The sequence below is a fragment of the Canis aureus genome, chromosome 36, assembly GCF_053574225.1.
Source record: "Canis aureus isolate CA01 chromosome 36, VMU_Caureus_v.1.0, whole genome shotgun sequence".
Taxonomy (NCBI): domain Eukaryota; kingdom Metazoa; phylum Chordata; class Mammalia; order Carnivora; family Canidae; genus Canis; species Canis aureus.
This window is the reverse complement of record NC_135646.1, coordinates 7,485,368-7,627,280: the sequence shown is the minus strand read 5'-3', so window position 1 is coordinate 7,627,280 and position 141,913 is coordinate 7,485,368. Positions and strand designations below refer to the sequence as shown.

The following is a 141,913-nucleotide window of genomic DNA, read 5'->3' as shown; positions in this document are numbered from 1 at the left end:
CACCCACGGTCTGGTCTCTCGTGCATGACTACATTCCGGCTGCCCACAAGGCAGAAGGCACCATCTGTATTCTTCTGCCTCTGGCTTCTGGAAGGGGCTGCCTGCTGCTGAGAGCCGTGGGGCCCTACCCCCCGGGGGCCCTACCTGCCCCAACCCAGCCCGCCCCCCAGAAACTGGGTGTGGACTCGGGGCACTGGGAGGGAGAGCTGAGGAAAAGGGCAGGATCCCAGATGACCCAGTTTCCTGTTAGCTTCCCAAGGAGGGGAGAGCAAGGGAAAACAGAGTGTTAAAATGAAAATCACAGGCCCCAAATGGCGTCGCTTAGGCCAAATCACCAAATTGGGGTTAAAGACTTAAACCTAGGGATCCCTGGGTGGCGCAGCGGTTTAGCGCCTGCCTTTGGCCCAGGGCGCAATCCTGGAGACCGGGGATCGAATCCCACGTCGGGCTTCTGGTGCATGGAGCCTGCTTCTCCCTCTGCCTGTGTCTCTGCCTCTCTCTCTCTCTCTCTCTCTCTGTGACTATCATAAATAAATAAAAATTAAAAAAAAAAAAAAGACCTAAACCTAATTGCAGCTTCAACCTCCCCTCACCCCCAAGAAAGGTAGGTCCTGACCAGTCAAACAGGACTTCACATAGGCCCTCTCCACCCGCCCCCTCCAGGAAGAGGAGATAATCCACCCAATAAGACCCCCTGCCCTTCCCCCTAAGGGAAGGTGACCTTTTCCTTGCTTTGGCCCAGTAACTCTCTTGCCTCACCCTCCTTCCTATAAAACCCTTTCATTTTGTGCAACTCCTTGCAGCTAGCTCCCCTCTCCCGGCTGGTTGGGATTCACGAATTGCCTAGTTAGATCCGCCAGCTAAATCTTCAAATTGACTCATTTGAATTTTTGTCCTTTAACAAGAGGAAACCAACATTTTTGCAAAGATAAAGCAGAGTCCCTCAGTCAGCCAGTCAACGCCTACTGCGTGCTGGGGACTGAGGGGTGAGCGTGTGGCACAGGCTCTAATACATCGGGGCCGTGAGGTTGTGCAAAATAATAACTGGACCTGCACAAACACCGACCGGTCAGCTGCCCCGCAGCCCTGACAGGGGTCCCAGAGGTGCTCTACTGTGCTGCGCATTAACCTTTTAGTTACTGGGTGAGATCAGGGAACATTAAGCCCAAGGGAAGGGCTGGGCCAGTAGGGATGATAGAGCCCCAGACAGCAGGCGCTCACCAGCCAGCACTCAAACATCGCAATATTTCAGCAATATTAAATATCAGCCATATAACGGAGGGTCAGATCAGGGGCTAGGGAAGGACGATAGCAAACTGTCCACAGCCAGGGGCCACCACCACTTAGCAATGGCCCGTAACTGGGAAGACGAGGCCCAATGATTCTGGGCTTTCCAATCTAACAATTTTTCAAGAGGAGTCACTTCTAGGGTATGTGTGCATATGATTTTTATAAAAAATAAATTATACACCCAGCCTTGGTCGAAGACAATGTACCTTTGTCCACACACCCCCAGAGAGCCCTCAGTTTAAGCCTTGGTGGCCTTAGGTCACCAGGAACTGGGCTGGGCTTTACAGGGTATAACTTCAGTTAATCCTCACAACCACCCATAAGGTTCGTGTTATTCCCTCCAGCTGACAGATGAGAAGGACCAAGGGGACGGGAGTCACCAGGGCACCTGTCTAGCACAAGGGAGAGTGGCTGGTTGAACCCAGGGCTGCCCCTGAATAGGAGAAAGGACCCCCCTCTGGTGCACACATGTTCTGGTGCTCTGGTCCACACCTGTCTTGTCAAAGAGATGAGCAGGGCTGAGGGGCAGACCCGCAGAAGGACCAGCAAGGGAGCTGAGGTGGCTGTGACTGGCCTAGGAGGCTACGCTATGGGGGCAGCAGGGAAGGGGCACCGATGTCCCCTTAGAAGTGGGAATGGGAGCATCCAAGTTAGAGAGACTCTGGCGCTTATTCCTACTCAGAGGAGGAGCGAATCTGGGACGTGGTGGGGGAGTCAGGGACCCTGCAAGGAGAGTTGAGGGGAGAGCTGTTTTATTTTCCACACGCCTGTGGGAAGATCCACATGGCACCTTCTTCTCTGTCTTGGGCCTTAGCAGCTGGTTCCCACGTGCAGCAGCGCACCTGTCCTCTAAGACCTGCACCCCTGGGTCGAACCAGGTCAGCTTCCACAGTCCCCAGGGGGGCCACCAGGGGCTGGGAAGGCTCTCGTCTTCCCCCGCTGCAAGATGGCACTGGAACGCCAGCAAGAAGAGATAGGTGGACACTTGGCGGGGGGGGGGGGGGGACCAGTCGAGCAGATGGAACTGCCCAGGAAAAGAACACGAGGGCAGGAATGTGCATGTCTGTGAAAGGAATTTCTTGTCCCACTGTCCAGAAAAACAGGGCCTAGTAGAAAGTGAAGGTTAAATGGAAGGCTGTGGCCAGATTGAAGGACTCTTAGGGGTAGGACCGGAGCTGAGGTATTTATTCAGTGGGCAGTAGGGAGCCATAGAAGATTTGATAGCAGGATGCGTGATGAATTAGGAGACTGGCAGCTAATATCTGAGTTCCTAACATTTGCCAGACTGTTTATAATCCTTCATCCAGCTTAATGAATCCTGAGAACAGCATGGGAGAGAAATGTTAAATATTCCTACTTCGCAGGTAATGACCCTGCAGCTCAGAGATGTCCAACGACATTCCCGAGGCCCTACAGCCCACAACACAGCAGCTCGGGATTGTAACTGGACGTAGGGACAGTAGTTAGAAGTCTATTGAAACATTCTGGGTCTGAATAGAAAGATCTCTAGCCGGCAGTGGAAGGCAGGGGAAATGCAGGGGAGGGGGTGGATGCTGAAGTCTTCCGTGCAGGGCCTAGTGCCTGACTCGTGCGCATGGGGGTGTGCGCCCAGGGAGAGGGAGAGGCAGCAGCCACAGGCTGCAGGCTGCAGGCATGGGAGCCCGGGAGGACCCATCAGCCGTGTAGGGAATTTGGCAGGAGGGCTCAGTTCGCAGAAGATGGTCTCGCTGTGATTTCAGAAATGTTGCAGAGGTGTGGGAATGTCGTTTTCACTTCCCGGGTTGGCAGGACAGAAAGACGGAGTAGAACAGAAGCTTCTCGGCTTTCTTTCTTTCTTTTTTTTTTTTTTTTTTTAACTAAACTGCAGCAAAAATATACATTTAACAATACTTACCCTTCCCACCCTTACCCAATGTTACTCGGAACCTCCCGTGTATTTCGCGGTGGGGCAGGGGGTGGGGAAAGGGAAGGCTGGCTGCAGCGCAGTCTTGCAGGCGACCTCCTGAGCGCACCTGCAGGGCAGGCCGGGTTGGACAAGTCTTCACCAGAAGCAGGGTGGGAGGGACGACGAGCCAGGGCTCCTGCGCACCCACTGCACCCACCGCAGGCAAGGTTACCAGAGACAGACCCCCGGAGGGGAAAGCCCAGAGGCAAGGAGGGGAGAACTGAGGGTGTCTAACAGGCAGAGGAACCATGGAGGGAGGGCTGCTAAGCGGCCACTGGGTTTCAGAATTCGGTCATCGGGGACTTTCCAAGGAATATTTTCAGTCATTGGTGGAGGGGAAACCAGACAGCACAAGGGAAGTGCACGTGAGGGGGTGAAAGAGCACTACACCTTCGAGGGATATTAGAGAACTTGGCAGGCCTGGGTGTCCACGGGGAGGGGGGGGCAGCGCACAGGACGGGATTGGGGTGTCCGAGAGCTTGTGTGCCGGGGAAGGTGGCAATGGGTGATTGGGAAGTCCCAGTGGGAGACTGAAGGTGATGGCCTGAGCTGGGACAAAGGGCACCAGGTGTCATCGTTTTGGGAAGGAGGCAGACAGGAGGGAGTGGGAGACACTAGGTAAAGACGGATGTTTGCAGAAGCGAAGAGGGAATGATGACAGGTGGAAGTGGGCGATGATGGGAGGTGAAGGGCTGACCCCACATTTCTCAGTAAAGGAGGAGGCAAGTTCATCTGCTCAGAATGAGGTTGGCAACTGGACGAGAACGGGCGATGTTTGGAACAGCTTCTGGGAAACAGCAGCAAGCAAGGAAATGAGAGAAATTCTGAGTAGTTGGAAGACCAGTGTAGACGACTCATCCATGAAACCGCTTGGTGTGGGTCTCAGAAGACCTCCGCCCTCTCCTATCAGCTGCTTGCAGAGCAGGGCCCCCTCTGCCCAGGGTTGGGCACTGAGCTCCATCACCCCAGGGGTTCAGGGAATGTTGTTGATTTCTAGCTAAACGGCCAAAGAACACAAACCATCATGCCCTGATTTTTTTTTTTTTAAAGAATCTTGCCTCTAGGCTTTCCAAAATAAGCTCCCTCTTTTAGATTTCTGACTCCACTTCCAATAAATCACTTGACAGCACAGCCTAGCCCATCTGGACCAATCAATCAGCTCTTATCATCAGCAGGATTTTTCTCTTTCTCGCCCCCCCCCCCCCATAGGGATTTGCAAACCTTGTCTGCACATTGGAATCACCCGGGGAAGAGTTAAAAATACTGATGCCTGTTCCCGTCCTAGGGACTGACGTAATTAGTCTGGGTTAGTGACTGGGCATCTGTAGAGTCCCCCCACACACACCCCGGATAATTCTAATGTGCGAGCTAAGATGAGAACCAGAGTCCCTTGCACTCAGAGTGGGCTCTGTGGACCGGGAGCATCAGCCTTGACCTGGGAACGTGTAGAAATGTAGATCGTCAGGGTCCAGGACGTGCGGAATCAGATGCTGCAGTTCAGCAGGGACTTTCCACGGCTCATCCGTCTTTTAAAGTCCAAGAAGCTCTGTGCTAGAAACCTAACTGAAGCTGTCCCCTCTGCCCTGTGTAACATCTAATGGGAGGGTCTCAGAGATCACACCTCCTTGACTCTCAGCAGCCTGGCAAACAGCTGATGGCCGCTTTCTCCTCGAGTGTGAAGACAGATCTACCAGCCAATCAACAAGTGGTTGTCGACATATGGGAAGCAGACACCGAGTATCTGAGGTATCGTCCCTGGATGTGGCAATTCGTTGGTGCACTGCTGTAGCTGACCGATGGTCCAGGTCCAGCTGGGGCTATTCCAGGTTCAGCACTAAAGTCCTGCTCTGTGGGAAATTCATCAGTCCTCTAGGAAGCTGGAATGGTTGGCCACCCTATGTCAAGTAGCATTCAGAACTGACTTTACCCCACACACTCTAGACACACACACACACACACACAGAGTTGGGGAATGTGATCAAAAGGGCATGACTGCCCATTGACCTGTGAGCTGGAACCAAGCACTCAGAGGCTCGTCATCCCTTCCCTTGTCCTTGAAATGTGGGTTCCACTTGCTTTCCCTGCTCCAAGGACAGAGCGTTGGGGGTGGTGATGAGGTGTTGAAAACACCTGCATAGTATATGTGGCTGAACCCAGGTAGGGCCTCTTTATAAGCTTTTAAGATTTGCAGGGCGGGTGTGGGGATCCATTCACCTTGCTGCCACCCAACACAAGCCTCATATGTAAGTTCCCTTTGCTAGTATTAAAGTTGCCACCTACCACGCTGGGGTGGCCTGCTTCTTTCTTCAGCCTCTCCTCGCCCTCTGCGTATGCGGGCTGGTTTCAGATTATGCCAGGAAAGCTCAGGAGATGGTTGTGAATCTACACAGGCACACACGCACGTACCACCGAAGGTTAAGATATGTTTCTTTGGTACCTACCACTCCCCGCGTGAACACACATAGCTTGGGGGGTAGGGTTTTGATGCATAAAATTAATGCTTAGAAATGTTGGTTCATCCATTCAACAAAAATCCATTGAGTGTCCTCAATGTGTCGACCTCTGTGCAAGACGCTAGGAAGCAATAGGACCCATGTAGACACGACACCTGCCCTCATGGGGATTACAGTCTAGGGAGGAATACAGGAACAATGACAGTACAGTGGGGTGGATGCTATGTTCCATGGGGTGAGTGCACGGATCTGCAAAGCTTATAGGAAGAGCACTCAACCCATATAGGAACTGGGGACTTCTGAAGGATGGGAGGTGCTGATCAGGTGAGGGGAGACGTACAAATGTGAGGGGGCAGAGAGCCTTCTGAGCAGAAGGCATGGGGTTTTGCACAGGATCAAAAGAGCATGGAAGCTTCTTTGAACTGGAAAGAAGGTCAGTATCTCTAGGAAAGATAAGGAAGGCGAGAGGTGAGGTTAGGCCATGGAGGAATCTAGAGAGGGAGGCAGAGGCTCGCTGGCCTTGTAAAGCAGGTCAAGGAGCCAGGAGGTAGTCCTGAGTTTGAAGCCAATGTGGGTAAAGAATTCCTGCAATTCTGTAGAGAACAGGAGTGAAGGCGGAGGTTTAGACGGCGGTGGTAGCAGTCTAAGCCCAGAGAAACAGCTAGATTGGAGAGATGTTCAGAAGTAAAAGCAATAGATGAATATGTTGATTGAAAAATGCCCATGAAGGGGCACCCAGGTGGCTCAGTTGGTTGAGTGACTCTTGATCTCAGCTCAGGTCTTGAGCTCAAGGTCGTGAGTTGAAGCCCCACGTTGGGCTCCACCACCAGCATGGAACCTACTTAAAAAGAGGAAAAAAGAAAAATGCCCATGATGGAGAGAGGGCAGAGGAAAAGAGGAACTGAGGGCTATGCTCACGTGTCTTTTTTTTCCTTTAACTTTTCATTTTCAACTCCTTTTAGATTTATAGAGAATCTAAATCTTGCTGGGTGTCCCTCATTGAGTCCCTCCCAATGCTGACATCGTACACACATTCACCCTACAACTACGAGAACCAGAAATTATGCTAAATACTATCACCAAACGAAAGACCCCACTCAAACTTCCACGGTTTTCCCAAGAGCATATTTGGTTTGGGTTCCAGGCTCCCACACTGCGTTTTGTGTTATTCATCTCTGGTCTCCTGCCATCAGCAACAGTTCCTCAATCTTTCTCTCCTCTTCCAGGATCTTGAAATCCCCAAACACCATAGATCGGTTGTTTGCTGAACGTCCCTCAATTCCACCTATTTGGTGTCCCCGGGTTTCTGCCTCTGACAACGAGAAGGTAAGTTCCTCACGGGCAGGAGCATGTCTGACTGCTCATTGACAGATTCCCAGTCTCAGAAGCTGTACTGTGTTGACGGAATGACAGGGAGGGTGAGGTGCCAGCCACTGAGATGGTTAAAAACACGCTTTATAGATCTCCTCTCCCCCGCGGTATTAGTCTGCTCAGCTGCCATAACAAAAACAAAACAAAACAAAACAAAAAAAAAAACAAAAACACAGATTGGAGGCTTAAACAACAGACATTTGTTTCTCATAGTTCTGGAAACTAGAAGGCCAAGATCAGGGTGCCTGTGTGGTTGGGTTCTGGTGAGGAAACCCTGGCTGGCAGACAGCCAGCCTCTTGCTGTGTCCTCACATGGTGGAGGCAGAGGCAACAATTCTCTGGTGTCTTCCTATAAGGGCACTAATCCCATCATGACAGCCCCACCCTCATGACCTCGCCTAACCCTCTTACTCCCCCTAAACACCCATCTCCACATATCATCACATAGAAGGTTGGGGCTTCAACATGTGAATTAGAGGGAAGCAAAATTCAGACCACAGCACCCACATTAGCATGAGTGGATCCATTAAAGCATTCAAATACCTAACTGAGGTGGATTCTGTTAATGACATTGCCTTTTCTGAACCCCTGCAACTGCTAGACACAGTGAATGATACAGCAGTGAACTATGGTGTGGCACCAGCTCTCTTGAGCTCACCTTCCACTGGGGAAGGGACATGAAGGTCAATGGTGGTAACAGGGCAGGCAGCCTGTGGTGAGTGCATGCTATGGGAGCATAGCCAGGATGAGATGCAACATAGGAGGGAGTCCTCACGGAGGAGGTGACAGGTGAGGTAGGGCTTGGAGGTGGTTAGGGTTCAGAGGGGTGGTGAAGGATGAAGGGAAAGATGTCGCAGGGGAAACAAAGCCTTTGAATGGAAACCAAAAGGCAGAGAGCCACGGGGTATGTTTAGGGAATGGAAAATGGCAGGCAGTGGGGATTGGCTGGAGTGGCTGATGGAACGTTGGGGTGGTGAGGCTGAAGGCTGGAGGCTGGAAGGAGAGGTTAGGTCCAAATCCCAACAGTCTTGGGTTGTCACCGTACAGAGGGCATTTAGCGTTTTTCCCATGTCAGTAAGAAGCAGGGGAGCGAACTGCTCAGAACCCATTTTGTGGATGTGGGGGTGGTCTGGATGTGTCTTTGCCTCCTTACTGAGAGGAGCAGCTTTCATGGACGCAACACACTGGACATGCTCAAGGACCTCTGGTCCTCGCCGTCTTGTCTCCTGACCCTCCTCACCTGTACTCCTTTCCCTTGCCACACCACCTCACCTTTGCAAGTGCTGAGGTGCTCCTTCCCCCATGGGGCTCTGGTGAACTCTTGCCCATTCTCCTAGCACTGGCTCGAGGCTGCCTACCTCTGATTCACTCAAGCTGACCTGACCCTTCCCTCTTTTCTGCCCACGCTGTAACTAGAACATCTCTCCACCATTATTTTTATGACAGTTCCCTCACATGATTATCTTTTTTGTCAGACTGAAAGGTCACTGACAGAAGGAGCCATGTTTATGTCTCTGCATTCCGAGGGTTGGCACCATGATAGGCACATCATTGTTGCTTAACAAATAACTACAGAATTTAATTATTTTTTAAAATATTGTATTTATCTTTTTGAGAGAAAGTGAGAGAGAGCACACACGAGCAGGGGGTAAGGAAGAGGGAGAAGCAGACCTCCCCCTGAGCAAGGAGCCTGACTCAGGGCCTCATCCCAGGACCCTGGGATCATGACCTGTGCCGAAGGCAGATGCTTAACCGCCTAAGCCACCCAAGTACCCCTGAATTTAATTATTTTTAATTAAATAGTAGAAAGAGCACTGGAGGGGCACCCAGGAGGCTCCAGTCATTTAAGCATCCAACTCTTGATTTCAGCTCAGGTCAGGATCTCAGGGTCCTGAGATCAAGCCCTACATGGGACTCTGCTCTTAGCAGGGAGTCTGCTTAAGATTTTCTGTCTCCCTCACCCTCTGCACCTTTCCCCATTTGCACTCTCATGATCTCTCTCTTTCAAATAAATGAATAAATATTAAAAAAAAAAAAGTACTGGAGCCTGGAGCTAGGAGCCCAGAATTTAAACTCCATCTCTACAAACCAACACACTAACCTGACGTTTCTGAATCTGCCTCCTCATCCATAAGGGGAGTAAGAGATGGTAATCTCTATTCCATAGTTTTGTCCTCAAAGACTCTATTACATTCCTGGAGCGTAACAGCTAAAGTTCTGTCTTCACTTTTAATTATTTGCTCGGCGTCTGGAGAGTTTATAGAGCAACAACAGGCATAAAACAGATATCGCTGCTACCACTCCTAGTTCTACTTCATGCCAGACATCACCAAGGGCAGGGAAAGGACCTCTTGTGCCTATTTGAAGCAGAAATGCAGGGAGAAGGGACTAGAAATTTGATCAAGAAATTAGCATTATCCAGGAGCAGGAAAGCAAGAGCTACAAACCGAGCTATGCCAAGAAGCTAGAGCAGTTTGCCCAGTATGGCCAAGACCTACTAGGATCACTAGCATGACCTGGGGCCTGTAATGCCGCTAGACTTCACCTCTAGGCTGTAAGCTCCATGACAGCTGAGGCCTTGTCTGTTTTGTTTGGCTATATTATCTACAGCGAGCCCAGTGTGTGTGCATAACAGTGGCACAGAAATACCATGTAACCTCTTTGGATCTTGATTCCCTTGATCCCCAAAATGCAGGTACATCCTTTCTCCCAAAATACTTTTCTATAAGCAACAAATCCTGTTAACATTTTCTATCATAAGAGTAGGTAGTGATCATGCTGATGGCAACCGATGGATGATAATTTAACAGGGGGAAAAAAAGGCAAACTTAGTACCATGGTTGTATCTTCCTAATCTCCACAGATGGGAGCAAGCATCGAAAGGAGGGAGAGCTGGAGAAGATTAAGGTCTAGAAATACTGTAGAGCCAGCATATATTGACCACATTTTTTGGGGGGGTGCTCTGGCCAGTTAGAGAGCTGAGATGGAAGTATGCTTGGGCCTTGAATGAGACACTATTTACCAACTATAATGAAATGTGGACCTCCACATGTTTGCTGTTTGGTGGCTTCTACACCCCCTTTGCCAACCTGCTGTACTCCCCAGCAACATGAGGTGGTGGTTACTAGGGTGGCCACCCACAATGGGGCTGGGGGGACTGCGTCCCCTTCCTCAAGTGCACTAAGTGAGGCAGCTTCCTGGTGGAAGCCAGGCTGGACTAGGCCAAGGCTGCCATAGATGAAGCCCCAAGCTGAGCAAGACTCACAGCTTCTACAGTTGACACTCTAGGGAAGCAGCCAACTTGATTCACCAGAGGACACAAAGAAAGGAGGATGAGTGAATGCTTGTGTCTTGAAGCACACTGGGCTTCTCCATTCCTCCTGGGAATGGAAACACTATTTCCTCCCTCCAAGTTTTTTGGAAAAGCTCCTACTTCTGCCTGGAGTGCTCTCTCACTCTCTTATCTTGGCCAACCTCAGCGCATACACCTCCTCTTTCGAGAAGGCCTCCCTGATCGTCAAGCCTGTACACCACTGCACTTGGCACAACAAGCCTTATCGACCTGCATTGTTATCACCCCACCTGCAGTTACTGGGCTCCTAAGCTCCTGGAGGACAGGAGCCAGGTTCCAGTTCACTGGCATATCTAGAATCCTCAGCACAGTTCTAGTAATAAAGCAGCTCCTCAATAAATATTTGCTGAATGAATGAACTAGAAGCTTCACTCTTCTGCTGCAGGAGGAAGATGAAACAAGTTGATATCACAGTTTCAATAAAATCCACTCACCAACTTCTGCAAGGTGTCTGTGATCTGTGAAGCTAGAACTTCATTCCCTTAGCCTTCTTATAATCACAGAGCCTAGTGTTAAACAACAATCCTTCAACATAAAAGAAATTTGGGCAATGTTCAAACACACTGCAAGATGGACACGTTTTGCAAAGATTCTCAACAATAAAAGTTGAAATAGAAATTATAGGGCTATCCCCAAATACACTAGGAAATGAAATTAACTGTGAACTGACCATATTCCTGCCCATCCTCCCTCCATTCTCCAAATGTTCTGGTAAATTAAGACTTTACTACAAGATAAGAATGTGTTAGGAAGTGAATGAATGAGCATTTTCATGGCTGAAAGAGGCGGGGGAAGGATGAATGACTTCCTCCTGGAAGATATTTACTGGTATTTCCCATTCTGAAAATAGGAGACTCCAGTTTCAAGATGTCCTTCTACCTTGAGCACAACACCTCACCTCTCTGGATCCTGGTTTCTCACTTCTAAAAATTAGGAAAATAATGTCTACTCTTCCCTCCTTACTGCAGGAATATAAGCTGGTGCTTCTGCATGAATTGGAAGGTAAGGAAGTTCCTGAACCCCAAGGAACTTCCAGACTCTCCTGAAGCTTCCAGATAAAAAAACTCAGTTCAGGGATCCCTGGGTGGCGCAGTGGTTTGGCGCCTGCCTTTGGCCCAGGGGGCGATCCTGGAGACCCAGGATCGAATCCCACATCGGGCTCCCGGTGCATGGAGCCTGCTTCTCCCTCTGCCTGTGTCTCTGCCTCTCTCTCTCTCTCTCTCTCTGTGTGTGACTATCATAAATTAAAAAAAAAAAATTCAAATAAAAAAAACTCAGTTCAATTAACCATGTGAGTTTCTGTGGCATTACTATTCCCAGGCAGGTGGCTCACAAGCACAGCCAGACCACGAGGCTTTTATTACAGAAAGGCCAATAGAGCCAGGCCCAGAGAAGCCAGCATTGAGAGTCCTTTCTAGAAAGGAGTAAACCACCCCTCCCCTCTCTGCACCCTGCCCACACGTTAATCCAGCCAGCTCTGTGAGGAAAGCTATGCTGGGTCTTAAAACATAGCAGGGCAATTTGAAAAGCAATGAGAGGGAGAGAGGATTAGGCCATGTGGAAAGGAATATGTTTCTAATGAGGAGAATGAGGTAGACCTTGTACTGCTAGACTTTGGCATACACTTCCCCTGGGAGCATTCCTCCTTCTCATCCCTATTTGTCCACTCAAAGATCAGCTCTTCTTGCAATCCTTGTCCCATTTTCTCAGGCATCACTGGTCACCCCTCTTGTGTAGTCCTTCAGCACCATGAATGCAACCCCAGTTCAAGGAACTCATCATGTTGCCTGTGGTTGCTTCTCACACTAGACTCTGAGGGCTCCATCTTGCCTCTGTGTTTCCAGAGCCTGGCACCCAACTGTGCTGAGTCAATGGTCACACTGACCCTTTTGCTGCCATCAGACCAGGTGAACCAGAAAGGAAATGGACAAGACATTTTCGTCTTTAAGTTATGACCTTTGGGGATGGAAGATCCTTTGAGAGGTCATCAAATGTATTCCCCTCACTGAGCAAGTCTAATGAAGTACCTGGTGAGACATACTCAAGTTCTGTCTGCCTATGACTTGGGTCCCCACCATTATTGTGCCCAAAGCTGTCTTGTCCACCCTCAGCTAACTCCACCTCCCCTTTTGTAAAACCTATTCAATAACTGTCTTTTTATAGCAAATAGTATATCATACCTTTTTATTAGGGGAACTTTCAACCCCATGCAAAGAAGAGGAAAATATATGAAATACGTAGTTATAAAATATAGAAGTATAGACAAAATGTAATGTAATAAAAATTTTAAGTAGAGAAAATAGTACAATAAACTGATTACCCAACTTCAGCACTTTTAAACACATCATCCAGCTTGTATCCTCTGTAGTCACTGGATTGTTTGGAAGCAAATTCCAGCTATCATGCCAGATAAGCACATTTTTACTTTTTTACTTTCTTTACATTCATAGGAAAGATGGAAATTAATTTAAATCATGAAGAACCTCTCTCTATGTGTTTTTTTCAGGAAAGGAAGCACCTTTGAAATCCTATCATATACTCCTCCATAGCCCCAAACTGATTTTTTTTTTTTATAGCAAACACTTAATGAGTGTCCAAAGCAAGAAACAAGGCAGCAAGTATTACGTAAAACATCAGCACTGACTGCGAAGACTAGACCCCTGGGCTCTCGCTGGAACAAAGGTGTGCAAAAGGCTGGAGCTGCAAAAGGATCAACACCTTCAAATGCCTTTTTCTACTAAATTAAATAGTCATATTTCACGTGCACACACACCCCCACTCCCCTTACCTCCTCAGCCTTCTCACTCCCTTCCACACACATGCACCCAACAGGAGTGGACACCTTTGCATCCAACGCATACCTGCTCTCATTCACCTGCAGCTGCCTGGTTTGGGCAGCTGTTTTCTAAACACATTGGAGAACTCAGAGCCCCAGTACTAGAAAGCTTTACTTCCTCAAGAAGCACATTGCCCTACGGAGACTTAATTCTGTGGCTCCTGGAGGGATCGCCACAGGATGTCTCAAAATATATGGCCCACACTCACTCAATGTGTCAAATCACTCCTTTTGGGGTGTTAGGTTAAAAACTGTTGAAGAACACTGCATAATGGCCAATGCTGTTTTTGCTTATGATTGTTTTGCTCTGTTTATATGCTTAAGATCCCATATCGGGAAAACTTTATTGCCCACTCAACACTTTCATGGCTCAGGTGTCACCCTGTCAATCTTAAAGCACTTAGCACACAGTACTTACACCCAGGGAAATGTGTGAGGTGAGGTTTAACACCCTCCTGGGATATAGGTGAAGGAGAGCCCAGACACAGAGCTCACGTTTATGGGGTGCCCCTTCGTGCACTGCAGTAAGCGTTGTCTACCCAAATTCTTGCAACCATGCTATGAAGTATTTTTTTATTTGCCCCATGGTGCAGACAGAAGACTCTTAACTTCAAAGGTTTTAAGTAATTTGCCCGAAGCCCACAGCTAGGAAGTTCTAGAACCCAAACTGTAAATGAGGTTTTTATAACCACCAAACCTATGGTCTTGTTTGTTCACTAGTAAGTCCCAATTTTTCCAAGTATAAGTAAACACCCCCACTGAAATTATTTTTATTTTTTAACTTTTTATTTTGCAGTAATCAGATTTATTTAAAAACTTGCAAAAATAGGGCAGTTTGGGTGGCTCAGCAGTTTAGCGCCTGCCTTTGGCCCAGGGCGTGATCCTGGAGACCCAGGATCGAGTCCCACATTGGGCTCCCTGCATGGAGCCTGCTCCTCCCACTGCCTGTATCTCTGCCTCTCTCTGTCTCTCTCTCTGTCCCTCATGAATAAATAAATAAAATATTTAAAAAAAAAAAACGAGAAACTTAAAAAAAAAAACTTGCAAAAAATAGCACAAAGAGTTCCCATTGACCCTGGGACAATTGTGACCAATTTTGGTTGACCAAATTTCTCAAAGGTTAACATCTTATAGACCAATGACCAAAACCAGGAACTTAACATTGATACAATATTGCTAACTAGTTTACACGCCTTATTCAAGTGTCACCAACTGTTCCACTAATGTCCTTTACCTGGTGCAGAATCCAATTCAGATCACACACTGTACTTATTATTGTCGTATCTTGCTAAACTCCTCTAGTCTGGGACATTTCCTTCATTGTTCTTCATTCTTCATGACCCTGACACTTTGGGAAAGTACTGGCTAGTTGTTTTATAGAATGTCCCTCAACTTAACTCCCTTTTAATGTGTCACTTTCATAAACCCTCAAGTGAGTTGAATAGTGCTTTGCGTATCTGTTGATTGAGAATATACTTATTGACAAGATGCTACGCTAAAGTGAAGGATGCTTTTGATTTTGTTCATCACAATGGCTTCCATACACATTTTTTAAAAAAGCATGTGTATCTGTGAGATGATTTTCCCTTAGCCTACCAGCAGTGCTTGGGTATATTTAGTTTCATCTACCCTGATGATGTCTTGGCAGTGCCTCCAGAGATCAGCAGCCACATTCACACTCACACCAAGGCAGAAATTTTCAAAGAAAGTTTGAAGAAGACAACAGAAAGTGGGCAAAGGCAGATAACAACATCAAGAGCTAATGTTTATTGGACACTTGTAAATATTTCATATGTTTGCATTCCCCACTATGAGTTTTCCTTGGGTTATATCACTTGAACCTCACGGCAACCTCTGAGACAGAGAGTATTATTATCATTTCCATTCTGTAGTGGAGAAAATGAAGATTCTGGGTCTGCAAGTGATATGCCCAATGTCATACCGCTACTACACAGCAACACTGGGATTTGAGAGCAGTTCTCCTTGGCTATGTAGGCCCCGTGTTCTTAGCCATCATGCTAATTTTCTGCAAAATCACCTCTGATCCTTGCTTCCATTGTTCCTACACCTGGAACAGTCTTCATTGTCTTATTTTCCAAATTCCTTCCCTGATTTGGTTTTTAAGGCCCAGTTCTAAGTTCATTCTTCTAGGAAGATTGCTGTTGGCAGAGGGGGGAGTTGGAATGCCAGCCCCCGGTACTGCTCCTCCACCTGACATGGCATGAAGAGGACTGCGGAACTAGAAGAGGCTTGGATATCTCTGAGTACAACCTCTTCCTTTAATAACTCAGGAGATAGTAACAAAACTACTAGTATTTCCGGAGTTCTCAGTGAGGGTCAAGCAGTGTTCTCCATATTCAACATATGTTCTCTCATTTACCTTTCTCACAACCCTAAGAGAGAGGTACTAATACTGTTGAGGGAGAGACGTCTAGAGCTCACCATTCCTGAGGTTTCTCTCTTTCCAGGTGCCCAGGAGAATGATACTCCCCATCCCTACTGCTATTAGGTAGGGCCATGTTTCTAGATCCAACCAATGAGCTGTAGGTAAAAGCGATGTGTCATTTGTGAGCTGACATGTGTCATTGAGGGTACTCAGTGAGCTATGGGGCGGCAAGCTGGGTATTTTCTACTGCCTTGCCTTGGGACTCTGGGGCTTCCCCAGTGAGGCCCCTGATTTGATTCTGCTCAAGAGTACTCTCTGAACATAAATCAGGAGTGTGAATTAATGGTTGTATTAGCCAGGGAAATTAACATTAGCTGGGCAACAGACAAACCTCCAAGTCTCAGTGTCTTAATATAATCAAAGTTGTCATCTCCCTCGTGTTACAGTCCTGTGTGTGTTAGCTTTTTCCATCTTGCAGCTGTCCCATTTGAGACTTGTAGCTCTCAGATCTCTGAGGCAGGGAAAGAGAGAGATGCAACAGGTATCCCTTCCTGCCTCTGCCCTGAGTGACACGTCACTTCCTTCCTAGTCGCATGGTCCTGTGCCCTCTCTCCACCTCCAGTGCCCACCGTCCTGAACCTTGGGTCTACGGGTAGGCCTCTCTTCCCCACCCCCTTTTGGTTGCCTCTCCAAACCGCTGCTTAATACGGTATTCTTGAATCACCTGCATTAGAATTGTCAAAGCCAGGGGTTGAAAATGTAGGTTCCAGGGCACTACCCTGGAACCATGGCCTGGGAATGAGCATTTACCTCCTTCTCGAGGCACTTCTTGGTACCCACAAATGTTTCAGAACTATTATAAAGCATGCAGCCCTGGTCAGTGCCACCCAAACTTCAGTCACGTATACTTTTTAATGTATGCATGTACCATCTATACTTTATTTACTTCATACTTAACATTTTTCTCAAAATGTTAACGTTTTTACTTCAATAAATTCTAAAGGAGACTTTTATCACTACCACACATAAAAAACTCATGTCATTTACCAAAGTAGGAATAGACTATGTCTATATGATAGAATATTATTCAGTGCTAAACAGAAATGTGCTATCGAGGTACAAAAAGACACGGAGGAACTGTAAGTGCATATTACCGAGTGAAAGAAGCCCGTCTGAAAAGGCTACACATTGTATGATTCCAACTATATAACATTCTGGCAGAGGCCAGGCTATAGAACCAGGAGTTCGGGGGTGGGAGCAGAAGGATAAATGGGTGGAGCCCAGGGGATTTTTAAGCTGTGAAACTCTAAGGATACCACATATGGTAGATACATGCCATTATCCACTTGTCAGAACGCTTCAAACACAAAACACCAAGAGTGAACCCCAATGTAAACTATGGACTTTGGGTGATAATGACATGTCAGTGTTGGTTCATCCAATGTAACAAATTCATCCGCTCTGATGCAGGATGAGGTTGGGGTGGAAGGTTGGTGACTATATGAGAACTCTGCACTTTCACCTAGTTTTGCTTCAAACCTAAACCTGCTTTAAAAAATAATCTATTGGGAGGCCTGGGTGGCTCAGTGGTTGAACGTCTGCCATCAGCTAAGGGCATGATCCTGGGGTCCTGGGACTGAGTCCCGCATCCGACTCCTTGCGGGAAGCCTGCTTCTCCCTCTGCCCCTCACTCTGCCTCTCTCTCTGTGTCTCTCATGAATAAATAAATAAAATCTTTTAAAAGTCTATTAATAAAAGAATAGATACACACAACTGCAAACAGAACAAGATTAACAAATTCTAGCTAGATATCATTGTATGTCCAAAGCCTCAGAGCCTGACGCCTTCTCTTTGTTTACAAAGGAGATTGACAAGTGTTAGAAAGGTGTTAAAGACATATTATCACTCCAATGAGATTTTCTCCTAGACATACTCATAAGGCATGAGGACAAACTGAAAAGGGAACAACGTTCTCACTTGATAATCAACATTATTTAACATCCTGTCTGTCTGGGGTATCCCTCTCATCCCAGGCTTTCAGAAATGCTAGTCTAGGGATGACCCTGAACACAAACACCTTGCTGTCACATGTTAGGCAAGCATTTCTTCTGCTACTTCCTCTACATGTTCCTCTGTGTGCTCCTGGCCTCTAGGGACTCCGAATCCAGGAAAGTGTCTTTCTTCACAGTTTCTGTCAAGAAGAGAGTGCTGCTTAATAAAGGTCTGTCGGGAACATGGCGGTGATGGAGATAGATAAAGACAACTATGTTGGAGGTGAGAGACCTGGACAGGAGAGTAGGGAGGTTGAACTGAATCAGGCAATACAGAGGCAGGAGGTCAGCTAAACAGACACACTGGATCTGCACGCGTGTCCCTGATGTCAGGCATGAAAACAGCAGAGGGTTTACTGTGCTCAAAGCACAGCCTAACTCAGAGCATCTGATTTTTTAAGGCTGTAGTGAGAGGTAGCAGCATGATCCGGGGACCCCACTCTAGGTCTCTGAGCCACAGCGACAGAATGGGAGTAAATATCACTCCCATCTAATGAACAGCTACTGTGTGCCTAGAACTTTAATACAGCATGTCCACCACTTAGGGTAAGTGTTCAAACTGAGTATTTTATCCCTGTTTTATAAACAATGAAATCAAGGTCCAGGGAGATGAAGTAACTTGCCCAAGATCACCCAGCTGGGAAGGGCCCAAATTGGGATTTAAATTCATGTCTTTCATGGCTTCAAAGCCTGTGTTCTTCCCATCGTTCAGCAAGAGAACAAGAACGGGTCTGCTACTGGCCAAGTGGACTCAAGCCAGGACACTGATCACTATGATTACTAGGATAAGAATCACACTATTTGTTATTACAGAATCTGAAAAGGAGGTTGGATGAGGTGGAGAGGGTCTCAGGGGAACATCCATATCCCCCTTGCTTGGCATTTTTAATTTGAATACAGACATACACACATATGTGCACATGTACACACACACACAAATATATCTTCTATCTTGTGTACACTAGGTACCAAAGATAACTCTGTTAGTCCGGAATGAACATGTGCCAGCAAGGAGAGTAAAGGATAAATAAATTTTGAGCTCCTACTATATGTAGAGTCATATGCTAGGCACTAGGGTGGCTTCAAGAGGCTTCTTTTGGAGAAATTGACGTTGATTGACTTCAACCACGACCGAAGTGACCTTTCCGTAAAGAAGGAAATGAATTTGATCCATCTACTTCAACATCTCTGAGCGGGACCCCCTGAAGAAAAGGTCACGAGGGCGATGAACTGAGTCCAAGACTGGGGCCCATGTGTCCCCCTTCCCCCCTGAGGGCTTGAATCGTGGAGTTTGATAGAGCCTATATCTGCAGATCTTCTTTTTTGCTGACAGTTTGCATCTACCTGGAACTCAAATTGTCACTAAGTCAATTTTGCCTATTCTGTTATGAGGCAGTCAGTCCCACGTGCACCCCCTTTTTTACTTTTAACATACGCAGAGGGAGGTATCAAATGTGTACTCTATGTAATCCGCACACATGGACTCTATCTTACATATGATACATCTCAGAAGGGGGATGGTGTGCAGCTCAGGCCACACAGTATTCACTTGCCAGCTCCTTTACATCCGGGCTCACTTCCAACTTGGCTTCCTTCCCAGCAAACAAGAAGCAGCTCGCTCATTCCCACACTCCTTCGAGTAGCCCCTCCCCCCTCCCCTCCCCCTCCCCCAACTCACAGGCCACAGCTGGGCTTCTCCAACACACCAGCTGGAAAAGAAGAGGGCGGTGGTTGAGAGGAGGGAGAGAGAGAGAGAGAGAGAGAGAGAGAGAGAGAGAGAGAGAGAATCCCAGTATCTGGCCTTTCTCCTCCCAGGCTCTTCAGAAATCCATATTTTACTCCTGCCCTACCAGCCTTATTAAGTACTTTTCTATATAAGGGGCTCAGCTAAGCTAGAAGCCACACCCAATAAGTTACCAACACCTCGCAAGCAGATGCCAAGCTGGCAAGTGAGGAAGGACGACTGCAAAATGAATACCGTGTAGAGGATCCACAGACAATTGAGGTGAGAATCGCTCCATAATTGTCAAGACACCAGGTGCCTCTCTTCCTCCAGTCCTTAATTCTGTCTGTGAAACTGAGACAGGTGCACTCGATGCTTTTATTCCTGTGCATGGATGTGCATGTGAAAGATGGATAGTTAAATCTGGAAAGCAGCCAGGGGCCTGATGGTGGAGGTTGAGCATCCTTACATCAACCTCCCAACAAAGAACGAGAGCACTGGTGAGAACTCTGGGTGGGGAAAGGGTCCTTGGAGCTTTCAGTTTAAACAAGACTAGGACTGACAAAGTAGAAATGGGAAACCCCAGATGGGAAAATGACAATATCCGCTCATGACTCTGGGTGGGGGGCGGGGATGGGTAACTGGGTTTCCCCTTTTCTGGGATGGTTCTGCATCCTTAGTCCACGATGGCATCTGTTGCCTCTGGTTCATGGCATGCTGCTCTCCTACTGCGGTTGTGCCTGCTGTAAACGCGCGATTGCCAACAACTTAGGAATTCTGTGTACGCAGGACAGACTATTCTTTGTCATTTCTGCTGAAGACACACTTGTACAGGCCATGGATTGCATACACTGGGATTAGATACTGGGATGAGATGGCCCCTCGAATTGAAAAGGGATGCAAGTTCATCTCTTTTTGCTTGGATTAAAAAATGTCTCTGGGCCTTCAAGCATCCTCATTGTAATGAACCCCAACTTTCAGGCTCAGAAAGGATCTTGAGGATCACTAGTTCCAATCACCCATTTGAGCCCCCTCTCTAAGGCAGCCTATACTCTCTTGGGACAGCTTTGATAGAAAGTTCTTTCTAATATCAAAACCAAAAGGGACTTCCCTAAAGATTTCATTATTGGCCAAGGCACTGCCCTTTGTGATTCCACAGAACAGGTGTGCCCCTTCTGCACAGCTCACTTTCAGTAGTTGATGCCAGCAAGTACTTTTTAATAAAGACTTTATTTATTTATTCACGAGAGACACAGAGAGAGGCAGAGACATAGGTAGAGGGAGATCAAGCCCCCCTGTGGGGATCCCAATGTGGGATTCAATCCCAAAACCCTGGGATCACACCCTGAGCCAAAGGCAGATGCTCAACCACTGAGCCACCCAGGCCTCCCTAGCAAATATTTTTCTTCTTTATAGTCTCCTCTCCCCAATCCCCCTACCTGTGGAGCTGCCCACTGGATGAGCTCTAGAGGATCATTCATTTAACAAAAAATTAAGAACATGAAACACATGCCAGGCAACAGATTGAGAGCTGATGACCCAATGTTGAACAAACACTCAAGTTGGGGAGCTTATAGTCCCTTTGCAGTGCCTCCCTCAGACCCAGGCAAGAAGATCCCTCACCATAGAAGGCCCCACTCTGGTCCTTCTTCAGCTACATCCTTCCCATAGGAAATCTGTGAGGTCAAGGAGCTACATCCCTTTTCTAGAACATGCCCCGATTCCCTGGGACCCCAGAATTCTTTTGTATTCAGACATGGGCCTGCTCTCAGAACATTCAAGATTTCTCTTCCTCAAGTTCAAAGGAAGAAGGGCAAAGGCACAGCTGTTTAGGGGTGGTATGGACAGAACCTGAGAAAGCCAGCTAGAGTGTCAATGCACAAAGTCTCAACCTGGTGCCAGATGTAGCCAGAATGGAAAGAGAATCAAAGTGGTCCCTGTAGATCAAGGGCCGGATACCCCCGTTTGGCTAGCGTAGAATTCTAAGGAATCCAATAATTCCAAATTCAAACCTGTCTCCCAGGTTGTTTTGACATTTTGTTTGCCAGGGTAGGAAGGTAAAATTTATTTTACTTAACAGTTCATTGGCTGGACTTATTACTTTTAAATATTTTGGCTTATGGCATGTGTGCCTCTATCTATACTCTTGCTCTAGAGTCCATAAGTGTTAGGGATGGGTCCATTCTTCATGGAGACTGATATTAACTAAATGATCATACACACATACACAAATGTAAAATTGGACCATAGTACTAAGAAAATGAATACACAGTGTGAGTCTCTCCTAAAATGCTCTACTTGATCATTCCCAGGACTCTCGTTGCATGTTGGGATCTCCAGGTTCCCCTGAGCGCTACAAAGCTCTTCCCTTACTCTCTCAGGACCCCAAACAATGACTACGCTATTTCACACTACGCTTGCCCCTTCTGAACACGGAGCTCCCTGGAAGCGAACCCCAGGAAGAATAAGGGAGGCAGGCCAACCTGTTAATCTCTTCCAGACTCATTTCCTCTTTTCCGTTAGGTCCAAAAACGGTGCCTCTCTGCACCCCCACCACCACTGCCACCATGCATTTCATCCTTGTTCCACCTCTATGTGCTCCACCGCTGACCTGAGTAGGAGATGGTTTCACCTCTTTGTCGAGTTATCCACGTGTCTCACAGCTCTTCTGTTTCCAGCTGTCTAAACTCCCAGGCCAACATCTATTGCTTTTCACTTGGTCTTCAGCAGCAACAGAGAAACCTTCTCTGACTAATTGGGGGAAAGGTAGCACATTCCCCCTGACTTGTCTCTCTGAAATGGCACCCTACACACTAGCTGCTTTTAAGCACACATTTTTTTTTCTTGTAGCCAATATTACTAGAATTCACCTGCAACCCACTGTCTGTGTGTTCTTGATCTCCATCAGCTTCTCTGATGGCTGGGTTAGATTGGGAAACTCCTGGAGGGCAGGGCCACATCAGCCCTGTGTCTCCAGATCCTGCTCGGCAGAGCAGCAGGTATAGGTAGGCACTTACTTAATAAAGACTTTTGATGATGGAAACAGAGGAGCAGCGCTCTGAGTCTAGAGGATTGTGAGTGCACAAGAGGCAATCTGCTACCACCACCAGACCACCGTCACAGCAGTCCTGCCAGGGACTAGACTGGGAGCTGGGGCACACTGTTCCTTTTAAATGAGGCAGGAGGAGCACTGTCTTGCCTCTGAGATAGTAACAGCAAGACACTGTGACAGCATGGCTCTAACCATGTTGGCTGATCTGATGCTCAGAATGACCATCAGTTGGGGCCTATCATTATTATCCCTTCTTGCAAAGGAAGAACGTGAAGCACAGAGAAGCTGTGCCACTTGTCCAGGCCTCGAACTGGGGCCATCTGGCTTCAGAGACCTCAGCTTACCCACCACGGTCCGTCGAAGAGAACCAGTGCATCTTCAGCCAGAAAGAGAGAGAGAGAAGAGCTGCCAGCTGGGCTCTTGTTCTACACTTCCACGGATCCTTGACCCCTGTCCAGCCTGAATGAATGGCTGAGAGGAGGGGAGTGGCTACTCAGTCAGCTTTCCAGCATGGAGCCAAGTTGGCTCTCAAAGCATTTATTCACACACCATCCGTCTGCCTCCTCCTGTCTTCTCTTCTGTTTCTCAAACACACTAAGCTCGTTCACACTTAGGTCTTTGAACCTGCTATTTCCTCCACCTGGAATGCTTTTCCCCCAGGCCTGCATATCAGTGGGTCCTTCTCATCGCAGAGAGGCCAGCTCAGATGGCACATTCTTGGGAAGGCTGTCCCTGATCACTCTTTCTAACGTAGCTGCATCTTTCCCAAACCCTCCCTTTCATTCTGGTCTGACTCATTATCCTGTTTGACTTTCATCAGGGTACTCAACACCATCTGAAATCGCTCTATTTGTCTAGGAGTCTACTGGTACGTTTCTGCATCTCTACTAGAATGTCAGCTTCAGGAGAGCCAGAGGCCTCACTTGTTCACTCCTGGATATTCAGTGCCTGGAACAGGATCCGACACACTGTAGGTGCCTAATAAACATTTTTAAAGTAAATGCATGCATGAATGAATGAGTGTAAAGTCCACCATAGGCACATGTGAAAACTGGAATTAGTTGGACCCTCCCAGTTGCCCCTTATCTTATACAAGCTCTTGTCAGGAAGAGATCAAATCTTCATCTGGGGCAGTCTTTTAGCCCCTGGAGCAGCAGGCAAATGACTAGGGAGCTGTTTGGTTCCTTTGTTTGGGCAAAGAAAAGTCCAAGACATTCAGCTACTGAGATTGCAGACTGCCCTCCCTTCAGAGCCACATGTGCACAATTGCTGGAGCGCTTACTCCCTGAAGAGAAAACAAAATACTGACATCTCAGGTCTTCACTTTCTATTTGTATTTCTGTCTCTCTCTTCTTACTCTAGAGGGTTTTCCCCATCTCCCCTTTGTTGCCCTTCCTCACTGAAATCCTGTAAAGAAAATTATGTTAAAAAATGGGAAAATATGTTCACATCTAACACATGCTACTCTTATTACTACTATAGCACAATCTCATTAAAAATCTCCAGGCTTCTGCACGAATAATGCAACCCCCGCAAATATAGTCATCATATGCAGGAAGTGCTCAACCCAGTCCAGTCTTAACGCCAACATGATGCCCCTGTTCCTTCCACATAATACTAGAGCCCATTCCTTTTATTGGTGTTAGCTCTTTTTATTCAGTGCTTTATTTAAGACACACCTTTCATTAAAAGAATGAACAAGAAAGGCAGGCTCCTAACCTCTGCCCAGACCCTGAATCACGTGCAGGTATTTCACAATATTCCTAATGATCCCTTTCTTCTTCTTCTTCTTTTCAACAAAATACTGCTTTTCCATTCCAAAATACCTGCCATTATATTTTAATCCCTTTCAAGATGTTTTCAGGCTCATTATCTTCTGAATTCTCCCAACACACTTACAAGGAAAAAAGGAGGACAGAAAAAGGTGCCTCTAAATCACAGAAGTTGCAAAAGGGGCCCAGAGGCATAAACCGATTTGAAGTTCACACAGTGAAATACCATCCAGAACAGGCTCCAAGTCCTGCTGTTTTCTAGAGACAAGGGTGTTTTTGCCAGAAGCCACAGTCCCAGCAGCCCCTGTGACATGCAGACCTAAGCCAATCCATATGGGAGAAAACAGCTTAAGAAGTTCAGAAGCTAACTAATTCTTTATTTTAGAAAAGATTAGTGTCCTGACCAGGGCAAAATGCTGACCAGGAGCGCCCCAAAGTGAGGCCTCACTCTTGCTCTCAGCCATGCCACTCCACCTTGTGCCCACCGATGGAAGTGGAGAGAACAGCTGGAAGGACAATGAGCAGGCAGGTGCTCTGGACCTCCTCACCTAACGAGTCCTCACCTCTGGGAGGACTTCACTTGAGACTTCAGTAACCTTAGTCACAAGAAGGAGGAACCCAGCCCTTAGTCCCTCAGAATCATCTATTCACACTGAGATCTATGTCACCTCCTCTCATAATGCCCAGGCTGTGACCCGAGTCATCATCTGTCCCTGAAGTACATTGCTCTTTCAGAGCAGAGATAAAATGAATGAAAATGTCAGCTATGCTCGTCTCTTGCAGAGCAAAGCCTCAGCAAGAGCCAGAGCCCCTCGGGATCACCGGCATGGCATCCTACTGCTCTGCCGCTTGTTCAAGAAGCACCCAGAAGTCTTCCCTCCACTTCTGGGAAGTTACTGAAAAAGTGGCTGATGCAACCCCAGAACTCTGACCAAGATACAATCTAATGTTCTTTCTCCAGCATCACTAACTCAGATTTTCAGGTGAGTCTTTTCTATCTGGGATTCTGTAGGAAGTGTTGCCATAATTCATGACTCTAGGAGAATGTCCACATGCTGTCTCCAGCCTCTAGCAGACACTAGATTGGAAGTGGAGCTGGAAGTGCTGGGGTGAGGCTATCTGCGAAAATCTGAATGAACAGAGAGGGAGGACCTTCAGACTTAGGAAGACTGGTCCATGATTGTACTTGGCATCCCCCATCCTGGATGGGGAGAGTTTCTGGGATATTCTAAGTTGCTTCAGGCCTGAGAAGGGGAGTAGATATGACAAGATTCCCTACTTCCTTCTCCATATCCTTTAAACCCATTCTCAACCTGCTTATGTATTTGTTTTCCTAGGAAAAACCTGAGTCGGTCAAGAAGTGTCTTAGCAAACTGTAGAGTCTTCTTGGACCTAGAATCTCTTCCCATTTCTTCCTCAATGACTAAAACATACTGCTGAGGATGTCAGTGTTAAATAGGAAGGGGGTAGCTCGACGTGAAATAATAGGGTCAGGCTTGCTGTGTAGGGAAAGGGGAGACGGTCTCTGCACATTTTCCTCTGAAGAGGGAAGAAGTTTGAATCGGGGACTGACAATGGGCTGGGAGAAATGTCAGTGACAACAAATCAGATAAAAAGATATCTTTGGCCACAGAGTTCCTTCATTTTATCACTTTCAACTTCTGAATCTTCTATTCTGAGGATGCTCATGGAATTTCTGGATGAACTTGAAGACGCTAGCATTGGGGAGAAAATGCAAAAGCTGGGGGTACCACTGAGCCACCAAACAGGCTCTACCAGGAACCAGACACCTTTCAGGCAAACTTAACCACCAGAAACATCAAGGAGGAGCCCTTTAAATGTATATTCCTCACACCAGAGACATCACAATGGTTCCCCAGGGCAAGCAGGCGAGTAGGAATCTGCCAGACCTGGAGACACCATAAGGCAGCGGGAAAAGGGAAAAAGGGTCTCACCTGTTCCGGCCCCTGGAAGCAGATGCGGCATAGTGGGGTCCTCATGCCACTGTCCAGGCTGCTGCCCAGTGAGTAGCAATCCTCAGCCTTCCCCTTACAGAAGTCATCTGAGGAGGCACTGCTGAGCAGCGAGGTGGGTGGCTCTGTGGCTGGGCCACCCCAGTCATCTTCCACAGAAGAAGGTGGCAAAGGTGGTGCAGGTGGCAGAGGAGTGGTCTCCCTGCCCACCCCTTCTCGAGGGCCCCTCCAGCCTGCCCACCCCCCGGCACCCAGAGCCGGAAGGGTGTTGTTGTTGGCGGCCAAACTGGGGGGCTGGGGGTCGCCGTGCATGGGCAGGGGCGCTGGAGGGGGGCGCCGCAGTAGGAAAACCTTCAGGTCATTGAAGAGCATGCGGCAGCGGCACTTGAGGAGACCCTGGTGGCGCAACATCTGGGGAGCCGGGGCACACAATCCACAGCGGTACCAGGCACAGCAGCAACAGCAGCAGCACCACCACCACCACCAGAGCAGCCCACTCAGGGGCATCAGCATGTGCCCAGTGGAAGCAGAGAGCCCAGGAGGGGCAGCTGGAGTCTTTTCAGAGGAAGATAGTAGAATGGTTTTGAGGGGGGTCCACAGCAAAGCTGTGTTGTGGGGGGGGATCTGCTTTCTCACTGGCTCCCTTTACACCCCCTCAGAGTAGCAAATCAGTTGCCCCCAAGACTGAGAACTGTGAGTCACTGGCTCTAAACTCTCCCTGGAAAGCCCGACGACAACAACAAAAAAGGTTTTCTTGCTTACCCCTTACCCCCCACCAACCTTAGCTTTGCTCAGGGTGTCTCCTTGTTGCCTTTGACTTGGGGACACTGGTCGGAGAAGGGAATAAAAAAAAATGTTGAGGGAGGTGCTGTTGGGGCCTTGAGATCAAGATCGAGTTGTCAGAAAGTTTCCCAGGAGAAGATTTTTGGGTTCTTCTCAAATTCCTAGGCAGTGGAAAATCTCTTGTGTTTTGTATAAAAGGGTGGGGAAGATTGTAAGTCGAATTTGGAGTGGACTGAGCTTGGCTTAGGGCAAAACAGCTCCGTAAAAAATTGGGTACTGCATGTGCAGAGAGAAAAGAGAGTTTTCCTCAGGTAGCAGGAGATGGGTTGTGGTGGGGGGGGGGCGGGGGTTACAGTGGGGAGGAGAGGAGGTTGGGAGAAGTTTTAATTCTCCTGGGCAGAAAACTGGGGCAATTAATCCCCAGAAGCACCAGAGTTGCTTTTAAGAGAGCAGTTGGATGGGGGAGGGAGGATTGCAGGTGAAATTGGGCGAGGGGCTTGTGCTTTGCCTCTGCAGCCAAAAGGCTGCACAGAAGAGGAAAAAGCCAATTAGGGGAATAGAAGTAGGGAAATAATGGGCTGGGGAGGGGGAAAGAAAGGGAGGGGAAAAAGAAAGGATCCTTTAACCCTTGAAGAGCCGCTTCCTTCCTGAGCATTAAGATCCTGGCGAGAGGAAGGGTGTGTGTGCAGGGGCCGGGAGGCAGAGGGGGTAGAGAGACGGGGCGTGTGGGGAGAGGCGGGAGGAGGGAGTCGTTACATGGTCTCAGCCCCCGGCCCACCCCTGCGGCAGTCGGCAAATCCGCGGCCCCTTCGCCTTGGCTCCATCAAAGGTCCCTTGGGGCGCGGGGCAAAGGCCGGGGGAAGGGCAGATGCGGGCGGGTGAGCGGCCTCGCCTTCTCCTCCGCTCCTGGGCCGTGGTCGCCCTCCTCCTGCTGCTCCGAGTCCGCCCGCGGCCGCCGATGCTGCTGTGGCGGCGGCAGTGGCTGCTGCTCGGCGTCCCGGTGTCCCCGGGGCGGGGGCTGCTCCGGCTCGTCCTCTGGCTGCTGCTCGCCGTCCGGCGCGGCCGCGACTCCCGGCTTCATGATCCTCCTCCTCCTCCTCCTCCTTCCCTGGGGGCAGGCTCTGAGCCCCCGCGCCCGGGCCGCGCTGCCATGCAACCAGAGGCGAGGCAGGCGTAGGGTGGGGGCGGCCGGGGAGGGGGGGGGCAATAAAAAAAATGAAATAAAACTAGTGGAAGAAGAATAATGATTCGGTTCTCAAATAATCAGGAAAGAGTGCTTCTGGAGGGGTGGGGTGGAGGAGGGCGGCTGCGGGGCCTCACGGCAGCTCTGCCCCCGCTCCCCCCACCAAGGGCGGCCTCGGTCGGCTCTCTGCCCCCCCACGCCCCTCCCTCCTCTCCGCTGCCTCCGGCTGGTTGGGCTCGCTGTTGCTACCTCCCGGCAGATGCAACGAGGTAAGGCTTGTTTGCGGAGCCAGTTGCAGGTGGGGAGGGGGACGAAGCAGCGTGGCCGAGGTGGGAGACAGCCAGCACTTGGCTCCGGCTTGGTCCTCGCGACTCCTCAACGCCGAATATATGAATCTATCTCTTATAAAAGGCGAGAGGAAGCAAATCAGATTCCAGGCTGCTGCCAGGTGTTGTCTTCCGCCGTTGCTCAGCACCCGCCGCCGCGACTGCTGCCCCCCTGGCTCGGGTCCCAAAGGGGTGGTGCTGGAAGGGAGGTGGCGGGGCGGTGAGCTGACCGTCCGAGGAGGGGAAACAAGGTTCTTGCAGCGGAGAAGGCGCTCAGCTACCCCCGCCGCCGCCGCCGCCGCCGCGGCCGCCGCCGCTGCATTCAGCACCCCGGGCGAGTGGACAGCTCCCACCCAGACCCCGCGCGTCACGCAAGTAGGGGCCTGACGCAGACGCCGCGGAGGGATGGAGGAGGGAAGGGGGCCAAGAGGGAAAAGGAGAGGGAGAGAGGGAGAGAGGGAGAGGAGGAGAACCGCTCGAGGGAAGGGGATGGGGAGGGACCAAGGGAAAGGGAGGAAGGAGGCTAGGGAGGGATTTAGGGAGGAAGGGAGGAGGGAGCGAGAAAGAGAGAAAGGCAAGTGGGGTGGAAGGGAGCAATTCAGGGTACATTTCTCCCCAGCCGGAAAGTATCCGTGTGGATAGTAAGGTTGCAGAATTTCTTTCCACTGTGCACTATCACCAGCCCTCTCAACGCGCATTCCCAGAGCCTTCTACATCTCAGCCAGAGTCCATTTTCCTGCTCATAAGCATTTTAAGCAGATATTAATCTGCAGGCTCTGGAAAAGATAAAGTTTTGTGATTCTCTCACTAACGCTGGGACTCGGTGGAGACTAAGTCCCTCGTGACTAAGAACTCGGGGGGAGGGGGGATGCTTCCAAGAGGGAGGGGGATGCCAGCACCATATTTGCCAGTTTCATCCAGATTATAAGCTCCAAAGGGCAGGACTGTTTGTTTGTTTGTTTGTTTGTTTGTTTGTTTGTTGTTTTGGTCGATTTTAATCCTAGGTGCCCAGGTCAGTAGGTGGCACATCATACGTGCTCAATACATATTTGTTGAATGGAACATGGCCACCATCACCATCACCAAAGTCATCATTACTCCAAGCTATAGACTTCTTCCAACTGTGAATCGTAAGAACCCAGAGCAATATTATAGCCCCGTCCTAACCTATAGCTCCAGCCCTCCCACCCTCCAAGCCTTTCACCGAGCTGCTGACAAGAGGTAATTTGAAATGGATTTCAGTTTCTTCTCTTATTTCTGTTTCTGACTCATCTCACTCTACCTCATCCTTCTCAAGGAGTTTCTGGAGAGTAGAATGGTATCCCCAAATGTGAAAAGCAAAATAAAGAAAACTTAAAGTGGTCATAACAAAAACTTAGTACTTACAGCTGTAGACTTTGGTCATTTAAAACTTAAGCTTACTTTCTTGCATTTCTTCATAACCTCTCTCCCCCTCCAATGCATACACACCTCCAGGGTCATAGACTTGGGCAAGCTATCCCAATGAATCATCTACACAGCTGTGGTAATGCCTTTAGAAATATTGGAGCCATAGACAGAAAAGCATGCAAAATCTCTGCACCAAAATATCACTGGCATGAAGTTCAGCCCTATGAATCATAAGAAAACTACCCCTTTGCTGCCATCTCCTTGAACGATTTATTCCTACAAGCTCTAAGGAGCAAGGACCTAAGTCTGGGTCTTGATTAAGCCAGGGTGGCTGCTTGTATGAATCACGCCTCGGCACCCACCATGGATGCTGACACCTGGCCCAAGGTAAGTGGTTGGAAGAGGATACTACAAAAATAACTACAAAATAATATGTGTATTACTGATATCAGCACACCCACTCTGCTGCAAAAGAGAATTTCTTTGTTGCAAAAATCCATCTGCTCTCAAAGAAAATTCTCTGTGCACCACATCACCCTATGCCTGACTCTGACATTGTGCAAATTACACTCTGTAATAATGATCTCATCATATATTCATCTCCCTCTATAAGACACACAGCTCCTTGAAGGCAGGGACCAGTATTTACGTTTGTATCATTAGCATATAGCACAGCACCTAAAGCCTAGTGGGTGATCAAGAAAAGGAATGCTGAATGGAAAAACGGCCTCTTTGTTTCAGTGAAGCTACCCTATTTCTCCCCTACAATCTAAACACATTCATGAGCGTGCTCTCATATATAACTGAATATCTGCTTTAACTAAAATTGAACTTCAGTGTCTTGTAAAATACTACTTATAAAATACTAGTTTCAAGTGTGTCATGCAAGTGATTTGGGGCAGGAGATAGAAGAGCCATATGAAACCTATACTCAGAGTTAGGGAAAGCAGTGGTATCCATAAGACTGTCTTTCCCAACCCTTCCATGGAAAGGAAAAAGATTTCTGGAAACAGAAAGCTGCTAAGGACAGGGAGCAACAATGAGCTGTCTTCAGAAAGACTGGGAAGCTTGAGGACTCTGTTTTGAATATAATCCTGAAAAGCACCTCACTGAGTTAGAGTCTCCTTATGCTGTTGATGAAACAATGGTTGTGAGCCTCATGAGTAAAAGCCACAGCAAAGAAAATGTTAGATCAATGGGTCTCCATTCAAGTATTCAAAAAATATTTTACTGAACACCAATCACAGGCAAGGCATTGTGTTGGAGGATGGCAACACAAAAATGGATTCGTTGGAATTGCATCCTCAAGGGTCTAATACTATAAATATGTACATAATCATAATAAAAGGTACAAAATAATGAGTGCTACAAAGGTATAAAAAGTTTGGGGAGTGTTTAAAATAAGGAGGTAACTATGTTTATGGCTTGGCAGCAATTGGGGGAGGTGAGGAGAAGCAGAGACACCAGAGCTCCAAGAAAGCCTTTTTCAAAAAGTGACATACAAACTGGGTTAAGATATGTAGAATTCAGAGGAGGGGATGCTGAATATTTTAGTTCTTCCACTTGACTGGAGTAGTAGGTGCTTGAAATTAAGTAGCTGGAAGTCAAGTCTGAAAGGTAGGCTGGAGCCAGATCACAGAAGGCCCTGAATGCCAAACTGGGAGAAGATTTACTCATTGACCAGTTACTTGTTTTAATGGTTTTAAAGATTTGGAGCTGAAGGTGAAGGGCAGTAATAAACTTTATCTCTGAGCAGGTTAATTAACTGGACGGGATTTCATTGCTAACAGGTGAAAACCAATCAATATTTTTCATTTCATGCCAGAAAGTTCTCAGCTCCTTAATAGATTTATTCTTTTAAACAAGGTTGTTTTTCAGATATATTTCATTAAATACAGAGATGCTGGGATCATGTGAATTAGAAGGGTAGAAGAATGAGAGGCTCCAAGTAATAGTCTTCAGGAATAAATATTAGGAGATGAAGATTTCAGAAAAGACTTATTATGGTGGCCATTGCATTTGCTTCTCCAATTAGGGGAGTCCTAAAGTGATCCCATGCTAACTGCTGTTGTTTCTTCTTTATCTAGACAGACAGTACTCAGGATAGAAGACATTTTACAGAGGCTAGGGGTGGGGGTGGGGGTGAGAGGTGGGGGAAGAGGTCCAGAAAGAGCAGGTGGCTCTGTGCCCAAGATCTCACGGTAAAGTAATTGTCAGACAAGGGCTAAAACTTCTACATCTTCTGATCTTCAGTACAGTTTGCTTTCCACTCAATCAGTCGGATCTCTTCAAATGTATAGTTCCCCAAGAATAATTGCAGAATTACAGTTATGGAAATTATTAATAGCTACCATGTACTAAGCCACACACCTTCTTCATACATACTAGAAACACCTGTGCATTTAGAATTAAATATAGAAATTCTTAGGTGCCACCTAAGTCTACTGAATAAGAATTTCTTCGGGAGAAACTGAGAATATGCATTTTAACAAATGCTTTACCCAAGTGATTTATTTATTTTCAAAACTCCTTAGGTAGTAGGTTTTTTCCACATTTTTGGGGTAAGAAAACTGAGACTCAGAGAAACTAAGTCTAAGATGTTGCATTTGGTGAACCCCAAACCTGTGATTCTAACACCAAAGCTGATAGACCTCTCTCACCATAAAGTCTATGCTCTTCTTTAAGACACAACAATGCCTTTTAAATTATTTTTCCATGTCACATAGAATCCCCACACAGTTATTATCTGTCTGCCATATTGTGTCCCATGCTCAAAAGTCAGGCTAAGGCAGTAGAAGGTGGCTTCTAAAAGGGTTCGCAATGGGGACGCCTGGGTGGCTCAGTGGTTGAGCATCTGCCTTTGGCTCAGGGCGTGATCCCAGGATCCAGGATAGAGTCTCACATCGGGGTCCTTGCATAGAGCCTGCTTCTTTCTCTGCCTAGGTCTCTGCCTCTCCCTCTCTCTCTCTTTCTGTGTCTCCTATGAGTAAATAAATAAATAAATAAAATCTTTTTAAAAAATAAAAAATAAAATAAAAGCTTTCACAATGATCCCCATCTCTTGGTAGTCAAGCCCTTGTGTAATCCTCTCCTTTTGTGGGCTGGACCTAGTGACTTGCTTCTAGTAAATAGAATACAGCAGAAGTGATGGCATATCACTTCAGAGATCAGCTTAAAAAAGACTGACTTTCAGCTTGCTTTCATTTTCTCTCCAGCTCTTCTCACTTGCCTACTCTGATGGAAACCAGCTCCCATGTTGTGAGCTGCGCTATGGAGAAGCCTATGTGGCAGGGAACTGAGGATAGCCTCCAGCCAACAACCAGCAAGGGACCAAGGCCCTTAGTCCAACAGCCCATGAGGAACCAAATCTAGCCAACAACGATATGAGTGAGCTTGGAAACGAATCCTTCCCCAGTTGAGCCTTGAGATGACTATAGCTCTGGCCAACATTTTGGCTACAGCCTCATGAAAGAAGCTGAGCCAGAAGACACAGCTTAGCTGTGCTTGAATTCCTGACCTACGTAAACTATGAGATAAACCTAGTTGTTTTAAGCCCTCTGTACCTTATCACAGCCCCCACCCCAACACACATACAGAAACATCTGCCTCTTAACCAGAGTCCATTTCTCAGAATGTAAGGAAATCCATGAGAATTTGAGTAGATATCCATCTGTAAACCTTGGAAGAAATAAAATTTTGGGAATCCTTCACTGAACCTGAAGACTTGGGAGACTAAGCCCCTCGTGAAAAGGAAATACTTCAGACAGGAAGAGAGATGCTAGCTAGCATCATTTTCTTCTATTTCCTCTTCTAGAATTTAAGATATGTGGGGCAGAGATTTTTTTTTGGGGGGGGAGTCCATTTCATTCCCATATGCCTAGGTCATAGACAGTACATAGTAGGTGCTCAATACTTACTTGTTAAATGGATTATGACCATCATCACTATCAACAAAGTCAAAACTCCAAGCCATAGACCTCTTTCAATAGTGGATCACAAGAATCCAGAGCAATTATTACAGCCTCATTTAACCAATAGCCCAGGCTCCTCCTTATCTAAGCCTTTCACTGAGCCACTGGTAAGTGGTCATTTGAAATGGATTTCAATTTTCTCTTCTTATTTTTTTTAATATTGTATCTATTTATTTGACAGACAGAGAGAGCGCAAGCGCACAAGCAGGGGGAATGGCAGGCAGAGGGAGAGGGAGAAGAAGGCTCTCCAAGGAGCAGCGAGATCAATGTAGGACTTGATCCCAGGACCCTGGGATAATGACCTGAGCCAATGGCAGACACTTAACTGACTGAGCCACCCAGGAGCCTTTTCTATTTCTGCCCCTGACTCAGGTCACCCTAGCCCATCCTTCTTAAAGAGTTTCTACTGAACAAAAAGGTGTGCCAAGTGTGAGAAACACACTAAGTTTGGGGGTAATTTCTTACACAGCAATTGATAACACATATATAGGGGTTCTGAGAACATCAGTCATTGTGCCCATGTTTTCTGTGCCCCAAGGCACTCTACTCAACCTCACATGAGAGTTTGATAATTCACAAGACAATGAAAGTATAAATGTGGCAATTCACCAGGAAAAAGTAAAAGTATTTTGTATGCTTAATTGGTGGAGTGAACTTGAGACCTAAGAGAGCTCCTCGAAGCCTAAGTATGACTCTAAGATGACCTGTGGTGCTTATCGAAAGTGCAGATTTCCCAGTAGACTCTTACCTCCAGAGATTCTGATTTCTTTGTCTATTATAGACTTGGGATATATATTTTCCACTAGTTCCTTGGGCAATTGCGAAACAGGTAGTACTTGAGTTCCACTGTGGAGAAGCTGGTTTAGAAGATAAAGCTCAAAGTCAGACTTCCACCCTCCAGTTACCAGCTGCTACAAGGGCAGGATAGCCAGGATAGCCACTCCGCTGCTAGGAGTTGATATTCTTCTCCAGACATGAGTGAGGAAAGAGCAAGTTCCAAATAAATATCAAAAAGAGGCAACATAATTATATGGAAAAGGTGCTGATCAGAGATTTGTGCGTTTACCACTGGAGTCCTGGATCATTCTCAGTGACAGGGATACAATAGGGAGCAAGATAGAAGGTCTTGCTCTCACAAAGTTCACATCCTAGTGTGGAAAACAGAGACATAGGCAGGTAATTAGTTAATTTCATATGGTGATAAGTCCTAGAAAGAAACTAAACAGGTGATGGGGCTACTAAGTAGCTCAGTCCCTTAAGCAACCAACTTGATCTTAGGGTCATGAGTTCAAGCCCCGTGTTGGACTCCACATGGACATGGGGCCTACTTAATAATAATAATAATAATAATAATAATAATAATAATAGATGCTAAACAGGACAATGTGATAGGGAATGACCCACTAGCCTGTGTGTAGACTGGAGGGAAATAGATGCTGAGGGTAAGGAAGGTTTCCTGAATTTAGACCTAAGACAGGAAGAGCTAATGCTATGAAGATCTGAAGGCAGTGTTCCAGTTAGAGAAGGAGCAGGCACAGAGCTTGAGGCAGGAATGATGCAGCTTGTTAGGGGAACAGCGAGAAGGCCAAAGTAACGGGAGGTTAAGGAATGAGAAGAGATGATGTAAGATGAAACCAGAGAGGAGGACAAGAGTTAAATCATGTAGAGACCATAATAATGGTGAGAGAGATTGCATTTAATTCTAAGTGAACTGTGAGGCCACTAAAGGATTTTGAGTAATAGATTTCTATTTTTAAAAGGTCACTCTGGTTGCCCAATAGGGAAAGAACTAGAGGTCGACCATTTCTTGAACATTTACAAGATGCCAGACCCTGTGCCAAGCATTTAGTATGCCTTATCTCATTTAATCTGCATCATAAAATTTATGGGTTAGAAATTACCATCTTTCTCATTTTATGGAAGAGGACATTGATGCTCAGAGAATTAAGCAACTTGCCCAAGATCAAACAGCTGGTAAGTGACTAGGTCATTAATACCAGTGGCCATCAGTATTTTGGATTCTTTTCCTCTTCCTGGATACATGGAAACTGTATTTCACCTCCCTTTGCAAGTGGGGAGGGTGAGAAATGCATAGTGAGTAGTGTTCTCAATGGGTTGTAATTTTAAGTGACAAGTCACTTCTGGGCTGACACATTTCAGAGCTGGCATGTGATCTTCAATCCTGATTCCTCTGCCTCTGCAGTCATGGTAGCATGTGTTGAGATGGGATGCCATAGGATTAAAGCAGCCTGCACTGCTGAGCACTGCATGAAGGCAGCTGCCCTGCAGAGTCACTCAGACCTGCACTGACTTGGTGGGACGGCAAAATAAACTTTTATTGTGTTAAGAAACTGGAAATATGGTGCTATTTGTTACTGCAGCATAACCTAACCATTTCAAGAATGGAAACAGACTCTTGGGTTATATAAACAGCTTGGCCACTAATCAACTGTGCGATTTCAGAGATGGGTTGTACTCTGGGTCTCAGTTTTCCAGTCAGTAAAACGTTAGCTTGGGATCAGAAGAGTGATGTGGTTCATTTCAGCTTTGCCATTCAGTGAAATAAACTGCAGTAGCCTGAATTTGAGCCAAGCTCTTATACGTTAGTGGAAAATAAGTCTCTGGTTTCCCTCTCACCACATGCCATGGTCACTTGATACCAGCTCCGCACTTCCTCTTCCTCTCTAAGCCTCCTGACTGGTGCCTGAAACCACCTGCATGGTCTCTTTTCCCTGCCACATCCTCAGCTCAGAGCCATCTGCTGGGGTTTACAGTTTGAGGATGCTCCTGGAGGGGAGTGACTGGCCAGCCTGCTCCACATCATCACAGCCCTCTTGCTCACCTCCTGTACCAATAACTGTTCAGGCTTCTCCAAGCTCTGTTTCTGGGAAGGCAATTTGTATTATTAAATATTCAAAAAGCCTGCAATGAGACAGTGGACATGGAAAGCAGAATCTGCTTCTCAGTTGTGCTGAGAGGGCAGTTACCTGCCCAGAGTCATCTTTGGACAAAGAAGGAAGTGGTCTCAGCTGAAGATTCCCCAGGCTCCACTGGATGTGCCTTTGATGTGTCCACCCCACATCTGGCCCCAGAACGTGAAGGCTTTTGTCCTTTGTGGGGACCAAGCCCTCCACCAACCAACCCTCTGTGGGAACATATTGTCTTATTCCACTGACCTGTGGCTATGCATGGAATCATAGGCTTCTGAGATGTACACATACATATGTAATCCTAAACAGAAATATAATCTGCACTTACACCACTAACCCCCCACTCAGTTCACACATGTACAATGATCCCCACACCCCGCAAACTTTAACCATGTGCATGTAACCCATTTTAACAGAGAACTCACTTAATGCAACATGGCTTTAAAAAAAGCCTATTTTAAATGGCTTGCGTGCACATGTAGATCGATAGCCAGACAGATAGAAATATTGATTTTTAGATACATACATAGCAATAATAAAACCTCGAATTTATATACCCTCCTTCTGGGGAATTCACAGGATATGTTGTCTCCCCTATGTGGAGAGCACAAAAGTTTATCTGTGTGTGAGATGTGAAACAGAATTAGTATAAACTGGAGAAAGCCCCTTAGTATCCTGATTTATGCCACCTTACACCTCCTACATCCCGAGTGTCTGGATTCATGTATCCTCCAAAATAGGGAAGACCTGAGCTCTGTAAATTATACCAAGAAGATGTATGTAATGTCACTCAGGTGCATGCTGTATCACTATATTCTAAACAATATTACTTGGAAATTTTAAAATTGTACCTTTACTTCTTGTAATATTTATCATTGCTAAACTTTTCAGATTAGATATAGCTATGAGTATAGAGAGCCGTTGTATGAGTATTTAATTGTGTAAAAATCCGTTAAGCTATCCATGTAAGATTTGTGTGCTTTACTATGTATAAGTAAATACCTCAGTATAAGAAAGTAAGAAAACACAAATTTGGGGATCCCTGGGTGGCTCAGCAGATTAGCACCTGCCTTCGGCCCAGGGCATGATCCTGGAGTCCCGGGATCGAGTCCCACATCAGGCTCCCTGCATGGAGCCTGCTTCTCTCTCTGCCTGTGTCTCTGCCCATCTTTCTTTGTGTGTCTCTTATGAATAAATAAATAAAATCTTAAAAATAAAAAAAAAACCCACAAATTTGCCTCTTGAAATCCAGGATGCTTTCTCATAAACCAGAGTCAGGATAATAAAGGGTACTTAGTGTATGGGCGTGTCTCAGAATTCTGTTAGTGCCGATAAGGTGGGACCCTGAGTCCAGAATTTGGTAGTTCATGGTCATGTGACCCTGGCCACCTTACTTAACCCTTCTGTGCCTATTTCCTCACCTCTACACAAAATAGAACCAACCTTGCAGCATGATATAAACATTAAATAAGAACATTAACGTAAAACACTTGACATAGTGTCTGGCACATAGCGAACGCTCAGTAACAGTTGGCTACTCCCATTATGGTTGTAGTGACCCCAAATTCCTTGTGCTGATATAGGCCGAGGCCCCTCAATGCATAACACTCTTTATATGCTGCAACTTCTGCCCCCCGACACAAGCATGAGCAAAAACAAAAAGGTTTATATATAATCAGAAACCTAACCAGTGAATTTATTGTCCTGGTTGTCCACCCCTATCCATAAGAGCCAAATGAATAAATTTTGGGTTTTCAAATTTCCAGCTGGGCATCGTGTTTTCTAATATTCTTAGCAAACACTACAATCTCTTCCCATCACCAATTCCCTTACATTAACATGCTGGCACACCTCTGCTCTGCTTTTCTAATCTTGAGACTCTACCTCATGGTCCTGTCATCCAGCAATTCCCCTTTGTATACACCCCGGCAGTCATGTGCCCCAGAGAAACGAGCCCAGACAACATTCTCTTCCAATTCACTTATGTGGGTAACATGCATGTGAGCAGTGTGTGTGTATAGAATGAACAAAGCATGGGCTTTGTAGTAAGAAAGGCCTGGATGCTGCTCCTAGGCATGACTCTCAGGGCAATTCATGTGACGTCTCTGAGCCTTAGTTTCCTTATCTAGAAAATGAGGCCATGGATTCCCTACCTTAGAAGGTGTAACGGGAGTGGGCAGGAGCACACATATCAAGTAAGTGCCAAGCACAGTGCCTCGCATTAACACTACAGACCAGAAACATAGATTACTGCTAATTAGGAGGGGGCTTGCTGCAGATTCCTTGCTTAGGAGACAGTTTGAGTTCTGTTGGGCAGGATAACTTTTTATCAGCTAAAATAAGATTGCAGGCCTCCTTGAAAATTATCTTCTCTGAGCATTTTCATTGAAAGTTGGTCCTAGCTAGGACTGGCAAGATTTGTGCAATTCACACGTACTTGTGAAATTCAAGCACATTATCTCTTACTGACAAACCATAATGACTGTAATAAACAGGGAAGCCTCTGTTCTAATAAACAAGTAATTATAGTTGACAATAAATGTGTAAACATGATGCTAATTAGCAAATCCTCTCATAGTTGTTCCCAGTTTGGGGATCCATATACACATGCTTGGGAATATGGGGAAGACTGGGTGGTCCATGTTCTCACCATAGGTATAGGAATATGTGGGCAATTGGTGCCACCTTCCTTGTCAACCCTTCCCCCCACTCCCCACAGTAGAATTATCTTCTTCAGTGGAGAAAACAAGGTCATTTTAGCATCTTGGTTTCCAATGTAATCCCCTTAAACTCAGGTTTCCTAGTAACCTTGAGGGACTGTGATTTATTATACAAAGTGCCTTTAGATATGGGGACCCTGGCATCATTACCTGGGTTCTTTTCAAAACAAAGACAGGGAATGTCAATCTTGGGATTTCGGAATGGCAGTCAAAAGAAGGCTGAAAGAAGAAGCCAGCCGAGATTAATAAACAGTCTTAAACCAACAAATTGTCTTTATTGAGCCAAGAAGGAGAAAAGCAACACAGGGAGACAGTGACAGGAATGGAGGTTCTATCCTGCTTGCAGGCAGAAGGGCTATAGCTTGGAGCTTCTCTTCCAAAGCAGACAGTGTTCCCATTTATGCTTCCCTAGAGATGGGCTGCAAAATTATTTCCAATGAGGAGCAGCCACAATTAATTCCCTGGCCATGTGTAAAAATGCCAGAAGCCCTAGTTATAAACATTTTTCCAAGGAATCCTTTTAATTTCTCTATTATTTTTTTATTGATATAATGACCAAAAGAAAGACAGGCATGATTTTCTACTAATATCTTTCCTTCCTCTTTTATTCCTATACTAAGAGGGCTCATGAGTATCACATTCCTTTCTTACATCTCCTTTCTCTCTTCTTTCCAGGGTGACAACTTCTTCTTCTTTTTTTTTTTTTTTTAAGATTTTATTTATTGATTCATGATGGACACACAGAGAGGCAGAGCTATAGGCAGAGAAGCAGGATCCTCGCAGGGAGCCCAATGCGGGACTTGATCTCTGGACCAGGATCAGGCCCTGAGCAGGAGGCAGATGCTCAATAGCTGAGCCATCCAGGTGTCCCTAGAGTGACAACTTCTAAGAAGTCTTCTTGGATAAAGAGGCAGAAGCAGTATTGTCCAGCAGTTAAGGAAAACTTATTTGGTTCAGAAAGCCTTTTGGTTCAGAAAGACTTATTTGATCCCAGCTCCTCCACTGTTTCAGTCAGCTAGGCTAGGTTATGCTGCAGTAACAAATAGCACCATATTTCTAGTTTCTTAACACAATAAAAGTTTATTTTGCCTTCCCACCAAGTCAGTGTAGGTCTGAGTGACTCTGCAGGGCAGCTGCCTTCATGCAGTGCTCAGCAGTGCAGGCTGCTTTAATCCTATGGCATCCCATCTCAACACATTCTACCATGACTGCAGAGGCAGAGGAATCAGGATTGAAGATCACATGCGAGCTCTGAAATATGTCAGCACAGAAATGCCTTGTCACTTGAGGTCACAACCCATTGAGAACACTAGTCAAAGACCTTCCCAAATTGCAAAGGGAGGTGGGAAATACAGTTTTTCATGTATCTACAAGGGGGAAGAGAATCCAAAATATTGATGACCACTGGTATTAATAACTATAGCTACCAGCTGTTTCATCTTGTTACTTAACTATCTGAGCCTCAGTTCCCTCAGCTATAAAATAGGAACAATAATAGTATTTAACCCATAAGTTTGTTGTGCAAATTAAGTGAAGTAAAACATACAAACTGCTTGGCACAGTGTCTGACATAAGTGTTCAAGAAAAGGTAGGTAGCATTTTCAAATACAACATTGTTAGCACACTTTCTGCTTGCTTAGACAATTGGGTACAAATGTTGGCAGGGACTGGAAGCATTGGTCAAAGCATTGGTCATATTGGAATGTAGCCACTATAAGTACCATGACAGCAAGGAAGAATCAGTAGGAATAAATATCTGAATCTCTCCTCCCTCCCGTTCATCTCCTGGTGATGCCAACCATTGGCCAAACCCAACCATAAACCAGAGGAGGGGGCCTGGGTGATGCAGTTGATAGAGCCCAGTTCCAGGGCAGAAAAGTCATCTGAGGTTGGGGACACACAGAGCATCCCAGCTCTCCCTCTCTCTGAATACTTCTTAGCTACCACCTCCTCCACTCCCTCCCCCTTCTCTGCCTCTCCTGCTTTCACTTTGCCAGGCTGACTGAGCATCTCCTTAGGTGAAAAGTGCTGCTGGGATGGAGGTAATTAAAGCCACAGGACATCTACCTACCATGTCCAATGAAGAATTCACTGGCACTAGTCCAGAGTCTTCCTAGACAGTCCCATTGACCTCCCACTGCTGCTGTTGCTATTTTGAGTCCAAGTACAAACACAGTTCTTGCCTCTGAAGTCTCTTGATGAGAGGAGTGTGGGTGGTGGGCATCTGTTGTTTTCGCTGCCCAGCATCTATTTGCCTCATCTTGATTACTGTCCCCGGCTCTCTCTCTGCAGCATCACCCTTTCTTCCCCTACTCTCAGCTTCAGGTAAGGTTGACTCATCCTAGCTCAGAGGTGGAACATATGACCTAGACTTAAACCAATCTTTGCACCTCATTCTTCTGTACACAGTAATTGGTTCAGAGATGGACATTACAATGAGATTTTCTTAGAAATGTTGGGACAAGGACGCCTGGGTGGCTCAGTGGTTGAATGTCTGCCTTTGGCTCAGGTCGTGATCCCGGGGTCCTGGGATGGAGTCCTGCATAGGCCTGCCTGCCAGGAGTCTGCTTCTCCCTCTGCCTGTGTCTTTGCCTCTCTTTTTTGTCTCTCTCATGAATAAATAAATAAAATCTTTAAAGAAAAAGAAGAAAGAACTGTTGGGACAAAAACTGTTGTTTTCCAGATAGAATATTGTAGAAGACATTGTGGTTGATTCTTTACTAACCATTTCACTCTAGATAATTGTCTAAGCCAAGGTTTTTCAATCTCAGGCCTACTGACATCTTGGATGAGATAGTTCATTGTTGTGAGAGCTGTGCCCTGTATACTGTAGGATGCTTAGCATCATCCCTGTCCTCTACCCACTAGCCTACTGCAGGGCCCAAAATGTCTTTGGATATTGTCAAATGATCCCTGTGGGACAACATCTTCTCTAGTTGGAAACAATCAGTCTAAGTTAACATGATAATTGTATTCCACTTGTCAGTGGTTGGTTGAAAAATGGGCAAGTGGAACAATTCTATTCCATAAAATATGAGAAGTCTTCTAGGAGATTCTGGAAACATTTCCTTTTCCTAAAGAAAAGCCTGGAGGAAGAGGTAGCTTTACTTCTTTTGCTGCAGATTGCAATGTCTAGATAGGACACTTGGAATTCCAATAGCCATTGTGTGACCATGTGTGTGTGTGTGTGGGGGGGCATTCTGAGAGAAAAATTGATACTGAAAATAAAGGAGTAGAAAAACTTGTCTCCTCGATGACATTGTTGAGGCACTTAATTAACTGGATCTCACTACATCTTTGGATTTCTTGTTGTGTAAAGAGAAAATCTTCCTTATTGATTAAGCTAAGTTTTACTCGGATTTTCTGTTGTTTGCAGCTCAAATTATCCCAGCCAATGAAGATTTTAATATGGATATATATGACTCTGAGAGTGTCTAGATGTTCTTTTGTGATCACAAAGGAAGATTCTACCTAAGACTTGAGAAAATACAGAGGATGCAGAGCTGAAAGGAGAGAAGAAATGTATTTCAGTGACAATGGTTCAGACATTTGAGACAATACATTTTCCTTGCTTGGTTTAGTCCATTAGAGTTGGGTTTTCTGTCCCTTGCAATAAAAAATGATCTAACTGATACAGATGGAAGAAGAATAGAGCCTTCAGCATCAGAAAGTCACCTCATAGTAAACAAGAGATATGAGTACTTAGGATAGCAGTCCACCCAAATTAATCTGAACCTTTTGGCTGCGTATATACCAGCAAGTAAAATGGAATAAGGTACTTCCCAACCTCTCCAGCTCACCTTTCCCAAGTATAAAAAAATTCCTGCGCAAATATTAATAAAATTAAGCAAAGTATGGCCCTCGAATATGGACAACTTCTCACAATTTCATATTCCACTGACTCCTCATAGATTTTGCCTGTATGCTCCAAGTAGGTATTTGATTAAATTGAATGATGTTGGATCCATAAAAGGAAGGAGTTAAAAGTAAACTTAGATACATTCTATCTGACTTTTTTTCATTTTTGCACAGGAGGAGACTGAGGGTCAGGGAGGGGGGATGATGACCAAGGTCGCACAGTTCCTGAGTGGCAGAGCCAGAACCAGAAGCCACATGTCCTGACTGCTCTACCCCTATTCATCCTCCATCACTTCACCTACCAGATATTAGGTCTCATTTTCCAAAATGGTCTTTGCAGAGACTAGGGACTTGGCTGGGCTTTCCCAAAGTGCTAGAAACTACTCTCCCACCATCCAAATATTCTCAGTCAGTGGCACCCTAAGCACATGTACTTTAGAATCTGGAGCAGCTGTGTCAGCAGCCCTTTTGGAGGGTCAGAGGGAACTGTTGCTGACAGAAAGGACCTGGCAGGCAGCAGGGAAACCCTGGGGCGGCCTGGCCCTTCACCCTCTCCTGGGATAAAAGGCCAGTCTGGTGAAGCTGGTCCAACTGCTTGCCCTCCTTCAGGCTGAGCCAGAGCCAGCTGGATGCTGGAGGGTGGAAAAACTGGAGACAGCAGAGTGGGAGAACGGGCCCTCCCAGTGGCAGGAGGCACAGAATCTTTTGTGCCACCAAAAATTCAATCCAAGTTTAAAGCTGACACAGGTGGAGTGGGCGGGCCTCTGTGATTTGATGGGTTCTCTGAGGTTCTGGCTGCCTAAAAATATCTCCTCTACCCACCTGCCTATGACACCCTCCCTTCTTATCGGGCCTGCAATTCCTGCCATTAGAGTCTCGAAGGTTTTAGATGACAAAGGATGGAGCATGTTTCCCAGCAGGTCACCGTTAAAGCAGGTTTCCTGGGAGTGGAAGGGAGGCCCTTGTGTCTGCTCCTTTTAGCACAAAGAGCTAATACTGCCAGGAGCTCGGAGAAGATGAGACTGGCCTACTTTATAATTTTGGCTCCTACTGAGACACCAGTCACTCAATTCATTCATGCCCATATGACCAGAGCTTTGAAGAAATTAGGCAGCAGGCTTTAACAAAAATAAGGTGAAGATGCTGACAAGCAAAGTATCATATTCCGCCTCTCATTCCTATTTAGGTTTCTTCCCCTGTGGGAATCTGGGTCCAGGTTGGGGAACTTTTCCATGTGCTGGCTGCAGCCGGCTATCAGAATGTTTCCCGAGTTCTGCAGGGTGCTCCAATTACTGTTGTTCTTGTTTTCCCCTGAATCCTTTCTCATTTCCTCTTGCTATCACTTCCCTTTGGCCAATCCCAGAAGGAAATTTAAAATCCTGGCATGCTCCTGAGAAGTAGAAGGAGAAAATGGTGGAGGGTAGGAAGGGGCAGTGGGAGAGATTCATAATCCTGTTGATTGATTTTGTTCACCCCATTCCAACAGGTGTGAGCCTCCACTCTGTTCTGTCAGAGGCTGGGGCGAGGGAGAAAGATGGACAAGGAGGGTCAAAGGGAACGGTTGCTGACAGAAAGGGCCTGGCAGGCAGCAGAGTGATTAATGGTCTTGGGCTTGGGGAACAGGCAATGGCCAGAGGAGGGGAGGATAGCGTTGACAGGGTTGGGAGTTGTGCTAAGAATTTATAAGCTCTGGTGTGAAGGGGAAGCTTTCTGAATATTTAAGAAGATGCTTGGTGTCGAGCTGATTGGTTGGAATCGGGGTGGGTGCTTGGGTTTTGGTCAGATAATTCATGCACTCATTTACAAGGTGCACATGGATAAGACTGGAGAACCCAGTTGAAGGCGCAGATTAATGTCAGACCATTCTGCAGATTGTTTTATCTGGGCCAGACACACCCCCGGTGGCAGGGGGTGGGGGAGGAGGGGGGCTGGGGAATGGCTTGCCCTTGAAGCAGATGGACACTCCTGTTGTCAGTTGTCCTGGCAAGACTTTAATCAGTTGTTAGCTATAAGACTATGAGGAGGAGGAACCTCCATTGGGAAGAAAAAAGCATTATTTGTGCTCCTCAGAGTATACCTTCAGCTGGTACCTCAAGACCAAGAACAGCCCCAGGATATTTCTGGTGTGAGTCAATGGCCTTTTGTCAACAGAGGCCAGCCAGGAGCCACACAAGGAAATGCATTTAAAGGATAAGCCTAAAAAAAAAAAATAAAAAAAAAAAATAAAATAAAGGATAAGCCTGAAAGGGGCCCATAGTTTTTAATGATTCTCAGTTTTCACAATTTCCTTTCATTAATCCCAGACTTATAGAAAGTTCTCCTTAAGATATAGAACCTGATTCCAATGTTGCTGTCGTGGCTGAGGGAAGCAGCTGACACCCGTTTGGGACCCAGCCTCAGAGCAGTGAGCCGTGTCCCCTTCCTTGAGGCCTGAGAAGTAGAAACAGTGGCAGTCGCAGGACCCCAGTCCCCAGTAGGAATGCCATGGAAGTCCGTCGCTGAGGCAGTGGCTTGCGGGTAAAGCAGAATGAAATAACCTCTTGGACCTGTTCCTGAGCAGTGGGTAAGGCAATACTCTGGGAAGCCCTCAGAGTGGTCTGAGAGGGTGAGGGTCTCAGCTCAGGACACTGTAATTTGAGGCACTTTCTTTTATAGCATCAAACACATCCTGAGGGGCTGGGCATTGTGTCAGGTTCTAGGGATATAGGGATGAATTGGACATGAACCCTCCCCTCAGGGTGCTTCCTGATGAAGTGACTTTACCCCATCAGTCCAGGTGTCTGGAAACAGAGGGCCCTGGGTAAAAAAAAAAAAAAAGGCACTCTGAATCTCAGGCTCACTCATTTTCCTTTGTATTGTCCACGTTGCCAGGCCCGTGGCTGAAGTTTAGGAACTACCGGTTAGGACTTCTGGAAAAAAAAAAAAAAAAAAAAAAGGTTGGAAAGTATCTGGCTCACCCCTCTGATTTTAGGGACTTAGGAACATCTAAATGGTAGGATCTGGAGGGAAGGAGGATCTGATAGGATCCGGTGTCCAGACCTGTCCCTTAGAAAAGGGACACTTTCTGCAAGTTGATATCAGAGCATCACCCTGGAAATGAGGTTAGCCTTGTGGCCAAGCGTGCAGTCTCAGACAGAAGGACTCAGATTCTAAATAGCCCTGTTATTGAAACTCTCAAGCCTCATTTCCTTGTCTATAAAATGGGGCAATAACAGCAGCTACTCACAGGGAGTCCATTGGGGATTAAATGAAAAAAATCTGTGTCAGAAACTTAGCACTGTGTATGGTACATTAAAAATGCCCCATGGATTTTAATTATTGAAGAAAAGCTTTTTTTTTTTTTTTAAATACACTCAAGTTGGGATTGATTTGCCTTTTTTTCCTGCCTCAAAGTACGTGTCAACGATAAACCTTGCTACTTTTAATATCATCAGTCATTACCAACTGATGAAAATACCCTTGCTCCTGACTCTTATTTCCCTACCACTCTAGTGCTTTTACCTGCATCTCACAGCTGCTGTAAGGATACTGCAGGTAAGAGGTAATGTTCCGGTTATCTACTCTTGCATAACAAACTACTCTACAATGAATGTAGTGGCTTAAGCAACAACTGTACACATTATATCTCATGGGTTTATGGGGCCAGAACTTGGTCAGGGCTTGGCTGGGCGGTTCTTTTGCTCCATTTAGTGTTGACAGAGTTACTTGGTGATACTGAGTTTGCCCTGGGGCCAATGGGTAGAATTCTGGGCTCTGCTAGGATGGTCAAGTGCTTGCACATAACCTCTCCGGCAAGGTGGCTTTTAAGATAGTCAGACTTCTTACCTGGAGACTGGGGATTTTATGAGCCAGCGCAACAAGGGTATAACCTTGCTTCAGAACTCCCAGGACATCAATTCTACCATCAATTCTGTTGGTCAATCAAGTCACTAAAGCCAGATTCAAAAGAAGATGAATTAGACTCCACTACTCAGAGGTAAGGGTGGTGAAGGATTTGTAGCCATATCAATCTACCAGAGGTAAGGAGAGCATACACATCAGCACTTTTAATGTAAAAATAGAAACCACATGGAGAAAAAAATAAAAGGAAATATACGTGATTGTTTGTCTCCCCCATACATAGGGAAATTCTAAGCATAAGAGGAAGGAATCCAGTGACACAAATTTTGATAGAGTTCAAACTTTTGTATTTCAAAAGCATTATAAATAAGACAGAAAATAAAATTCAGGCCGTGAAAAGAATAGCTACAACATAGAATAGGTTAATTTTTCTAAGGTAGAAAATTAATACAAATAAATAAGAACAAATAAATCCAATAGAAAAGTAGACAAATCGAATCAATTGACAATTTCCCCAAACAAGAAATGCACACGACCAATAAATACACAGAAATACTTCAATTTCATTCCAAAAATAGAAACTGAAACCATTATAGGATGTTTTATAATCTCGTTGACTTTGGCTGACCATAAGTATGCTGCTGGATACTGGCAAAGATGTTGGGGAGACAGAAATTCTTAACAAACTTTCTGGAAATCAACTTGATAAAATATATCAAAAGCTTTTAAAATGTCATATTCTTTGAACCACTAATTCTGTTTCCAGCAATTTATCCTAAGGAAATAATTATCAGTGTGCACAAAGACTTCAAAACAAAGATATTCACTGCAAAACAAAATAACAAAAAATTGGAAGAAATCTAACAATAAGAGGTTGCTTAAATAAATTATGATATGTTTGCATAGTGTAATACAATGCCGCCATTGAAAACAAGGTAAAATGTGCTATTGACATGAGGACATTTTCAAAATACATTGTTAAAGGAAAAACATGCAGTATCGTTCCATTTTTGCATGAAAAAAATACATTTACATAGAAAACAACATTGGTACCAGAAAAAGGTCATTGTTTCCACTATAGCCAATTGAAGGTGCAAATCTACTATTTCCATATGACAAGCATGGGTTGAACTGTGTTTCCTCAAAAGATACTGAAATCCTAGCCTCCAGTATCTGTGAATGTGACCTTCTTTTGGAAATAGAATCTTTCTAGATGACCAAGTTAAGTTGAGGTCACTAAGGCAGACCCTAGTCCAATAGGACTGTGTCCTTATGGAAAGGGGAAACTTGGATACAAACATGTACCCACAAGGGGAGCACCATGAGAGGATGAAGCAGAGACTGTGGTGATACAGCAGAAGTCAAGGAATCCCAAAGATCCCAGGAAACCATGTGAAGTTAGGATAGAGGCATGGTACAAACCCTCCATGCAGGCCCTCGGAAGGGACTGGCCCAACTATCATCTTGATCTTGGACTTCTGGCCTGCAGAACTATGAGACAAGGAATTTCTATTGGTTACTCCCTTAGTTTACGGTGCTTTGTTATGACTGCCCTGGCAAACGAATACCGATTTGTGACCCCGTCTACCAGATAAAGCTCCCTGGAGTCAGCTGGCGGTCTTCTGGGAACTTGGAATTGGGACAATGAAAGATGGAGCCAGTGAGGCTGAAAAATCATAGAGGCTGCGGAGCAGATATGAGGACCACATGTCAACTAATGAGTGAGCAAAGGAAAGTGGTCTTCGGAGACAGAAGATCTAAGCAAGTGGACAGATGAAGCAGAGATGCCCTGGGAGGGAGGTTGCCAGGCCCCTTAGAGCCAGAGAGAGCAGTTTTGGTGTCTGTTGAGATTTAGTTCCCTTCAGGCCCAGAGATATTTTGAGCCCTATAGGTTTCTCCGGAGTCCATGGCAGCCTTTGATAAATATTCCTGTATTGGAGTCAGCTGAAGTGGATTTCCACTGCTTATAACACAGAGGGCGTTGAAGAGAAGAGTCAGGACAGATCCATAATAAATGTTAGCACTGGGTATTTCCATATGATGGTTCTTATTTCATTCTTAAGGCTTATTATAGTCTCTAATTTTTCTATGAGGAACCCCTAATAATGTGTTTCATTTTTAAATTAACTAGATTAATTCATTTATTCGTTCACATAATATACAGTTGTTGAAAAGCTTCTAGACCCAAAGGATGCAAGGAACAAACCCACAAAAATCCTTATCCTTCTGGAGCTAAAGATAAGGAAGATGGTTAAATAAAATATAAATGACGATAAGGGTTATGGAAAAAACAGAGCAGGGGAGGGAGAGGGAATTGTCAGGCCAGGGAAAGATTTTTAATTTTAAATACAGTGATCAGGGAAGGTTTCACAGAGAAGGTGAGTTTTGAAGCAAGCCGTGAAAGAGGTCAGGGAGCAAGTCACTGTGCGTCTGGGAGAAGAGGGATTCCAGGGGGAAAATCCACAAAGGCAAAGTATCTGAGGCAGCAGCTTGCCAGGAGGCTGCTCAGCACAGACATCTCTTCACGTGGGGTGGCTGGAGTGTCCTTGGGACACAGAAACTGGCCTCCCACCTCTGCAACCCCAGTGAGTGACCCAGGACAGGCAAGGTGAAAGCCTCAATGCCTTCTCTGACCTGGCCTGAGAAGTCACGTTCCACACCCAGTATTTTGCAATATTGTGCTGGTGACACAGATCAGCCCTGTTTGATAAAGGAGGAGAATAAACAGGAAGGGGAGTACCCAGCAGCCCTTTGGAGGCTGGCTACCACAGCTATTCTATTTAAATGATAATTTCTAACATATGCAAAGACAGATGATTTGCCAAGTTCAACCCAAAACTCTTTACAGGGTTTATCTAAATATAACTAAATTGAAGAAGCTAGTGATTCTCCAGCTGTAACTTCCAAGGGACCTAATCTGTGGTAGTCGATCCTCGATCTGCTAATCTCTTCCTGGTTGTCACTTGTCCCCAGAATGAAAGAATCTTTAACACAGTCTTTCTTTGTGCTTGGGCACAAAGAAATGGAATTTGGGGGAAGGATATGACTAGGAGTCGCTTTTCATCTCTCACACCCCAAACTCCCCATCTCTTAGTTCAAAATGCCAAGTCCCTGTGAAAGGGGATCTGAGGGGCTTGAACTGGGTCAGGTGTGCCCTGGCCCTACCTAGAACAATCACCTGTTGGGGTGGGGGGGAAGGTGGAGGTCAGTGATCCAAGCTCCGCAACCGCAACCAACCGAGGGCTTACCTTTGTGTCATATGAAGGAAGCTTCCAGAGAAGAGTGACACCCCAAGAAACAGTTTCTATAAAGCTCATAGACACACTGTACTCCGATCATCACTATTGAGATTTTAACCTGAGACTGATTTGCTTTTTTGTATTCTTGCACGCACGTTTGTTGGTATTCTGACATGAAATTACTTCATTTTTCAGTATTTCAATATTCAATTTTGTTATTTCATTATTCAATAATGAGTAATTATTTCGCTATTATACTGAGCAAAATCAACAGCAATTCTTTCATACCATCCTAGTATCTAGTTCAAATTTTCTTGATTGTTTCAAGGTGCTTTTTTTTTTTTTTTACATTTAAACGTCTCAGTTTTCTTTTTTTTTTTTTTTTTTTACATTTTATTTACTTTGAGTCACATTTTGCATTTAATTAATTTGACTCATGCTCTAATATTTAGTCTAGCGCAGGATGACCCCTCTAGAGGGCACTTGGGAAAAGTGTGGCCTGTCTGGGGCGTTGGCTCAGGGATCTGTAGGGCCCCTGCTCGAGGCACAGAGAGGGTGGGCATAGGTAGGGAAGTGCACAGTGCAGCTTGACCTCCTGCAATCTGTGAGACAACCCTGCATGTGCCGCACCCGCACGCTCCACACAACTTTCCCATGTCCCACCACGGAGTTACAGAGCTGATCTTTAAAATGTTAATGCTGTTTTTTTGTTGTTGTTAATGCTGTTTTACACGTACTCCAAAGGCATTTTTAAAATGTTTTTTCGTAGGCGCCCAGTACACACTAAAGCTGGGACTGCTAGGCAAATTACAGGAAGAATGGACTTTATTTGCTCAGTGCTTTACCAGGAGTTGTCCACTGTTTTTGCAAAGTCACATCACTGACGGCAATGCTGCCTGTGATAACTGAGTCTCCAACATGCTGCCTGTATTAGCCTCCCCGCGTAGCTGTCCGGTTCCAGTGATTTTATTAGGAATTAGTGTCTGTTTTATCGTCTTCTGGTGCTGGCATCTCTGTAAGTGTCTGCTGGCCCCTTGTTAGGCCCAAACCAGACCCAGAAGTCTCCAGCTGCATTTCCCTTAGGGTCACTGTCCTGACATCCAGGCAAGGAGGGGATCTGGACAAGAGGTGAGCATGCATTTCCTGAGCTCGCTGACATTCAGGGGGCCAAGGACTGCCCCTGTGGGTCACAACAGAAGGAGAACCAATGGGGGCTTAACTGGGAAGAAACATTTTGTTGCCTCACTCCTGCCCCCCTGCCACCACTGCAGCTGCCCCCCATCATTATTGCCTACCTTCAGAATTAAACTCCTAACGCACTGGCTCCAGAGTTAACTTACATTTCCCAGGTGCCTCCACCACGCCATCCTTGTGCCAGGCATCCCATGAGCATGGATGCAGGCCTTACTGTTCCCATTTTGCAGGTGAGGAAAACCAAGACCCGGCTTCCACAGTGTGGAAAAGACCTTGAGAAATCCTCCTAGAGCCATCCCCTGCTTTCAGAAGGGCTAGGCGGGCCTTTCTCAAGTTCAGGCAGAGATAGGCCCTCTCTCTGTTCATTCTCTTTGTCTCTTTTTATGTCTGTGCAGGCTTAGAGCAAAAGAGGGGCCAGGAGGAGTGCTGGCCAGATGGCAGGGTAATAAATGACTCTGATTTAATAATCTGTCGCTCTCCTCTTAATTAAAAGGCTTTTCCCTAAATGACTTGCTGATCACCCAAGAGCATACACTGCTTGGGTGAGGTCTGGGGGGGGCCAGGGAAGATCTAGACAGAGAGAAGTAGCTGGATAAAGAGGCGCCAGACGGAAAGAAGAAATCCACCGTACACGTGCTGGGGGGCCGGCTAGAGGGGCTCCTCCCTCTTCAGGTCTCAAACATCTTTGATCTAATCACAGAGCAGTGAGGAACCAATTCCTCTTTGGGGTCTGGACTGCTCTAGAAGCTGACTTAGCCATAGGGCTTTTGAATTTCTAAGGTCAAGCATTTTATCTAACACAGACCTTGGCACTCAGCTTCCCCAAAGCCCTGTCTGGCCTTGGGGTGTGGTTGGAGGGCCTACGGGTCATTTGGCAAATGTAGTGTCACTTTTACCCCTTGATATAAAGGGGCAGTGGCAGGAGGAGTGTTGGGGGAGCCCATCGTTCCAGGCGCTGTCAAGATCCGCAGTTGCAATCAGATGACACTAATAAGCCCCCTATTTCATCTGTGCGATTATTATGTATAAGTCCCTGTGACTAAAATCTGCTTTACAGCAATTATCATTCAGCAGCAGACTTTCAAAGCCTCATATGTAATTAGAACATGGTATTGATAAAGTGTTAAAGATTTAGACTTTGAGTTTGTTCATGAGGGATGCGTTTAGTTAATATTGATACTACCCTCCCCCCAATTTAAATTGTAGTGGAGGGACTGAGATGTCAAAATGAAATCAAAGCCCACGTATCACCCCCCACCAAGGCACCCCCAGACCTCCCTTACTGCTTCAGATTTTTTCTGAGGACCCCAAAGATCATGTCAGCCCAGAAACTAGCCTGCAACTCTCTCTTTTAAACATATTTCATTTAGGGATGCCTGGGTGGCTCAGTGGTTGAGCGCCTGCCTTCGGCCCAGGGCGCGACCCTGGAGTCCCAGGATCAAGTCCCACATTGGGCTCCCTGTATGGAGCCTACTTTTGCCTCTGCCTGTGTCTCTGTCTATCTCTCACTCTGTGTCTCTCGTGAATAAATAAATAAAATCTTTAAAAAAAAATCAAACATATTTCATTTAATTACCAAATTTTCCTCAGCGCTTGTGATTCCATTAGATTGGATCATCCTTATGACTACCATTTTTCCCCTTTATTTCTGGAGGTCAAACCCCTGCTTATTCTTCAAAGGCCAGATCAGATAGCACTGCATCGGCTTAGCCTTCTTGGTTCTACACTGGCTCTGCTGCCCCCGGGGCTCTAGTGGACAAACACCTTCTAGCCAGTCCCTGTAGCAATTTGTTCTTTTTCTATTGCACTTTGGACACAAGTCTTTTCTCTTCTCCTGGACTCTAAGCTCCTTGAGACAACATTTTTCTCTTTGGGGTTTGTATTCCACCCATGGACCACAGCATCTGGCACACAAATAATACAAAGTTGCAGAGACGTCTTGTTTCAGTTCATCCACCTGCTATTGTGTTATCAGTACCACACTGTTTCCACTATTGTAGCTTTGTTGGGTATTTTCAGGAGTAACAATGGAATCATAACTCACCCCCATTGATCATTTACTATGTTCCAGGCACTGGGCTAAGGGCTTTACATGATCTCAGTTAATGGTGACAGGAAGTCTCCGGGGTTGGTACAATGATTTTTTTTTTAAGATTTTATTTATTTATTTATGAGAGACACAGAGAGAGGCAGGCAGAGACATAGGCAGAGGGAGAAGCAGGCTCCATGCAGGAAGCCTGATGTGGGACTCGATCCTGGGTCTCCAGGATCACACCCTGGGCTGAAGGCAGATGCTCAACCGCTGAGCCACCCAGGCATCCCGGTACAATGATTTCCATTTCACAGAGGGCAAAACCAAACTGCAAAGAAATTAACTCGCTTCGAAACAACTGCAACAAGCAAAGTGCAGAACCGCGTATAGCCACCACTTTCATAAAAGGAAGGAGGGATAAACATGTTTTTACTTAAATGTGTGTAAAATATACCCAGACAAATATGCAAGAAACTGCTGACGTGGACTGCTGGTTGGGAAGGGAATGGGGTGGTCATGAGACAGAAATGGGGGCAGAGGCAGAGTCCAGTTTTGGAGGCACTGAAGTCCAGACAATCTGGGGGGGGGGGACAGGGAAGGTTTTAAAGAGAAAATAGGGATCCCTGGGTGGCTCAGCGGTTAAGCACCTGCCTTCAGCCTAGTGCATGATCCTGGAGACCCAGGATCAAGTCCCATGTCGGGCTCCTTCCATGGAGCCTCGCTTCTCCCTCTGCCTGTGTCTCTGCCTCTCTCTCTGTGTGTCTCTCATGAATAAATAAATAAAATCTTAAAAAGAAGAGAGAGAAAGAAAATAATGCAAGATCATGAACACAGAATTAGGTGCAGGCCCTAAGAAGGGGCCTATGCAAACCAGAGTCCCCGAAGTTTACGTTAAATCTGCCTCTGGCCAGAAGAAAACATTTCCCTGTATGTACTCTTGCAGGTGTATGGAGTTTTTTTTTTTTAATTTTTATTTATTTATGATAGTCACACACACACACACACAGAGAGAGATGCAGAGACATAGGCAGAGGGAGAGGGAGAAGCAGGCTCCATGCAGGGAGCCCGACGTGGGATTTGATCCTAGGTCTCCAGGATCGCGCCCTGGGCCAAAGGCAGGCACCAAACCGCTGCGCCACCCAGGGATCCCACAGGTGTATGGAGTTTGAATCATGTGACTGCTGACTATTCAAAAGTATATAGTTATTTTAATTAATATTTTAAAATGCCATCTCTCCAACTGACAGCCCGAAACGGGCCTTCTAAATTTTTTCCAAAAGCAAATAACTGTTTCGTTTATTTACAAGCAGAGAAGGATGTGCTTGCAGCAAGCTGGAGGGGGCGCGGAGCAGGAGCTCCGGAGCTGTCTGTGGAATGGAAGCAGGGGTAGCAGAAGATAGGGATTCACTTTCATCAATTAGAAGCAGAGGCTTCTACCCCCGAAGGCTAAAAGCCTTGAGTGTGTAACACATACGGACGACACATCGCTTGCCGTACCAGTAGGTTAAGAAGAGAGGCCCTGATCTTTCAGAAGCTTACGAGGGAAATCGAAAATAAAAACTAGAATAATATTGAACTGATTGCTGAGAGAGAGCTGATTTCCCGAAAACAAGTGCTGGAGAACCAAGGAAGTGAGTGGATTGGATGCTAATGCTCTTTCCCAAATGGATCTGATGGGGCCGTGGTTTTCTATTACTGCGTCCAGGAGTAGGAGGTCCTTACTGTAAACTACCTAGAAAGCATTCATGCTCTTAACCACTCAATTAGGGTAATTCACCTTCATGATGAATGGCACTGCTCCTTCTCTCTGATTTCGTCTGCGTGGGTCCCCGTCTAATGCAGACACAGATGGTTCTGTTTGCAGCAGATAGCCAACCCTGCGTCCTCACCACCCGGCTGCCCGAACCTGCAGCGCGTCGCCTGCTCCATGGAAGGAATGGCTGCAAGGCCCTCGGGTCAACAGAATATAAAATAGCTAGCGGTTCCTTCCATCTATCTTCCTCCTGCGGAAAAAACAAAGCTGAACTTGCAGAGAATTTGGATTGAATACTTAGGAGAATCTTTTGACAGTAAGAGCTAAAATACTGGGATAAGGGAAGGAAGGCTTTTCCCCAAATCCACAAGAACTCCACACTTTGGGTGGTTCTTTCTTTCTTTTTTAAAAAACATTTTATTTATTTATTCATGAGAGACACAGAGAGAGAGGCAGAGACATAGGCTCCCCGAAGGGAGCCTGATGTGGGACTTAATCCCAGGACCCCAGGATCAAGACCTAAACCCAAGGCAGCTGCTCAACCACTGAGTCATCAGACACCCCTGGCTGGTCCTTTAGATGCCATCTCGGCTACTATGGAGGCAGGATGCAGCCTCCAAGGCCTCTTAAATTTCACCCTATTCTTGAACTTCTTCAACAATTGGAGGACTGTCAGGCTCCCTGCATGGAGCCTGCTTCTCCCTCTGCCTATGTCTCTGCCTCTCTCTCTCTCTCTATGTCTCTCATGAATAAATAAATAAAATAAAAAAAAAAGTTGGAGCACCTTGTACTTGTGCGATGTTTTAGTTGGGTCAGGAATGGATCCCCTTTCCTTTTTTCTATTGAAGCCGAGGAGGCAACAGACAACCATGTAAGCAAGACTCAAACAAATGAGAGTAGGGGGGAGGTGAGGGGAAGGGCGTGTACAGTGTTCCACTTACTCTCTCCGAGAACTGAAACCCGGGAAGCAATTCAACCCATAGCACAAACTACTGAAAATAAGCTTTTGTTCTGTGGTGTGGGCAGGCTGCATATGGGATTAGAGGCGCAGAAATAAAAAGAGGAGGATAAGAAGCAAATACATGTAACATAAGATGAAAAAGAAAGACTTAGGAAAAGACGAGCACAAACATGGAAAAGCAAAGTGTAAAAAGGGACCCAGACAGAGGGGACAGGTACCCAGAGGGGACAGGTAACAGGGCCACCAAGACCCAGCTCTCACGGACTATTATTCGCCCCCTTGTGGCCCTCAGGGACATTGCACCAGGCCCATGGCAATCCAAAGTCACATTTGCACATCGGTAGAAGCACAGGGGATGTCATCACATGAGCCATTTCCCACGGGAGGGATGAAACGACAGCAAGAGTAGAACCCTGAACAAAGTCTGGTGGCTGTCCTCTCATTGCAGGACCCATGGAGGAGCATAGTGATTAAGGAGTAGGAAGTAGGACAGCTCAGATTCCGCTTACCCTGGTGTTGCTTATATCCTCGAAGAAGCTGCTTAGCTCCTCTTTGCCCCCATTTTCCATGAATAATCATGAAAGCACATAATTGTTCCAATTCATACGCCTGCAAGGAAGCTACAGAAAAAACAACAGTCCCTAAGAGAGTTCCGTATACTACCCTGATTTTCCAAGCCAACCTCACAGCTATTGCTGTCAGTGGGAGGTGAGCAATGGAGCTCTGAGTGTGGGTGTGCTTCGGCCTCAGACATTCGGGCTCCTTGAGAAGGAGAGATGGTGCTGGAGTCTCCCTCCAGGCAGCTTTCCAACGTGAGCATCCAGCCAGGCCAGCGTCATCTCTTCTCTGGACGCCTGCCATGGCTTCTGAAAAGGCCTTCCTGTTGGCACGCTTGCCTTCCTCCAGGGCATGCTCCACTCAGAGGCGGGGAGCAATCTTCTCAAGACACTCATCGGATCACACCCTTGCCGCATGAATCCTCCAGTGGCTTCCTCCTGTTATTGGAACCAAATCCAAAGCTTCTCACCATGGCCTGCGGGACCCTGAAGGGATCTGCCCTACCCATCTCTCCAGCCCTCTGCCTCACACTGTCCTGCAGCCACAATGGCCTCCCTTCACCTCTGCAAATGGGCCCAGCTCTCTCTCATCTGGGTGCCGTGGTGCTGGCCTTTGCCTCTGGTTCAGAACCCTCCTTGCTCTGACATCTGCAGAGCTGTTCCACTCCTCCTTTGGGCCTCAGGGTTAATGCCTGCCCCTCCCTCCAAACCCAGGCCCTCTCTAACCACTCTGAAATAGTAATAGTTCCCTGTTCAGTCTCTACTTGAACCCTTCTGGCCATTATCATTTTATTTGTTTTCTGTCTTTTGTTTTCTTACCTTTCTTTCTTTCTTTCTTTCTTTCTTTCTTTCTTTCTCTCTCTCTCTCTCTCTCTCTCTCTCTCTCTCTCGCCCTTCCTTCCTTCCTTCCTTCCTTCCTTCCTTCCTTCCTTCCTTCCTTTTTCTTTATCTGCCTCCCCAAATAGACTGTAAGCTTTTTGGAGAAAGGGTGATACATTCAGGTTCTTATTCACCACAGCAACCTCAGTGCCTTTGCACTGTATGTGGTCCATCATAGGTCCCTGAATTGTTGCTAAATGTATATATATATATATATATATATATATATATATATATATATGAATGGATGGATAAATACAGGGGAATTTGGGATTTTAGAGGAACGGAGAAAGTGAAATTTTACAGGTCTAAAAAAACTGGACGAGGGTGTTGAGGGGGATGCTATTGGCAAAGGATATACAAAGCCATCCTGGGCAGAGAATGTGCCAGATTTGAGAGAGAGGCTTGTGAAATAATCACAGCCACCAAGACCAAACAGTTAGGAGAAATTAAGATGCTTGGAGAATACTCACACCAAAATATGGAATGCACAGCCTAGAAACAATCCTGGAGTTTCTGTCTTTGCAATACATTTAACTTCTGGGGGGAGAGGAGAGCCAGGGAAAGCAGACCCGGTAGGGAGAAAAACCGAACTGTCAGACTCAGAGCAATTAAGTCCATCAGAACGGAACAACCGCTAAGGAAGGTGAATTTCTTGGCTTATAAACCTTCACATAGCTCCTCTGTGCTTGGATATGTAAATGCCTTTGCCGACTGGCAGCGCCAACAGCCTCCTTATCCACCCAAAGTCTTGCATCTGCTCCAGGATCTTATCACAGCGCTCGAGGTGTAATTAACTTCAGCGATGACATGCCCTTGAGGAGGCTGTCAGAAGCTCTCTCCCCAAAGAGCTGTCAAGGCCTCTCTGGGGGATCGTTGTAGGGTCCCACACATACCATCAGGGAAGGGCAAGCGTGCAATAATTATGTACTTAGTGTCTAGAGAGAGCCCCGCACTGGGACTGAGGTTCCCCTTCCCATCCCTGTCTCCGTCCCTGGTCTGTGACATCAGGCAAGCTCACTTCTCTGGGGGCATTTTTACAACACACAAAGGCTGATCTGGCCTCAGTGTCCTCCCCTGGGAAACTACATAGGCTCCTAAGCCTCTTCTTGCTTTCAGATTCGACGTATCGATAGATCTGTAAATCATCTATGTATCAATGTATATTTGTTTGCAGCTCAGTTAAGCCTAACTGATAACACGAGTGGACTGTCTTTATGGTTGTTAGATAAAATACAAGACACCCAGTTAAATCTGAATTTCAGATAAACAACACATACTTTTTTTTTTTTAAGTGTAAGGAGTCCTGTGCAACATTTGAGATAAATACCGAGGACCTTGGCTAAATCTGACTATTTTAACTCTTTGCCTTCCATCCTCCAGATGTTGCAAACTTTTGGAGAGCCAGTAATAGATCTTACTCGCTGACAATGGTGTCTGCCGGCTTTTTGGATTGCACAGATGAAACATTCTTGGATTTTTCTTTCAGGGCAAAACAATTTTTTATTTTGATAAATAAAAGTATTTGTAACCATCATCGCTTTACTAAAGAAAACCAGGTAAATATTAAAAACTCTCAAATCATTTTATCCAATTACTAATAATTAAGTCATTAAATGTACTTATATTAATCATTAAAACATTTTTTTTTTTTTAACTTTACAAGATACTCATTACATTGTCCTTTTGTTTGGGTGTTTCTAAGGTGACCAGGCGAGGCTTCCAATCACTTTGGCGCTGCCCAGCTGCCCCGTGCTTGGGAGCTTCAGCTGCGTGCTCTTTGAAGGCCTAGCACTACTTTTTGACTTTTTGGTGTTAGCTGCCAGGGAGGTCAAGTTCAGCTAGAGCTCAACTGCCTCAACTATCCTCTCTTCTCCTTCCATCCCTGGGATCATGCGCTCTCCTCCAGGCCTTCAAACCTTTAAATGAGTGAATTTTCACATAAGTTGCCTCAAGAACCTCAGCAGCATGGGGGGAGGGGGAAGCCTTGCATATCGTGAGGCCTCAATATAACAATGCTGTTGGCAAAGCAGATGTGAATATTAAGTGGTATCTGATTATACTACTTTCCGAAGATGATTGATCTTTCTTTCCTCCTTTCTTTCTTTCCTTTCTCTCTTTCTTTCTTTCTTTCTTTCTTGCTAAATTCTTTTTTTTCAAAAGATTTTATTTGAGAGAGCGAGAAAGCGAGAGACAGAGCATGAGTGGAAGGAGGGGAGGCAGAGGGAGAAAGAGATTTGCTCTCAGAGCAGGGAGCCCTACACGGGGCTGAATACCAGGACCCCAGGATCATGACCTGAGCCAAAGGCAGACAGTTAACTGAATGAGCCACCCAGAACCCCACCTTTTTTTTTTTTTTTTTTTTTTTTACTGAATTCTTATTTCAACTACCCATTTTTAGAATTTTTCTAGAAAGGTAATTGCAACTTCTAGTCCAATTCCAGACCGACCAATTGGGACTTGGAAGGATAAGATCCATGAATCTACAGCAAATCTAGGATCCGAGTTCCACTTGCTCATATGCCCTCTTTGGAGGTATCCAAGGGCAATATGTCATTTTCCAGGTGAGATGACTGAGCGCAACAGAGTGAAGTCACTCTCATATAAATCGGGGGCAGACACGGATGAAGAGCACAGTGCCCAACTATCTTAGCAAATTAATGGACTCTGTTGGGGGACAGGCAGGGCAGGGAAAGGTGTTCATTAATTTCTGTTCATCTGTATAGTAGGAAAGTTCATGCTGGGTGTAGAGAAATGAAAGACCAAGAAGACTTACCTCAAATAACGGCAACATCAATCTGGCATCTGTTCTGGGATTTCAGAGTTCACCGAGCACTTCTGTTGTCTTGCTTTGATCCTCACCACAACAAGGAGATTTAGCAAGGCCATGGTGTTGTCTGCCTTGACTTCGCAGCTGAGAAAATGGAGCCATAGTCACCGTGCTTACCTGGCCATCAAAGAGGGAGAGTGAAATTTGCACACTTTCTAGTACTTGATGTCCCTGAAGTGGGGCTAAGACAGGCCAATGTGTGTGTCAGTTAAGAAAAAATGGTTACATGTTTCTTTTTTTTTTTTTTTTAAAGATTTTATTTATTAGAGACAGAGAGAGGCAGACGGAGAAGCAGGCTCCATGCAGGGAGCCCGACGCGGGACTCGACCCCAGGACTCCAGGATCATACCCTGGGCTGAAAACAGTGCTAAACCGCTGAGCCACCTGGGCTGCCCTGATTACATGTTTCAAAAATGATTTTGTGTTTCAAAAGTCACAGAGGTTCCATATGGGTATTCTAAGAAAATCCAAATAATTCAGGAAAATATAGATTAAAAAGGAGAGTGGGTCCCATCTACCCCGATCCTGAGCAGTTTGGTGAGTTTTGGGGTTTCCTTTTCAAACCTTTTTTCTATGAATTTACATGCATTTATAGGTAAGCCAGCCTGGCTGCCCTTTTTTTTTTTTTTTTTTTTTTAATGGCTCAACCTATACAAATCGCTGTGCTTTCTTTTTCATAACATTACATCTCGGCCAGTTTTCCAAATCCTTACACAGAGATCTACCTCTTTGCCATCAGGTGAGCCATGTTTGAAAACTGAAGAGCAACATTTGTGTACACTGACGACATAGAAATACTGTATTTCCCACCAATACGTAGTAACTGAGTCAACTGTGTGAGGAAAGGGGTACTGGTGCTCGGAAATGGGGAAAACCGACTGATAATGCCAGTTTAGCAATCACTAAGCTGAAGAAAGGGGACTTCAGAATCGGAATCACAAAGAGCCTAACAAAGGAAAAAGTCAGCTAAGAGCTGTCTCAGTTTTCCCACCTATAAAATGGGGGTGCGAACAACACATGTTCCATAAGGTTACCGCGAGGATCAAATAAGATAATCCACATCAGATGGTCAGCACAACAACCGATGAGGACGATGACGATGATGATGCTAATTCTTAGTCCGGGAAGCTCAGGTAGGAGCTGGGAAAATGATTTGGGGCTTCAATCCATAGGTAATCAATACCTGGAACAGATGCTCCAGGAGATGATTTTTATTAAGAGCTACCAAGTCAGTCTCGCTGTCTGGGACGCCCCCCGAAGACAGCCGGGACCGCGAGACTCCAGCTTGGGAAACCTCAACGTTCTAGGGTTTCTACAGGTGTTTGGCCAAACCTTTGGGGGAACGAAGACTACAATTCCCAGGCTGCATCACTCCAAGCCCCGCCCCGCTCACGTCGTCGCGTAGCGCCTAATTTTCGCCCGGGCTCCCGGCCCGCACTACAGGTCCCGGAAGACCTTGCAGCACGGGTCCCGTCTCCCGGCGCATCACTCCCACTTTGTGAAGCGTAACTGCGGCCGCGTTGCCCGCTGGGAAACGTAGTTCTGCGGGGGAGGGGGGCTGGCCCCTCCCCCTCCGGGCCCAGGCGCGGCAGTAAGGCGGGCGAACTGCTGGGATACCCGCTCCTCACCGCCCACCCGGAAGCGGAGCCTGGCTGGGGAGGACCCTGGAGCCGCGCCTGGGGCCCGGCGGGCCGCGCCTCGACGGGTGAGAAGGCGGACGGGACCAAATGCCCGCGTGGGAGAGGGAGTGGGTCGAGGGGAAGGGGGAATCCAAGTGCAGATGACGGGGGTGGGAGTGGGGCTTGGCGCCGCCCTGCAGCCGGGCCCGCGGGAGGTGCGCGCGCAGGACCCGGAGGGGGGGGGGGGGTGGTCGCGGAGGTGCGCGCGCAGGATCCGGAGCGGGGGGGGGGGGGGGGGGGAGGTCGCGGGAGGTGCGCGCGCAGGATCCGCAGGGGGGCGGGGGGGGCGAGGGAAGGTGCGCGCGCAGGATCCGGAGATGGGGGGGGGGGGGAGTGGTCGCGGGAGGTGCGCGCGCAGGATCCGGGGGGGGGGGGGGTGGTCGCGGGAGGTGCGCGCGCAGGATCCGGAGCAGCCGGGGTCGCGGCGGGGCGCGGGCACCTGCTGCCCTGGCCTCGCGGCCCCTGCCTGGCGGAGGCGGCGCACCCGGCCGTGGCCTGCAGGGTCTGGGGGTGCGGGGGCCCCGGGGCCTCCAGCAGCAAGGGCAGCTTCGAGCCCCCCCAGTGCCCGAGCGCCCCCCGCGCCCTCACTGTGCACAGCGCACGGCAGGAGGTTGGATGGAGGCTTAGTCCGAACCGAGCCGGAGACACTGGGGTCCAGCTCCTCGGTTCTAGAATACTGTGAAAAGTTGTGCTGTGTTCATAGAAAAATGTCCGGAGTAAATGAATCTGAAAAAAAAATCAGGAAACAAAACAATGTATATAATGATTTTTTTTTTTTTGCAATAAATACACATATCCCCTAAATATGTGGCACTTATCTATGGGTATGAGTAGAAAAAAAATCACTCTAAACTACTCCAAACCCCCAACCGAGCTTCTTTTTTTTTTTTTTTTATTTTTATTTATTTATGATAGTCACAGAGAGAGAGAGAGAGGCAGAGACATAGGCAGAGGGAGAAGCAGGCTCCATGCACCGGGAGCCCGACGTGGGATTCGATCCCGGGTCTCCAGGATCTGCCCTGGGCCAAAGGCAGGCGCCAAACCGCTGCGCCACCCAGGGATCCCCCAACCGAGCTTCTTGATGGGGTGGGGAGATTACAAAATAATTGTACTTTTTTTTTTTTTTTTTTAAGATTTTTTTTGAGAGAGCGCAGGAGAGGGGTGGGGGTTGGGGGGAGTGGCAGGGAGAGGGAGAGGGAGAAACAGTCTCCCTAGTGAGCAGAGATCCTGTTGTGGGGATTGATCCCAGGACCTGAGCCACAGGCACACGCTCAACTTCTCAACCGACTGAGCCACCCAGGGGCCCCTACATCTTTTTGTAGCATCTGAATTTGTTCAGTGAGCATGCATTACTTTTGTTGTTGTTGTTTTTTGTTTTTTGCTTATTTTTCCAAAAAAGTCACAGTTGCTCCATGGTGGTGCACTTTGGAAGGCAGGCACCAAGGCTAACTGCTTTGTGCCTTGCACCTGGCCACCAACGGATGGGTTTGCCAGGAATAATAACAGGAAGGAGTGTAAGGGGTGAATTTAGTGTGCAGTCTATGTGAGGCTAATGGTTCTTTCCTTCTTCCAGCTTGGCAGGGGTCTGTTAGCGAGTGTCACACCATGGTATGTGGCTGTTTTGGTCTATGTCCACCTGATCTCTTGTCACTTCTGGTTTAAAACGTCGTCCTACTCATTACCCGATTACCCGATAGATTAGGGTGCACTGCATAACTTCCTTGGGATCTGTTCACTTACGTTGGCTGGGGGATGAAAGGGAGAATAATACTGCAGCTAAAATACCTTTTTAGGTTTGGATCCAGTCTCCCCTTGTCTTTTGCTTTTGCGTGAGGGTCTTTGTTATAGTATATGTAGTATATCCCTGTGGGTGTGTGTGTGTGTTTAATTATCAAAGAAACTTTAACATATCCCTTGATTGTGCAAATTGTGTATTCCCTGGAGGAAAGCTTGTTAAAATCAAGGTAGGAGCATGAAAAAAATAAATATATTTAATGTTTGTTTCAATATTGTTTTTCCTTCCTCAGCTTTTGCCAAGTTTCTGATTAAAGATTGACGTCCCTGCATAAGCATTTCCCTGTTAAAATGTCCTTGCCTCTTACAGAGGAGCAGAGGAAAAAAATTGAAGAGAACCGGCAAAAGGCTCTGGCCCGTAGAGCTGAGAAATTATTAGCAGAACAGCATCAGAGCTCAGGCTCTGGCTCCTGCATTGCCACCAACTCTTCCCAGTCCAGACAGGGCCTGCCCCCAAATCTCCCCGGGGATCCTTCTAAGCCAGTGAACCATGGTGTCATTTTCATGCAGCAGAATCTCAGTAGTTCATCTAGTGATGGCCAAAGACCTCATCATTGCCACAGTTTTCACCTGAGTGCTCCAGAGCAGACAGAGAGGACCTGGAAGAGGCAAGAAGATGTGCCCGCAGCCTGCCCGAGCCACAGCTCATCAGGTCAAATGATTCTCACGGGCATCTCTCCTCCCTTGGCGCAAAGCCCTCCGGAGGTCCCCGATCAACAACTCTTGGGTTGTGCCTTAGGTCAAGGTCATCTTCAGGCTTCCCACGAGGCCAGATCCACGCCCTTTGCTAACCCAACTCCTGAATCTTTGGCCAAAGCCAAGAGTTTCCAGAAGACACCAGCTTCTGCCTTTGGACTGCCACCCGGTGATCCCAGGTTAGAGGCCAAGGCAGTGAGGCCCTCCACGTCGGGGCAGACCATTGCTGGCGTCCACTGTGGCTCAGGGAGTGTGACACCCAGGTCGGAAGGAAGACTCTCACAGAAATTGGGGACCGCAGCCACCCATAAAGCAGTAAGCTCCCAGAGGGGAACGTGCATAAGGAGTGGGGATCGTTTCCAGGTGAAGATCGGGTACAATGAAGAGCTCATTGCGGTTTTTAAGAGCCTACCCAGCAGAAGTTATGGTAATGAGGCTTTGGTCTTGTTCTTCACATGGTCTATTCTATTTTTAGAGTCTCTTTTAATCTACCAGTTTCTCATAAATATGAGGAGAGTGCATTGGCACATTCTGTCCGTCCAGTTGTTGAAAATTTTGGTTTTAGCTCATGTTTCTTTTTGTAATAGACGTTCCTTCAAACAGCTGCCAAACTTCAGGGCTGCCACATGGCCATATGGAGAATGGATGAATATTTACTGAGAGGCCAGTCCCCCTGCCGGGTGCTTTGTTTGTGTTGTAGCACTTAAGTGTAACAACAGTTTTTTGAGATCAGTAGATGTTACTTCCATTTTAAAGGCAGCAGAACTGACTCAGTAAGGTGAGGTAACATGCTTGAGTTGGTTCCTCTGGAAAGGCAGAGCCAGGATGTGCTAGTTCTGCAGCAGCTCAGAGAGTGTGCTCCTTGTTCTGCTTTGCCTGACTACAGTGGGTCCCAGAGAACTTGGATTCTAGTCCCACCTCTGTCCTCAGCCCTCTTAGACCAGGTCATAACATCCCAGGGCCCTCAAATTCCACTATATGGAGTAAAAGCACCGTCCTCATTTGTATTTGCTATTTGTCCTCCACTGAGATTTTGTACATTTGTAGGAGTTCTCAGTCAGCTATTGTGAACTGAGCACACATTAATTCATTTTTTTTAAGAAAAAGATGTTATTTATTTATTTATTAGAGAGAGAGAGAGAGAGAGTGTGTGCGCGCATGCACGCAAGAGCATAAGGTAGGAGCAGAGGGAGAAGCAGACTCCTCTCTGAGCAGGAGCCTGATGCGGGGCTCGATCCCAGGATTCCGGGATCATGACCTGGGCCAAAGGCAGTTGCTTAACCAGCTGAGCCACTCAAGGGCCCCTCATTCATTCATTAAACAAGGGTTTACTGAATGGCTCAGTACAACCCAGAACAACAGTCATCAGCCTCATTAGGGGCAAACCAAGTACTTTTGTCTAATTTCAGATCCTGCCACCAAGACGTGGAACTTCAGCATGACGGACTATGGTGCCCTGAGTAAGTAAACGTGTCATTGCCCTGCATGCAGGGAAATACTGGTGTTGAAAAGCTCCTAGAGCAGCAGATGTGGTGCAGCTTAGGATTCAGATGGCATTTAGGGCAGTACCCCAGTTCTCTTCCTTCTCACTAATGGCCACCATATCGAGGCAACTCCTTGGGTGACAGTCTCCGTGTTTACAAAAGCTAGCACTTTTGTAACAGCCTCTGCTGGGTGGTGCTGAGCCCCTTGTCCAGGTACACTGTGGGGATACTGTGGGTTTGGCTCTGGACCACCACAATAAAGCAGATATCACAGCAGAGTGACTCAGGTGAACTTTTTGGTTTCCCAGTGCATGTAAAAGTTACGTTTACACTCTGTTGTAGTCTGTTAAGCGTGCAATAGCATTGTGTCTGAGAAGGCAATGTAGAAACCTTAATTTAAAGGTACTTTATTGCTAAAGCATTATAACCATCACCCGAGCTTTCCGCAAGGTGTAATCAGTTGTAATCACTGATCACAGGTCACCATAACAAATGCAATAATTATGAAACAGTTTGAAATATTGCAAGAATTACCAAAGTGTGACACAGGCAGGACATGAGCACATGCTTTTGGCAAGACGGCACCGGTAGACTCCCTCCATGCAGGGTTGCTGCAAACCTTTAACTTGTAAAAACAGCTCAATATCTGCAGCACAGCAAAGAGCAGTAAAGCGAGGTATAATTGTGTATGCTAACTCCCCTACTTCTCACAGCAACCATTTTATAGATGGGAAACAGGCCCAGAGAGGATAAGTTACTAAAATCGGGTCACACAGCTAATGAGTTGTAGAGCTGGGATTGAGATGCAGACAGCCTGACGGAGGAGTGCATGTTCCCCCTGGACTGCTGGCTCCAGCTGTGACAGGCAGCTGTGCTGCCCTGAAAGGGACAGCTCGGCGATAGCACACATCCTCACAGCACTCCACACGTTCAGTTAACTTGAGGGTGCAAGGAGAGGGCGTTGCCCTGGGCAGGCTCCAGTGGACCCCATTAACCCAGTGTGGTCCACCGTCCACACCCTCAAGGGCACCACTCTGTCTTCCAAGATCTTGTTGACTCTTTTGCCAAGGTTTTCATCAGCTCTTGGTGCCCCGAGCCCTTACTCTGCCAGTGCGTCAGCCCTGGCTGTTCTGGCCTCCCGTTTCCCTCTCTTTCCACAGCCAGGAAGGTGTTCCCTCTTTCCCCACCCAGTTTGAAAAGGGGAAAGGTGAAGATGCATGACGAGGTCACTTCTTTGCAGGTGTGGGCCCTGGAGTAGAATTTTCTGGAGTCACCAGCATAGTTTCTGGGGGAGGAGTGATGGGACAGCCCCCTGCACAGTTTCCTGTGTCCCTCTCTGGTGTCCATCTCTTTAAGTGCGTGGCATTGGGTGGTGTCCCTGTCCTTGGTAGTTGCTGCTGAGCTTTGGTCCCTGGGTAGGGGTAGGGGTGGGGGCTGGGTGAGGAGGCTTATTTGTATTATTTTAATCCCTTTGTTAGGTGTTGGGAGGGGGAGAGCCAGTACTCTGAGCTGAGATTGCAGCTTTCAACACTTGGGTTTCTCATTTTTGCTCATTTTAATCCAGTGATTTCCATGTCCATGGTTTTGTTCGTATTACCATCTTTTTACTCTCGTACTCACAATGCATGGTGACTTGGATAACTTCTGCTTTTGCAGATTGATTTTGGTTTTCTGTGTGGCATGGTTGCTTTTTGTAATGCCCCACATCTTTTTTGAAAAACTGGTTATTGGGCACAAAATTCTCTATATAGCTTTTAGATGAATTTTATTGATTATGAGTTATTTAGCTCCTCTGTGTCCTTACCAGTGTTTTGCACACTTGTGCAGCTTGCTACCTACTGAGATGTCCCTTGAACACTCATGCAATGACTGTGGATTTGTGCGTTTATCATTGCTCTTATCTCCCTCTTCCAGTACAGTTGACACATGGTGTTACAGTTGTTTCATGTGTACAGATTCAGTGGCACCGGGTTAGGCCTTGCTCAGCACAAATGTAGCTACCCTCTGTCTTTGTTTTTTAATTTTCGGATAGGTTTATGATGTGCCTTTATAGCAGGTTATCCTTTTTATCAGCGTAACGTGTAAAGACTGTGTTTGTCATTTTGCTTTAGGCATGCCTGTGGATTTTGCCTTTTTAACCCTTCCACGCGTACATCATAGAACATGTGGAAAGTATATCATCCTGCAAAGAGCACCAGCTCTTCCCCCATAATCTCCTTACTCAGTCAACCACTATTAACGTTTGGCTTTGCTCCTTCCAGCCTTTTTTCTGTGCGTTAAAATATATACGTTTTAACTCTGTGATATAATTTTTATCTTGATTTTTTTAATTAGTGTCCTAGCAGAAGCATTGTTATTGTATTTCTTTTAAAAGACTTGATTTATTTGAGTGAGAGCATGGGTGGGGGGAGGGGCAGCAGGAAAGCAGCAGGAAAGTGGGAGTAGCAGACTCCCCACTGAGCAAGGAGGTAGGGGGCTCCATCCCAAGACCTGGGATCATGACCTGAGCCAGAGGCAGGTGTTCAAGTAACTGAGCAACCCAGGCTCCCCAGAAGCATTTTTATTTTCGTGCTGAATGTTAGCTGCTAATTTTGAGCAATGACAATACACGTATTCATAATTAGACCATTTTGACCCCTAAAAAAATGATTTCATACTGTCCAACTTAATACTGGTTTTTGTATTTTTGTCTTTTCTAAAACTTCTCCCTAAAAAACAAACAAACAAACAAACAAAAACAGAGACTATATAACATTCCATGGTATACATGTGTTATGAAGGGCTTAAATCATTTCCTTTTTGTCTAACTTGTTTTTTGCTCTTGGTTTTCCCAGTATTAAAGCAGCTTGTAAGGGATACCTTTCTCCATAAATCTTTGTATTTATTTTCAGTTGTTAGTTTGGGCAGATTCCTGGAAGTGGAATCATTATGATCACTGTTTAGGATTCATGTTCTAGGTTAGTAAGTTTTTCTTCAGAAGGTTTTATTTCCAGCTAGCAGTGTGTAGATACCTGTTTTTTGTTTTAATTTTGCAAATTTGTTGAGTAAAATTTTTGCTTCTCTGATTTTACTTTATTTCTTTGATTACCTGTGAAATTGAATGTTTTGCCAGATGTTTATTACTCATTTCCCCCCTCGTGAGTTCATGACATCTCTGTCTTCTTACGTTTTGTGGTCCTAGTATTTTTCTCAAGTGCTGGCTCGTCTATTTCTTGCAAAAATCTTTATTGAGTAGTTTTGCCTTTCAATTCTGTTTGGATTTTTTTGACAGTTCAGTTTTTTAAAATGAAATCTGCTTACTATATGAAACTTAACGTAACAGATAAAATAAGGCTCTAAACTGCATTGGTGGGCTGACAGGTCTGCGTCTCTTTGCCTGGCTCTCCAAGCAGTAGCAGAGCAGTGACCTGGCAGTCAGGTTGGGGGAGTGATTTCTGGGCCATTGACATCAGTGGCTCCTCAATCACAGCAGCAGCAATTATCTGTAAAGTTCGCGAATCTTGGTGAGACCCCTCCTTCTGTTCATTTCTGAGTCACAGGTTTTGTAATTTGAACACCTAAGGAGCGGTAAATTCAGTAAATACTGGAATTCCCAATGCCCCAGTGAAAGCACACTTGCAAGCTTTCCTAATCTAACCATGCTTCTTCCCTCCCCGTGGGAAAGTCATCCACCTTGTCACATTCTTGTCCTTTTCTTCCGCAGTGAAAGCAGCCCAGAAGCTCCCCACGGTCACCCTGCAGCCTTTGGAAGGGGCCGGGCACAGCAGGGAGTCACCCTCCACAGGTGGCACGGCCCAGACCTGCCTGCCTTCAGCTCCCTCCCTGGCCTTTGTCAAAGGGCAATGCGTGCTCATCTCCCGGGCCCGCTTTGAGGCAGACATCGGCTACTCTGAAGCTCTGGTTGCGCTATTTAAGCAGATGGATTCCAGAAGTTACGGCAAGTAATTGGCTCTTGCCTGGTTCTGCCTAGTGATCTGTGATCTCAGAGCAGGTTATTTTTCTCTCTGTTTGAATGTTGAGAAATGATGTTTGTCCTTAGGAGAGCTTGAAAAACAGGCAGATGCCGTAAAAATAAATGCCCTTGGGTAGACCGAGTCGGTGGTTGTCAGACAAGCCTGCATCCAAACTGCCTGGAGGGTTTATTTATTTATTTATTTATTTATTTTAATTTTTATTCATTTATGATAGTCACAGAGAGAGAGAGAGAGAGGCAGAGACACAGGCAGAGGGAGAAGCAGGCTCCATGCACCAGGAGCCCGACGTGGGATTCGATCCCGGGTCTCCAGGATCGCGCCCTGGGCCAAAGGCAGGCGCCAAACCGCTGCGCCACCCAGGGATCCCCCTGGAGGGTTTATTAAAACAGATTGCCAAGCCCCACTCCCAGAATGATCACTGATGCCTGTGCCCATCGAGAGGTCCTGACTTAATTTGTTCGAGGTGGGGCCTGGGCATTGGTATTTTTAAGTCTAATAATCAGCCAGAATTGAAAACCACTGGCCAAAGCAGAGCAGTTCTGCTCTATTTTTTTGAGGCTCTTCAAAATGTGTCCTGTCAGAATAAGGAGCAGAAGTTGTTTTAGAATTGTGAACTGCTGGGTTTCATTCTCAGCTTGGGCCACGTTGTTTTACAAAACCACGTGGCTTTTATGGATTGACGTTTTTCCATTCTTGAAACGGTTTTAGTCTTTTCCTTAGGTAAGTGGAAAGCAGAGCCTTAAAACCTCATGTTTTTCAGACATCACGTTCAGGGGGTGTCATGGAAGCAGCCTCTATAGAATTTGCTCCGTGAGCTTTCATCAGGGTTTGGGGCTCCTTCAAGAAGAGGGTGATGCCAGCTGTTACATTTTTATTCCTTAGATGGATGGAGTTTCTCTTTTTAAAGATTTTATTTATTTATTCATGAGAGAGAAAGAGAGAGGCAGAGACACAGGCAGGAGGAGAAGTAGGCTCCATGCAGGGAGCCCAACGTGGGACTCGATCCCGGAACCCTGGGGTCAGGCCCTGGGCTGAAGGTGGCACTAAACCAACTGAGCCACCCAGGCTGCCCTAGAGTTTTAGCTCAACGACAGCCTGCTGAGTAGGATTTACGTGAGATGTACAGGAGCCTGGCCTGAGCCAATGAGATGCGCCGCTCACACGAGGGCCAGGGTTCTTTGCGTCTCCCGCTCCCTCGGATTTTCAGCTTCGGTTTAGAGTAGCCCTTAATAGGCCAGTACAGATGGCCTGTGTGCATTCTGCACCGTGTGACCTTTGAGAAATCACACTCCTGACATGGTCTGCAGTTCTGGGAATGTGAACGGCTAAAATATTGACACCCAGCCCTGCCCACACTCAGACATCCAGAAGCCATGATTGGATTTTCTTGCCGTAGCTACAGGGTCCAGCTGTTGTCAGGAAGAGTCTCCGGTACTGTTCCCACGTCAGGAGTAGTCTGTCGGCCTTTGATTTGTCAGATTACACTGGGCTGCCTTGCCTTTTGCCCTGACACCCACTCACTGTGTGTATGCTGCTCATTCCCTGGCCACCTGGCTTTCTCAGTGATCAGAGAAGAGTTGACTTCTGGTGTCCAGAAGGCATTTATCTATTTGAAACTTCCATGACTTTCTCAGAAGGTAGATTGATAGGGAAACTCTCGAAGAACTTAGCCAGTGTCGAGTACTGAGATGCTCATCGTTGGTCAGTATTGGGCGTAGTGGGTGCTACACTCTACTAATCAGCAGACAGCATCATACTACTAACAACAATAATAATCATTTATCATCCCTAGCTTTCTTTTGAGTTCTCGTTGTTTACCAGACACACGTTCATAAGCATTTTATTTATTTTTTAATTTATTAGCGGGGAGAGGGGAGGAGTGAATCTTAACTGACTGAGCCACCCAGGCTCCCCGTTGTAAACATTTTGAGGCAGGGGCTGTCATGTCCTCAGTTTTCACATGTGGGAATTGAGGCACAGAGAAGTTACATGACTTGCCCAAGGTCACACAGCTAGGAAGGGGCAGAACCGGGATTTGAATGTAGGTGGTTCAACCACTCTGACCACGTGCAGCTCGTTTCCCACCTATAAAAGGGAACTAATAATAATAGGGCCCAGTTTTTAGGGTTGCGAGGAGCAGAGGGATGGCGCTCGTGAGTCTCTTGGCCCCACGCCTGGCTTAAAGTAAGGCATGAACAAATGTAAGCTGCTATTATTATCCCTATCTTGGAAATGGAGGGCATTTCTGACCTGTCACGTGTCTGCGGTCCCGGTAGGACCCTCTGTCACCCCCTTAGCACGGTATCGTTGCCGGGTCTGCTTGTCTCCTCTCCCTGAATTCTCTGAAAGCATCAAGGGCAGGCACTCTCCATTTCGATTTCCCCAGCACCAGGCACAGGCCCAGCCAGGTCGTCCTAACTTACTGGGGATTTACGAAACCAGGGAACGAATGGATACGTGTAATTACATAGGATGAGGGCAGTGTGTCACACTTGCTTGTTTGTTTCTTGTCGTTGCAGATGTCAAGACCAGGAAATGGAACTTTCTCTTGGAAGAGCACAATAAACTAAGTGAGATGCCTACCTTGCTTGTTTTATATCATGCTAGGGTTAAGCTTTTGTTATCTGCCTTAAATATAATGTATTTTATTTTATTTTTTTTAAAGATTTTACTTATTTATTCATGAGAGAGAGGCAGAGACACAGGCAGAGGGAGGAGCAGTCTCCATGCAGGGATCCTGACATGGGACTCGATCCTGGGTCTCCAGGATCATGCTCTGGGCTGAAGGCAGGCGCTAAACCACTGAGCCACCTGGGCTGCCCAAATAATGTATTTTAAAGGAAGATACCCCCCACCCCAACTCCCCACCTGTGGTAATTCTACATGCCTATGTACTGGACAAGTGAAGGGGAAGATATTTCCAGTCACATCCCTGTCTGCTGAGATGGTGGCTTTACAGTTGCCCAGACAGACGCAGGGCCCCCTCTTCTATCAGACTGTGGCAGGGTTAGTCAGATTCCGGGCCTGTGACAGAATTATTAGATGCGGACTCTGGAAATCAGAGGTGAGCTAGGTTGCTTAGCATAGAGGGGGGCCACTGTAGATTCTCTGAGAACAGGCTCTTGGTTTACATTTAGATGATAAGTGAAGGTCAGAGGGATTGAGTGGTTATGGGCTTCATAATAGGCCCGGGCGTGCGAGCATTTAATAAGCACTTTGGAGACTGACCAGGGGAAGGGCTGTGTGTCCAGGTAGAGGTATAGGAAGGACAAGCCAGTTTGGGCTCCCCATTCCTCTCTGTGCTCTGCATGGGTGGGGCAGTAAATTCTAGCGTGCCTGAGAAAGGGACGTGGGCATAGCTCAGCCTGTCCCGGAACACCCATCTGTCACCCATCTTCCAAGCTGTCACACGCCTGCAGTGGGTCTGCAGCTGGCACCACTTACTTTCTTCCTGCTTGGCCCCCGGAGAACTCATCAGGCCTCCCGGCCAGTGTTGGTCCCAGTCAGGCCAGGAGAGACATGCCCCAGCCGAGGAGCTCCGAGTCGTTGCCCATCTTGCCCAGCAGGCCAGAGCTGTCAGCAAGAGGGAAGAGCTGGGTTTTTTCCTTCTGTCTCCTCCTCGTGTGACTTATAAGGTGACATCAGGTAGACGATTCAACATTTTGGGTCCCCCTGTCTTTTCAGTGAAGGACAGGGTCTTCAGTTTTATCTGCCCTACTGACAGAAATTAAATAGAAGGGAAGTGCCTTTGATTCCTTGCAGAAAGACTTGGTGCAAACTCACTTAAGTTTGAACGTAATGAGATTCTTATTTAGTATCAGCAAACACTGGCTGAGGCAGAAAGGATGCCTGATGAGCCAAGGCCCTGTGGCTGCTGCTGTTGGGAACTTGTGATTCGCAGCAAACTCTTTGGCCAAAGCTGAATTTTTGATGAGCAATAGGGGTGAGTGTTTCCCCCTTGCTCTCTTATTTTTCAACCACAGAAAAGCACATAAATATGTTAGCCATAAAGGCTTTGATTTTTGTGGATCGACATGAAGCAGGATGCAGACAGCATTAGCAGAGGATTATAATGAAAAACAAGGACTTGCGACATGATACCATGTCGTGATGACAGAGGTAACCTTCTATAATGGTCCCAAACCTTGTGTGGGCCGTAGACTTTTTGAAACATCTGAGGAGGACGATGGATTCTTCACCCAGAAAAATGCATGTGATAGCCACACATGAAATTTTGCATTTGATCTTAATGACTCCACGGATCTGGAGTTATTAACTAGCCCTAATTCTAGAATTAGGTTGCTGTTGTATGCGCTAGCTTGTCGAGACAGTGTCTTATGGAAGATAAGACAGATTCTCTCCATTTCATAGGTTGTGAAAAGCTTGAACCCAGAGAAAGGAAGCTGTTGTTTTCCCTACTGGAAGCACTGCAAGGTCACGATAAAGTCAGAGGCAGAGCTCAGGCCCCACTGGTGATGCTGAGTTTGTAACATGACTCATTTGGAAATGCAGAAGCCAGACCCGTGAGCAAGAAGCTGAGGAGACAAGGCTCTGTCCAATAACCCGGCTTAGCCCCGATTCCACGTTAACAGACTGTAAACCCCGGGGACTCTGCGCCTCTCCGCGCACCCCTGGGGTCTTGTTCTTCCGGTGCAAAGTTAGGTTACTGACCCTGAGCTAGTGAACGTGTGTGCACATGAAACCCGTTGAGAAATGACAGTAAGACCTGAGCATACGAATGCTTACTGATGACGTGGCGACGATTATTTTCTCCAGATAAGGTGAATCTCAGAGCATCCCTCCTCCCTCTTTTCTCAGTGCCTTGAGGCCTGTTGCCCACAGTGAAATTGGCAAAAGGCCTTTTGTTTTCCCCGGGCTGTCACAGTCCAGAAGGGTTCTGCATCCCCCTCACTGATCTTGTCTTGTCAGCTGCTATTTGAAAACATTAAAATCTCTCTGCCGTGTGGCTCAGTAGCATTCTGCCAAAGAGCTCTTTTACAGAAACGATTTCTAGATGACTCATGAGGCCAGACAGCACATTCCTGTCATCTTCCAGCACCTGGAAAGGACATCAGTGAACTGGAGGGCTTTCTCGGAAACAGAGCCACTTGGCTGAACTAGCAGCATAGGATTATGGAGGCTGTAGTTGGTGGGAGACAGAGTGGAGGTTGATTTTTCCTCTTGAACGGCTGAAAGAACATAATGCTTACAAAGCACCACATTTCACACCAGCCGGATCATCAGCCTTTTCTTAGCTTCCATCAGGTATTTGAGTGCTGGCGATCACCAGGATTAAAATGAAAATGGTTTCTGAAAGCACGTGGGGTGCTCAGTCGCCTGAAGTGTGCAGAAATCAGCATGTTCAGATTTAATTTGGAGGCATAAAATGTATTTTTCCATCAATATGGAAGTCTCTTTTATATTAAAGCTGCCAACCTTACCTAATTTCTTATCCTGGTGATTCTGTTCACGCAAACTGTTTCCAGAAATAACTGGTATATACATTTAGCGCAAAATGGGGATTTAAATATATTGAGAATGTAAAGCAATTTAAGGTAGCAGGAGATGGCTCAGCCCTCCATGTTCAGATCAATATTTGCAGTGATAGCCGATTGATGCTGGGGCAAAAGCCTTGGAATACCTTGTGAGGATACAGAGAAAACACATGGCCATATGGAATACAGAACCAGCAACCTTAGGATTTCAAATAATACTGCTTAGAAATGAAATATACCCCAATTTCTTCTTTAGTTCCTTTTACCAGGTTCCTGAAAACAACCCTCTTTGGAGGGTTACAGGGATTCCCAGGGTGCCTGTGAAAAGGTAAAAGATAAAGAGCAGCCAAAGATCTGCAAACAGTAGTTATTCTTCCAATTAGGTTTTTCAAAGGGAAATGGTAAAAGGGAAGGACATCTCGGAAGCTACAACCCATAGGACAGCAGCCTATGATTAGTAGATAGGTGGTCATCCTACCACCGAGGATGCCTAGGCCTGTTGTCTCATTTTTAACTGGTTTCTCTCTCACCCCCAGAATTACCTGTTTTTATTTGTATTATCTCTGATTTATTTTTTTTTCTCTTCCTTTATCAAATAAAGGGGCTTTTTCTTACCCTCTTAATTTTAAAGTCAGGCGAGGCTAAATGCCTTCAAAAGGGGAAGTCATTAAAATTAATTTGCTTTTATTTTATAGAGATACCAAGTAATTTTTCCCACTTGAGGTAATGGATATGAATGGAAGAGAGATTTCCCCATCCGTTATGTTAGGAGGGGGTCTGGAACTGCACAGATGGAAGGAAAGACCCCTAAATACGAGCTTTAATTGAAAGAGTTAGAGGAATGGTCACTCTTAGTTTAGAATCTGAGCTTAGCAGAGGTTGGTAAATTGTTTTTATAAAGGGCCAGATAATAAAGACTCAAGGTTATTTGTGGGCCGTGCCATCTCCTGTCTACTCAAATCTGCCCAAGTGGCAAGCCAGCAGCCCTGGGTAGTTCGTAAACAAATGATCACGGCTGTGTTCCCGTTACACTTTCTTTACAAAAATAGGCAGGTTTCGCCCACGGGTGTTAGCTTGCCAACACCTGCTTTCAGGGATATGTGGGGTGCTCTCAGGTCCCCTCCGCCCCAAGGGATTTGTCAGCTGCTTCACCACTGACATCACTGCCGTAAAACTCCCCTCTCAAGGGGAGGTCAGTGTCCTCTTACAGAGAGGGTCACAAGGGTACAGGGGCACTTGTATTTTATTACATCGTGGCCTCACGGCCTTAGCGTGGACTCTGTCCTTTGTCATTGCTATTGTTTGTAAACAGCCTATCCTCCTAATACTTCTTGGAAACGCCTCACAGCTTCTCTGAACAGAGCACAGCACCGGTCCCTTGCTCATCAGCAGCTGGTAACGTGAAGTTGTTGACTCTCGAACATCAAAACCTAAAGAGAACATCAAGAGAATGGAAACGAGATTCATCCATTCTGTGTTTTGCCTTTTTTATGGGTCTTTCTGGGCTGATTTTTAAGAACTTGGGTCCTTATTTATTTGAGCAAGAATCCTAAGGTAATTTTTTTTTAATTGCTTTAGGTTAAAAAATCAGTCACAGAAACATTTGCAGTTCTTCCTGGGGTCTGTGTAGTGTAGAAGATCAATCTGGCGTTAGTGATCTCCCTCTTTATTTGTAGAAAGTTAGGAGTAAAGCGGGGAAACCAGCTCTCTGGGTTTATGTACTTGCTCAGGACACAACTGCCAACCCTTGGTTTTCTCTCCAGGTATGTTTTTGAGAAGGTGGCACACGGCAGAAATCCAGCCACTGAGCTCCATGTTTCAAAGCCCCTTCACTGTCCTTAGCCCTCGTAGGCCTGTCCCTCCAGTTCACATACGTCTATCCTTCCTTCTAGTCCAGAGGGTGCGCTGCCTTCCACAAGTTCAGCTGGATCCTCTGCCCAAGACCCTCACCCTGGCGTTCGCGTCACAGCTAGAGAAGACGTCTCCCTGCCTCACACAACCCATCCCCGAGGCTGACCTTTCTGGAGTGGACCCCAAGCTCGTGTCCAGTCTGCTGCCCTTCCAGAGAGCAGGAGTCAAGTAGGTTCTCCGGTCTTCCCCTTGCCTCACAATCATTCAGTATAGACTGGGTTCAGATGCTCCCTCTTTTAAGAACCCTCATCTCTCTTGGACATTTCGATACATCTGGGCATTAGACAGCCAGGTGTGCTGTAAGCAAAGCCTGATGATTTCAAATTCCATGAGTTAATCAGGACTCTGGATTGCAGGTGTGCAGAAACCCAACTGAGGTTCAAGAAAAGAGGTTGTTCGGTGTGTGTGGTAGAAAGCCAAGGCTCTCCAAAGATCTCATCAGAAGTCTCCGCACTGGTGGCTCGGATTTCTCCTCAGTTTGCGTTGTTCTCAGCCTGCTGTGCTCAGGTGTGGCGGCCAGGGCTTGCGTCCATCAGTTTAGCAGACCAATGGAAGCATCTCTTACCTGGTGGGCCCCACGCTGTGGGACCTGAAATCTGGCACCGATGCCGGGACCAGTCGTTGTGGCCTGGAGGCTGGGGGTCTAAGTGGTGAGACTGGGTGACAGGCCCACCCCTGGCGCCAGCTGATAGCTTCCTCCCCCCGCCCCCCGCCCACTGAGTTACTTGAACTGAGAGTGGGAGGTGAGGGTTTTCCAAGAAAGTCAGGGTGGTCTTATTATAAACAAAAGAGAAGCCCATGTGGTAACCTGTCCTGTTCTCCAGAGCTTCTTGGGAGAGGCCAAATGACAGGTTTGAACTTGCCTTTTAATGAAAATACTGGAGGTCAAGGAGAGGAAAGAGGCGGTCGGGATGGCCGTCCAGAGACAGTAAGAGCTTCATCTGTCATTCGGCGTGTGGTTGGGGCTATGGCCTCGGGGGAAGGGACCCGGTGAACGGAGAGACAGCCTGCCCACAGGCCACCTGCTCCTGAGGGTTGGGAAAGGCTGTCTCTGACAGGATTGTGTTCTGCGGCTTGGGCACAGTCACACCTCCCCGCCTTCCCGTGGCCCCAGCTCAGCTCACACCCTTTCCCTCGGTTTCCCTCCCAGTTCCATCTGTCTTCGATCACACGCTTTGTTATCTGTCTGGTTCTGTGTGCCAGAACCAGAGCCTGGCCAGTAGCTTCCATCTTTTTCCCTATGGCTCGGAAACGCTAGTGGTACTTGCAGCGTTTCTCAAGAACTTTCTAGTTAAATCCAGATTTTGACTTTCATTCTCTGAAGAGGAGGATTTTGGTGTTGAGGAAAAAGGGCTGTCAGTTCCATGTTGGTTTTATAAGACCTACAGTGAAAACACCCTTAAATTTAGGGAGCAAAGTCTCGTTGGTATAAATCCAGTTCCTCTAATATCTAAAAGGTCCCTTTTAACAGGTGACCCAGGAAGGCAGTCATCTGCCTGAAGCCACTCAGCTTCCAGGAGTGGAACTGGAGCTGAAATCCATGTTTTGTGATGAGGAGTGCAGGAGTGTTATACCAGCTCTGTGTTTCTTTGTTATGAAGGCGTTTCCTGTGTTCCCATTTTTGGCCACTTTGCTCCTTGGTTGGGCTACTTCAAGGCAGGGACAAAAGGAAAGATCACGAAATTCAAGGGTCTGTTCTGCTTTGAGATTGCCCGGATGGACCAAACCATAGGGACGTTGTGAATGGCTGAAGCAGGTCCTCTCCATGGCTTGTTGCTTAGGTGCCCCTGCCGCCCTGGCCGTCAGTTTTGTAAACTCAAAAGTGAGGTTAAAAAAATGAATCTTTTCACCCTTGCCTTCCCCATCCATCTGTGTGGAGGGTTGGACCTGGAAGTAGTCCAGAAGATTTAACCAAAGCAGGTGTGGCAAGAAGAGGCCACATCTGTCAGAGAAGTGGGGTGGCACCTCACTGGGCTCCCTTCTGTGCCACTGAATGCATATCGTGGCCGTGGCCCCAGGGGGTGTGGAGGGGAAGCTGCTCCCCTGGTAGGCCACCGTGGCCGCTGAGGGGTAGAGCGGTGCCATGGCATGATGTGTGTTGTCTGCCTAGCCTGGGAAAGCTGGCTCTTGCCACCTGTAGACGCGCCACTCACTTTTCCACCTTTGCTGAGCGCTGGCTTTGGAAGGGCAGGAATGCCACTTCCAGGCAACTCAGGACCATGCAGCCTGGAATGGTCGTCAGCCATACCCAGTGCCGATCAGAGGCTGGACTTGCAGCCTTGGTTGGCTCTGTGAGAAGGAAAGAAAAAGAGCTAGTTGATGATGGGCTTATTGGCAGGTTTCTGAGCAAATAATCAGTTTTTCCAGAATTCAGATGAAAGAGGGCTGGTGTTTGGAACAAGAGACCAGACGTCTGGCACTTGGGATCCTTTTCCCTTTTCACTGATTCATTTGTGAGTCAAGCAAGTCGTCTTTAGTGTTCATCTTGATTATTTTTCTCTTCTTCTGGAATAGTGGTTATAAGAGAAACACTTCCCCAGCACTTAGGAAGGTGCCAGGCACTGCTGTCAGTGCCTTCTTTACACGTGAACTCTGTTCAACCCTGACGACAGCCTCCGGGCAGGGCCTTTTATTCCCATCTCACGGCTGAGGCAAGGGGTGGGGGGTGAGATCACTCCAGCTGCAAAGCATGGACCTGGGATGCCCCCCAGGCCAGTCGGGCATCCGGAGAGTAGAAGAACGTGCCCTTCTTCCCAACGCATCAGCAGGAGTTGTCACACTGGAGGCCTGAGGGACCCTGAGGGCTCTGGTGGAGGAGAAGCCGCTGAGGCTGGTGCTCCCTGGTAGACACCCTGGCACTGTCGTCCCCTCGGCCTGTCTGCTTCTGCGGTGTCCTCTGTCATGGCCTGCTCCTTCTCTTCGCCCCTGTGCATAAATGTCCTCTCTGGCCTCGAGAAAACCTGATTTTGATGCCACCATCTTTCTTCCCTTCCCCTCCAGGCCGACCTCTCAGCCCCTATTCAGGGGCTGTTTGCCAGCCTGCCCCTCTCTTACTGTCCCAGGTCTCATCTGCCCTGGGCTGAGGGGGCCGCCTCTCTTGGAAGCTTCCTCCCTTGGCTTCCGTGACCCGGTCGTCTTCTAGAGCCTCTCTGCCTTTTGACCACCATTCCACATTGTCCCTATTTTGACTCTTCGGTGTTACTAATATTACTGTAATGCCGTCCCCTAATTGGCTCCTGTCTTCTCTCTCTGGGGGAGCAGGGCCTGTGGCGCATACTGCAGTGGCCCACATCCAGTGACGCGTATCGCTTTACATGGTGGCCTGATGGCGGGTTAGCCACCACCCCCGATAGATGTGCCATGCCACTGTCCTCCCCTCGTCTGCTTTCAGTTTTGCAATAGCGAAGAGAGGCCGCCTGCTGCTTGCTGACGACATGGGCCTGGGGAAGACCATCCAAGCCATCTGCATTGCGGCCTTTTACCAGAAGGAGTGGCCGCTCCTGGTGGTGGTACCATCATCTGTGCGCTTCACCTGGGAGCAGGTCAGTTCTCTGTGTGTGGTGATTTTCAGGAAGTGTCCTCAGCATCAAAGCAATCAGATAACAACTTGGGGATGGGCCCGGGGAGCTTTAAAAGATCCCGGGTCAGCTGAAGGAGGAAGGGAGAGGAAGGAGGTGGCCTTCTGAGGCTAGGCGCCTGGTTTTCTGACCTAGAATCGGGTTATACCTTTAGGGAAGAGGCGTTATGAGCTCAGACTTGCCTCCATCTGGCAGCAGATGCTTCCTGAGCACCTCGTGTGCCCCTGCCGCTAACACCCCTCATCTGTAGCACCTCATGTTCCAAAATGACTGCCTCCTTTATTTCCCTGAATCCTGTAGCAGCTGTGCGAGTCAACGTTAACCCCACTTACAGATGACAGACCGGACCTCAGTGAGGGGAAGCAGCAGGCTCACTGGCAGTTGGAAGCATTATAGGACCTTGAAGGGGCATCTCCTGAGTGGTTGGCTCAGGGTTTGTGACCCTGCAGATGGTGGCGTGGGCAGGATGCTCACTGTCAACCAGGTACTTTTATGTCTGAGGAACCGGACGTGAACACTCTATTAGCGTTCAGCCGTGAGCTTTGTTTATCATAAATCCAGGGGTCAGAGTTGCCCTGTGAGATCAATAAACACCCATAGAAGCAAACTTGGTGGAGAGAGGAGACTTCATTCACCGTCTGTAGCTTTTCGCAGCTCTCTGCTACTCACAGCAGCTGTCTGTCCCCTCACACGTTAGCTTCTTACTAAGCCCCCACCCGAGCCACTTGTGGAGAAGAGGCGACTCTGCCTGTAGCTGGTCAGCCTGGTGCCCGGCCATGCCCTTCCAGCTAAAGAGAAAGCAAAACTGTAAAAATGTGCATCATAACAATACCTCATTTTTTTTTCCCTGTCCTTGTGACCTGAATTCCGCCCCTGCCTCCAGAAGCGAACAGTTGAACACATATTTATTTGGTGTGTGTTAGGTTCCCACAGCACGCTCAGAAAATCTCAAAAAAAAAAAAAAAAAAAAAAAAGAATCAGGTATTCACTTAGTTATGAGCAGGACCGAAACTGGAGGAAGAACCAGGCCTTGCCATCACCAGAATGTGAGCCCGGGGACCCAGCCACTGATAAATGGGCACCTGGTGGCCTTGCATTGGCTCTAGGCCCTGGCTTGGGCTAGGGATGGCATGAGAGAGAGCAGGCAATATGTACCTTTGTCATTATCAGTATCTTCGGTATCTACCGGGATTGCTAAAAATTCCTTTATAAACTTCCTCTTGGAAAGAGTCATCCTCTCGCTGCAGAAACTTGCAGCGTCTGTTGGAGATTTGAGTCCTGAGATCCAGACACCACAGTGACTGCCAACAAGCGCCTGCTTAGAGGCAGCCAGTGTCGTGTGAGTGGAAAGTGAAGGAGCGGATGGGAGGAGCGCAGAGGAGGTGATCACTGTTCGTGGGCCCAAGGGCACCAGCAAATACAGCGGATGTGGAGAGAAAGGCGCCGAGTTCGCTTCTTGGGGAGCATTCACGTTGTCCACTGAGAGAGTGTCGTTGGTGGGCGGGCTGGGGTCTCAGCTGGCCGCTGCGGGCCGCATCCCCCAGGTTTCATTCTCCCCTGTCCTCCCCAGGCCTTCCTTCGGTGGCTGCCATCTCTGAGCCCGGAGCGCATCAATGTCGTGGTGACCGGCAAGGACCGCCTGACAGCTGGCTTGGTCAACATTGTCAGTTTTGACCTTCTGAGCAAGTTAGAAAAACAGCTAAAAACCCCTTTTAAAGTTGTCATCATCGTAAGTGACTTGGCAAAGTCTTTAAGTACTTCGTCTCTGGGGAAACTTTCTTCTTAAAAGCCCTGAGAACTTTCATGTCTGTGATCTCCCGGAGCCTCCCTCTGTTTCTAGGAGAATAGAAAATCACTGTCTTTATCTTGTGGGAAACCGACATTTCACTCATCTCAAATAGCAGTTCTCCACCCCGGCTGCATATTAGAATCTCCCGGGGAGCTCTTTGAAAAGTGGCATTTATAGGCCTGAGCTGGGGGTTTGCAGCCCGTCTCTCCGGCGTGAGGTCATGACTGGAGGCCAGCGTGGACATCTGGGCCGCCGGCCTGGACAGCAATGGCATGTACCTTCATCCAGTGCCCTCTTGTCCAAGTGGCTCAGGCACACAGTTCAAATAGGAAGTTTTTTTCCCCAACCAATATAAAGACACTCCCTCTTCCCCCACCCCAAGAAAGTACAGCTGACCCTTGAACAACATGGGTTTGAACTGCATGGGCCCACTCATAGGCAAGGTTTTTTTTTTTTCAATAAATATGGCACGGTACAATAAATGTGTTTTCCTTATGATTTTCTTCATAATTTTTTCTCTAGCTTACTTTTTTGGAAGAATACAGTAAGTAATCCTATAACATACAAAATACGTGCTAATTGACTAAGTTATCAGTAAGGCTGCTGGGTGAGGAGTTAAATTTTGGGGGAATCAAAAGTATATGCAGACTTCTGACTGCACAAGGTTGGGGGGCTGCGCACCCCTAGCCCCTGCGCCAAGGGCCAGCTGTACTTTTCACTCTAGTTGAATTTTGTTTTGTTTTGTTTTGTTTTCCTTAAGTAGGCTTTACTCAAGTTCTGCTCCCAGGTATAACAGCATATCTTTCATTTAACTGGCTTCCCTTCTTTTCATTACTCAAGTCGTCTGTAAGGAAAGTCCAGAGAGACCTGGTGGCAGCCAGCTGGCGGAACTCAGGGTATTCATCTGGCTTACAAATAAAGATTAGGAAAAGGCATGCAGCCCCCCGACCCCTGGTACAGGTCACCACTGATAGACGTTCAGGGCCACAGAGCACAGTAGATGATTTTCAGTGGAGGTTTATCCTGGTTTTTCCTCTTGGAAAAATGGGAACCCAGTGCCTTTGGATGACACGAAAGGTTCTTTATTCAGACGTGTGAATTTTAAAAGCCCGTGGTATTTTTCCTTCTCTTAAAAACAGAATCCTCTGCTGACAGTGGCTTCCCAAATTCTGATGCTCAGAATGTGCAGTGCATATCTTAGCTAGAAAGGAGAGAAAGGAATGCGTTTTTGAAGAGGCCCAGAAAAGTCAACACGATTGCAGCAGAGCCTGGGGCTTTCTCAGCACGGGCCTGGCTGTAGGGGGAGGCTCGTTCATCCACGTGTCTGGCCAACTGTTGAGCACCAGCCCCACACCCTGTACAGTGCTGTGCACTGAGGGTGTGGAGGAAAGTTCACCCCGTGCTCCGAGATACCACAGTCCCCCAGGACAGACAACATTCGTAGATAATTAGAATACACGTTAGTGCTTTCACAGCTGTGTGAACCAAGTATTGGGAGCTCAGAGAAGGGAAGAAGACACAGTTGCTGGCCTCAGTGATCTAGTCTCATGACTCAGATGTGAGAACCATACCATGTTCTTATTCTTAGCGTAAGGAAACGTAAATGTTTATATGTGTCCACAGCTGGAAGGATAATGAGTCTTTGGGGGAGTCATTTCTGGTTTGGCACAAATTCAGGTGTGCTTTGAAAAACTGTTAGTATACATGTGAAATGAAAACATGAAAAGAAGTATCCTGGGATGATGGTGATGGTTCTACTGCATGTAGGAAGAATAATGCCGTCGTTTCTTGAGTGCTCTCCTGTGTCAGGTACCTTAGGTGTAATTCCCCATCGTCCCAGTGGCCCCTAAGGCAGACATTATGTCCCATTTCACCACTGCTGGAACTGACGAGGAGAGCGGTGTCCCGTGATTTGCCCACAGGCGTGAAGCCAGCAGGATGGGGCGTCATTGATCAAAGCTGGACTGCATCTGGCTTTGGAATTCATGTGCTTCTGTTTCTGACTCAACACTTCAACGTGCCATATGATTTTTGGCAAGCTGCTCACCACCCATGTTGGTTTGTCTTCAGTTATTTAAGAGCCTTGTCTTCTGATTTCAGAGAAACGTTATAGGAAGGAATAAATTGTCAGCTCTAAGATGTCTAAGAGAATTCACGTGTAAGCCATTCCTTGTGGTTATAATAATGGCACATTTTAGCCCATTGGTTGAAAGGATCCATTCCCTTCCGCATCCTCTGTTCTTCCTGCTGTTTCTCACTGTAAACCCTTTCCTTCCTGGCTGTCATGTGGGCTCATCGTCAGACAGGAGTAAGAGTGTTACACCCTGGGTTTCCAGGAGTAGATACTCTGACATTTGTGGGTTCATCTTGCACTGCCCTCCATTGTGCTTTTGAGGTCTGTTTTGGTTCATCATAGCTGAAATGGAACGGGAGGTTTCTTACAGATCACCTCTGGAGATAGAGCCGGGATCCCCTGGGATCTCCATCGTGGGGTGGCCGATACCACTGAGTGCTGAGTTAAGTGGCAGGACTGTTCGAAGGACTTTTTGTGTGTTCTAGCCCAGTAAGACTTAGAGCAACCTGACAAGTTAGGTAGTGGTGTTTTACCCATTCTATTTATGGAGAAACTAGCACTATAGAGCCGTGGGTGCTCAGGTATGTAGCAAGTAATTTGAATGTGTACCAAAATAGAAATTTCTGCCCCAGATACTAAGGTTATATTAGTTACTCATTTGCCTTTAGAAAATACGATATGGGTACCTGACTGGCTCAGTTGGTAGAGGATGTGACTCTTGATTTTGAGTTTGCACCCCATGTTGGGTGTAGAGATTACTTAAAAGTAATATCTTTGGGGCATCGGGTGGCACAGTCTTGTTTTCGGCTCAGGTCTTCTCTTAGGGTCGTAAGATCGAGCCCTGCATCGGGCTCCATACTCAGCATGGAATCTGCTTGAGTTTCTCTCTCCCTCCCCTTCTGCCCTTCCCCCCTTGCATACTCTTTCTTTCCCAAATAAATCTTAAAAAAAGATAAATTTTTTTTTAAAAAATGAGCAGAAAATAGGACATATTCTAGTTTATTTATGCATAGAATGCAGAGCTATAAATAAATCAAACTCCATGTTGTAAACCTGACAGTCGCTCTGGCGTCACGCTGCGCAGACGTGAGGCGCGTCTTGCTGACCAGCAAACCACCCCTCTGCAGTTCGTTCAGTGCCATCTGAGAGGGGAGCCGGGCAGAGAGTCCCTAATCCTGCTTAACAGTTAGAAAACTGTCCTGAAAAGATGACTCGCCCAGAATACAGTGGGGAAGCAGCACCAGAATCTGGGTCCTCACCAAGGCCCACAGCTGTCTCCTTGAACAAGAAACTGCTAAGGGAGGCGTCCTCAATGTGATGCCGTGCCAGGGTCAAGCTTCACATGGGCTCTGTCTCCATTCAGGATTTGGCCTTGTTCACCTGTGTGACTGTTTCTTTTCAGGATGAGTCTCACTTCCTCAAGAATATAAAGACTGCCCGCTGCCGCGCAGCCATGCCCCTCCTCAAGGTGAGTCCTGTGGAGAATAGGCTGGGAGCTTGAGCGCACTCAGCCTTGGGGTCCTGCTGTATCTTGCACAGGGTCCAGGCATTGACATCGGCCTTTGAAGGTAGGCCTCCAGTGCCAGGCTCATTTTTCTCTAACTTCTGCTAAGGAACTGATGCTTGAGGCAATCATTTCTGTCTCGCAAAGATGAAGGCCTATTGAATATTGAATGTCACAGGCTGGATGGGGACTGCTCTGTAGGTCCTCCTCAGGCTCCTGGACAAGGCAGAGGGGAGCCGCCAGCAGCATGCCCTCTGAACAGCTCAGGAGAAACCGCCTGTCTTCTCAGTCACTGGTCGGGGCAGAGCTCTCATGGTGCTAAGAACCATCCAGGCTTGGGACCAGGCCATCAGGTATCCGCAAGAAGCATTGGGAAAGCTGAGGTGTGCCTCCTAAGCTGATGCCCTTTCCCGTGGCCACCCTAAGCCTGTTTTGCTAACGAGAGGGTCAGCCATCCACACCCCTTACTCTGATGGTCTCAACTGAGGCCTGACCGCTCTGGTTGAGCCCTGGCTTCAGAGCAGGCAGCAATGTGGACATAGTGTAGCTTGGCCCACACTCCCAGCCCTCCTATCCCAGACGGTGGGAGGCCCCCAAATTTCCTTCCATTTTTCTATGGTGAGCTTTTTTTAATATTGGGGGAAACTAGTACTATTAGGAAGTAGCTTTTTCTCTTATAACCAGATAGAAATCTCCCACAGGGGAGAATCTACTTTGGTTTATGTAGACTGAGCAAACAAAAGTATATGTTTGTCTTGTGCTTTATTAAAGCAGCCTTTGTGTTGTGCCAGCACTTTCCAACTGCAGCGTTTGTTGCTTAAAAGGAAGCTTTAAATGTACTTAAACTAGGGAAAACAAATATGCTAAATGTTGGTGAAACTTATTAACACTTGAGAAATTTTTTTGTTTTAATTTTATTTATTTATGAAAGACACAGAGAGAGGCAGAGACACAGGCAGAGGGAGAAGCTGGCTCCATGCAGGGAGCCCGATGTGGGACTAGATCCCAGGACCCTGGGGTCACGCCGGGCCTAAGGCAGATGCTCAACCGGTGAGACACCCAGGCATCCTAACATTCGAAAATTAACTTAATTTTTCCAACTTCCTCATAAAGCACAACTGCCTGCTCATTTCAAGTTTTGTTTTGTCTTAAGAATAGCAAGTAACAGGATGTGTCTTCCAAAGCAGGATTATGCCCTGTGCTCCAAACTTAAAAATCCTGATCCTCTGCTCACATTACCTATAAATATTTATGGACACACTTAAATGTTTTTTCCCAGAGCAATGACCCTTCTTTTGGGAAGCTGCAATATATTTTCTTTTGAAACATGTTAACAGATCTTTTGTACTGCGGTTCTCGTATTACAGCCATACTGTAATGTCCTAATACTAGGACAAATTCCTACACAGAGTTACTGGGTCAAAATTTCACTTTTCAATGGTTGCTTCTGAAGGCCAGTGTGGCCAGGCATAACCGTCTTTATTCCCGCTTGACCCGAATCCCACAGTCCTTTCCACGAGACTCTAACTTGAAGGTTGTCAATCTCTTGCTTTAGAGCAGTGAGGTATGTGTTAGGATTAAATCTGTGCTCCTGATTGCTTAGAAGAAGCTGTGCAATAGATAGGCTCTATCATTGCAGGTACAGTAGGAACACTTCTTTTTAAAGAAGATGGGAAAAAAAGTTTTCTTTATTTATTTGAGAGCGAAAAAGAGAGCATGAGCAGGGGGAGGGGCAGAGGGAGAGGGAGAAGCACGCACCCACCGATGCAGGGCTCCATCCCAGGACCTGATCCCCAGGACCCGGGGATTATGACCTGAGCAGAAGGCAGACACTTAACTGAGGCCACACAGGCTCCCCAGTAGGAAAGCTTCTGAGCAACCATCTTGTTCATGCAGTTGTTGCCCAGCAAGGCAAGCTGGACTACATACTTGTTTCCAAAATATATGCTTCTGGGCCAGACCTTTTAAAACAGTATTTAAATCTTCTTTTTTTTTTTTTTTAAAGATTTTATTTATTTAATCATGAGAGACAGAGAGAGAGAGAGAGGCAGAGACACAGGCAAAGGGAGAAGCAGGCTCCATGCAGGGAGCCCAATGCGGGACTCAATCCCAGGTCTCCAGGATCACTTCCTGGGCTGAAGGCTGCGCTAAACCACTGAGCCACCAGGGTTGCCCTAAAGCAGTATTTCTATCTTTAGTATGGGGATATTTCAAATTGACACATTTAAGAGAAATATTTAAGCTGTTAACTAGTATAGATTACTTTGCGTTTGCTATAGAACTTGGATGAGTTAACACTTAAAGATAGGACCCACAAACATAGCCTGCTGTTTGTGGAAGGGTCTTGAAGTCCCTCTTATCTGTAATGTTGACTTCACAGGATTCTGGACTGGTGGTAAGTTTGGAGGTGGGGCTGAGGCATTATGCACTTTCATTATGACCTTTTATCCCTCTGCTGTATTTTCATCTAGATGAGAGTCTCTCAGTCTCAGCACTACTGACACTTTGGGCTGGGTCATTCTTTGCTGTGCAGAGCCGTCCTGTGTGTGCCGTAGGAGGTTTTGTGGCATCCCTGGCCTCTACACACTAATTGCCAGTTGATCCCACCAGTGGTGACAACCGAAATTACCTCCATTCGTTGCCAAACATGCCCTGGGAGGAGCAGATCACTCCTCTCCATCTCTGATCAGAACCACTGATCTAGATACTCCAAGAAGGTGAATCTAAGTATTTTCAGAACAAGAGGAAAATTGAAAGAACTAAAATATGCCTTTGAAAAGCCACGTAAGGGCCTAATTTAGTACCACTTGATTGTTCCTCTAACCAGTACATCTCCTAGAACTGTAGTCTCATAATTAATATCTCGAGACACGTTCGGCAAACGTGCATGATAGGTAATTAGGTTATATCCTACAGTCTGTGAGATAGCCACGTCAGATCGTTTCCCAGAAATGTGGGGAACATGAGCAGTGACAGCAGGCACACGCGGGGCGAGTGTGGCTTAGGTTGTAGAAAACTGGTGTCGTTATTCCCTAGGAAGTGTGACATCTTTCTTCCCCCACAGCACTATTGGTTTGAGTGACTAAGCAAGGTAGTTATATTTTTGATGTACACATGTGTTAAAGGAGGCAAGACAGAAAGCTAAAAGAACAAGATTCGAATCACCTTAATTCCCTTCAACAGAGAAAAACCACCGTTAACACGTCCGTTGTAGGGCAAAGTCATAATTTTTAATGACTCTAGATCCTTCTGGCATATGGGCGCATCCCATAATTTAACCCTTACTGTTGGACATCGTTTTGCTCTTAGAGATAATTCTGCAAGTGACCATCATCATGTACTTGTACCTTGTGTACTTTGACCTGTTAGGACAAATTCCTACACAGAGTTACTGGGTCAAAATTTCACTTTTCAGTGGTTGCTTCTGAAGGCCAGTGTGGCCAGGCATAACCGTCTTTATTCCCGCTTGACCCGAATCCCACAGTCCTTTCCATGAGACTCTAACTTAAAGGTTGTCAATCTCTTGCTTTAGAGCAGTGAGGTATGTGTTTGAGTTTGTCTTTGATTTACAGTGCTTTTTATTGTCAGACCAGTGTTCAATTATTTCTTTCTTTTTTTTTTTTTCAATTTTTTTTCAATTTTTTTTTTCAATTATTTCCTTAGAGGGAAAAAGCCCTCAGAATCCCACCATCCCTCCCTAATAAATAGCAATTTCTCTTTTTCTGTGAGTAGAGTCCTTTTACTTTTTTTTTTTTTTTTTTTAAGATTTTTATGTATTTATTCATGAGAGACACACAGAGAGAGGCAGAGACACAGGCAGAGGGAGAAGCAGGCTCCATGCAGGGAGTCTGATGTAGGACTCCATCCCAGGACCCCAGGTTCATGACCTGAGCCGAAGGCAGACGCTCAACCACTGAACCACCCAGGTGCCCCTCCTTTTACATTTCTGTGGATTGGTTAGATGAGGTGAGAGTAGTGGCCTAAAATATATGAGCTTTTTCTTTTTCCTTTCTCATTAAAGGAGTTTAAGTAGATGATATATTCAAAAGTGTGTATGGTGAAAAGTAACTCTCCCACCTCTGGGCCCCTGACTCCTTGATTTCTGTCCTCAAAGGTAGCCAGAGTTACCAGACTCTCAGGTTTACTTGTAAAATTTAGTCTGTGCTGAGGTAAGCATGGGCGCGTGTGTTTCTTTCCTCCCTCCCTAGAGTGTTGTACAACCACTGTTTTGCTCCTACCTTTTTTCTCATAATAGTATGTCTTAGAAATCATCCCACCTCATTTCAGATGACTCGGCCTCATTCTTACAAAGAGTATTGTATAAATCTATCATAATAGATTTGTTTCCTTTTGATGGATTTTTAGCCAGGCTTTGGCCATGACGTATGGTACTTCGGTCTTTGAAGGTGATCTGCCCCTGCAGTGTCTGTTCCTATGACAAAATTTCTCTCAGACATCACAAAGAAATTATTTTTTTACGTTGCTCCACTATGGGTTTCTTGGGTGCCATTCTCTTTCGTTAGCCGGAGGAGTTGACTCTGAAGTGTTCAGTTTAGTGTTGATGTACCTAGTTTTATTCATTTCTGTTTTTCTAAATTGGAGGCTCTCCGAGGTGGAGGGTGACCCATAAATCCTGTGCAGTTGGGCAGGATTAAAGGCTGCATGGGTGACAGTGTTGACAGGGAGCAGGCTAAATCATTCCAGAACAGATAGGACGCTCTTCTGCCTTCTTTTCAGAGCTGGCCTTTCTCTTCCTCCATAATGCTGCCTTTGCTTTTTAAACACCCACAAATGTCCATTTTCAACGGTGTCATCACTGCTTGTCTGGACAGTATTTGGGAGAATGGCCTCTGAATTAACTCCGTCCTGTAAATACCCAACCGAGAACCTGGGAGTTATTTTCCATCACCTGATCTGTGAGCTGTCTCTGCCCAGGCTCCATCCCAGGACAACAGCAGCAATGTGGGCAATAGGTTTGGGATGATAGGGCGATTTTCTCTTATTGATAAGACTTCTCATTTTCCCCATTTCATTGAAATGGTCTTGAGCCAAGGCAAGTGATGCTACAGACGTCATTCAAGAAGCTCATTGTTATTTTAATGAGTCTGCATTAAACCGTGCAGGAAATTAGGAGCCTGGGTAATTGAACTGTGGAAAATTATAGCTGGAGAAATTCATAGCTCTCCTGTCATAATGGAATTAGGTATTGGCAATCACTGAGAGGGCAAAAGTGCATCTTGAGAGTTGTATATATTGTATATTTACAAAGAATCATTTTTCTTCCCTGTGTTGTACCTTTATTTATTTATTTTCATGAGGCAGCTTATCCATTTGAAAACCTAATTTCCTCCCCTTGGTAATTTATTGCATGCCATTGCCTTATGCTCCCCTTGTTAACTCAAGGTTACAGTGGTTAACAAGGTGTTTCTAGACAACTGAGCTCCCTGGTAGGCTTCCTTCCCAGGGCCCAGGTGGATTTTTACCTCCAGGAATTTGGGGCCATTCCGTGGCCTAAAACAGTGGGGGTGTCTCCTTTATTCTCATCCTCTTTCCCACCTTAGTAAGACGTGGGATATTTCGGTCACATCTCCTCGGGTCAGCCTGGTGTCAGGCCTATGAGGAACCTGGAGTCCATCATTGGAATCCACCATTTATTTCTATCCTCCGCACTGCTGAGCAGGCTGCTGCAGACCTGGGCTGAATTTAGGGTAAATGGAAATAGGTCCTGCTTTTTAAAGTCCTTATTAACTGCAAAATGAGTGAAGTCAGGGAGCCCTGGGCTCAAAGCATTGTGCAGCTGAGTTAGTGACTGTCTTTTTTCCCTCCAAAGAAAATCGGGTAGAGGCTTGTGTGTGCTGGTGCCCCTGACTTTTTCTCGTGGCCATGAGAAGGGTTTGGTCCTCAGTGTCATTATCTGACCAGGGAGTTCAACTTGGATATCAGAGATCCCCTCTAGGAGAGGGTCAGAGCTGTTGCTCTCTCCCCCAGTCCCACTTCCTCTTCCAATGCTGAATTCTTTGAGTTAATTCTATCTTCCTAGGGACCCTGGTTAGCTGTATAGTTTCCAGCCTACAGTGAACATTTGCTGATTGCTTACCTTGTCGCAGGTACCATGCTACAGAAGGTAAAGATGAACACAGCTCTGGTCTCAAGACACTTGTAGTCTAGTAAGGGAGACGGAAAAGGTGGAATTCAGTATAATGTGCTAAGTCCTGATGTAGGGACATGTGACAAGGGCAGCCTAGGTGGTGGTGTCCAACTGTTTACATGAGTCACACCGTGAGGTTCTCAGAACATGCTCCTCTTCTCTGGCCACAGTACCTCTGCTTAGATTTCCCAGGTATGGGCCACACTGGGATCTGGAGTGAGACCAACCTGTAGTGTCTTTGGGAACTAGATCTCCCTGGGTTTCCAGAGGAGTAAACTGGAGAACTGCCAGCGGTCAGGGTGCCCAGGTAGTGACGGTGCTCTCAGGGGTACAACATTCCAGGGGGTGGGGCATCCAGCTCTGATCCCAGCAGGACATTTGGGATATTCCCTATGTGCTCGTCGTGTGCTCTCAGCACCTTTGGCTCTCTGTCTTCCAGGTTGCGAAGAGAGTGATCCTGCTGTCCGGCACACCAGCCATGTCCCGGCCCGCAGAGCTCTACACCCAGATCATCGGGGTCAGGCCAACTTTCTTCCCTCAGTTTCATGCTTTTGGACTTCGCTACTGTGATGCCAAGCGGGTATTTATTCTCTTCTCTCCTCCCCTCCTCCCCACCTGGCCCTCACCCTGATTTTGACCCTTAGATTTTTGTTGCTTCTCTTTGGCTATGGTATGATCAGAAGCACACTGCCCAGGGAGCCAGATCCAGATTTTCAGCCTGCTTTGCTGCTAGTTCTGACCTTCAAATGTCCTTGAGGATAAGGATAGTCCTTCCTAGTTTCTGTGCTTATGGTGATTCCAGGGTAGTGTTTCCCAGTGAGGGGACCATGGCTGATGCATATTTGCATAGAGCTCTGAGAAGGGCATGGAGGTAAGCTAGGGAGGTGAGCTAGGGGTGCAGCTGGGGAAAAGACAACAGAGGCCTCGAAACAGGTGGAGCGGAGTGTGATCTGGAGCTGGGTTCTCAACGGTCAGAATGTCCACTCGTGACAGTGAAATGTGCCTGCTCATTAGGCCTCTGACTTACAGGTTATCTGTGGACATACAGTGTCAATGGGGCAGGTGCCTCTGGGGCCACAGCCTGCACACCTTCAGTCTCCCAGAAACGGCAGAAGGAGCTTGTAAATGCAAGTGCCATTGCAGTCAAAACCTGGATTTCTAAAACTTCGATTTTTTTTTAACTGAAAGATTTATTTAATGACATGGGGAAATACAAGAGTGTTGGGAAAAAAGCAGGATGCAAAATTTTCCCCATCATTCATTCATTCCTTCTCTCTTTCTCCCCCTCTCTCTTCCTCTGTCCTTTCCCCCTCCTGTCTTTCATATATGACTGGAAGATAACATACACCAAGATGGGTTACTTTTCTAAGTGAGAAACTTGACATTTTCCTGATGTTTAAGTTATATCATTCACCAGTCCTCCTGGTGGGCCACTGAATCCATCAGTGTTCATCAGTCTGATCGAGCCAGCTGAGCATGGGGCACTGTCCTCCTCCAGAGAGGAGGCTCCTGAGCTGAGCCTCCATGATGTCCTCTCTCTTCTTGTCTGTGGTCGTGGCACCCGCCAGTAGGACACCACTCTTCTGTTTGCTGGTGTGCCAGGGTCTTGGTTGGCCACGGGGGACAGAAAGCGGGAGGCCCGGTTGGCGACCTTGCTGACCAGGATGGTTGGGAGGCAGGTTGGGCTGGCTGACATCTTCTTCCCACTCCCCCTAGTAGCTTAGCTCTCTCTGACCTGGACTCTGGAAGAAAAACTGCAGGAAAGAAAGATTTACCAATTTTTCTTTCTCATCTCTATCTTTGAAATTGCTGGGGCAATGAATTTATCTTTCAGCAGCAGGCCTTCGTCTGGCAAGGTCAGACTTCTAAAACTCCTAAACTCTGCTCCCACGGGGGCCCACGTGGCCCTGAATTAGAACACCAAACCCTGGCCCCTCTCTCAAGTGTCAATCACTTCTCCTTTTCCCCAGCTGTTCTGCTGTAACTTCGTAAACCTTGATGCCACAACCAGAGCTACGCCTGACTGCCTTCTTGCGGGTGGCACGCACCTGCTACAGAGGCTCCAGCCCGACTCTGAGACCTCATTAGTTCAGACCTTAAGGAGTCCTGTTTCGTGATCAAATGGCAAATATACTGAGCTACTATTTGCATCGAAGATGCTGACACTTCGGAGAAATGGCTGTTGCTTACTCATTACGCATGCCATCTTGAGGAAAAAGCCTTGCTATGCAAGTTTGTGATGTAAATAAGATTGTCTGCCTTAGTTTTTAAATACTTTTTTCAAAAAACTTTTCAAGTACTTTAAAAATATCCACTTAACGTTTAAACAAAGTACTTATAATGTAAATTGTAGTGCTTTGGAAAGTTAATTGCAAACCATTTTTAGCTGCTTATTGAGGCAAGAAATTTCTGTTATTAAATGTATTTAAAGCCATACACTTCCTTAACAAAATCTGCAGTGCACTTTCCCCATGGACCAATCCAGATTAGAATCTGCATGGTTGTCATGATCCCTCAAAACTCTTCATGAGTGATTTGTGCCTCTGTCCTATTTGCAAATGACCTACTTTCTGAGAAGGATCTTCTCTTCTTGGACTATCTGGGCTCATGGTGTAATGTTTAGCCAGTGATGGTAGGGGCTGAAGACAGAATTCGTCAGCTTTACCCCCAGGCTGCCCCTTCTTGTGCCCCCAGTCTCATCCACCATCTCCCCAGTCCTCATGCCATCCTTATTAGATTCGTCCTTTCTCTCCTTCTCAGTGTGCCCCCCACCCACTAACACCCGGGAAGACAAACGTAGACCATGCCTTCCTATCCTTTCACCTCGTCCAGGGCCTGCTCCTCGGTAAATTTTTTTTTTTTTTTTTTTAATTTTCAATATAAGTTTGTTGGATTGTTAATTTTCCACATTTTAAATCTTTGGTATCACAGATTTTAACCTACAAGCTTAAAAGCTGGCACAGGAGCATGATATCCAAATTAATTATGGTATCTGCTTGTTCCCAGCATGATTTTCATTTAATGCAGCCCATAGGGTAGGGGCTGCTTTTCTTTTCTTTCTTTCTTTCTTTCTTTTTTTTTAAACTGACCAGCTTCTTGCGTTGAGAGAAGCCACTGAAGAAAATGCCCCTTGCTGAGTTCATTTTCAACCCCATTGCATGAAGGCATTTGCCGAGAACTGCCAGTTGATTTCAGAGTATTTTTTTAAAGAAGAAGCCGTTTTTGATCATTTTACTTCTCTGCCTTTGACCATCTCTTCCTATTTCTGTATTTAGCAGAGGTTTATAGGACACCCGCCATGTCTTTACAATTAGAGACTAGGTCCACTGGCCCTTGAAAATGAACAAGCCTACCTTCTACCTGAGGTGGCTCATGATCCAGGGGAGGTTGAGGCAGGAAGGGAGACAAGCAGCTAGGAAACATAAGGCAGCAGACACCCTGGTTCCTGCATTTTCTGCGGGACTGTAGATGTCAGTTCTATTTCGAGTAAGTGTTAGTGAAGGGTACAGTTTTCATTTTGACATCTTCTCTAGTTGTGGGACCGGGAATAGATATTCTTGCTCATTGCCTCCCATGAACTACAAAGTGAAGAAACCATTTTTATGAAGGACCGCCTGGGTACCGTAAAACCTGCCTCTGGTCTCAGCCAGGCTGGCAAAAGCTTGTGCTTTGGGTTCCTCCCTTTAGTTCCACCAACTGCAGCAACGCTGCGTTCATCTCACTGCTCTCGGCTGTGCCGGGATAGCCTGTTTTAAATGAACAGCAGCCTCTTAAATCTCAATGCATCTCCTCAAGCAGAGATATTACTGAACACGGGACTTGTTACAATGTGCAGTGGACTCTAGGATAAGCCCCAGGGAAGATGTGATTTCATTGTTTAGAATACAGGAATAGTCTGACAAGCTGAGTGTCTTGTTTGTTTTTAAATGTAATGGACACCAGCCCTCTCAGCATCTTGCATTTGCTGCTCGGAAGTTTGGCATGTAGAATGCCGAGATAGTGGTTTTTAGTTGCTTTATTCCTGACTTTCTTTTTCTCTTTTCCTTCCTTGTTCCCATCTCTATCCTATGAGGTTTTATTCATCCTTTAGAGCCACTTGAAGTTCTCTGAGCAAAGCCACGGGAAGAGAAAGTTGTGAGCAGGTTGAGGTCCCACCCTGGTTAACGTGAACCTGGGAGAACCTAACGGGCACTGTGGCCTGGTTCTCTCTCCACAGCAGCCCTGGGGATGGGACTATTCGGGCTCCTCCAACCTGGGCGAGCTGAAGCTCCTGCTGGAGGAAGCGGTCATGCTGCGACGCCTCAAGTGTGATGTCCTCGCTCAGCTCCCACCCAAGCAGCGCAAGATGGTCATCATTGCCCCCGGCCGGATCAGCACCAGGGCCAGAGCCGCCCTGGACGCCGTGGCCAAGGAAATGACCACCATGGACAAAACTGTGAGTCTGGGGCTTGAGATGGGGATTGGGAATTTGAGCTGTTCCTTCTCGGGAGTGGGCCTGCAGGGGTTACCCAGGGTTCTCTGAGCTTGCCGGGCTATGACCTCTTCCCACACTCCTGGGCAAGGATGCTGAGCCCATGCCATTTCTCAGCCTACCTTGTCTGCTTCCAAAATCTCTTACTAATTTGTGGTTTTATACACATGTAGATCAGATCACTGTTGACAGTTGGTCGTAAAAAATAAACCCCATGGCAACTGCAGAATGGTGATGTATGTTCTGAATCCCTCAAAGAGAGTTGGAATTTATATTTATTTAGTATATTTTGAGAATGTCTAGTAACAGTCTAGTAACAGAAGCTAGTTCTAGGTGTATTTGATGCGTATGTTAACCCTCTTTTAGTCAAAATAACAAATTGACATACAACAAAAGTAGCATTTTCAAATTCTCTTAACCCTTAATTCTTATTAACAGTTACTTACAGTTGGCAAGAAGTTGGCATCCCCATTTTACAGAAAGGGAAACTAAGGCCCGCAGAGAATGTGATTTACTTAGTCTTACAGCGGCTCCATGGCAGACCTGAGGCTGTAACCAAGCCTGTTACCCCTATATTTTAAGGTTTTTCCACTATGTTGGTTTTATCTTTTCAAAACACTTTCCTATCTGTCTTTAGTGTCACACTGTGCTAAGTGCTGTAAAATAATTTACACCAGCTCCACTTCTGTCCTTTTGGGATAAAACCCTGCAGTTTTCATTGCCAAGAAAATAACAGTCGTTGACATTTTTTGACATTATCATAAAGTATTATCTGGGCTTGTTATTACCCTGCATAAAGAAACTTAGATCAAGATGAGATCCCAGCCTTCTGGGAGAGCACAAAATAAATAAGAATGACAAGAGACAGATGCATGGAGTTTTTTTGTGTTATTTTACCACATTAAGAGTAAGACCAGTGGGGTAACTCTTAAGACACAAGAGTATAGTATGTTGTTGAGCTGTATTTAATTTCTGCTGTACATGTATGTAATAATCTGGGTAGTCTGGAGGAAATGAGCAGCCATAATCTTTTTGCTCTGGATTTTCCAACAAAGTTCTCTAACATCGAAGTGGATATACATACAGACCAATGGTCCTCCACCTGTATTTCAGCAGAACATGAGCAGAAGCAGATGCTCTGTTACTAAAATCACTGTCAGTTGGCTTTTTCCGATTTCTAGAGAAAAAATTCAGTGAATGGAAATTCTCCCCCCCCTTTTTTTAAGATTTATTTATTATTTATTTATTTACTTATTAGAGAAGGGGAGCATGCTGGGGGCAGGCACAGAGGGAGAAGTAGAATGAGAATTGGAAGCAGACTCACTGAGTGCAGAGCCCATCATGGAGCTTGATCTCACAAGACCTGAGCCAAAATCAAGAGTCAACTGCTCAACAGACTGAGCCAGCCAGGCACCCCTGAGTGGAAATTCTCTTTCTCAGTTTTAAGCTTTTTCTTATAATTCTCTTAAATCTTTAATGTTTACTAACTGCTGCCCACGAGTGAATTCTGCCATCAAGAACACCAATGAACAAGTATGGCAAATATATTAATGGGAAAATTCAGATGTAGGATGTTTTTAGGTGCAAAGATCTGAGTGTTTATGTTCTGCGTTTTAGTTCCTCGTGCGTGTGGTGGAAGTAAGCCTATCGGTATTTTGTGGAATTCTCCCGGAGAACCTCTTCACCTGTACCTGGTCCCCCTCCCAAACCAGACAGAGAACAGCCCATGTAGACAACAGAAAAAGTGGTCAGTGGGCATTTGAATCGAGGAGGGACAGCGCATTGAGTGGCCAAGGGGCAACTGTAAATTGTGCAATATGGCTAAGGAGAAAAAGAAGTATGGGAATTTTTAACTTAGTGCAGCAAGATTTAATAACATTTGAGAATTTTTTTGCCAGGTTATGTAGTCCCTCGCCTTACTTTAGGGGGCTCTTTCTAAAGATGATTTCAGATACAGCTTGGAGTTTTGATTTCTGAGTTCACAGGCAATAATGTGAAATTTAGTAGGCTAAACTATGGAAATCAGGAATGTTGGGTATTTTTATAACTTGCAGTAGCTGTGTAAATCCCTTAAGTTCTTTGGGATGTTTTGATATCTTCTTACCTAAAAAGGGGAGTCATGACTTGCCTCATATGCCTGGTGCTGGAAATGTACCTAAGGGCTGTGTCAGTTGCTCTGAGTCCATCCTGTTGGGTGATTGGTCTCCCTACTTCTTCACCCCAGAGTCTTAACACTGTTGTGCAGATTATGCAAAACCTAGGCTGCAGTGTAATTCAAGAATCCAGCAGAGAAGGAACCTAGAGCTCTTCTCAGGTCCAGTGCTTGGGAGTTGCTTTGTTTCCTTGGCATCTTAGAAAAATAGGAGTTTGTCCCTAAAAGAGAGAAATTGAGTTGGTACAGATGACCTGCAGTAAGACGCTGAGGCCAGATACTAGATTCTTTCCCATAACAAGATAAATCCTTGATAAATTGGTTCCCTTTTCTGTTCTTTAACGTAAATTCATTTTTATGATGGAACATTCAAGAAGAAAATGAACTTAGGAGGTTGGCCCTTTAGACTGCCAGAAGCTTTCTTACTCCAAAGCCACTTATGTGGTACATCTGGCAACTGTGGATCTGATCCAAGGCAATACCCTCCCTTAATTCAGGAAGGGGAGCCAGTGTCAGCCGGGAGTGGGACCAGGTGGCCATTGACATCTCTTCCAAATCCTGAGTTGAAAAAGTTAAAATGGGGGATTGTGGTTTTATGGTCTTAGGCAAGTAAGGATGGCCTGTGAGTCTAAGAATGTCGCCCCTCCCACTTTTAAGTTACTTGTAACACGAAGTTTCCCTGCATGCTGTGCATTATGGTGGTTCCAGCAAAGCACTGCCAACCTGTCAAGAAGTGATTCTTTGCTCCCTCACGTCTTCCCCTGTGGGAGAAGCCATTTTTTAAAAAGCTTTAAATCACAGAAGCCAAGGCGAAGCAGCCCATTTATAAAATATAATGTACAAGGAAAGCTTTTTCTTATTTTCAGCTGAAATAATAGATATCTCTTCACAGGCTAAGAAAAGCTGACTCTAATCCTCTTTTGTCTATAGTAATTTTTTGATCAGCAAGACCAGGAGCAGAAAAATGGAACAAGTCCGTGCAGACTTCCTGGTGACAGTATCAGTTCACCCTTCTGCCGTTTGACAATACATTCCAATTCCAACATTAAAAAAAATAATAAATTCAAAACCCCAGTGGATCTAATTTAGTAAAAGTCCGGGAACAAAGAATGCAGGTTATTTAAAATTTCCTGGCCCATGACTGGCAAAAGAAGGAAGATCATTAATGGACTAGTATTGTGTCTACTCCGTTTTGGAGAGGTTTGGGCTTTTCTTAAGATCAAACTCTTGATCTCTCTTGCATTAAAAATACTGTAGAAAAGTTCTTAAAAGTAACATCGATTTAGTGTTTCTTATTACTATGCTGTAAAGAAGAACTACCCATCTTTTATATCATAAAATTTTGGCATATATCATTTGAGTCATTTTTCTGTAAAATGTACGTGTATTTTGCTTGAAAATATTTATGTATACATACATATATATATATATATGTAATTTACATATATAAGTAACATTTTTAAAAGCTGAATGGGTACCCTGTAAACATCTATCAGGTAGGGAAGAAAACAGTTTACAAAACCACATCATGAACATTTTTCTGTGCTGTTAAGTGTTGTTTTATTTTTTTTTTAAGATTTTATTTATTTATTCATGAGAGACACACAGAGAGAAAGACGCAGAGACACAGGCAGAGGAAGAAGCAGGCTCCATGCAGGGAGCCCGACGTGGGACTCGATCCCAGGCCTCCAGGATCACACCCCGGGCCGAAGGCAGCACTAAACGCTGAGCCACCCGGGCTGCCCTTAAGTGTTGTTGTTTTATTTATTTATTTTTAAATTATTTATTATTTATGATAGTCACACACACACAGAGAGAGAGAGAGAGGCAGAGACATAGAGGGAGAAGCAGGCTCCATGCACCAGGAGCCCGACGTGGGATTTGATCCCGGGTCTCCAGGATCGCGCCCTGGGCCAAAGGCAGGCGCCAAACCGCTGCGCCACCCAGAGATCCCTTAAGTGTTGTTTTAAAGCACTGTATGTGTTATTTTCCCAAGGCCGTATTACAATTTTGCATCATTTTGAGTTGGAGGTTTGGGTTATTTCAGCTCAGTCTTCTAAGTAACGACACTGAGAAAGCAGTTTACGTAGGGCTTTGGTAGATGTGAAGGAGTGAGTCGTTGGGACATGGGGATGGATAGGCGCCCTTGGCAGGCTTTGGGGCACATGGGTGGTCATCCCTGCAGGTGCCCAGTGGACCAACCCCCAAAACCAAGTGTGATAAAAATGTTTGCTCCCCACACCTCATCAGCTCCTGGTGGCCAGTCTCAAACAGGCAAGGTTTCTCAGAGTGCTCCCTGCCACATGTCCATGTTCTGTCCTCCCCTCTCTGCTTAGCAGGTGTGGAGTGAGTGAGTGGGAATGGAAGGAAGGACCTGACAGGAGCAGTGGGGGTCTCCAAAGGGTACGGGAGTCAGCGTGAAGCCAGGACAACTAGGGTGCCGTCTGCTTGAGGCAGGCCCACAGCAGGTGAGGTGGTCAGCGCCTGGAAGTCCGGCTCTGTCCCTTTGGCGTATCCTGCCAGGGTCTACATTATGTTAGAGGGCCTGGCCTGCCGCAAGGGACCCTTTGAGGGGATGTGAATGGACCTCAGGACGCCTGTGAGCTCTTTGTCCAGAAGCGAAAGGTGTGTGTCCAGAGCTTCATCAGAGTCTACACTGGGTCTATAGCTGAGAAGGTTGAAGACACACCATCTTGGAGTCGCATCTCCAACAAGAGTTCTCAGGAAGTTGGTTCAGTTGGACCTGTGTCACAAGGCAGAAGGGACGGTGGCCAACACTGCCACAATAGTGACATGGCTCCACTCCCCTGTCAGTGCCCAACCCCCCCATCCCCAGGTTATCGTCCTTCTTTCTCATCAAGCCCTAGAGGAAAGATACTGATAAGGGGCAGGAAGCTGTTTTGACCAGGCAGCTTGTCCCACCGTCTGTGGTGTCGATTGTTTGAGGTACAGCCTGTCTGGCCGCTTTCCTGAGTTACTAACAAGTCAGGGCCATGGATGTTATTATTGTGGGGTCACTTCTTTGTTACCTGAAGAAGCTATTGTGTCGGTCACTGGCCTCACGGGGCCTGCGCACAAAAAATCTAGGAGCATCTGTAATCCATTCTGGCCAGTGGAAGGAGAGGGCCACCCCAGAGTGATGGTAAGAGTGTCATCTCTGGGGACCCAGAGTGATGGTAAATGTTATCTCATAATATGATGAAACTCTATTGTGCCTCTCCTGTGCTAAAATTCTCGATTAATATTTATTTAGATGCCAACTATAAAGAAAACATGGTTTCTTCTCCTGGGAGGTCGGTGACCTTATGTGGGAGTGAGGCCAAAAAACACGTGAATGGCCGTTTTGAGATGATACTAGAATAGACTAGTTGGGGTCAGTTGGAATTGATTCAGTAAGTCTTGGACCAGAGTAAGCTTGGTCATCTGGGTATGGACACAATGTGGCAGAGGAAAAGGGGAAGGCAAAAAGGAACAACTTGTGAGCAGACTGTAGGACGTGGTTCACACAGCTTCCCAAGGGGGGGCGGTGCATTTCAGCTGATCATGTGAGCCTGTGTGGATGGGGGAACCCTGCCTGACACGTTTCCCGGGGGCTCTCATGTTCCTGGTCTCACTGGCTGTTCACAGCAGTTCCTGGGAGGTGATAGGGTACCTACCATCCCACGTGTCCGATGACAAACTATGGAATCCCTACAGTTCCCACAGCTTGGCCAAACTGAGTGGATGAGTCAGGGTCTCCCAGCTCTGAAAACGGGTGTTAGGATTTGTCAAGCTCAGAGCGGTGGTAATTATGTCAGCTTATCCCAGGGTTCACAGAGTGGGAGACTTTAAACCCCAGACTTCTCTTTCCACAGAAACAGCAGCAGAAAGAAGCTCTCCTTCTCTTCTTCAACAGAACAGCTGAAGCTAAAATCCCATCTGTCATGTAAGTGGCCACCAAGTGTCGACTTCTCTCTCCCACTCTGTCTCTCTCTCATCTTTAAAAAGAAGCACCTATTACCTTAATCCACCAGAATAGTTTCAGTGCTCCTCAAGAAATGATCAGAGACTAGAATTACAGCTGCCTTCAGTACAGAGTTCAGGGCAGCGTAGCCTCATCACCCATGGGGCATAAGCAGGCCGGTCACTGGAGCTCTGCTAGCCTGAGTGTGCGGTCCTCGAGAGATCCTGTCTTAACCAAGTAAGCTGGCACTGCTGCCACTTACGAGGAGGGTACTTTTCCCCTTAGTAGGAAACCTTTGGTCACTTGCCTGTAGACACAAGGTCGGGGTTTCACAGAAGACCAGGAAGGCTGCCCTATGGGGATTCTCTGGTATTTTCCAAAGACGTGAAGTCTCAGCCATTATTCACCTACATAAAAAGGCAACTGTCAAAGTTTGTTCAAAAGATATGGGCAAGTGGCCATTGTCACACTTAGTTTTCCTTCCGTCTTATAAACTAAGGCTGAAGTCAATTCCTATTCTTAAATGTATTCAGTGGCTTGAAAAATTGTCTGCCTTTCTTAAAGAAAGGAAAAACCCACTCATGTTCAAATATTCACTGTGGTAGAAACTTGAGGCAATTCTCATGACGTGCATTTGCCTGATTTTTTATTGTTTAACATTCATGTGAGACTCTGGCAGGATAATGGTCCAAGTGATTTAATTACAATGAAAATGAATTTAGCGTGGGTTGAGCGGTGCCAGCTTGGCTGTGAGGACCAAGATCTGTGGATAAATTGAGATATACACAGCCTACCCCACCCTCTCACTCAGCCTCCAGACCCCCCAGTCTCTCCGGCCTCTCCCTCTGTACCCCGAAATGAGGTAAGAGAGTGAATTCCCCACATTCTTCCAATCTAAGATTTCCCCTACTCACCCCAGGAAGACTGCTGAATGTTGGCCAGCTCTCCTCACCCTCGGGGCACTGCCCTTTTCATTTATGAGACTGTTAGGAGACTAATGAACTCCAGATGTGGTTTTACAACCTGGAAACTTACCTCTCAGAAACTCCTCAGAATTGCCCCCACAAGCCCATTTCTCACAAGCTGCTGAGTAACAGATGGCAAGGGTGTGATCCTTTTCCCTCACTCTTCTCCGCTCATAACCTACAAAATTCAGGGTCTATGGAGTGCTGGGCCCAGAACCATCCATTTGCTTAGAAATGTTAAATGTGGCCATTCCACCACCTCATAAACAGACTTTGGTACTGCCTCGTTTTAGATAGGGGAGCTTGAACAACAGAAGTTTATTTCTTACGCTTCTAGAAGCTCAGAAGTCCCAAGATCAAGGCACCAGCAGATGTAGCGTCTGGTGAGGGCCCACTTCCTGGCTTGCAGACGCCATCTTCTCCGTGTCCTCCCGTGACAGAAGGGGCGAGGGTGCTCTTTGTGGGGATCGGGGGTGGGGGGGTCCTCTGATAAGGATGTTGATTTCGTTCATGAGGACTCTGCCTGTGTGACCTTATCACTTCCCAAAGTCTCATCTCATGATAACCTCACCTCGGGGGTTATTATTTCAACCATATTTGGCGGGGGAGGGGTGCCTGCATACTTCTTCAAGATTCCGTGATAAATTTATAGTGCTTTCTAATTTCCAACCAGTTTTGACATCTGCTAACTCATTTCACACTTACAGCCTCTTTGTAAGATCAGTCAAGTAAGTCAAATTGGCCTCATTTTTAAAATGCAGTAATGGGGTAAATCTCATGTGTATCTCTGGGTCTCAGAGTCACACAACTAGTAAGTGGAAATTAGATTATAAATCTTGAAACCCAAATTTCCTCTGCTAATTGTTTTTCTTCCCTTTTTTGCTGCTGTTTGTTTGTTTTAATTTTAATGGGCATCTTTTGATATAAAAGCCAGTGGTATTGTGGTAGACAGATTATTTCCAGCCTGGTAATGTAGGGACTTGGAAAGGATAGAAATAAAAAAAAACACATCTGAGATGTAGAGGGAAGAGAGGAATTAGGAAAACCAGGACCCACAGTTGTTAATGAGCTGTCCAACTTGATTTTATGGCCTCGTGACTTTCTGATGCTGTAGCAATAAACTTTCTTGCTTATATCATGGCAAATTTTATGTCTCTCAAACTAATTAAAGTAGATTCTATTAGTACCAGCTATTCACAAATTGAACTCAAATCCATTCCCTGGTTGGCCATAGTGGTGCTTGAAAATAATTCTGAGATGCTTAGAGGCCAGGTCACCACCTGCCTGACAGGACACCTTTGAGATTTGTCCTTCTCCAAGGAGGGCAGTGTCTCTCTGGTGCCCAGACACCCCCATGGGTGAGGGTGGCCTCAGGCAGAGTAAGTCCTTTTTGTCAAATGCAGTGAATATATATATATCCTGGACCTACTGTTTGTGTCTAGGGAGACTCACCTTCCCGTTGCACTTGTGGGAACAGTGACCTGTCCTGGGCTTGTGAACCCTCTGCAGGGCATAAATCTCCGGGAAGCCACAGAGGCTGCTGCTTGGGTGATACCCTCTACCTCCAACAGCTCCCGGGGTAGCTGCCAGCCTTCTGGGCCACGGCTAACGGTGGGGGTGGGAAGTCAAGAAAAAACAGTGATGGAGGAGAAAAGTAAATCAAGGGGAGAATAAAGAGCAAGCAAATAAGGTTCTTCACTCTATCTTCCCTTGCCTCAGAAAAAAAAATTCCCTTACTACTGACATAACCGTGGGTCCTTGCTGTCTACTGTGTGAGGGACCTGGGGAGCGTTCCCCGACTGTCTCTTCAGTACTATTACTTAATGTTTCAGTAATACACTTCCAGAAATTTGATTACTGTCAGGAATCTCCTAATCCCCTGCCTAGGCATTTTCAGATCTTAGACGGCCTTTCGGTTTGTATTGAAAACACATTACAGCAGAAATGAAAACTGTTAATTATCTTCTGTGATCCCCGAGAGTAAGAAAGTCTCAGTAACATATCAGAGACACATAAAACGTAACGATACTTTGATTTATTTGCTTATGGGAGATGACTTAAAAAATGGAAGAACTCTTCTTGGAGGCGGCACCAGGTGGCTTCCCCGCAGCCCTAATTTTGCTCCTTCTATTCAGGTGACCTAGCCTGAGGGGTAGGCCAGAGGTCAGCTTTCAGAGAAAGGGAGGGAAATTAGGGGGGGAGGCTGCCTCAAAGGAGTCTTCTAAAGATGCAATGAAGTCCTTTCAACTGGATAAGCAGATGTTTAATTTATTGTGCTGTTGTCAAATGCAGTGAATATATCCTGGACCTCCTGGAAAGTGGAAGAGAGAAGTTTCTGGTGTTCGCTCACCATAAGGTAGTCCTGAGTGCAGTTACAAGAGAGCTTGAGAAAAAGGTAAGCTCCCTTCGAAATTCAACATAGAATGCTTCTGTAGTTTGTGTGGCGGCTGCTGAGTTGTTCTGAGCAGGTTGAGGACAGATCTGAACCAAAGAAGTGAGACGATGTTTCCAGACTTTCCGAAGAAGCTGTCTTGCTTGTTAAAAGCACAGTGGAGTCCAAATACTTCCCAGCAGTGTCCTTTAACTTCTTCCCTGGTCCCTATAGATAACCCCGGAGCCTCGCTTTAACAACATCTCCCAGTGGATCTTTCCTGACTCTAAGTAAATAATTACAAGATGGTCAAGAGAGGAAGTAGCAGAAATTCTCTTGTGTGGAAACAAGTATTTATATGGATATCTCCTCTCTTCCTTTGTTTTTCCTTATTACCGTCAAAGTGGCTTTAATAATCATACCTGGCAGTGTGTAGACTTCAGTACGGAGTTTTATGGCCATTATTACTATTATTATTATTATTATTATTATTATTATTATTATTATTATTAGAAAAATACCTAGAAAGATTTCCAAGGATGTTCATTAAAACTAAACACATCAAATAAGAAACAAAACTTGTGAAGTTGTAACACGTCACGTGGAAATGCTGCCCAATCATCACTAGCTTGTAGAATTAGAAAAGTGAAACACATATTTTCATCTCCCTTTTCATTTTTGGTTAAAGTTGGACCATAAATTGCTTTTTGACTTTCTTCATCTTTTATTACATTTTATGTAATGATTCTCTCTTTTTTTTTTTTTAAGAGAGAGAGAGTGCGTGTGAGCAGTGGGGGAGGGGCAGAGGGAGAGAGAGAAATAGAATCTGAGCACGGAGCCTGAGACAGGGCTCGATCCCATTACTCTGAGGTCATGGCTCAAGCCAAAATCAAGAACTGGTCACTCCACCAACTGAGCCACCCAGGCACCCCTGTCACATTTCAAACATAGAGATGAGGACAGAGAAACATACAGCAGGCACCTTATTTTAATTTTTATATAAAATAAATTAAATATTTTGCTGTATTTATTTCAAAGTGTATATTTTAAGTAATACCATAGTTAGACCCCTCAGCAGCCCTTGAATTCATTCTCTGTCCTCCTCCCCGGATGTAACCACTATCCCCAGTCCTTCCCTCCACGTTGTCAACTTTACTTCAATATATGGTCTTCTTTTAGATGTATATTTTAACCTACAGAAATGGCAGCATATGGGAGTATCCTGAAATTTACCTTGTGCTCAATGTTATTTTTGAGATTTTTCCATGTAGTATTATGGCTATTAGCTCATTCACCATAACTGCAGAATAGTATCTCATTGGGTCACTGTGGCACATCCATTCTCCTGGTGATGGATATGGGATTTTATTTACAGTTTTGCTATTATATGAGTACAGATATGCATATGCATGTGTGGACCTGTCCAGGCATGATCTTGCATAACCATTGGATAGTCCCATCTTCAACTCTACTAGGTATTGCCATATTTCTCCCCACGCTGGCAGTTCACATTTATAATCCCACCAGCAGCATTTGGGAATTTCTGCTCTTCTGCATGCTCATTAACACTTAGTATTATCAGACTTTAAACTTTTGCCAATATAGTGAAATGAAATCTCTGCTCTTATTTTAATTTGCATTTCCCTGACTGCCACTAACAGTTGTATCCTTTAATATATTTATGGGTGATTTCTGGCTCTCTTCTGTAAATGTTTTGCCTGTTTCTCTGTTACATGGTTTGTTTTTTTCTTACCACTTTGGAAATACTCTTTTTAAATTCTGGATATTAGCTAACTTTTTTTCATTTTGTTGAAGTTTTAGTGAACATAATGTTTAATTTTTACTTGTTACAACTGAAACACATTTCCAGCTTATTAGTTTTTCCTATGTGGTTTTTAATTTTTATGAATGATTTAAGAAATCTGTCCCTCTTCAAGGTCATAAAGATTTTCTCCTATAATTTTTTGTCCTGAAAATTTTAGAGGTGGTTCATTAATCCGCCTGGGTTTGAATTTTGTATATGATGTCATGCAGGATGCCAGCCAATGGAATTAAAAGCTATAATTATTGAAAAGGAAAAATCAGAGCTGTCACTATATTCAAGAGAATATAAAAAGAGTTATTAATACTAAAGAGAGCTATCCATTCTATTCCACCCATCTGACTACCAGTTTTTGGACCTGCATGGCTGAGTTTTATAATAGATTGTAATATCTGGAGGTACAATATCAACTTTGTTCTTTTTTCAAGTTGCCTTAGATATCTCTCCTGATTATTTTTTGAAACTCCTGTAGCATAATAATACGAAGTTCCCTTAAAATACCCAATTGGGAGTTTTATTTGAACTGAGCTAAACCTACAAATTCATTTGGGAAGGATCACAATCACCAAGAAGAGCGTAGAAACCAATGAAGAACTGGAGAGACTTAAGCCATGCTCCAGTGCAAAAACTGTAAAAATTGTGATCCTTCCTTGCTCTCTGTCTCTCATGAATAAATAAATAAAATCTTTTAAAAAATAAATAAATAAATAAAAATTCAAAAAATAAATAAATAAAAGATTATTATACACATCGAGAAGAGAGCACCTGGCAAAAATTGATTGGTAATAGTCCCCATATTTGTATTTCCTTTGTAATGCTTGTCTTTATCATTAGGGGAAAAAAATAGATAATTGCCCCTTAAAAGAAAATAAAACTCAATCAGACATGTAAGGAAGATGTAGCCCAGCAGTCAGCTCCTTGGCATTCATCTCAGAGGCATGAAAACTTGTGTTTACGTGGAAACTTGTATACAAATGTTCACGGCAGGTTGATTTGTTGTAGCCCCAAGTGGAGCCGACCCATGTGTCCTTCCAGAGGTGAAAGGCCACGCTGTGGTACATACAGAATACTACTCAGGAGTAAGAAAGGAATGAGCTACCACCACTTGCAGTGCCCTGGTTAGATCTCCAGGGAATGATGCTGAGTGAAAAAAAGCCCATCCCAAAAGGTCGCCCACTCTATGACTCCATTGATACAACATTCTTGAAGCGAAAGGGACCTGGGAGTGGGGCAGGAAGCAGAGGGAGGTGGGTGTGGCTATAAAAGGGCCACAAAAGGATCCTTGTGGTGTTAGAACTATTCAGTATCTCTTTTTTTTCTGTTTCTTTTAAGTAAGCCCTATGCCAAACATGGGTCTTGAACTCGCAACCCCAAGATCAGGTCGCTTGTTGTACCGACCAAGCCTGCCAGGCTCCTGTAGCTCTGTTCCGTGTCTTGACTGTGAAGGAGATAATGTGGAAACCCACAGTGATAACACTGTGTAGAACACACACATGCAAGTTTAAGTAACACTGAGGACATGGGCATGAGATCAGTACATTGTATCAAAGTCAGCATCCTGGTTGTGATTTACTATAGTTTAACAAAATATTACCACTGGGAGAAAGTGGGCCAGATGTTCAAGGAATCTCTGTATTTTTGCTTCAACTAATGTGCATCTACAATCCCATCAACACAAAACTCAATGTGAAACAAAAAGACAAGAAGCTGTGAAAGCAGTGACAGACCCGTGATCTGAGTTAGAACAGCAGCGTGGCTCTGTCCTCGGAGCCGCGGCTGCCGAGCCCCAGGCACTGGTGCAGCCCACCTCGCTTCCCGTCCTTGTCCCTGCAGCACGTGCCACACATCCACATCGACGGCTCCACCTCCTCGGCGGACCGAGAGGACCTGTGCCAGCAGTTCCAGCTGTTCGAGAAGCACGCTGTGGCCGTGCTGTCCATCACCGCTGCCAACATGGGCCTCACCTTCACCTCGGCTGACCTGGTGGTGTTTGCTGAGCTCTTTTGGAATCCAGGGGTAAGGGACACAGGGGACTCGAATCCCCCGGGTGTGCGTGTGGCTATGGGGCAGAAGGAGCAAGAGCGTCAGTCTGGGCAGAGTAGGTATCTGGGTGCTCTCCCTAGCACCAGTTTTGTTTTCTTCCATCCGTTTCTGTTAGGCCTCAGAAACATGTTTTATACTTCCCAATTACCAGTCTTTTTTTTTTTTTTTCCCCAGTTACCAGTCTTAAAAGAAGTGAAGCCTTGCATATCTGTTGGCTAGTTATTAGATCTTCACAGCAGTCTCCTAAGTAGTAGGAGTATCGACTCCATGTTATGGAAGGAAATACTGAAGTTTTAGAAGGCTGGAAGGAATCTTAGGAGTCCTTCCTCTGAGGGGAAATTAGGGCACAGAGAGCTCACATGCACAGCTGTCCCTAAAGGGGAGCCTGTGGCTACAGCAACCCCAGCCCAGGCCTCTGGGCTTCCAGCCTGTGCCATCTATTAGCCATCATTGCAAGCTGCTTAGCCGATGCAGCCATGACAGGCGACCTTTCTGGGTGTTCCCTGAACGTGGTCTTTGTGTCCACTGGCCTCATCTGATGAGCAGAGAGCTGTGATAGCAGATATATGTCACTGGCCACACATAGGGCACGTAGACTTCTAGGCTGAAAGCATATGGGATGGAAACAATGCTCTTGGGCTTTGTTATCTATTGTAGGGCTTACCGCCGTATTAAAGAGCCACACTACCCCTAACCATATAGGGCCTCTCCCTTGGTTGTGATATGTTTGTTTATTTACAAGGTAATGGTTTCTTACATGGCAAGAAGAATGGAAATGTGCCAGGCTTCCTTCATTTGCCCTTCAGCATAGCCTGCTGGCAGGTCAGAGCTTGCTGTTCGTTCCTTGTGGCACCTAGGGCTCTGCCCAAAGCTGTCTGGCTATAGATTCTAGATTACCCCAGAACTTTAGTTTTGTTTGATTCTCTCTTATGTTAGGTGACAGCTTCCTTGAAGGTAGAGGTTCTCAGCCTGCTGACTTGGGTCATGGAGTGAAGTCCTTTCGGAAGAAGGGTGTGGTGGGCTCGGGGGCAGGGGACTGCCTGCTGTGGTGGACTGAGCCCCTTCAGGCCTTGGCCTGCACACATCCTGATCCCTGTACCTCACAGGTGCTGCTTCAGGCTGAGGACCGGGTGCACCGAATCGGACAGTCGAGCTCTGTGAGCATCCACTACCTCGTGGCGAAAGGCACAGCTGATGACTACCTCTGGTATGGCTGGCCACTGGGGTTAAGCAAGGGTTGACGCCTGTGATGTATTTCCTTCGCTCCCTAACTGCTTCTGCTCTTGCTGATGTCTTCAGGGACCCATGCAGAAGACCCAGGAGTAATGCCCTCCCACTTCCACCATGACCATGTCGGGCCTCCTTCACAGCATTCACTCATGACTTGCTGGGTGCATAAGGGATAAGGGGATGTGGCTCCTTTCCCAGTGTCCTGAGACAAGGGAGGGGGGAAGAAGTATATGTGCAGGTTTGCTTGTAAGACACTCCGTCCCAGCTATGAAGACTCTGCTGAGACATGGTCATACTGCCCTCTGCTCCTTCATGGCACGTATCGGTAAAATAAGGCCATCATACAGTGCTGCAGCTGACCACTGGGAGGAAGTGGCTCACCCTGGGCCACATGGGGCTTCCTTAGAACTAGGGTAAAATTTTTCAACCCTGGGGTTCATGTCTGTTACCTAAGCAAAAAGTCTCCAAATGCTCCTTCCTAGTCATACTTACCCCTTTCCTAATACTAAGTTTCTTGATTACCTCATTAGTTTCTACTACTCATTTCTGTTTCCAGCCTTGTGACTAAGGGATCTTACCTTTGTCACATGTGTAGGTTGTCCCTACTCCTACATCTTTGGATTTGTTGATTTGATCATTGGGCAGCTCATAACCACGGGGCCATTTTCAGCACCAGGTTCAGAATTTTGTTGTAATGAGACATCTATTTTCTCCACATCTTCCAGTAGAAAGAATTTTGAACCTAATGATGCAAACGCTAAATTGGTTTACAGAAGAGACAAATATTTTAGGTTGGGTGTTTGTACCTTGAGTGCTCCAAAGAAGTGAAACAGCATGCCTCAGTCCCATAAAAACAAGGAGGGTGATCTCTTTTTCATCCCACTGGTTCTGTGCAGTTTGTATTCATCGCAGCTCTTTTTTCCCCAACAGGCCCCTAATTCAAGAGAAGATTAAAGTTCTGGGTGAAGCCGGACTTTCTGAGACCAATTTTTCAGAAATGACAGAAGCTCCTAATTACTTCTACAAGGTAACACCAGCAAATGGCTCCTTGCCACTGGGGTGGGGGGAGCTATTGAGTTGTCTCCTCAGCCCTTGGGTCCTGAAAGAGAAGTGGATCACTCCTGGGGATTTCACTCAGCCTCATGCAGAATGGTGGCCTTCAGGTAGCTCCTCTGAAAACCAAGTGTCTTCTCCTTCTCATGGAACTGCCCAAAATCAGAGTCTGAGTAAAATCAGCAATATCTTTGAGTGACAGGAAGACTAGAGAGTCTGAGGATTTGATCTTTCATTTACATTGATGTAATAACTAAATGCTTCCTTTCAAATGTAATGATCGAGATAAGTCTTAGAGATCATATTTTTATTTTTTTTAATTCATATTTTAAGTAACCTCTACACCCAACATGGGGCTTAAACTCATGACCCCCAGATCAAGAGTTGGCATGCTCCTCTGGCTCAGCCAGAAACCACAAATATCATATTTTTAAATGTAGAGTATAAATTATCCTCATAAACAGTTAATAAGCTAACTTGAAACAACCTTATTTTTAAGCTTTTTAAAGAACTCTAATTCAATTGAATGGTAAATATTTTCACAGAGCCTTTGTTATTGTATGCCCTTTGAAAAGAAGGAGACTTAATTTTAAGGGATTCTTAACCTTCTCAACTCAATGAGTCTATTTAGAACTAACTCATTTATTCCTACTGCCTTTACCTTCACATACACTTAGTTAAGAATTTCTGCCTAAAGTACAAGATAATATGAATGCAGTTTATCAATATTTATTTTGATTAATAATTGTATCTTTTTTTATTAAAATAGGGCTGAAAATTTCATCAAATATTAGAAAAAGAAAATGTTGCCTCCTAACAGGAGATTAAAGCAAAAGAGGTTATTCTCGCCAAGACAGGATGCCTTCCCAGAGGGGAAGTGAAATCCTAATCAGATCTTGGACCTTGCTTCCATTAATCAAGCATGCTCCAAGTTAGCGCACAGTATTGCCACCACCATACTCAAATGCAGGTTAACAGTTATTTTACTTGGAACAGGCTGCCTTGTGGGGAGGCATTTCCTTAACCCTGCAGTTGTTCAGATAGAGGCTGATGAGATTTCTAGAGGAGGATGTGAAGATCATGTGAGGTTGACCTTAATGACCTTTAAAGTCACTCCTTGTCTTGTCAGGAAGGCTGGCATCCTGAAAGGCAAGGGAATATAAGGTGCAGGTTCATTGGGTAATCGAGCTCTCAAAAGACTGCTCCCCAGGCCAGGTTTCAAAGGCCTCATGTCACCAATGACCTCATGTCATGCGCGGAGGCTTCTGTTAGGAGCAGTGAGGAAATAGAGACCAGCTGGATTGAGACCCGATGATGAAGGAGCTGAAAAGCCAGGGAGGAGCTCTGATAAGGTAGATACCGGGGGATTGTAAGATGTGACAAGAAAATCCTGTTAAAGGACAGCCAGGGGGCAGAAATCATCAAGGCAGAGAGCTGCCAGGGACTGAAACAGAAAGAGGCCCGCAGTGGGAAGCACAGGAGAGCTGTTGCAAATCCATGCAGGTACCGGGTGCTGTGACCCAGGTAATAAAGACTGTGCCTGTGGAACATTGCGGAGGGAACAGCCGGGCGAGGCCGACTTGCTGTGAGGTTGATGTGTGGAGATAGGCAGTCAGGACGCCCTGGGGATGGCAAGCCAGGGAGATGAGAAGAAGAATGTTTGGTAGACCATCAAAACTAGGCTTTTGGAAAAGAGTTACTGGCTTGAGGATGTAGGATTGAGAGGAAAGATGGTTTGGGTTTCTAAACAGCTTTAGTTTAGTGGAACCAAGATGGCCATGGAGATGTTTGAAAACGCACCAGGAATGAAAGATGGTCAGGTTGGGAATACACATTTGGGACAGATCAGCTAAGGGGTGATAGCGAGCCCATGACGGGCTGTAGTTGGAATTGCTGGGCCTGATTTTCACAGTACACCGTGGCCTTAGAGCACAGAGGCAGCTCATGGGCCTTTGGATCATTGGCAGATTTCAGGTAGCCAGAAACAGGCAGGGGACTCTACTCAGTGTGTCAAGTATGTGCATGTTTTCTTAACTACCCCGAAAATTAGGTGCAAGCGGTGATGGAGCATGTGGGTTGGCAGTTGAACTGCAACCTAAGCCCTCAGTACAGAAGGGCTTTGCAGGAAGTGGGGGCTTGGGAGCTGGTTCAGTATCGATTTAGAAAGCTAGAAGGAAGAAGCCATTTCCAACATAAGTTTTCCTTCACCCCACGAGCAGCAGAGAAGAAACGACGCCAGGTGGTAAGGCCGCGTGGGCTGCACGCGCGGTCGTGGGCACCCAGTGATGTGCAATGTGCAGCCCCCACATTGCAAACCAATGTGCAGCAGTCTGTGTCCTCCCGCAGCCCCAGCCTCGGGCAGAGCAAGAGTCAGTGCTGGAGCCTGCGCTCCAACTTTCACCTTTTGTTTCCCCCTCCCTGATGAAGGACCCAAAGCAGCAGAAGATCTATGACCTCTTCCAGCAGTCCTTCGAGGAAGACGGAAGCGACCTGGAGCTCCTGGAGGCCGCGGAATCCTCTGACCCCAGAAGTGCTTCGGGTGCACCTGGAAATGATTTCCAGGACCTGGGAGACACGCCGGACGGGACCATGGTGACCGGCAGCCCCGTGAAGAAAAGGAGATTTGAGTTTTTTGATAACTTTGACAGCTTTACCTTTCCCCTGTAAGAGGGGGAGGAAAAAGGCATTTAAAAATCATGGAACTTGGTAACATAAGGTGTTCATTTCTACTTGCACCATCCTCGACGTTACAGCAGTGCTGGCGTCTGTTACCAGGCTGGGGGTCGGTGTTGCCTCTCTGGCCTTTCTGCGCGGGTGTGCGGGGTCTTATCCTCGGCTTCTCTGGCTGAGGACTAGAGACAGCAGGCTGCAGTAGTGACAGTTGGGGCGCTTTAAGTACCGAGATGCTTCCCACGCAGCCTCTGAAATCCGGATTTTTAAATTTGTTGGTTCAACAAATATTTATAGAGCACCTGATATGTGCCAGGCAGCGTTCTAGGTGCCGGCAGCCATTCACCAAACAAAAGAGAGAAGAAAGCTCGTACCTCTGCAGAAGTTCTGTCTGTAGGAGAAGTCATAGTTACACATCCTAAGAAGAAGAGAGCAGTTCCGGAGGTAAGGGTTTGGAGCGGGAGGGGGCAAGCTTTTTCTGTAAATAGGCAGGCAGTCGTATCTGACTTTACGGGCCAGGTTGTCTGTGTAGGAATGACTCGACTCTGTTGCTGTAGGGCAGAAACAACCGTAGGTAATCCAGAAACAAATGATTATGGCTCTTTTCCCATAAAACTCTGTTACGGACACTGAAATTCAAATTCATACAATTTTGATGTGTCACAAAACCTTATTCTTTTGATTCATTTTGAGTCACTAAAACATGTAAAAACTGCTTAGTCCACCGGCCGTCCGGAAGCAGGCAGTGGGCAGGATTTGGCCTGAGAAGCATGATTGGCTAACTCCTAGTTTAGGGCAGCACCACCCAGTAGAAATCTGACACAAGCCACGGACATGATTTTAATTTTCTAAAAGAGTGTTAAAAAATGAAGGATGGAAATTAGTAATATTTTCTTTAACTCAGTTTCTTCAAAATACTCAGTTCAGCATACAATCACTATTAAAAACTTCCTGAGAAACTTGCTATTATGTTCTCCCTTTTTTTCCTTCCCTGCTAAGTCTTTAAAACCCAGTGTGTATTGATGCTGACAGCACACCTCAAGTGCTTGTTCCGGGTGCACTTGTGGCTGGTGGTTCCTGTGTTGGGCAGCACGGGTCTAAAGCATGGTGAGGGGTGAGGGGCATCGTTAGAGGTGATGTCACTGAAGAGACAGAGGCCAAATGATGCGGACCCCCGAGGTCATGTAAGGAATGATTTAATTTTGAATATGAAGCCGCTGACTGGTTTTGAACAGGGATATGAGGCAACCTGATTATATTTTTAAAAGATCCCTCCAGGGGCACCTGGGTGGCTCAGGCGGTTAAGTGTCTGACTCTCGATTTTGGCTCAGGTCGTGACCTCAAGGTCCTGAGATCAAGCCTGTCATTGGGCCCCACACTGGCGTGGAGTCCGCTTGAGAGTCTCCTTCTCCTTTAGCCCCTCCTGCCGTCGTCCATGCTCTCTCTTTAAAAAAAAAAAAAAAAATTTAAATGAATTTAGAAATCCAAGATCACTCCCATTCATGTGTAGAAAATAGATCAGGAGGGGTGGTCGGGGGAATAGTTTGAGAGGAGGCTGGTGAGCCATTGCAGCTGACCATGGGGTGATGCTGGGGTGTGGCCCAGTGGAGCAGCAGTGTGAAGGAGGTGAGAAGCGCTTGGATTGGGTACGTGATGATTGTAGAGCTGAGTGAGTTTGAGATGGATTGACCAAGAGGCATTTGAGAAGAGGACGGAGGAGTCAATACTTAGACCTAGGATTTGGCCTGAGCAAAGTTGTAGTGCCATTGACTGAGATATTAAAAAAAATAATAATAAAAATGAAAAGATGGGGAAGGGTAGATGGGTTGGGCATCAGGCCAAAATCCAGGGTTTGGTTATGGGCTCATTGGGGTGGAGATGGAGGCAACCCGCCCACCTCCCCCGTCAAGGACTGAAGCTTCCTGCCCAGCTTCAGGAGGCAAATAGCTTCTACTTGGCCACATCTTCCAGTTGGTCTCAGTCCACAGGCTGTAGGATTTGGGTCTCCAGCAGGAGAAGGTCACACCGAGAGCTGCGAATTTTGCCCTCACCTGTTATAAACGGTGTTTATAGACATGGGGCTGGAGGAGCTTGAGCAGGTAAGGTGGCATGGGGTGGGGAAGAAAGCTGAATGAACTGACCCCAGAGCACTCTACCATTTAGGATTGGGAAGAGAAAAAGGAGACCAAACAGCAAAGGAAGAGAGGAAGAAAAACAAAATGGGTGTCCAGGAGAGGGATTTTTTTTTTTAAAAAGTGTTTCAAAAAGGAAGGTGGTGCTGCTTTCTTGGTATTGTCAATAGACCGTGGGCCGGGTTTAAGCAAAGGTTTAGAGGTAGCCCAATTTTCCTGGCAGCAGTGCAGCATGTCTACGTTCCAGCACGACTGTGTGTGCATTTGTTTGTTAGACTTGGATGGTTTTCACTCTTGTACTGTTGACTAGGTGCCAGGCACCGGGCCAAACACTGTACATGTACTGATGCAGTGAGCCCCATCTCGGAGGAAGGTAGGCAGGTTTTCATTGTGCAGATGCAGACCCCGAGCCAAGGGAGTCTGAGCTAGAAAGTGGACCTACTGCAGGACTACAGCCAGGCCACCGCTCCAGAGCCCACTCTAGGGTAGGTACACACTTCTACACCACGAGGCTCCGTGGTGCTTTGGCGGGTCTGTGAGCAGTTTATTGCGTGCCCGCCTTCCTCAGGGGCTCGGCCCTGGCTGTCACCCTGAGCTGGCTTCCCTGCAGGCTCCCAGCTAACTGTTCAAACCAGAACAAGACTCTGGAACGCACCATTTGTTTGTGCCTTTTGGTCTCCTCTCTTGGGCTTCTGGATAGCTCCAACTGAGAGAGGAATCTCTGAGAGCCACCCGACCCCCTTCACTGCTGCTCAGGAGCCATCGGGCATCCTGACATCTTTGTATGATCTGGACCCTGGGGCAGTGTCCTGTATGAGGCCTTGGCCTTGGGACATAACTGGCTGACTCTGCCTTCCTCACTCAAACCTGGCATTTGGTTACTGAGCTTCCTATTAATCTGCTGTGAGCTTCTCTGCAGGGTCGGAGCTCCTCAGGAAATCCAGCCTGAACACCCACAGCTAAAGTGCAAGAGTTGCTTCTCCTGTCTTTCTGGAAAGGATTGTGGAGATGAGCAGCTGAGCCTGCATTCCGCCAGTGTGCCCTGCCGTGAGGAGCTCTGCTGTGGTGCCCCATCTCCATAACTAGGCCTTTGCTTTCCTCTATTAACCTCCTGAAACAAGAACAAGTGATACCTAGAGAAAATCCAGAGTCAAAGGCCTGAGAGAGAGTGCTCACCTGGGCCCTCCTCTAGGTCACCTGAAGTCATCCTACACTGTCTTATTACTTTCAGCTCTCTGTTTTATTTTTAAATTTTGTTAGCTGTACCGGTTTGTTTATAATAGTGACTATGACTTGTCAGAAGCTTCCAGAGGACAAGTATTGGGTCCTTCTAAAGTTTACTCTAACTTTGTCCCAAACAGCTGCTTAAATATTTGTCTAAGAGTAATTAAGAGCAATGGCTGCTGTGTCCTCAAGTATGTTGTACCAAGTCCCCTCAGGAGTGGGTGCTCTGGAAAGCCAACTGCATCACTTGATGGTTGCTGCCCTTGGAGTTCCAAAATCAATCTGCAATGGACACAGCAATCAGCATAGATCCGGAAAAGGACACAGTCGATTGTGCACTGGGTGGCCTACTGGGAGGGGGCCCAACGGGGACAGAATCTGGGACAGAATCTGTAGGAAAAGAAATGCTAAAATCTTACCTCAACGTTACTCATGAGGTTTTTGTAATGATTTTTGCAATCTTGGTGGCTCGTTCATGGAAACAATACAATCACTTCATTAGGGGAAAATCTGTGGAATGAGTTAAGGCCCAGGAAGCAGAAAGGTTTTGGATCACCCTTAGATGCTGAGAGAGGTATAGAAAGGAGCATCTCTTCCTCGCCTGCCCCAGAGCCTATGCACAGCCTCTGCTCCCATTGCTCATATCATGTGGCTTGAGAAGCATTAGGAAGCCCTCTTCTGTGAGTCTGTGGGCTTCTCCAGAGACTGCCACCTGCCTGTTGCTCATGCAAAGAAGATTGGGTACAGCTTTCTCATGGGCTCCGCTGGACTTTGGTCAAGTTCTTTAGAGTCTCAGAGAATGAGATCGTAGCTTCTCATTCCTTAACTTCTCTTAATAGTTCCTCCTTACCCTAGGGATAATAAAGGAAAATGTGCAAGTGATTTTGAGACATATATCCAGGGTTGCTTAGGAGACTCACCGACCATTGTTGAATTAATAAATCTCTGCTTTATTTACTGCGTGGCCTGCCACACAGAGTGGCCCTTTCAGCAAGGTGACAGATCCATGTCTGCCATTGGGAGACTTTGCCCTTGGTCCTTGCGACTTGATCGCATTTGATACCACAATTCCTCTGTAGTCTTAGTAAATATGGTCTGTTGAACCTCCGTCTGAAGCCTCTGCTTAAACCTCAGTTTCAGCTGATTTGGAGAAAGACTCGCTCTCTCTGAGATGTCCTTGAGGTCCTCCAAAGCAAATGTTATTTATACCACGAAGCCTGTATATGCCAGGTTATACCATCCCAAATATACCTCTAGAATTTGTTGAGAACCACCCAACCATTTCTGTGTGATTCAGAGAAGACCCTGGGACTTACTTATCAAGAGTGAATGCCTTTGGGCTTAGGGAAGGATTTCTGCACTAACTCCTTTTCCTTCTTTTCTTCATATCTCAGTCCAGACACACACCTGCCACCATCCAGTGTATTTTCTGGGAATCTGGGCCTATCTCATCCCACTTCCGGTCCCCGCTGTCACCAGGGTCATCGTTCCCTGAATGACCCTGGTTAATTCCTGCCTCTAGGGCTGGCACCAGGAAGACTCCTAGAGGGAACAGAGATCCTGTTAGCCTTGATCCATTTGTACTTGAATTAATCATGTCATTTCCTTCTTGGCTTCCCACAAGCCTTTTTCTAGGTCAGAGGGAGAGCTAAGAAACAGAGCTGGCGGTGCCGTCTCCTCACTGCTGGCTCTTAGGTTTTGCCTCGTCTGTGCATTCTTGCCTATTGGAACCCTGATGCTTGCTTGCTCTCTTTCTCTCTCTCTTTCTTCCTAAGACTTTATTTACTTAGAGAGAGAGAGAGAGAGAGCACGAGCAAGTGGAGGGGCAGAGGGAGAAGCAGACTCCCCACTGAGCCAGGACCCTGGGATCACGACCTGAGCCACCCAGATGCCCCAGAACCTTGATGCTCTCTGAAGCTATTTTTAAGTGAAATTTAAACTGCAAAAGGGATGAAAAGAAGTCCCACCTTATTTCCTACTTTATCCTCGCTTCTTACTGTGTGGAGGATTACAAGGTCAAAAAAAATGTCATGGAAGCTTAAAGAGAATTTGTTGGAGCCTCTCTCATACCTGTGTATTTTGGTTTTGTGTTTTCCTGTGAGGTCCCAGCAAAGGAAGTGGATTCCTAATCGTAGCAGGAAACATTGAGAAGCCTGTGACTCACAGTGCTTGGGATATTATGACAGCCAGCAGTTACTAGATTTTGTAACACCCTCTGCCCACATCCCCCCCACCAACCCATTCATCTGATTTATGGAGTGCCAGGCACTTTTCTTCTTTGTTTTTAACCCTCCCTTTTAGTGTGAAATATCAGACATAAGAGAGTTCATAAGACACAATTACAGCTTAACAAATATTACAAAATAAACACGTAACCATAACTCCCAAGATTGCGAATATGTTCTAGAAGCTTTATTGGTTTGCTTTTAATGTGTAGATTTACAACCCAATTGCAGTTTATTTTTGTACATGGAGTGAGATAAGGTCAAGGTGAAATTTTTTTCCATATGAATATGCAGTTTCTCAGCATCACTTACTGAAAAGATTGTCGCTTCATCCAGTGCTCTGAAGTGCCTTCTTTTCACTATTAAAATTTGATGTAAAAATTAACTAATCAGAGTGCCTGGGTGTCTCCGTTGGTTAAGCAGTTAAGCATCTGATGACTCTTGATTTTATCTCAGGGTCTTGGGTTGGCACCCCACATCAGTCTGTGCTCAGGGCAGAGTGCCTTGACCCTCTCCTTCAGCCCCTCCTCCCGCTCATGCTCATGCACTCTCTCATTCTCTCTCAAATAAATAAATAAAGTGTTTAAAGATAATAAAAATAAAAAATAAAGATGTATAAGTAAAAAAAATAAAAGCCCTACATTCTCCTCTTTCCTATTCCTAGCCCTACTTCCTACAGGTAATAACTAATATAAACAATTTGGGAGGGAGCCCTTGGTATTTTATTCCCAATGCATATAAATTTACATTGAATTGTTCTTACAAAAATTGTATCAAACTCTTTATATTAAAAATGATTCGTTTTACATAATATATTTGGTCATTGTTTCATACTGATCGACCCTATCTATTTTAAGTTACTTAGCAGCTCCCATCCTGATGGATGAATTACCGTGTCAGTGCCCAGCGAAATGTTCATTAAAACAAAAAGCAAACAACTAGAAAGATGAATTTAAAGTAAATTTGTGGAGAGAAGAGAAGGAGGAATGAATCCACACATTGAATCTTTTTTGGACACCTGATTTTTCGTAGGTGTTTAGGACTTGGCCTTGGCAGGGTTCACCTTCCCCTTGCTGGGTCCACTACCTTTTGTGGAGGTTGGCCCACAGGGCTCTTAAAATTGTGTGCAACTTTACTCTTGTCTGGCCACCAGGCACTTCAGTGTAGGGCAAGCAAGAACTCTTTGGGCACAAAGTGAAGGAACAGCAATGGAGCCTGGGACTCCAGGATAAGACCTTTTGGTCTCCAGCATGAGATAAATTGGGGATGATGCTTGCACCTCAGATTTCTTTCAAGAATCAAGTGTTCCATATGCCCCAAAGACAACTGGCTGGCTCAACAGCTAAAAGAACTCTCCTCTAGATGCAACTTTCAACTTCTTTTTCTGAGGGCGAAAGTGAGTTTTGATTGCTCCTGATGAGCAGGGGTGACTCAGCAGAGATTTTTGCTGAGACTTTTATGGGTACATATTACAGTTAATCTCTACACCTGATGGTCCTCTAATGGGGATGGAGACTTATTAGCCCACAGATAAGACAAATTGAAACTTTGTAAAGCACAGTTCTCTGAAGCCACTCAGAGCTGATTTCATGAGAGTGCTATTTGTACATCCTCAGGCTTGCCATTTAAAGAGAATTGTTCAGTCTTTACAAAATTGCTCTGGGCATGAAATTTCTTCCTATTATGGAGTGTCTCATTTTCAGCCACTCTACTGCGTTTCTTACTCATGCTTTCTACCTTGCTCTCTCTCAGACTCCCTGAAGGGCAGAGACGTAGGCGGCTACACAGGGGATGGGGTGGGAGGCGGTAAATTTGCTAAATGATCTGAACTAGGCTCTCCAGCCAGCCCAGAAGCACTCACTTCAGTGAGTGCAATGCTGGCCGTGTTTGTACAGTCACCCAGGGCAGGTGAACCTCACTCCTGCTCAGCCTGCAGGCACAGACAGGAACAGGAGGGCCAACCATGGGAGTGCTTGTTTCTGAACTCTTCTTCCACCAATCCCATTTGTTTGCACCAATAGGAATATGTTTCGCTTTAATTTATAGTTTTCTAGAAGCAGGGCATAGTCTGGTGGAAAGGTGTCCAGAAATCATCCCCAAAATACAGTGCACTTCTCTCCTGAGGGAGGACAGACTTGCTCCCTCAGCCCTTTAGGGTGAACCATTCTTCACCCTAAAGGGGCAGAGGGTACATGGAGGCTGTGGTGGAACTGGAAGATTTTGAGCACATCCTATTCCCCCAGTGGGGAGATGTGTTTGCACAGTTGCAGTGGTGTGTAAAACAAGGTACTTACCGCTGTGTTTCTAGGCGTCATTCTTCTTGTTGTGGTTTTTAATGAGAGGTTAATTTTTTTCAATATATAAAAGCAAGACTGTAATGCCAAGGAGTACAAAATATAATTGCTGAAAATGTGTATTTATTTTTAAGATTTCATTTATTCATGAGAGACACAGAGAGACAGAGACACAGGCAGAGGGAGAAGCAGGCCTCATGCAGGGAGCCGGACGTGGGACTCGATCCCGAGACCCTGGGGTCACACCCTGAGCCGAAGGCAGACACTCAACCGCTGAGCCACGCAGGCATCCCAAAATGAGTATATTTTAAAAATTTAATTAGTACATAAAAGCAATCTCCCCAAGTCAGTTTATAAAGCATTTCTTAAAGCTATGATGTAGTTATTATGCCTTAAAAGATGTGCTTCTGTAGATCTTACTACTTTTTCTACTTTTGTCTATATTTGAGCATTTCTGTAATGTCTTTAAAATGTTCTGTGGGGGTCAATATCCATAGCTTCATCGATGGACATTTTTCACTTAGGTATTTAGGTGTGGGTTTTAATGCCTATTAGGAAAAACACCCACGTAGCACATTGGACCTGGACTCCATAGACTTGGCTTAGGACGAAGCTTCATTTTTGTTAAGTCTTTCCAAAAAAGTGACTCCGTTTTTAAAATAAATGCTAAAACAGTCGATAATGGCCCAAACTGCAAACACTGGAAATGCAGTGTTCGAGTGACTACATTTCGAGAAACACTGGTCTGCTGTTTCCGTCTTCTAGCATTCATCGTACAAGAAGCCAGGTAGTTGAGAAAGAGCCTGACCTTCCTCCATCCCTAGCGATAACCCCGTGAAAACCCCTATTGCTTAAACAATAAAAGCGTCCGCTCCGAACGCCCACAAACAAACAAACAAAAACTACATTTCCCAGCAGGCCGCGGGGCGAGGACGCCCCCGGAGCATAGAGCTCGTGCCTAGCTGGGCCTCCGGGCCGCCGTTTCCGCCGCTTCCGCCGCTTCCGCCCGCCTCAACCGCGCTTGCGCCCTGAGTCTCTTCCTCTCTGGGCTGGGACCTGGCTGGCGGCGACATGGTGAGCGAGCGCCCTGGTGCCGGCGAGGCCTGCGGGTCTATCCGGCCGCATCCGACCTTTCTTGGGGCGGGGGGGGGGGGGGGGGTGTCTCGGCCGCGGGGCCTCCCGACGCGGACCGGGGCGGAGGGGCGGCGCGGGGCGCGTCGTGGGCGGGAGCCGGGTCCCCGCGGAGGGCCCGCGTTTGACCGGATGGGCCCGGGCGGGCCGGGGGGGGGGGGGGGCGCGGGGGCCGCGGGCCCGGTCCTGGTCCCGGTCCCGGTGACGCCGGCTTGTGTCTCGCCGCCCAACAGGCCAAACGCACCAAGAAGGTCGGGATCGTGGGTAAATACGGGACGCGCTACGGGGCCTCGCTCAGGAAGATGGTGAAGAAGATCGAGATCAGCCAGCACGCCAAGTACACCTGCTCCTTCTGCGGCAAGGTGGGGGCCGGCGGGCTGCGGGGGCGGGGAGCAGGGGGAGCCCGGCGGGGGGCGCGCGTCTGACCTCCCGGGCCACGGGGCCGCGCGGCGATGCCGACCTCGCCAGGGCCCCCGGGGACGAGGCCGGGCTTCTCGGGCAAGCGCCGCTGCTGTTTCGCAGACCAAGATGAAAAGGCGAGCGGTGGGCATCTGGCACTGCGGCTCCTGCATGAAGACCGTGGCCGGCGGCGCCTGGACCTACAAGTGAGTCCCTCCCTGCGGGCGGCCCGGGGCGGGGGCGAGGAGGCTGCTCGCCCTCGCGGCCCCTTGAGAGCCCGGGGCGTCCGCCGGCTCAGACCACGGGGAGCCCGGAGACCCGCCCCCGCCAGCTGCGGCTGCTCGGGGGAATCTGCCCGACTCGAGGGAATCCGGTTCTGGAAATTGAGGCCCCACCAGGGGCTCTACTCTTGGGGCGCCTTGCTGTAGCCGGGGTCTGGGCGAGCGCCGTCCAGCGTGCGAGCCCCCCGCGTGCGAGGCTGGTGCGGTGGAGACTGGGAATTGCGGTGTTAGTTGATTCAAAACTGCAGCAGGGTAAGATCACGGAAAGCGTTGAAGCAATCGTTGGTGCGTTATCTGTGCCTTAGGACCGGTGAGGCGGAAGCCGCAAACAGCCAAGCGTGCTCTCTTCTTGGTTGTGTTGCTGCAATGAACTAGCGTCCCGTACCCACCGCATGTGATGGCTGTGGGTTTTCCAGGTTCCTGAATCTTTTTTTTTTTTTTTTTTTTTTTAAGATTTATTTATTTATTTATTCATGATAGGCAGAGACACAGGAGGAGGGAGAGGCAGGCTCCACGCAGGGAGCCCGATGCGGGACTCGATCCGGGGACCCCAGGATCACGCCCTGGGCCGAAGGCAGGCGCCAAACCGCTGAGCCACCCAGGGATCCCCCTATATAAATTTTTTATAGTCGTTTTTAGTAGCTGTTTTTCCAAAATATACTTGAGTCTTATTCTATTTTGACACTGCTTTTTTGATACCTGTCATTCATTACAGCATCTTAGAATGCGTTAGTTTCTCCCACCTTCTGTCCGTTCCCTTTTAATGAGTTTGGGTCAGCCTCTTGGAACCATTCATTCCTCCCTGCTCATTTTTTCAATGCTGTTTGAGAAATCAGATGTATGAGACGGGTCTTCTCTAATTCTGCAAGAGCCTGAAGACGCGGCTCTAATTGTTAAAAGATGCCATCCGTCATCGTTAAGATTGTAATGTAAAAATAAGGCAGGATTTACTCATTTGCCATTTCACATGTTAGTGTAGCTAATTATGTTGGTACCAACTTTGTTTTTCTTTCTAGCACCACTTCTGCTGTCACAGTAAAGTCTGCCATCAGAAGACTGAAGGAGTTGAAAGACCAGTAGAAGCTCCGCCATGTGAAACATAGCTAGCCTACAATAAATGGGTTAATTTATATGATAAAATTACTTGGGCTTGTTGTTGAATTTCTTTTTTTTTTATTTTATTTTTTATTTTTATTTTTTTGAATTTCTTAATTAGATCTTCGATTTGCGTCGCATTCTGCTTTCTCAAAAGACTTGAAAATGAAAAATCCTTCTAATTTTTTTGGAAAAGCATGCTGAGATGGGTTATCCTAATACAGCGTTTTTTTTTTTTTTTTTTTTTTTGCTTGTAGTCCAATGATAAGTGACAGACTTAAAGGTTGGTATGTGTCTTCACTTTCTATAGGTGTATCCTTGCCAATTCAACTTTTTTGAGATAAATTAGTTCATACTGTGAGGACTTTTGTTTTTAAATCATGCTTAATTTTTTTTGAATGTTTCTAAAGATAGGATAGGATAATGTGTACAGTCTCCTAACATTCAGGTGTTTTGTCGGACTACACATTTTATCAGCATTTTCAGGAAACCATATGAAACAATTAGAATTTTAGGACAAATTTTGCAGATGTCTACCCATTCTCCCATTTTTCAGTTTGCACAGAAGGATGGGCAGGATTGAATTACTGGAGTTGATATAGATGGTCAGTTGCACTTAACATGAGGTTCCATGGAGGAATTCCAGTTGTGAATAGTTAATGGTGATGGTGAACGTTTTTTTACCTTTATTCAGTCCACTTAATAGGACTGAATTCTGAATTCCCATTTCACCTTTTCTCTGACGGTCTACGGTTAAGGAATCCTTAGGAACCTCCTAACAGGGATGTCTGCACTCCAAAGACAAGGAATTCTTTAGGAATGCAAATCTAGTATGAAAACATGGATTTTATTTATTTATTAATTTTTTTAATGAAAACATGGATTTCTTATGCTCTTATAGTAAAAACCTTTGTGGCTCTTCATGGGCTGCCCTTCTCTTCCATAACTCTTTGGCCTGTTACTAGCTTAACATCTGTTGCACACATTTTGCCCTTCACTTCCACATCGACTCCGGCGCAAACATTATCTCAGGGTAATGTTCTGTGTCAAGCCCTTATTAGACCCATAGCAGTAACTGTAGGTTTGTATTATTGTTGCCCCAAACAATTGTGTTTATTACGTATCCCCAGTACCTAGTGTAATTCCTTAAATATCTGATGAGTAAGTGTGGCTCTCATTTTTGTCACAAAATGGTGCCTGTAAGCGATTCTGTACTGTGAAACCTCAGTGAGTACTGTGGGTCATGACGTAGTAGGAATAGGCCCAGGATTTGACAAACTGTCAATTTCCGGCTTCATGGAAATATTTGACAGAGCTTCAGAATCCCTAGATGTTGTATCCGCACAGGGAGTTAAACATTAGGTGTCTGGGGTTAAGAGGTACCAACTTAGCCAAACTGCCTCAGGGGTTAGGTGGTTCAGCTTTACCCATGCTCCAGTTTGCAGAAGAATGCCCAGTAGTAAAATGGAGTATGTGATGAGAGCCAGGGTTACTAATTGGGAATCTTATTTGGAAGACGTCGGTGTTACTTTATTAAAGAATTTGGATGTGATTCTGTAGGTAAAGAACCATTAGAATTTTGTAAGTGGGGTAATTAACATTTGCTGAGCATGAGCAGTGTGAGCACGGAGTATCATTTAATCCCACAACAACTTTATGAAATGTAGATAATATCCCCCTTCACACACCTGAGAAAGTTACATAACTTATGCGATGGAGCTGGGATTTGAACTTGCGCATTGTTGGCTGCAGGGTTGATAATACTAGAAATGTTTGCTATTTTAACCTTTTTTTTTTATTATGATAGTTAAAAGAGTAAGTGGGGGACATAGAGGCCAGTTAGAAGGCTGATGAAAATAGTAAATATTTTGTGGGTAGGAAATAGTGACTTTCTCAAGGTTATGGTAGGTGGTGAGGGTAGGGCTGGAAATTAGATTTCTCATTCCTTAGTCCACGCTTTTCCCGCTTGGCTAGACTGCCTTCTAATGAGCTCAAGGTTATGTTTCTTAATTTGCGTCTTTATAGACTAAAGATCCCCACCTTCATTTTACTCTTATGTAGCAACCCTGGCTTGTTTTCAGAGCCTTTGGTTTTTAAGTCATTTGACCGTCAGGATTCAAAGGTGAGTAAGACGTGTTCCTCACTAGATGGGTTGTCTCCTTGTACCATGAATATTTTTTGTCTGTGCTGTGATCAATGCAGATAGCCAGAAAGCCAAAACAGCGTCTCTAATTGCAGGTTCTGTTTTGGGCCTGGAGATGAGGGATGGGCACTACTTACAGGACTAGAGATCAAATCCTGCCTGAACCAAGATCTGGGGGTGGAAGGGATTTTAGGAGGGCCCCACTAAGATTAGAAATGCATTTGTGTACCCACCATTTGCTTGAACGTGGATGGAACTGGAGGGTATTATGCTGAGTGAAGTAAGTCAATCGGAGAAGGACAAACATATGTTCTCATTCATTTGGGGAATATAAATAATAGTGAAAGGGAATATAAGGGAAGGGAGAAGAAATGTGTGGGAAATATCAGAAAGGGAGACCGAACATAAAGACTACTAACTCGGAAACGAACTAGGGGTGGTGGAAGGGGAGGGGGTGGGGGGTGGGGGTGAATGGGTGACGGGCACTGAGGGGGGCACTTGACGGGATGAGCACTGGATGTTATTCTGTATGTTGGTAAATTGAACACCAATAAAAAATCAATTTATTATATTAAAAAAATGCATTTGTGACAGCAGTTTTGAAATGTAGCAGCCAGACCAAGCAGTCTGTGCAAAGTTAAGGTTTTGTTTTGTTTTGTTTTGTTCTGTTTTACTACCTTCTTCAGGAAAACCAAAAGCTATCTTGTGGCTAGCACTTTGGGCCAAAATCGAACAGCAGGGCAGGAAAACTGATTGTGTGTTTTGGGATACATCAGCCAAAATAAGTGAAAAGTCAAATACATGTCATGCCATGGTCAGTCCTGTAGGCCTGAGCCTCTGAGAGTGGTGTCAGGACAGTGGTGGTATGGCTGACACCAAAGACCCACAGGTATTTTTGTGGTTCAGCTAATGAAGGAGGTTAGGGGGAGAGCACTCATTTTATCAGCATACATTGAACACTCCCTGAACTAGGGACAAGACGTGATTGCCAGTCCTAGCTCACTAGTGGGTGAGACAACATGCCTCATTACACTTACTTACAAATTCCTGGTTTGGAAAAGTATATGGTAAGAGTATTTCAAAGTAACATAATGTATACATGTGGTTGTATGTGTATGGCAGTTCCAGTCAGTATGCTAATTTGTCTTCAGGGCTTAGCAGAATGTTTCTAAAATTTATTTGGGAATAAGTAGAAAGGATAAGAACAAGAAAGTCAGTGTCGTTTAGTGATTAAAGACATGGGCTAGGGTCAGAAGCAGGAGTTTAGATTTCTTACTAGCCAGTGAGTGACCTTGGACAACTTTCTTTATTGGTAAAATAGATACAACAGTGTTTCTTTCAAACAAATGAGGTAATTTTGGTTCCAGAACACTCATTAATGGTAACGTCCAGGAACCCAGGATAAGTAGAATCCTGGATCTTGGAGAGGGGATGAGTGCCAGAGATACCGATGCTGTTTCAGTGAGGATGTTAGGTCAGGAGGACCCAGGAGAGAAACTGCCTGTGGTAGAAGGAGGAATTATGATGTTGAAGGAGGAAAAGACGTGAGCTTCAGGCTGGGGAATCTCATAAGGTACAGTCTGGGTCCTAGAGGAAAGACTAAAGCAGGACCTTTGAAAATAGGAAGCCAATGTCACACTGTGTGTGTGTGTGTGTGTGTGTGGCCACATGATGTGCCCATAACCTGGAGCTCCCTTAGGATTACATTTTTGGAGGCTTTTGTGATATTCCACTAGGGGCAGGGTTTATTTTGCTCTTTTGTCTTCAGTCCACTTGTACTGTTTGTATTGTCCCCGCAAACTTGTCATGTGGGCCCATATCACACGGGTCAAGTTGTATGTAGCACGTTTGCACTAAGTTTCAAGCAGTAACTTTGCACAGATATTTTAATTTAATTATAGCCGCTCTTCAGCTTACTCCAGGCTGTGGGGAAAATAAATTCAGGGTTGACTGCATTTGCACAGGAACCGTAAAAGGATTCCCCCAAGCACTACAGAAAAGGGGATGGACAACTGATAGAGTAAATGGAACCAGTCAACTCTTCAGATACAGCAGCTGAGTTACACTAAGGCGGAGCACTAAGCTTCAGAAAATTTCATGGACTCCCTGCTGTCCAGATCACAGGGCTGGCCCAATTCCTAACTTGTTTCAGCTATAGTTCTTTGTGTGCAATACAGACTGACTCAGGCTAATTAAAGCAGAAGAGATCTTACTGGAGGGTAATAGAGTGCTTCATAGAAGAAAAAAACCAGCTTCGTAAGGGAAGGACACCAGGGCATCTTTTCTTCAGTTATCAGTGGCAGATGCTGAGAGACAGTCTTAAGATCTCCCCAGCGGGGAGATCACATCTCTCTTTCTGTCTTTTTGACACTACGAGTGAAAAACCTGAAGAAAACCTCTAATTGACCTAATTGGGGTTACATTTCCATCCCCTGGCACCTGTGTAGACAGTCCCACGAAGATGACACACAACAGGAAAATCCGAGAGGAAATGGGAGTGGCTATAATTTGAGGAGGAAAAGTATCTTTAAATCACACTTGAATTATCATTTGGATTGTGTCTTAACCATCTAATTTAAAAGCAACGGAATTTTGTCTCTAAACCACCTTGCAAATTGCAGCTCGTGGGAGAACACGATGACATGGCCACAGTACATACTGTAAGTTGTTCTCTAGTTCTTCCCCCGTGGAAACCTGAGGCCTCTGGTCTTGCTCAGGGTAGGAGCGAATGGAGGCCAGATGTTAGATGATGTCTTGACTGGAGCCATCCGTCGAAAAGAGATGATGACTCCCATCCTGTGGTTTTTACACCCACTTGGGATGTAAATGAGATATATACACTTAATAACTTGTGAAGTCCCTTCAGTGGTCCTTTGGCCAGTGGAGGAAGGGCTCTTAGGTTTGGAAGTGTCAAATGGTGCAAACCTCTAGAAATTGAACTCCAGCACCAATTTTACACCAAGATAGTAAAACAGGAATCACAGATTAATGGTACCACCAAACAACTGAAATTGTCAAGAGCAACGGTCTCATGATCATAACCAATCTCAGTTATGATTCTGAATATAGTCTATATTGGAGGAAATTCAATACGTCTGGCCCTGACATACTGCTGTTAACCTAGTAATGTTTCCCATCATTCCTAATTCTAATGTACTCAAAATTAGCTTATCTTCACATTACAGGGACAGCAGTATTTTTTTAATCTTTTTTTTAAAAAGATTTTATTTATTTGAGAGAGCACACAAGTGGGGGGCAGAGGGAGAGGGAGAAGGCAGGCACCCCACTAAGCAGGGAGCCGACGTGGGGCTCCATCCCAGGACCCAAGGATCATGACCTGAGCAGAAGGCAGATGCTTAACCAAGCAACTGAGCCATGCAGGCACCCTGGGACAGTAGTATGTAACCTTTAATTGTTTTATTTTGGGACTGTCAAGTCAATTATTCCCTGTCATTACACTAAGGATGTAATTGGACTAAGAGGTCAGGCAGGAAGTGTGGTCACCATACATCATCACCAAAGATGACCTTAGTAGACATGCATATAGTGGTTAAGGTCATTGGGATATCCTTTCTAAAGTGATCGACAAATTTCATCACCTTAGACACCCCTAATTAAGAAAGGGACATAATGTTGGATCTGTTTGGATTTCAGAGGCAAAACAGTACATTTGAATGTGCTCTGTCCCATGTGCTGGGTAACCTGTAAGGCTATCAGTTTTGAGGGGATATTGGAGAAAGCAAGGACTTTGGAGCAGGTCCAAGTCACTTTGCTACTTAGTCTATAACTTCTCAAATTTGAATATACTGGGAGGGCTAATGGCAGGCAGAGATGTTCCAGGATGCTGCAGAATAAGAGAGTACACGAGTGGTTTGGGATTAGTGATTTCTGCTAACATCTCTTATCCATTTGAAAAGTGCCTCTTGTTTGCCACTGGACCCTGGTCGCCTGAACATAGATCCTAGATATTCTGTGCACCTGAAACTTCCCATTATAGATTTGATGTCACCTGATCTATAAAATAATAAAATCAGATCCATGCAATGGCATTCTATTTTTAAATGGAATTTTCAGATTTGCGAGGTCACAGAGACTAAGAGTAGCAGAACAAGTTGGGCCCCAACTTAAACCCGTTCCAGAGTCTTCTTTCTCTAGACAATGGACTTGGTCAGTGGCCACCTAGTCAGAGAGCTGGGAAAAACAAAAATCGAGGATTGGTGACAAAGATGTTAAGGGAAAAGATATGTGGATAGAATTCGTAGAACAAGTAGAGTTGGTGATATCTGTATCCCACGTAAATGCCCACCAGAAAATATGGATATTGCTCTCACTAGGCCAGATAAATAGATAACCCATTCTGTGCAGTCTATCCTCTATTTTCCCCAGCCACTACCTTGGCGCTTGTTCGTTAGGCACAGAAGCAAAATCATAACAACAGAGATTGATCCTGTGTTTGAGCTTAGAAAAGCTGGACCTCCCCTTACCAAGGGTGACCCGGCTACTGCCTCTGCTGGAGGGCCAAACCGCAACCAGGGAGGCTAGTGCTGAGCCCTACTGTGGCCCCGTTCCTTAGGGGTACCATTCAGCCAAGTGATTACATTAGTTGCCTTCCATTATGCAAAAGTCAGCGGTTTTGTCTTCTTAGGGAAAGATGTGTATTATGGGTGTGGATTTGTCTTTCCTGCCTGCAGTATGTCTGCCAGCATCACCATTCACGGACTTGGCAGAAAGCCTCATCCATCACTGTATCCCATATTGTATAGTCTCTTGACAGTGAAGGAAGGAAAGAAAGTACATCAACTGGCTCACACGTACGGAAATAATTTTTACCATGTGCCCCATTATCCAGAGAGAGCTTGCTTAATAGACTTACGTTTGCCAAAGGCTTAGGTATAGAACCAGCTGGGAGTTAACTCATTATGAAGCTAGATACTGTCCTAAAAGACACAGTATATGGTGCTTTTTCCCCTAATCGGGATGTACGGATCAAGAAATGAAGAGATGGAAAAAAAAAAAAAAGAAATGAAGAGATGAGAGTGAGACTCACACCACTGAGAATTAGGCCAATTGACTTACTGAAAGCATTTTTGCTCCTCTTGCTGGTGACCTTGAGTTTGGAGGTCTTAGTGCCTAAGGAAGTAATGTTTCTTCCAGGGACACAACCTTAATTCTACTGAAATTGAAATCTTGAGATTGTTCTCTGATCATTTTGGGCTCTTTATGCCATTGAACCAACAATCTAGAGTTTCTCCAGAAATATCACCTTTGCCACCCAGCTCTGTGCTCCAGGAGACTCCCTGCCATAAAGGGGCTGTAGCAATGGGTTCCCTTTTCTGGCTTCTGAGTAGGTCCAGTAAATGGGAGGCACCAGCAGAAGACTTGGCAGATGGGAAGAAAGAGGAGTCCTGATATTTCCCCTGCTCCTTGCAGAGTTGCTTCAAATATAATGGCCTGAAGAGTAGAGCTTGGGGGTCCTGGTGAATAAAGGGACCAAGGTCAACAATGTGGGCCGGGTTACGAGAAATCAATAATAGATGGAGCTCTCTAGGACCGATAATAATGGGGAGCCATTAAGAGTCTGCCTTCTGCTCAGCTCATGATCCCAGGGTCCTGGGATCAAGCTGGGATTAAGCTGGGATCGAGGCCCATGTAGGGCTCTCTGCTCAACAGGGAGCCCACTTCTCCCCCTCCCCCTTCCCCCCACCCCGCTTGTGCGCTCTCTCTTTCAAATAAATAAATAAAATCTTAGAAAGAAGAGTACAACTCTGTTAGGTGGCTCTTTCCCCTGTCTATAGCTACTCTTTGTGAGATTTAGTACCTTCTTTTCTCTCCTTTCTCCTGCAGGCCTACGGTGGTTTTGGCTCCCCATTATTAACGGAGGGCTTCATCTATTACTGATTTGTCATAACCCTGCCCACATTGTTGACCTTGGTCCCTTTATTCAGCTCCCCTCAATTACCCGATTTGAGTATCCCATCAGTTTTGTGCCAGTACCCTGACCAAATCAGATGTTTCACAATAACCTGTTCTGACATTTCCTGAGCTGAAATCATATACTCCTCCAAATCTGTTCCCTGTCTTTTTGTCATCTATTATTCCTTCCTCTTATGTTCTATAATAAGATGTGTTTTTTTTGTTTCCCCAAATCTCTTTTTTTGAGCAACTTACCTCTGCCATTCAGGGTTGGTTATAGTGGAGTTACCAATAACTGGCCTCTTTGACCACAAAAGATGGTCACATGATGCAAACTGATACAACTGATCAAATTGTTTCTTCTGGGAATTTATAGATTGTGCAGCATAACACACAGAGAGGTGGCTAGTTGGAATTGAGTCTTTTGGTGGAAGAGTCCTAAGGAACAGATTACGAATGCTATCTCTAAGATTTTCTGAAGTTGCCCTGGTTCTTGCCTTGGTATTAGCTCTTCCTTTGATTTGGTGAGATCCCGCTATGGAGTAAGACTCCCAGCAGCTGACACTCTGAGACAAGTGAACAAGAAATAAACAAGCCCTCACGGGAATTGAAGATGAGTTCCAAATCATCTTAATGATCAGATTTAGTTAATTAGAATTACTAGTGTCCTAGCTGCCTACAAGAAGCAAATGTAAATCCTCTCTGGGAAAGAAAAGATACTCTAAACTTAAAGTTATCTCTATACATTTTTATATATGGTGTCTGGCACCCACGTAAAAATAACCAAGGAGACAAAACAGTTTCATTTAAAAAACCAAAAGTGGCGCCTGGCTGGCTCAGTTGGAAGAACATGTAGCTCTTGATCTCAGTTGTGATTTTGAGACCAAAGTTGAGTGTATAGATAACTTAAAAAAAAAGAAAAGAAAAGAAAAATCAAGAGAAACAATAGAAAACTGAGAAAGATAACAGAGGGTATCCAAATAACAGAGGTGTTAGACACTAACTTAAAAACAACTGCTTAATAATAGACAAGGAAGTAGGAGACAAGATTAAGAATTTCATCACAGAAAAAGACTATTCTTTAATAACTAAAATTAGAATTCCATGGATGGATTTAACAGCAAATGAGATACAGGTTAAGAGACAATCAGTGACTAGAAAGATAAATCAAAAGAAAATATCCAGAAAGGAGGACAAAAAAGGAAAGGAACAAATAAGTATAAGAGACATAGGAAATACAATGAAGAATTCTAATACATGTGTAATTGGAGTCCCAGAAGGAGAAAGAGAGGAGGGACGATAATGGCTAAGAATTTTCCAAAAACAATAAAAAACAAATAGAAAGCCACAGATTTAAGAATTCCTGTAAGCCTTAGGCAAAATAAATACAAAGAAAATCACACCTAAGACTATCACAGTGTTATGAATACCAATGACAAAAGGAATATCTTAAAAGAAGCTAGGAGAGAAGAAGCACTAAGGCAACTGACTTTTTTTTTTTTTCTTAAATCTCTACACCCAACATAGGGCTTGAACCCACAACCCTGAGATCAAGAGTTGGGTCCTCCACCAACTGAGCCATCCAGGTGCCCCTAAGGCAGTTGACTTCTTAACAACAGACTCTACAAGACAATTTATATCTTCAAAGTTCATCAAATTCTGTATCCAGCATCCATATCCTTAAAATATGAAGATAAAATACAATTTCAAACAAAAAAAACCACAGAGCTTTTATTACTGCAGACCCACCCATTGGACAGAAAGTAATAATCAAAGGAGGAGACTTGAAGATGCAGGAAGGGCTGAAAGTCAACAAAAAGGAAAAGGGTAAGTAAATACAAGTAACTACAGACTGTTTATATATATATTATAATAATAATAATTTGGGGGGTAGTAGTAAAATGTATCAGAGCAACAGCATATAGGTCAAGAAAGAGGGTAAATAGTGTTAAAATGTCATACAGTTCTTGCATTGTTTGGGAAGGGGTCAAACTACAAATCAAATATGTGTTGTAATCTCCGGTAATCATTAAAAGAATAGAAAATAATGTATAACTAACAGTACTGTGGAATCAATTAAAAGGCACTCAATGGGGGGATAAGAAAGAACTAGAAGGACAAATAGTACACAGTAAGGCAGTAGATTAAGTGTATACACATATGCAACATATATATGTGCATACATTGTATATACATCAGTGATAACATCACATACAAATAGTCTAAATGCTTCAGTTGAAAGTTAAAGTTGGTCAAGTTGGATTACATACACAAAATATCAAGATCAAGGAAAGACAGATCTAAAGAATAAGAAATCAGAACATATAATGTTTGTCCTTCTCCGACTGACTTACTTCACTCAGCATCATACCCTCCAGTTCCATCCACGTTGAAGCAAATGGTGGGTATTTGTCATTTCTAATGGCTGAGGAATATTCCATGTATACATAGACCACATCTTCTTTATCCATCATCTTTTGATGGACACCGAGGCTCCTTCCACAGTTTGGCTATCGTGGCCATTGCTGCTATAAACATCGGGGTGCAGGTGTCCCGGCGTTTCACTGCATCTGTATCTTTGGGGTAAATCCCCAACAGTGCAATTGCTGGGTCGTAGGGCAGGTATATTTTTAACTCTTTGAGGAACCTCCACACAGTTTTCCAGAGTGGCTGCACCAGTTCACATTCCCACCCACAGTGTAAGAGGTTCCCCTTTCTCCGCATCCTCTCCAACATTTGTTGTTTCCTGCCTTGTTAGTTTGCCCCATTCTCACTGGTGTGAGGTGGGATCTCATTGTGGTTTTGATTTGTATTTCCCTGATGGCAAGTGATGCAGAGCATTTTCTCATGTGCATGTTGGCCATGTCTATGTCTTCCTCTGTGAGATTTCTCTTCATGTCTTTTGCCCATTTCATGATTGGATTGTTTGTTTCTTTGGTGTTGAGTTTAATAAGTTCTTTATAGAAACTTGGAAACTAGCCCTTTATCTGATATGTCATTTGCAAATATCTTCTCCCATTCTGTAGGTTGTCTTTGAGTTTTGTTGACTGTATCCTTTGCTGTGCAAAAGCTTCTTACCCTTGATGAAGTCCCAATAGTTGATTTTTGCTTTTGTTTCTTTTGCCTTAGTGGATGTATCTTGCAAGAAGTTACTGTGGCCGAGTTCAAAAAGGGTGTTGCCTGTGTTCTTCTCTAGGAAGGGAGAAGAAATGTGTGGGAAATATCAGAAAGGGAGACATAACGTAAAGACTGCTAACTCTGGGTAACGAACTAGGGGTGGTAGAAGGGGAGGAGGGCGGGGGGTGGGAGTGATTGGGTGACGGGCACTGGGGGTTATTCTGTATGTTGGTAAATTGAACACCAATAAAAAAAAAAGAATAAGAAATCATGAGTAGTACAAGGATACAGACACAGAGACTAAAGGTACAGAAGGGTTGAAAAAAGAGATCACTTGCAAACACTAATCCGTGAAGTGAAAGCTTTATTAATATTTGACAAAGTGGACTTGAAGGCGGGAAAGCATTGCTAGGGACAAAGGGGGACATGTACACAGTAGTCCCCCCTTACCCGCGGGGACACTTTACAAGATCCTCCTCCCCAGTGGGTGCCTGAAACCATGGTTAGTACTGGGCCCTATACAAACTGTCTTCCTACACGTTTGTACCTGCAATTCAGTTTAATTTCTAAATTAGACACAGTAAGAGATTAACAACAATAAAATAGAAAAAGTATAACAATACACTGTAATAAAAGTTAGATGAATGTGGTCACTGTACTCACCCTTCTTGTGATGATGTGAGATGCTAAAAGATGCTAAAACGTCTACCTGACGACAGGCAGTGAGGGGAAGGACGTAGGTATTGTGAGGTAGCACGAGGCTACTACTGACCTTTTGACCCTGTGTCAGGAGGAGGATGAGCTGCATCCAGACCACAGCTGACCCTGGGTAACTGGGAAGCCAAACTTCAGATAAGGAGAGACTACTGTATCACTAAATGTATAGAAAAAAACATGTGCATTTTTTCAGCATTTCTGGGCCATTGAGAAGATACAAAACACTACATAATTAGTTGATGATGCTCTGAATTTCTTGAGGAACAAATTGAAGAAAATTGAAGAACTTAGAGAAAAAACTGACCAGAGAAAATTAAGGGGAACTGATAAATTCCACAAAGCCAATGCCAATTGACCAAAAAGACCCCTCAAGTTGGAATCAACATAAGCTAGAAAGCATATAAAATAGTTAATTTCTAAATAGTAGATATTCCTCTGAAGCAAAAACATAAAACCACTAATGTTTCCGTAGCTCAAAGTAAAATAGATGCTAATCATTTAAGGAAAAATTTCAGTCTGAACTAGAACCACCCCCTTGGTCTATGGGTTTGTTTTCTGGTATTAAAAGCCTGACGTCCCATTTTTTTTTCTGGTTTGTCATTAAACATTGACAGATCCCTACAAATGTCAACAGGGGGAAAACTAATCATTTGGCATGTATATAGCTATATTCATGATTTGTTTTGTGTCTTGACTGGAAAACAACCTTCATAAGGTGTCATGTATAGTTCTTTAGATATTTTTGAAGGTTTATATAGTGCACTTTGCCCCTGGAACCCAAGGATTTCCATATATTCTTTGGGAACCTAATCTGTAAACCAGAAAAGTACTCACCTACAAATAATATAAATTCCTTCAAATTGGTCAGCCCATATTGTCTGCAAAGCATCGAATATAGCGCTAGAGGGCGATGCAATGTAGAGAAGAAAGGACCATACCCTGACGAGTAAGCAAGGTTTGGAAGATTCGACTTGAGGGCATATATAAAAATGGTTAAGAGCTTGTGTAAAATTATCGTTTAGTAAGCACCAAGTTATTTTTAAATTTCCAGAACGCCATAATGTGATCAAGCAGACTAAGGTAAAAAAAGAAAAAAATAAAGAGAGAGCAAGAGAGAGAGAGAGAGAGAACCAAAAGGAGTTAATAATCACAGGTCTTTTGGGACATACAACCCACTAATATAAAATTAAGATGGACTTGGGTGTATTTTCTAGGATTTGCTAGCTTGAAGAGAAAATATTAGTATTTTCATTTTGCTAATTATACTAAAAATTATTTTTACCATTTGTAAGAAAAAAGATTTCTTCATTGGTAATGCATCATTAAGCTATGTTTCATTGAATGCGATTCAATTTAGCAGGCAGGCACTCCTCAATCTGGGGGGTGCAGGTCTCCTACCACATTTTCAGAATCTCCGAGAACTTTTTCGTCCTTTAAAAAACTTCAGTACTTTTTAAAGGAGGGTAGTATTAAGTACACTGTCACAAAACACCGGGCTTCGTAATTGAGTAACTAGAGCAATGAAGATGTGAACCAATGCGGGAAGCTAAGTGAGAGCGCGGCCCCCCAAAAAGTGGGTCAAAAGGTTACAGTGATGCAGGGAGACACCCTAATGGCACCACCACTGGGCAGAGCCAATGGGATGCTTGGTGCAAGTATGACTTGGAAGGAAGCCAGCAGGAGAGGGACTTCGTCTGGAGAGGGACGTGCGTGTGTGTGTGCACGCGCATGTGCATGTGTGCACGCACACACAAGCAGTGGTGTAATCTGCTGCGATGCAAAGGCTACAATTATATGGGTAACATGAGGCTCTTCTCTTTCCTGATGTTCCTTTGCCCCAAGCACCTGTTTCTTTAACTCATCCACTCGTCAATGTCCCTGCCTCAGTTCCTAAGTCATGATCGGGGCGGGGGGGTGGGGGGGGGCTCTGCTAGGAATGCTTAGCCAGCACCTCGCTGGGGCCCGGCTGTGTTCTAGGGGCTCGGCCTGCCCGGAGCTCAGTTGTCCTCGCGACGGCGCTGCCCCCGGGGAACCGTGGGACCGGATGCCACGAGGCTCTCCGGGACTCGACCCCTGATTACCTTTCCAGCCTAATCGATTGCCATGTCCCGTGTCCTCTCTAAGCACCAGCTGTGCGGAACTTCCTCCAGTCACTCGAATACACTGTGCTTTCAGATCAAAGCTAGTGTTGACCCTGCTCTTTCTATGGTCGATCCTCGTCTGCCCCTGCATGGCCCCCCGCCTTCCCACACCAGCCTCATGGGCTTCAGATGATTGTTTCTCCCATCCTACAGGCGGCCAGGCAGACGCTTCCAGAAGTCAGGGTTACGTCTTTCTTCAGACACGGATGATATGCAGAAGAGGGATGAGCTTTGGACCTAGAAATGGTCTTATCCACCTTTCCCTCCGTTGTTTACTGGCTTGAACTGAACTGCAGAGATTTTTTTTTTTTTTTTCAGATAAGAGCCAGCTTCTCTGAGAGCTGCCGACTGCGAAGGACTGTGCTGATGGGAGGCCCCACCTGGGCACGAGACAAAAGCATAGCCTTCGGGGGAGGTAGGGGAGGAAAGACCGCTTTCAGGAGGGAATGTTAGCAAACAGGCCTGCAGTGATGAGGTTAGGGCACACGCCTCCTGCGCCCCGACCCCCACCCCAGGCCTGTCCTGTCCTAGTTTCTAAAGGATGGTGAGCGCAGAGAACGGACGGCAGAGGGAGCCCTCGGTGGGGTTTGCTCCAGTCTGGCAGCAGGAGAAAGAGAAAGCGACCGACATGGCCCGGTGCTGTCCCTCGGCCAGCTTGCTCCTTCCCTTTCTCCGGCACTCGGTGCCCACACAGCGTCCCCCAACGGAAGCGCACGGGACGTTCTGGCAAGGTCTGGGAGGGGGCTGCTGCGTCCCTCTTGGCTAGACGAGGAGACCAGGCCTCCAAGGGACTGAATCACTGCCCCCAGTTCAGTTACCCAACTGGTAAACCGTTGAGGCAGGATTCCAGGCTGCAGGGCTCTGGGATTCTAAAGCACAGCCTCCCGCATCTGCCATCCCCCATGCCCCTTTGCCCCGCATGGCCTGTGTCCCCCTCTGTGTATGTGCCATCCCGGGAACAGATGGAGCTCAAGAGTCACTCTCAGAATAACAGAGTCGGTTCAGTTTAGCAGGGACATTTTAAAGACAATGGTTCAACTCAAAGGAGGTGCCCCACACCCAGCTGGAGAGAAGTGAGGGCTGGTGGCAACAGCAATCCCAAGGGGGTGAGTTTGGGGGCTTTATAATCCCCCCATGATTTCCATTTGCTTCCTCTCTCTTGCTTCTGAACAGCAGACATTATCTTAATCCTACATCCAAAGCCTCGCAAACACAGCTTCAAAGCCCTACCCTGGCTGCCCCACTCCAGCCTTCCCCACAGCTCCACTGCGCAGCTCTACTGAGCAGTCCTCACACCCTGCTCCTGGGAGCTACGGTGGGTTGTCTACTTGGGTACCCCCAAAAGGGAAGAGCTCCAACTTTGCATCTTTAGTTGCAATAAAATAAAGACTCCTGTCTTCTCCCCTTCCTCTGGTGGGACCCCACCGTGCAGGTCGGCATGGGACCAAGTCCTGGGGCGGGGTAGGGGGGCTCGGCAAAGACTTGGTGACAGGCTGATTGATGGGTTTCCCGCCTCTGCTTGCCCTCCCGCCCACTCCTGCAGGCTCTGGCCCAGGTCCACCATCCGGCTGCCTGAGGGGTCTGCTTTTCTTTGTTGAGTCAGCAC

The 141,913-nt window shown here is 46.0% G+C and overlaps 3 protein-coding genes and 3 long non-coding RNA genes across 17 annotated transcripts in view; 4 read left to right on the top strand and 2 right to left on the bottom strand.

Annotated features, from left to right (window-relative positions):
- The window catches only part of MARCHF4 (membrane associated ring-CH-type finger 4), a 114,406-nt gene extending 85,346 nt beyond the window's left edge, over window positions 1-29,060 (bottom strand). Inside the window, exon 1 of the mRNA XM_077885553.1 lies at window positions 26,187-29,060. Within this exon, the coding sequence (XP_077741679.1) occupies window positions 26,187-26,717 (531 nt within the window). The 5' untranslated portion in view covers window positions 26,718-29,060. The remainder of the gene's footprint in view (window positions 1-26,186) is intronic.
- LOC144306167 (uncharacterized) lies at window positions 22,518-27,066 on the top strand. Of its 2 annotated transcripts, XR_013373186.1 has the most exons (3): window positions 23,860-25,214; window positions 25,569-26,254; window positions 26,562-27,066. It is a non-coding gene; the product is annotated as an uncharacterized LOC144306167 (long non-coding RNA). The 2 variants fall into 2 exon arrangements; XR_013373185.1 differs by having other exon boundaries at window positions 22,518-25,214; window positions 25,569-27,066.
- LOC144306169 (uncharacterized) lies at window positions 28,231-38,419 on the top strand. The gene is made up of 3 exons (XR_013373189.1): window positions 28,231-28,871; window positions 29,501-29,717; window positions 33,101-38,419. It is a non-coding gene; the product is annotated as an uncharacterized LOC144306169 (long non-coding RNA).
- A 7,196-nt stretch (window positions 38,420-45,615) lies between these two features.
- LOC144305984 (uncharacterized) lies at window positions 45,616-62,383 on the bottom strand. 3 transcript variants are annotated; one of them, XR_013373019.1, is made up of 7 exons: window positions 62,043-62,383; window positions 60,596-60,766; window positions 56,893-57,003; window positions 55,447-55,672; window positions 47,190-47,293; window positions 46,205-46,273; window positions 45,616-45,874 (listed from the first exon to the last, which is right to left on the bottom strand). It is a non-coding gene; the product is annotated as an uncharacterized LOC144305984 (long non-coding RNA). The 3 variants fall into 3 exon arrangements; XR_013373017.1 differs by having other exon boundaries at window positions 56,893-57,378; window positions 62,043-62,381; XR_013373018.1 differs by lacking the exon at window positions 62,043-62,383 and adding an exon at window positions 61,641-62,028 and having other exon boundaries at window positions 56,893-57,378.
- SMARCAL1 (SNF2 related chromatin remodeling annealing helicase 1) lies at window positions 61,529-123,998 on the top strand. 6 transcript variants are annotated; one of them, XM_077885212.1, is made up of 18 exons: window positions 62,118-62,354; window positions 63,902-63,936; window positions 64,356-65,245; window positions 66,228-66,278; window positions 70,006-70,239; window positions 72,796-72,846; window positions 77,664-77,850; window positions 81,074-81,224; window positions 82,831-82,989; window positions 86,526-86,591; window positions 93,215-93,355; window positions 96,992-97,210; window positions 103,253-103,323; window positions 106,599-106,701; window positions 110,333-110,515; window positions 111,649-111,749; window positions 112,703-112,799; window positions 115,253-116,454. In XM_077885212.1, the coding sequence occupies exons 3-18, from the start codon at window positions 64,414-64,416 to the stop codon at window positions 115,490-115,492; spliced, it is 2,886 nt and encodes a 961-aa protein (XP_077741338.1). In that variant the 5' UTR covers window positions 62,118-62,354; window positions 63,902-63,936; window positions 64,356-64,413; the 3' UTR covers window positions 115,493-116,454. The 6 variants fall into 6 exon arrangements, 4 of the variants coding, with proteins under 4 accessions (XP_077741339.1, XP_077741338.1, XP_077741337.1 ...); XR_013373015.1 differs by lacking the exon at window positions 63,902-63,936 and adding an exon at window positions 123,505-123,998 and having other exon boundaries at window positions 62,119-62,354; window positions 115,253-115,939; XR_013373014.1 differs by lacking the exon at window positions 63,902-63,936 and adding an exon at window positions 118,547-121,887 and having other exon boundaries at window positions 62,119-62,354; window positions 115,253-115,939.
- A 287-nt stretch (window positions 123,999-124,285) lies between these two features.
- RPL37A (ribosomal protein L37a) lies at window positions 124,286-126,324 on the top strand. 4 transcript variants are annotated; one of them, XM_077885218.1, is made up of 4 exons: window positions 124,286-124,444; window positions 124,735-124,863; window positions 125,024-125,106; window positions 126,198-126,324. In XM_077885218.1, the coding sequence occupies exons 1-4, from the start codon at window positions 124,442-124,444 to the stop codon at window positions 126,259-126,261; spliced, it is 279 nt and encodes a 92-aa protein (XP_077741344.1). In that variant the 5' UTR covers window positions 124,286-124,441; the 3' UTR covers window positions 126,262-126,324. The 4 variants fall into 4 exon arrangements, with proteins under 4 accessions (XP_077741344.1, XP_077741342.1, XP_077741341.1 ...); XM_077885216.1 differs by having other exon boundaries at window positions 124,970-125,106; XM_077885215.1 differs by lacking the exon at window positions 126,198-126,324 and adding an exon at window positions 125,487-125,602 and having other exon boundaries at window positions 124,970-125,106.
- Window positions 126,325-141,913: the final 15,589 nt, after the last annotated feature.

Bases quoted from the DNA above. Each gene is read 5' to 3' on its own strand.
- SMARCAL1 (XM_077885213.1), top strand. From the start codon at position 64,414: ATGTCCTTGCCTCTTACAGAGGAGCAGAGGAAAAAAATTGAAGAGAAC. The intron at 66,279-70,005 runs GTAAGTAAACGT...TTTCTTCCGCAG, and splicing joins GACGGACTATGGTGCCCTGA to TGAAAGCAGCCCAGAAGCTC. The intron at 70,240-72,795 runs GCAAGTAATTGG...TTGTCGTTGCAG, and splicing joins GATGGATTCCAGAAGTTACG to ATGTCAAGACCAGGAAATGG.
- RPL37A (XM_077885215.1), top strand. The intron at 124,864-124,969 runs GTGGGGGCCGGC...CGACCTCGCCAG, and splicing joins CCTGCTCCTTCTGCGGCAAG to GGCCCCCGGGGACGAGGCCG. The intron at 125,107-125,486 runs GTGAGTCCCTCC...TCTGTGCCTTAG, and splicing joins GGCGGCGCCTGGACCTACAA to GACCGGTGAGGCGGAAGCCG.